Here is a 132,161-nt window from a genome sequence, read left to right on the forward strand (position 1 = left end):
AATAATCAAATGATAGAAAAAAAGTGTAGGCAAAGACAAACATGGTTGATTTGGCAACCCTCATTCCTAGGAAAGCTTGCCCATGTCCCCAAGGCTTTGAGTAAAGAAGTAGAGAATATATTGTGTTTTCCATTCCAATGGGCAGGCCAGCACAGGCCATGGAGTCTCAGACATGAGTTGGAGGTTGGGGAGTCGGCTATTTAAACTCCTTATAACACCTAGTGCATTGTCAGTTGTCCAAAAACATTGCACAATATTGGTAGTAATAATAGCAATCAGAAACCTGCCATTCCACTTGGGAGATGTGCACATTATTCCTATTGTCCTCTCCAGAATTCTCTTCAACACAAATGCTGGAAGGGGAACTTTCTCTCCTTGTGGCTCCCAAAGTAGATCATACAATGGATGTGGGGGACGGTAACTGGTGACGTGACTGAGACTCCCAATTGTTATGGATGTTCCTCCAGAAATGCTTGTGTAAGAACAGCACTAAGGATGACCTTTTCTGATATCAGGAGAGCTACCAGGGCATGCTAATTGATTCTTTCATTCCAACACAAAACTATTGAACACCTACTACACACCTACTGTATTCCCTGCTCATGGAATGCATTTGGAGAGACACACAAAGATCTCATTTTTACCAGACCATACACTAACCTTCTCTTCTGCTTGAAAAACATTCCCTCTCATGAGACAACAATTAGAAGGAAAATGAAGGGGAGAAGAAAAAAAGGTTGTTCTGGAAGGTGTTATCGAAATTTGAATTATCCCTAGAAAGAATGTTCCAGTCCTGTGCTTAGTTTGTCAGATAAGCGGGTTGGGGTCTGAGAAGGGGCACCTTGGACAGGTAAATAGAACAGTGACAGACATGGGATATGGTGATGTATTAAGGTGGTGCTTTCCTTGGAATGATGTTTCTGAGATGTTGGGGGATTTCTTGACAGAGAGCTACTCAGACTTGGGGTTAACCACTGAAAGGACAGAGGGAACTTGTTTGCTTCCTGGCTGTGCCTGAGGTTATTCGAGAAACTTTGAAAAGGTCCTCCTGCCCGTGCATCATGCAAGGTGCTCAGATGTTCTGACTTAGGAGGAACAGACCTTTCCCACTTGGCATTTTCCCACAAGCTTTCTTCATGTGGTTTCCAAAGGCCCTATTTCCCTCAACTTTCCCCTTCACTATCTCCATATCTCATTTTCTCCTATTGTTCAGCGGAGACATTTTTGTTTGCAAAACCAGTATCTTGTTATCTCTTCTGTTGTCATAGCTCATGAGAAACGTATCTGGACTTCACTGGTTTAGCCACCAGATTCCAGCCTGTCTCCTTTCTTTCTTTGGGGACAAGGAGAGAGCAGAGAGCCCCATATGCTGCGCGGGGGGTATGGTTTTCCTGGGCCCATTTTCTTATGGAACTGAGTCAGTAATCCACCATGGCCATTTTTCTAACCTGTGTAAGGGGGCAGAATTATTTCTTTTTGGCTGTTAGATAAAGGGAGAAAAGCAGTCTTTGAACAGACCTAGCACTACCCCTTCAACCAAGTGCTGCTGACTCTCGAGTTAGGGACCTATGAGCACTTTTCATTTGGTGTGTAATTAACCCTCAGGATAATCCTGTGAGGCAGGTTTCATCAAGCCAAGTTTTCAGCACAGGTATGGCCCAAATATTCACAAGACATACTTGTGCTAAAATATTTTCTTGTTCTATGAAATTCAAATCTAAGTATGTATCCTATATTTCTATTTATCTTTTTGTTGCTTCTTATTTTTGTTTCTGTTTTTAATGCATCCTGTATTTTTTATTACAATTTTTAAATGTTTCTTTATTTTTGAGAGAGGGAGAGAGAGAGAATAAGTTGGGGAAGGGCAGAGAGAGAGGGAGACACAGAATCTGAAGCAGGCTCCAGGTTCTGAGCTGTCAGCACAGAGCCCAATGCAGGGCTCGAACCTGTGAACCGTGAGATCGTGACCTGAGTTGAAGTCGGACTCTTAACCGACTGAGCCACCCAGGCGCCCCTGGATCCTGTATTTTTTATTTGCTAAAGCTGGCAACCCTCCATTACACACTATAGGTAAGGTTATGTGACCTGCTCAGGGTGCTTTGGTAAGTGTTAACTTCTTGCTCCTGTCCTTTCCTATCTCCACTATTCAAGGAGTTGAAAGATGAAGAGGAAAGAAAGAAAATATTATTTAAAGTGAATGAATATACTCCGGCTTTCTGCCCATTTGCCATTCCATTAGACATTTTCAGCTCTTGTCAGAAGCTCCCCGGCAGCACTAAATTCAGTAGAGGGCACAGTGATGATCTGATACTTTGGCTGAATCCTGACCAGAAATTTGACCTTTGTGAAAGGGGCAGGGCAGAGCAGAGAGCCCAGAGGCCTTGGCATCCAAGGCTGTGAATACCTGCCCTGGCTTTGGCACAGACTCAGCTTATGAACCAGACCACCTCTGTCAATTCTTTTGTGAGTTTTAGTTTCCTTATTGAAAATTGAGATTGGGACTGCCGACCGTCATTCTTCAGGACATGTCATACAGCATCTGATACCAGATAGGCCTGGGTTTAAATCCCAGCTCTGCCACTTACTAGCTGTGTGACCTGGGGTAAGCAGCTAGATCTCTGTGTGCCTTGGTTTCCTCATCTATAAATTGGAGATAATGCTAGTGCAAAACAGAATTAAGGCTGTGTGGTTTTGAGGCAAGGCTTACTGATTAATTCTTTCATTCACACAAACACTTAATTGACCACCTAGTCAACTCCTCGTATCAACAATTCTGATTAAGGGCTATGAATGAATGCCTAGCTCTGTCCTAGGAGCAATGAAGGATAGTTGCAGAAAACCGGATTGATGCCCCGAAGAGCCAGTGATCCCATAGGAGGAGACCAGTTGTACCCAGGTGAAACAACAAGACAATAAAATCAAGGGTGTGATGATTCAGTACAGATTCAGGCTGGATGCTAAGGAGGCATGAATAGCACCAGTAATGTCTTGTGCTTTTATACTGACTTCAGTTTACCAAGGGCATTTACAGACATTTGAGGTGAGCTGAAGACTGGCCAGAATGAGGAGGGGATGGGTGCAGGAACCTTCTAGGAGGAGGAGCTTCTTGAAGAAGTAATAGGTTTGGGTGGAAAGATGGCATCTCTGATGGCACAAATCCAAAGGGCAGAAGCAGGGGAGATGGTGACACCCAGCAGGACAGCAGTGGAGCTGAATTGGAGCTACGGAGACTGGGGCTGGGGCCTTTGTACTTGCTGTTCCCTCTGCTGGAATATTTTTCCCTCAAGTATTGTGCTGGCTGCTCAACGTCCAGGGTTCGGCTTGGATATTATTCCAGACCCTTCTCTGACCACCTGAAGTAGCCTGCATTTCCTTACCTGTCTCTCTAGGTCACATCACCCTGTTTTATTTGTTTTATTACACTTTTTGCTTTATGGAGTTATTCTATTTGTAATGTTTCATTGTTTATTCTCTGTCTCCCTTAACAGAATGAAAGCGTCATGACAACAAGAACATTGGGCCTATAGAAGGTGCCCAATAAGTATTTGTTGGAGGAATATATGAGCAGGTAGATGGAGACCTCAGAGTGCTAACCTTAGGAATTAGAATTTCATAGAAAATGATGAGGTTCAATAAAACCTATAGCAGTATTCTGTATGTCCCGGAAGGACCCTTTTGTGACAAGAATCAGTGAATGGTCCTTCTCTTTCCTCTTTGCTTAAAAGGAGTCCAGAGGGTGATGGGCGTGTCTGGGAGTGTCCGTGGATGAAAATGGAGGCTGGGTTTCAGAGCTTCCTCAACCTGTGTTAGGCAGTGGTGCTCACTTGGCTTCACATTAGAGTCCCTGGGAAAATTTTTAAGTGCCCAATTCCCAGGCTGCACCCCAGCCTAAGTCCAATAAAATCCAAATCTTCAGGGGTGGAGTCCAGGCATCGGGATTCTGTAAGCTTGCCAGATTCCACTGCACAGCCAAGGGTGGGAACCACTATGCCAGACAATGCTCACATCTCTTATGGACTTCAGACATGATTAACTGGCGTATCTTATTCATAGTGAAAATAAAGTAGGAATCAATAACTTTTCTTCCTCAGAGGCACCCTTCCTCATGGTAAAGTGCAGCCAGCTGAGTTCTTGGGTGCATTTCTATATGTGATGACCTGTTTGGAATTAGCCAGACATTTCCCTGCACTGGGGTGGACCAGTTCTGGGCAGATCTCCATGCCATCCTGATGAAACCTTATTTTGGGGTTGGTTGTTGGCAGGCCTGAGCTGGCCTCTGTTCTGCTGGCCCCATCAGCAGGCTCATTCCCAGCATCCACTTTCGCTGCCCTTATGGTTGTCACATCACCCATGTCCTCAGCAATCCTGTGGACCTACAGTGACTTAACGTGGTTGGTATTATTTACATGTCACACGGAGATGCCAAGCTGACGTCACCAGCAAGTCTCATGCTCCTGCTCCCCAGCTGGCCCAGGTCAAGGGCCTGTAGAAGGTCTTCCTCTTGGAAAGGGACTTGTGAAACTCGTTTACTCTTGGAACTTGCATTTGAGACCTGTTTTGCTGGGTGTCATCTCTTCCCCCATCTCTGTATGCCAGTATCTACGATAATCTTCTTGGGCTCCATATGCAATGCAACCTCTGATGAAATCAAACATCTGGCCAATTATCTCTGGACATGTTTCTAATTGGACTAATTGGAATAGAATTACTAGAGCTGCAGAGAGACCTGCTGCTCCTGTCTGGACCTCTAAATGCCAAACAAAAGAAGCAACCAAGTAGTAATTCAGATGGTGGATGCCTCGGGCCGTTCAAGACCCATTTTCCTCATTAGCCAAATCTCTGTTGCCCTCTTTCCCCTCTCCTCTTCAACATTTGCTTCCTAGTGTGATATAATTTTCATGAATCACATCCATGTGTCTTGTTTTGGAAACTATGAGTAACTGCTGTAAACATAGCATTGCATCTCCCTACATTTGAGTACCCTGAGATTTATAGTCCTTGTGGTGGCTAATACATTAATTAAGCCTTCATTTAATAAACATGTCAAATGAGTCATTTGTAAACAAATCTTTATTAAGCACCTACTATGTGTCAACCACTGTTCTAGTCACTAAGGCTATAGGTAGAAGGCAGACAATAGATAATGCAGAACAAATAAATCAATAGAGATGAGATGATTTGAGATAATGATAAGTGCTATAAAGGTGGCAACATGACTGAGAAGGGAAAGACTATTTCACATTTAGTGGTCAGGGTAGGCAAGGTGGTTAGAGGTATAGAGAATTACTATGTGTGTTGGACTGGAAAACTAGGTAAGATGTGGCCCTTGGTCTCAGCTGGAGATATGGGTAAAGAGAACGATAAAGAATAATGCAGTATGTGCTCTGATGGAACTGTGTGAAAGGGAGAGCTTGGGGAGAGTAGCTAACTGCATGGGGAGAGGGGCAAGCAGGGCAAGGGGTGATGCTTGAGCCACAGCTGAAAGAGAAAATAGACTGGAGAAAGGGAGGAAGGAAATTGTGTTGGTAGTTCACCAATTCAACCACTTTTATTGAGCATCTACTATGCGTCAGGCATTGTTCTAGGTGCTGGGATTACATGGTGAACAACAGAGAGACAGTCCCTGACGCCCTAGAATTTATCTTCTGATGGTGGGGGCAGTGGGGGTAGACAATGAATAAGTAAAGAGATAAGATACTTTCAGATGGTGACAATTGCTATGAAGATAATACAGAATAAAGTTAAAGGGAGATTTGGGGCATGTTCTGAGGGGTGTGGTGGAGATAGGGCTTGATAGGTTGGCCAGTGTAAGCCTCTTGAGGGAGTGACATGTGTGATGATGTTGGATCATGGAGTGGTCTGGGAGAAGGGGAGTTCTAGGCAGAGGGAACTATGGTGCAGAAGTCTTGAGTCTGGAATAAGGGTGACAAGCTTGAGGAACAGAAAAAGCCCAGCACAGTCAGTGACTGGTAAGTGGGGAGGGAGGTGTATGCCTGAAGGACTCAGAGGTGAAGCAACTGGGGAAGTAGGAGACCAGTTATGAAGCTATATTGTAGGGGTCTAGGCTGGAGAGGATGGAGGCTTGACCTGGATTGACATCTATAGAGGTGGTGAGTCATGGAAACTTTAAGACGTTTGGAGACAGAGAGCTAGCAGAACTTCTGATAAATGGTCCTTGAGGATTGAGGAATAGAAGGAATCAAAGATGACTGTGGTTTGACCAGCTGACTGGCTGGGGGTGGTTACTGAGGGAAATGCAAGAAAGGAACTGGTTTTGTGGGGGAAATGAAGATTTTTCTTTGGATGCATTTAGTCTTAGATGCTAATTGGACATCCCAGTGGAGGAGAAGCAGCCCTGATAAAGGCTTGTGGTCTGAGTGGCCAAACCTTCACTGGGGACAGTGTGGGAGAGAGCTATCGTTAGGGAAAGCAGTGCCAGCTGTGGGGTGGGAAATAGCCTGGAGGAGGATGTGATGGGAGGTAATGGGGGGTGTCTGTCATGTTAGTCCAGGTGGGAAAGGGTGGGAGGCATGAATCTATTTGGCATCCACACCTTGGATTTGCCTCATCGTGCAAGAGACTGCTTCGTGATTCCATTTCAGGGTTGGCTACCCCAGCACAGATGGGGTGACTTGGTTAGACAACCAAACAGCAGGAGTGTAGGGAGCTCTTGGCATGGGTCCATGTCTGTACTAAGGGCTTCTGATACTTTATTTCATTTAATGTGCACCAAGATCCAATAAGGTAGGTATGGCTCCTCCACTTATTTGTAAATGTAGTTATCATGCTGTTGTTTTTCATAAGCTCAAAATGACTGAATAAGTGACCTCTAAAAACATCTCTTGTTAGCAGGGAGAGCTTCCCTGTTTGTCCTGGAGGTGGTATTGTTCTCATGTTTGAAGGCTTTTTTGCTTTTGGTCCTTAAGTGTGGGAGCTTCTGAACTATCACCATGCCCATTTAAAGATGAAGAAGCTGGGTCTCAGGAGAGCAAAGTGGTTTTCCAAAGTGACATGGCCTATGAGTGGAGCTGCCTGAAGCCTCTCCCTGGTCTTTCCTTCTCCTATTAATCACTGTGTGGAGGGTTAGGTGTTGGGATATGTGGGAGTTGATGACAGTGACTTAGAGGTCTTTGACCTAAAAAAAAGCCTGTGTGATCTATCATAGACAAATCACTCTTTCAGAAGGAGGAAAAGATGTGTGCATCTTTTGCAAGATGGACCTTCAGAGTTGTCATTGATTCTTTTTATTTTAATCGCAACACACCTTTATTTAGTCTTTCTAAAGCTTTCAATTTAATGTTTATAGAAACAAGAAGTCCTTTTTTTTTTTTTTACTATCTAATTAAATTATGTAATTACCATAGTGAGAACAATAGATATGAACAAATTTGGGAACAAATACAGGGCACCCTTGCCAAATGCATGATCTACCAAAAGACAAAGGACTTCCTACTCAATCCTGTGCCAGCCACCAGCCTTCAGAGTCTCCAGGACATCCACAAAATAAATTCCATAGAGAGCATGGGGCACGTTGGTTAATCTGGCAAATAGGTTAAATGAGATTCAGTTGAAAGAGCTGCTACTGGTAGAAATACATATACAGTGCATATTTTGTGTGCAGACATGTGAATGAAATACTTTTATGGAAGTGATTATGCTTTTCTTTTATCTTCTGGCTCAGCCTTTTGCAAAGACTGGTTCCAGTTTCAACTGGTCCAGTAGGATTTCAAAAACAATAGCTTTGATTTTGTTTTCAGTTCAACAACAACAAAAAAAATCAATACTTGGGTTGGGTTCAGAGTTCAGTCAATTCGTGTGTCCATTTTGGTTTGTGAGTCATATTATCCTGGCCCACATTACAGTGAGGAATGATTCAGAATCAGTGCTTTTTGTCTTCTAGCTAAGAGTCTAAAAATGCCTCAGGCCTTTTTTGTCGTAAGACATCCTTGTTCTAAGCAATCCTGAAGTGACACTTATTGGGGACCAAAAATCATTAACAGGAAGAGAATGGCATAAGAACCCGCTATTTCTTGATTTTGACACTGAAGGTGGTTGTCTTGCTCTCCATTTCCCCTTCATGGTATCAGTATTGGTTGAACACATTTTGGATTCATTGAAAGTTTGTTACCTTAGGAACAGAACACATCAGTATTTCTGACTTAGTCACAAAAGAGTCACGGAGCATTCTCTTCAAAACCTAAGGACAATTCCATGGGTGCCTGGTAGTGGAGGAGGTCAGAGGACCACTCAGCCATGGTCTACCCTTTCTTCCCAGACTTGGGCCAAACTTGGCCATTCAGAATGGAAATACAGCCAACGGCACATGCAGGGGCACTGTATGGTTTGCTTTGATTCTCCCCATGGATCCTTTCTCTAGGAGCTTCCCTCCCACTATCTTGCCTCCTTGTGCTGTTCTTAAGGTGTCAAAATCCCCTTTTTTAGTGTGAACTATATGGTCCTGGATGAAAATTGACATAGTATGAACTTGTATGTAATTTAGGATAGATACAGATGGATCTATGTCTGTATCTAAATCTATATCTATGTTATATGTCTATATATATGGTACAAATATAGATATGTGTGTATGCACATTTATATTTCCTAGCTCTGTCCACTGAGCGGGCTTAGAAGTAATGACACCCCAGTAGCAATGAGCACATCTAGTGCTCAGATCTTGGTTTCTAAAACCATTCTCCCATAAACAGAACCAGAGCTCCTTGGAGAAATGGCAGATTCTAGGGCTGGGAAAGGGAATATGCAAGATGAATGTGGAGCACCTAGCAGTGCCAAAAGTTCAAGAAGTACTAAAAAAGCAAAGTGAGGGGGAATGTCAAAGGGACACAGGAACCAACTGAAAGAACTCCCAATAGAAAAAGCTGGAACATTTTGAGTAACAAAATAAATAATATAGTATTGGATTTGTACCCAAAGTACAAAATAAATATTCCTAAGCCTATACTGATATAAATAAATTATTGAATAAATAAATAAAGGGAGAGAACAGACAAACCTCCTGAACAGAAGAATCCCAAATAATTTATGTAGATACTTCTCACTCAAAGAGGTGGAGCATAATTTTCTGCCCCTTAAGTGTGGGCCATCACAGTGACTTTCTTTTAATGAGCACAGTGGAGATACCTGACAAACTGCCTGAGCCAGATGGTCAACGTCAACGTCAACGGTGATAAGTCATGTTGATAGCATGTACCTTTGATACGATGTGGTAGGAATGGCACTTTCCCTCTGTGATCTTCCTCCCCAAATTCCCAGTCTATTCATGAGAAAAAAAAATCAGACAAACCGAAACTGAGGAACATTCTGCCTGTCCAGTACTCCCCCTAAACTGTCAAGCTCAACAAAAACAAGGGAAGTCTGGGGAACTGTCGCAGTCTAGAGGACCTTAAGGGGCATGAAGACTAAATGTAATGTGATAGTCTCATGGCAATCTAGTACAGGAAAATGACATTAGGTAAAAACTACAGAAATGTGAATAAAGCTTTATTCAGTTATAATGTATCCATGTTAGTTCATCAGTCATGACAAATGTTCCATATTAATGTTAGCACTATGAGACACTGGGAGTGGGGTATATGGGAACTCTGTAGTATACTCACACCTTTTTCCGTAAGTCTAAAATGTACAGAAATAAAAATAAAATAAAAAGTTTATTTTGAGAAATTGCCCCAACCCCTGTTGCCACTTCTTTTCTTTCTCCTGACCCTGTGTTTCCCAACATATTAGTCTGCATCCTGTGCCCTGGTCATGCAATAAATTGCAGTGACACTAACAGGCAGCCTTCACATCTCTCTGAATTCAATGTGGTAGCTCTTGCTTCTTGGCATGAAGAGCTGAATACCACTTCTGGTTTTCCAGCACCCTTGTTTCTTGGCTTATCTAGTTTCTCGGGGCTTATCTGAGGCATTTTTATTGGCTATAATATGTCTGAAAAATAGTTTGTTTGCAGCTTAGTGGAGACTTGTGCATTGTCTCTTGCTGCTGGAGGAGACAGACTGCATTCCTAGGTCAAGGACACATTGCCCTCCACGTGAGGATGGCAGAATCTTCCAGGGCTGTCACTTCTAATTCTGATGACGCTGACATCTTCCTGAAGGCAGCCTGGGTAGCCCTCTTCTGCTTCCTTGTGCTTCTTCAACATCTATCTCCTTGAATGTGATAAAACCTCTGTTTCATCTTCTGGAGCATTATTCCCATCTCCTTTTTCCTCTTAATCTTTGCTTTCAAGTGTTCTCCTAAGAATAGATTTGCGACGGGGCACCTGGGTGACTCAGTCGGTTGGGTGTCCAACTCAGGTCGTGATCTCACAGTTCGTGGGTTCGAGCCCCGCGTTGGGCTCTGTGCTGACAGCTCAGAGCCTGGAGCCTGCTTTGATTCTGTGTCTCCCTCTCTCTCTGCCCCTCGCCTGCTCACACTCTGTCTCCCTCTCTCTCAAAAATAAACATAAAAAAATGTTTAAAAAATATTTAAGAAAAAGAATAGATTTGCGAGGATTGATTATATGGCTGTATAAGGTACCAAGAGGGGCAGAACTTAAAGTGTTTAGAATTAGAAGCTGATAACAAGGCATTCTGTCTAGGGAAGATCTCTTGAATGTCCCCTCTTAGGTAAAAGGGGTTACTTACCGTTCCAGGACAACTCCGTATGGTAGCTCTGTGCAAATTAGCAGGAAGTACCCTCTCTAGGCAGCAGCTAGCTACCTCTCTAGTTTCAGCCCTGCAGGCAAAATCTGATGGGGAAATTAGGACTGGATTTCAGGTCCCAAATGTCTCCTCAGCCAGTCAGCCTTGTGCAGTAGACAACATAAACAACTATTCATTATGACCCTGAATGTATGGTAGGTAATAATCCATTGCAGGGAAGAGTGTTCAGGATAACCACCTCTTATGTGAGTACCTGGAATCAGGGTTCAAATTGTCTTGGGAGTCCTCTGGAGGAAAGGGGTTAAGACCCATCCCAAGTGGAGTGCTGGACTTGGCTCCTATTGGTTCATGAGGTTTAATTATTAACTTTTCAGGAGTTTTATGAGTTAGTTATTAAGCCTAGTGATTATTAAAAATTAAAGTATACAAACTTACAATTAAATTATATTGATACAAATGTAGTGGAAACCCAAAATTTATTACTTCCTAATTATTTGCTCTATTTTACTATCATCTATGCCGTTGCAGTTGTTGACATCTATCGTATCCGTATGGCGGACATCGTACATACTGGTGTGCTACCGCTCGTCTCCTGACTCTGTTCAGTGACATCATGTCAGTAGCTTGAAATTGACCGTGGTGGCCACAGAAATAAGCAGATGCTATAAATCAGCTCCCACTCCCCCAGAAAAGGGAAAAGCAGGGAGATGGGCTGGGACCCACAAATGTTAGGGGTGGGCCTACAGGACGAGAACCACTTGGGACTCCCAGAGATCCTGAGAGGCACTGGGAGGCTGGATCTCCCATGTTGGTTGGTCGGGGACTTCCTTTGCTCCTCAAAGGAACATCAGCTTCTGCAGTGGTTCACTCAAGCAAGCGCCCCCAAGGTCTATGTTACCATGTCCGGGTGACTCAGGCTGGGTGAGCAGTGTTATGGAGCCCAATGGGGACTGGAACAGAATTTCATGGGGAAAAGTTTGGCAGGTTACCACATGAACCCATGGGACCTGCTCCCTTCTGATGCAGCTCCACAGGTGGTGTTCAGACTCCTCCCCATCTATCCAAATATCTGGGGAGGAGCTGTGGCTCAGGAGAAGGGTGAGGGGTGGGGGACAGTGTCACTCAGTGGGAGGGTGACAAGGTAATGTTGCTCTCACCCTCTCTCTCTTCTAACTTTGTCCTTTCTTTCTCCCCAGAACCCCCTCCACAGGCAAGCCCTGCCTTTTGACAGCTCTGGGAACAGGGGTCTTAGGTAACGGTGAGGTGGGACTTGCGCAGGGCAAGGGTGTGTGGAGAGGAGAAGCAGGAAATTCCTGGTCTGCCATGGGGTGGGGCATTCCTGGGACAGACCAGCTCAGACTTCTCCTGAGGCAGCCCCCAGCCAAGCACACAGAAATGGTCTTCTGCTGTGAACAGTGAACAGCTTTCAGCAGCTACAGAAGGAGGTACCCAGTGCCTTGCTCAGCAAAATTTTGGAGAGAGCACTTGTGGACCTGAGCTAGTGTGGCAAAGGGCTCAGGCATTAGAGTCAGAAGAACGCAGGTTTGAATTCCGGCATTTCCTGTGCGAGAACTTAAGCAAGTAAATGACATTTCCCCTCAGCCTTGCTCAGCCTGTTTCCTCGCCTGTGAAATACCTTCCTCTCCTCTGTGTGTGAGTGATGGCCTTCAACAATCTCCAACAGTGGCTGTTTTTAATAGATCTCCTTTCACTCTGTTGGTTTGTTTTTCTATCCTTACCGTGAGTTCAGAACCCAAGAACTGGTTGTCTTGTTTCTGTTTTTAAAAGCAGCTTTGGCAACAAATAAGTAAACATGAGTATGTTCTATCACTGAGCTTGGCTCTAGAAAACCTTTTTATGTGTTAAAGCTCATAATGACAACAATGACTGCTAGACTGATGAAGCAGCATGTGGAGGACACAGATGTTATCATAACTTCTTAATGTGTCAGTCACCATTTTATAGCCACTAGAAAGGCACACCATGATATATACTTTTATACTGAGAGTTTGGGCTATTTGCTGTATGTTGATTGCACCACCAAGTCAATGGCTAAAGCCCCAAACTGATCATGTTTCTCACTCCTTAAACATCTCCAGTGACCCCCCCCTCCCCCCATTGCCCAAAGGACCGGGCCCACGCTTGGCAGGCAAAACCATTGCTAATGTGATCCAAACAAACTTTTCAGCAGCTTCATGGCCTGCCTCCCCAACCCTCTCCCTCCTTTCACCGCATCTATGCCCAGGAGAATGGATTTCACCACTTCCTGAACATATCCTGCTCCCTCATGCTTCTGAGCCTCTGCTTTTACCCTTCTTATTTTGTTTCTCTGGAGAACATTCTTCCACATTCTTCAACATCCAGCATTAATACATCTCTGTGAATTATTCCCCAATTCCTTCAGGCAGACCTGTGTGTACCGTCTTTTTGCTAATGGGAAGAGAGCTTTACCTGCCTATATTAACTTACTTGCAGCATTCTGTTGAATACAGAGGCATCGGTCTACATTACTGGCCTGGGAATGAACTCTCCAGTTTCTTCAACTGATACATGGGAGTAATAGTAACCTTATAGGGCTGTTGAGAGGATTAGACATGAAAGTGTGCTACTGAGCAGTGCCAGACACAAATAATCGCCCAATGAATGATAACTGTAATTATTGGATCAAAGCGTCCATGTTCTCTTGACAGACCCCTCTACGTCTAGTAACTCATGGCTGTGAGACAAACATCTTGAACAGAGATTCTATTGGTGTGGAACCAATCCGTTTGAGAGTCAGACCATTGACCTTGATCCTGTTGGCACCATGCCCAGCCTAATTGTATTTGAAGATCAGAGGTAAGGCTCAAGTGGGTCAAATGTCTAGAGAAATAAGAAGAACCATTTATACAAGGTAGCCGTGAATCTTACCCCTAGTTACATTCCACATGGCCACCTCAATTGTTTCCTTACTGCTAGCCTTGATTGTTATCTTTGGTGGTTATTAATTAAAGTTGTTATATGCATTTCCCACATATGTTTGAATTTCACAAGTCATATACTTCCAGGACAAGAGCCAAAACGAATCAACCCAGTCTTTGGAAAAGCAGCTGATGGGGGCATAATCCACTTTAATTAACATTGAGCATTTGAGATTGAACGCACAGAAGGAACACTGATGAATTGGTTAATTTTGTCTTCCCTGTACCTTAACCATTCAGTCTTTACCCGCCTCTATTTGATACATATTCTTCTGAATGTTTTATTACAAGTATAGTGTTTTCATCAACTGCGAATTTCATTTGTGCTCAGAAAGCATTCAGGTTGCCACGCTAAAGGAAAGCTGAAAGGCAGCTCAGATACTTGCTAAGCCAGCATTCAGGGTGACCTGCACAAGTGTCTTGAGGCTGCTGCCCTTCACCTAAACAGCTTGGCCTGGCTACAGTATTCAAGCTGGCAAGAAAATAAGCCAGAACTCTTCAGTCGTTTTTGTGCTGGAGTCACATTTGCAAATCTGGTTTGAAATGGACTCTTGACAAAGGTGGCTCCTCCCTGTCCTTCCACTGCTCTGGCTTGCTTCAGTGCAAGAGGGCCACCAGCAGTTTCTGGAAGTCCCCAGACGTGTCTGAGCAAACCATGTCAGACAGAGACTTCTGATACTTCTCTTGGAACTTTGCCTTTATCCCCTGAAGGTCCACCTGTAGGAGAAATGACGACAGCAGTGAGGACAAGAACATCTATAGGGTGTTCACTATGAATGCAGGTGGGCACTGTTCTGAATACATTACACTCATTTGCTCATGTATGCCTCAACACAACCCTTGGAGGTAGGGGCTATCACTATTATTACTATTATTTTATGGATGGGAAAAGGAAAGCCGAGTCCAGCTCCGGTTACAGAGGTGAATATATATATATATATATATATATATATATATATATATATATATATATCCCAGTATAAATTTATTTATGGACACAAAAACTTGAGTTTCATATGATTTTTATGTATTACAAAATATTTTTCCCTTGAGTTTTTTACAGTCATTTAAAAACGAATCATTCTTAGGTAGCAAGCCTATATAAAAACAGGCCCACCTACAGGTCACAATTTGCTGACTCTTGGTATAGGGTTAAGAAAATTATCAACACAGAGATTTGAAATGAAGCTTTTGTTTCCTTCTTGTACCCTGATCAGCAAGACCATTAATGCCAATCAATAAAATTCAAATCAATACCAATTTGTAGGACTTATTTTCGACCTAATTCATTGAAAGCTTGAAAAACCTGGGTGCTGGAAATGGGCAGAGGACTCAGAAGAAAAACAAATAAAAAGATTGTTCTGCTCCAGATATTCTTAGAACCTAGTGAGGGAGACAATACTGGCAACAGAAAAGATGTAAGTACAGAGAGAACACAGTGTGTCTCGTAAAGGAAGCAGAGAGCTCTCTTTAACCAGGAGTTGTGTTCTTTTTATAATTTTTAAAACTTTAGACTCTATCGTGCATTCCAGACAGATCCACAACCCATCATTCAGCCTTCTGGTTCTTTTTCCTCCTGCCCCAGTTGGAGGCATGAACTAAGAAAGAAGATGAGAGCAGAAGGCAGGGAAATGAAGGATTGTGCCAAGCGGATGCTGAGCAGGAGGGAGGCTCCGGCAGGATGTTGCCTGTGCCCCCTCCCCGTCCCCCGACTTGTCCGCTACTTGGCTGGGGGAGGGGGCAGGACGGTGTGGGTCAGTGTGGGGGTGGGATGGGGCACACCGGGGTTCTGTTCTAGTATTATGGGGCTTTGGGGGAGATTAGGGTATAGCCAATATATCTGGCTGGGCCTGAAGCATTCCAAGGAGATGCTTAGTCTCCTAAACTATCCCAGGACATGTGGCCAATACTAAGATGGGACAGAGCTCTGGTGGGCCCTCCAGAATGTTCCAACCCTCTGGGGTCTTTCAGAATCCCCACCCTGCTCCGTGTTGCACATGCTTCTATGAGCCTCAGAATCTCTTGAGACTTTGGCAGGAGCATGGGGGGATGGGGATGGTTTGCTAAGAGACAGACAGAGACCGTGGAGATCTGGAGAGACAGTGGAGGAGAGAACTCAGGAGAGTGGCAGAGAGATGGGGAAGGGAAGGAAGGGAGAGCAAGAGAAACAGACAGTAAGCCAGAAGAAAACTATGAACAGTGGAGGGGGAGGAGAAATTCCTGGAATAGAAATAAAAACGAAAGAACGGTCTTGTTGCTAAGTTATATTTAAAAATGGTGTCAGATGTTAAGTATTATTTGTCAAAGCCATGGGCCAGGATTTGGGTTGGGATCTGTCCCCCTTCATTTAACAATTTTTTTTTTGAGGGAAGATGTCTGTGGTTTTTCAAGTGCTCAGTTACACTTCATTCTCCAAGGCTTCTCCCACTGTGGTCGAGATGCCATTTCCCCTTCACTTGTCCCTCCTTCCCTCTGTGACCCGTGTGCCAGAGCATCGGTGCTGAATCTCAACAGCTGCTCACAGGCCGTGGGTGCTCATCTCCCTCTTTCTTACAGTCATGCATTCCCAAAGGTGGGCGATATCGCTCCCAACAGGGCAAAAATGCATTCTTAGAGGGTGAAAAGAACCTTAATCTTTTTATGTCAAAGCTCGCGCGTGCACACACACACACACACACACACACACACACGCACGCGCGCACACATACATACAGAACAGAATCTATAGATGTATTTACAGAACACAATATATACATACAGAATATGACAGAATATGTGTAAACGGAACATAAACAGATACAAAGTCCCTCTGTGGTGTTCATGTTTTGGGGGAGTGGCAATTAGGAAAAAACTGGGCCCCCAAAGGCTCCTTAGTGGGACGATTACTACTAATAATTTTAAAAAAGGTTGAGGGACGCCTGGGTGGCTCAGTCGGTTAAGCGTCAGACTTCCGCTCAGGTCGTGATGTTGCGATTCGTGAGTTTGAGCCCCGCATCGGGCTCTGTGCTAACAGCTCGGAACCTGAGGCCTGTTTCAGGATCTGTCTCTCTCTCTCTCTCTCTCTCTCTCTCTCTCTCTCTGCCCCTCCCCTGCTCGTGCTTTGTCTCTCTCTCTCAAAAGTAAATAAACATTAAAAAAATTTTTTTAAAAGGTTGAGAAATACTGTCTTGTACTGATGTGTCTTTTGTGCAAAGCTGTGCTTCTGTGGTGTGTTTAATTAAAGGCCTGGCTGGGGAGTGAGGCAGTCATTTGCTCATTGTCTCTGCTGCTGGGTGACCTCGTCCATCCCCATCCTTTCAGTGTCTCTGGTCCGTCTTCCTTACAGTGGAGCCGAGCGTGGGCTGCACTCCGCCAGGTCCCCCTGCACAGGCCCCGAGCTCTCTGGAGCCACACATGGCAAAAATAGAAGCAACTATCATTATTGTGTTTTTATAAAAAGAAACAGATTGAAGCATGGCACAAGGTCTTCCACAAAGTCTGGGAAGACGAGGGCTGTCTCTGTTTCACTTTTTCTGTAAATAAACCCTTAAGAAAAACTTTGTTGATGACATCAGCGGTGGCCAAAAGAGAAGTGGTGGCCCACGTGCTGGGAGTGGAGTGTGTCTTACCTCAGCCCTGGTCACGATGATGTGAATTAGTGTCTCCTCATCGGTGCCTGCACCCTTCATGGACTTGTACAGACGGTCAGCAAAATAGCCCTCCTGGTCCCGGGCACACCTCACTGGGCAGGACGAGGGACAAGAGAAGGTGAGGCTTTTACATGTTGTTGAAGAACATGGAGACCCTCCGAAGGAACAGAGCTGGCCCCCCGTATCACCTGGCTGTCCTTGGAGCTGACTCAGTTGTGAGACAGGTGTTTGAAAGGAGCAGACTTCACACTCTAGTGGGATCTGGAAGATTCCCCCGGGTCAGGGCACCTGGGCTCTTCAACCAAGAACTGAGTCAAAACCCCTCTGCTGGTCCCTGAAGACCCTTCAGGGGAGGAGGAACGCTGCGGCCACCCTCAGGCTTTCCCTGCCAAGTTCATGGTTCTTACCAGCAGGAGTAACTTTTCTTATCTGAATGAAATCTCTGATGCTGGCGTTGGGTTCAGAGGGGAAATACAGATTGGCTGGGGACTCTGCTGTAATAAAACTTCAGAATCTCGAAGACTCACTCAGCTGGACTGCCGCCAGGATGTGCTAAACATCTTTCCCGCCCTTTGTTTTTCCTCACTGGGTTTGCTCGGTGAGTTTCATCTTGGGATCTTTTCCAAGTGCCCCACAGTCTGAGCTCTCCATCTGGGATGTGGCCTCATGAAATGTTCGATGCTGTCTACAGACCACCTTCCTGTGTTCTTGCTAGCTGCTCTTTTCTGGTCCTCCCCTTGCCTGCCAGCTTTGATCTAATCCACAGATCAGTGAAGCACAGTGCCTCTCTACTCCTGGGGAGAAATCATTGTTCCTCTCCCCTCCTCCCATGCTTAGGGGGGCCCATCAGGACAAACACTTTGGGGAAACGAACCATTTACTCTTTAGGTGTTGGCATTTACCTAGAACACTTAACATTTTTGATGTTAGTGATTGATAGCAAGTAATACATTGAGCGGAAGTGTGGGATGTGCATCCTTGATATGTCCTGGGATGGGAACTCTTGTTTTCTATGTAATTGCCTATATGATTGATGCTTCCGAGAATTAGAAGGGAACAGGATTAGGGAAGTAGCGTCTAGGTTGGGGGTCTGTCTCTTTTATAGGCCATGTGGAAGCCACCAGAGTTTCAGGAGAACAGAAAAGCCCAGCCCCAGGTGTCTGACCTCTTTATCCTGAGAACAATCCAAAAAGCTGCTGGATTGGTGGTGGTTGGTGGGGGGAGCCTGTCAATTTGGGGAGTGGCATACTTGAGACTCACTTAAGACCCCCTCCCAGGCAGGACACATTGATGCTGAAATGCCTAATGTCCGTGTGTTCCAACCCTTCATAGGTGTCTTCTCCCCTGACATTCCTTCTTCCTGATGTTCTGGGAAGAGAATTCTCAGCTTTTCTATTGTATGCAATCTATGCCTGGTGAATAACGTCTGTTGTTAGCTGCCGAAAGAATCCCTCAAGAGTCTGGATAGGGCTAGCCAGGGAAAATGTGGGCATATACCCTGTGGTATCTGGAAGGCAGGATAGCCAGCCATCATGAGGAGAAGACAAGCCCTTGGGGAGCTTGTAAAAGTGTGGCTTCTGGGCTCCATTCTTGGAGATTCTAATAGGGAGCCTGAGATGGGGCCCAGGAATCTGTATTTTCACACACCTCTCTATAGGTGATTCTGGTGCAGGTGGGCCCTGGAGCCCACTGGAAAAGTGCTGCCTCAGAGCATGCAAGTGGTAGGACTCATTTGGTCTCAAATTTAACCATAAACCGGCATCTTTATGAGTCAGGTATGAGTGGGGGTGGGAAGTGTCTCGAAAATACAACTGTAAAGTCATGCTCTACAGCTTGTGTGGTTTATACTTAAGGTCGTTTCTAATCACTTTGAAGTTTCCTACCACCGGAGCATACCTAAGTCCTGCATTTTATGTTCCCCGTCTCCAGGGATGTGGCCCTTCCTTCCTCTGTACCCTCCTCACTCCGGTTGTTTTTGTTTTTATCTTTACTGTAACCTAATCTGCTGATTTGTTTGTTTCCACCATGGACTTGAAACTTCCTAAGAGCAAGAACTGGACCTATTTACCTCTGATCCCCTCACCAAGCGCAACCCCCAGCCCCGGTAGATACTAACTAAATGTTAAACAATTGAATGGTTTTGTTACTGTTAATAATATTGATAGTGGATTATCATCATTGGTATAATCTTCTGACTGAACTCTGGTATTTTCCTGATTCTTTGCACTGCCAGCACAGAAAGGAAGAATTTGGAGCCTTTGAGTCAGGCTGTTAGTGGATCCCTCCATTTACTTAAGAGACTCATCTTTTAAGCCCCAAGGACAGTCGTCCATGTATGTCCAGTTGGGGTCAGGAGTGACACTAGGGATGTTTAGGCCTCTGTACATCATGGTAGAGGTCAAATTAGTAGAGGCCCTGCTAATTTGAATGCAAAATGAGGACGGACTAAAAAAAAATCAATTGCTAACATTGTTTAAAAAAATTTTTTAAAGCCCCCACAAAAAGCAAAACAAAAAGTTTGGCAGATAGAGCACATTTTTTAACTTCCAGGACTACTTTTTCAATTCTTCCTCTTCCGGGGATCCGTCTTTCCGTTTCTTGTGCTATTTGAGATGGTGCCCTCGACTCCTCGCCAAAGGAGAGTATGGACAATGGACAATGGCTTCATTCCGGGGCTTGCAGAAAGGAAGAAAGGAGCCTGCCAGACACAGCCCCATGCCCGTCTCTCTGCTCTTTCCTGCCTATGGGCAACACCTGGAGAGAAGGTGCTGGTGTGCTTGCTTGGCACAATAAAGATCTGGTCTCCCTCCCCACTCTTTCTCAAGAGACCTCATTCATTCTAAATGTTGAAGGGAATCAAGTGGAAAAGAACACCCTCGAGCCATCAGGCATATGCAAAAACTTGTTCATAGGTTGGAAACCTGGCTGAACCACATATGGCTCCCTGAGACTAGACAATGCTGTAGCCTGTTGACAGATGCTCTTCTCGTTGACCCACGATCTTAATGAGACTGTAGTGGATGCCATGATGCATCGCCCAGAGGCCCTCTTTGGGACCAAAGCACTCATTCCATCTGCGGCCTACTGGCTGCTCACAGCTGAGTCCCTCCCCAGGAATGGCCCTCCAAGGCCCTGCCTTACCCACCATGGCAAATGCTCCGGGGTTGCGGCCAGCATCCACCGGTTGCTTGGTGTGTGGTTTAAACACCTTGCCCCCTTGCCTCCTGGCTCCAGGGCTCCATGGGGGACCAGCAAAGCCCCCGCCCCCCGTTACAGCTGCGTCATGCTTACTCTCTCCCTTACCCAATGCTGCTGAGGTGTGTTGTTCCCGAACTATTCCCTAAAGTCTTCCCACATGCAAACCTCCGACTCCGAGCCTGATTCCAGGGAGCCCACCCTAAGTCAGGGACTCTGCTAGGTTTACTTTACCAAGAGTTAAGTAGGCCTTCTGCACGTCTCCCGACGTTTCTGCTTCAATGGCCTCTTCGATGTCTTTGTTGATGAGCTGGAAGGACAATCAAAGGCCAGCCATTATCACAGGTCTTGCTCTTGGCTTTGGCACTCCTGGGGTCACTTCTCTACAAAAAGCACTAAACTCTTCCAGATTTGGTCACGTGACTTTAAGGAACCTATCCTGCTCCGTGCCTTACATTTGAGTGGGGGCTCTTATGGCTGATGACTTTTGACCCCTAATGGATTTGATCCCTTCCTTGGATCAGGACAATTCCCTTGGCCTCAGTTTCCTCACCTGTAAAATTGGGAGTGGAAGAACAATGAATATATATTGTAAAATAATTCTTTACATCTCTATAATAGTTTAGTTTCCAATATGTTCTTAAAATTCTTTTCATTTCCAATTCTCTAGGAGGTTGTGGTTATTAATCATCTTACCCACACTTTTCTCATCTCCCATGTCCTGGGACTGGGGACTCAGCCACCCACAGTTTGGGTGACATAAGTAGTACAGGCTGTGAAGTTCACGGTAAGGACTTGGTCCAACGTTTTTGATAGAATGGGGCTGCGTGGGCTGGAAGCCAGGGGGCTGACCATGTCAAAACGTCACTTTCCTTCACTCTGGGGGTGATTCTAAATGATCCTATATTCACCACCGGCTCACATATCACTCTGCACAGCATTACACGCTGGGTTTCTTTCCAAATATTTACAGAAGCTGAAGTTCAGAGTGTATTGTGACAATGCTTAATGCAAGTACCACCTGGGCCAAACTCAGGGCAGGCAAATAAAAGAAAGGAGAACTCTTTGTTGGGTTTGGGGAAGTGCAGTTAAGCATTAAGAATACAGAAACTTCTTTCTTAGAAGTTATTTTTTGAGGCTATGACACAACGGTAGTTCCATAAATAGTTGGGGCCTTTGAGGACACACCAGTCAGAGTGTACGTAGTTTATTCTGAAAACACTAGTAAACAAAATATCCTTTTTGATGCAAGCACAATTGATGTGGGGGGGAGAGAGGTCGAGATGTAATGAGGTTTCTCGGTCTGCTTGTCGTGGTTTGACACCTAGAGGTCTGGTGTGGGTAAGGGACGTAGACGGTGGGGATTGGCTGGGGGCTTTCATTTCTGTCCCTTCCTTAGTTGCTCCTGGCCTCTCTTGGGTTTGATGTGGGAGCTGGTGTTTCGAAAGGGACTGGTACCACTTTCCCATGAACAGCGTTCTTGTTCTGTAGGCTGAGATTGCATTTCAAGAGGACATCTTGTTCACACGGGTCTGCGTTTACTAAAAAAATAATCCTCACTTTAAACCGCTTTCTGTTTCTATTGTTAGTGCTGGGACAGCATTGCCAGGTTTCTGCTTTCTCAGTCTTTTTGCCACACAACTCCAGGGGGCACTGTTCACATTGCCCCCTCTTCTCTATCAACCTCCTGCCCACATTCCCCTCCTGGTAGCTATCAAGGCACCTCCAGGGGCTCCAGAGAACACAAATGGAAAACAATCGACTGGCCCAAGTGAATCTCCTTTGCAAATGGCAGGCTTTTCACTTCAGTTCCCGGAACACTTAATTCTTAGGGGGCTCTTTAGACAGATCAGGTTTTCTGATCTTAGTACAAAAAACATCACTGGGGTAGATTCCACACAAGCCTCAAAGGCCTCTCGTTACCAGGTAGCGTTGACCGTAGGGAGATTACTAGAAGAATAGGGGAGACATTTCTTTCTTTCAAAACCTATTCACCCATAGTGACAGCATTCTCATAGCAGAATCCTATGCCCTCTGGGTTTGGCCACAGAAGGTACAGGACTGTAGGCTCTGGAACAAGCTCAGGACAGGAGAGGACAGGAGAGAAGTGGTGACTGATGCGGTGGGGACGCAGTGTGCCCGCGCTGTGGGTATGTGTACCTACAATTCATACTAAGCCCTGGGTAGGGAACTTCCTTCAGCTTTATAGCTGCACAAGCCTTTCATGTTTGGTCACCTTCGGGACGGTGATATTCCTGCCTGGTGTAGCAGGGCCGCAAACGCAGTTTCTTGGTGAGGATTTCTGGGAGTGTCAGTAGTTAAGACTCAAGCTTAGAGGGCAAAACCCTAAAGTTTTCATGCCAAAAATAAAAATTCATCTCTATGCCAGGGCAAGCTACGCAACGTAATAGACTCCCATGATCTCATGCTAGCGGTTTATTGCTTTTAGCCAGAGACCCTTGTGAAAACTTATGAACTAGGGTCATGAGATCAGGGTGAACTCACAAAAATCAGTGATAAGAATCAAAACAGATGATGTTCTGGGGAAGTTTTGGGAGTAGAGGAACAGGTAGTATTTTAGAGCTAGTTTCATGTAAAGAATCGCTAAATCAATAAATTATTTTATTGTCCATTTGGGCTTTATTGGTTCACATAAGGAGACAACTAACAGTTGCTGGTGTTTACTGAACACCTATGGCATGCCAGCACTTTATTTTTAGCACTTTATTTCTATTAATTCATTAACCTTTACTAACCCTATGAAGTAAGTACCATCGTTATCCCTGTTTTACAGTTGGGGAAACTGAGGTCCGGAATCCTTAATGACTTGCTCTGGCTCATAGAGCTAGGGGTCTAGAGCAGACCTTTGCAATTTTAACAGGCACCAGAATCACCGGAAAGACTTGTTGAAACATACACTATAGGACTCCATCTGATTCAGTAGGTCCAGGGGCGGGGCTGAGAATTCCCTCTCTCTTTTTTTTTAAGTTTATTTATTTTGAGGGAGAGACAGCAGGGGAGGGGCAGAGTGAGAGGCTGAAAGAGAGAATCCCAAACAGACTCTGCACTGTTAGCATGGAGCCTAATGTGGGGGTCGAACCTACCAACCGTGACATCATGACCTGAGCCGAAATCAAGAGTTGGACTCTTAACCAACTGAACCACCCAGGTGCCTCTCTCTCTCTCTCTCTCTCTTTAAATAAGAGAATTCTCATTTTTAACATGTTCGCAAGTGATACTGATGCTGCTATTTGGGGATTAATTTTGAGAACAATTGGCCTGGAGAATATCCTTGTAGGTCGTTAGCAGTTCGTGTATACACACACACACACACACGCACACACACGCACACATGCACGCTAACATGTAAGTGTGTTTCCACAGTGATCACCAATGGCAGCCATCCCCAGAAACTCCATCCATGGCTCCAGCCACGTGGGAAGAGGGTGTAGGTCATGGAGAAGTCTTCCAGCTCAGAGTCTACCCCGTTCCAGGAGCAGAGGCCAGAGGAACGCAGGGTCAGCTGGCTTTGATCATGACTCTGGGCATGATTTGAAAGCAAAAGGCCCTCCAGGCTTATATACAGTAATGATAAAATTCCCAAGCTTTATTGTCTTTTCATCTGCTGGCAACACATAGGAAATGCTATTTCGAGTGAGGAGTGGCCAGCTCCCGCCGAGGTAGAAGCTCGGGCTGGGGAATCTTGCTGTTCTCATCCACTTTCTGCTACCGGCTTGCTGTGTGGTCCTGATAAGTTACAGATGGCGCCTTACTCGTAACAGACTTTCCTTGTCCAGCAGTTGTAGGTAACAATGGCTGCTTAGCCGACATTACCGTTACAGGATTGTTGTGAAATTGGAATGAGATACAGGGCACAGAAGTGCTTTGAATAGTTAAAAGCACTCTACAAATATAAAATAGGAGACCAAAAAAATCTGATACTCCACAAAAGGCTTCTTGCAATGAAAGACTGATTTTCAAGGAAGGACTCACCACTAAATGCTTTGAAGTAACTAACTCATCTTGTTGGCTTAAGATTATCATCAGATAAAAAATAATTGTAAACAGCAATTTATACACATCTTTTCAGGAGTATCTCTGAGGTATATCTCATCTGTCTTGGGAGTGGTAGGCACTCTGTTAACCCAACTGTGAACTGGAATAATAGTAAGAGAGAACATTTGTGTGCTTACCACATGCCAGGTACTATTCTGAGCCTTTTACATTTATTATTTAACTTTTTTTTAATGTTTATTTTTGAGAGAAAGACAGAGAGAGACAGAGCATGAGTAGGGGAGGGGCGGAGAGAGAGGGAGACACAGAATCCTAAGCAGGCTCCAGTCTCCGAGCTGTCAGCACAGAGCCCGACGCGGGGCCCCGAACTCATCATGAACAGTGAAATCATGACCTGAGCTGAAGTCAGACGCTTAACCGACTGAGCCACTGGGGCTCCTCTATATTATTTAACTCTTGAAAGAAGCCCAAGAAGGTGTGACGATGAAGATTATTGTCCCATTTTACAAATGAGGACAGAGTCTGCCAGTGATAGGACATGGATTTGAACCTGGATGTTGACTCTAGGGCTTTGCTCTTCAGCTTGACACTCCTCTGTTTTCCTAGCCTCTGCTGTTAAGCAGGGGTTCCCAACCTTGGCACAACATTTGGGGCTGGATAAGCCTTTGTTGCGGGGCTGTCCTGTGCATTGTAGGATGTATAATAGCCTTGACCTACTAGATGCTCTTAGCGTTGCCTCCCCAACACCCAAGGTGACAACCCAAATGTTTCCAGACATTACCAATTATTCCTTGAGGTGGGGAAGAAGCAAAATCATCTCTGATTAAGAGCTGCTGTTGTAAAACACCCCCACAGTTCCTTATCCCTGATCTGGACTTCTTTTGGAAATAGTAGTTTTGGTGTGAACTCCATTGCCCTGGTGCTTGTTTACTTACAATCTGGTAGGCTTGAAAGGTGGCCTGTAATTGCTTGTGGCTCCTCTTGGCCAAGACTTCATTGAAGGCAAGCTCATCAGTGCCCCAGCGGTCCTCCCCTGCCTGCAGGACAAATGCAAACATTTTGGAAAAGCCTTTTGCGTAAAAGACTGAATATACTGTTCTATGACCAGGCCTTGCTTACAGGCAGTTATAAAATATGCACTGAATAGAAGTCAAATTGATCAACTAAGCACTATACCTGAGAGTTTACTTCACACATCTATTTATAATATTTATACCTTCATTGTTCCAAAATGGACCTGAAGCAGTAAACTCTGAAATGCAAGAATAGGAACAATTCTTTTTTTTTTTCTTTAATTTTTATTTATTTTTGAGAGAGAGAGAGGGAGAGAGAGAGACAGACTGTGAGCCAGGGAGGGGCAGAGAGAGAGGGAGACAGAACCCAGAGCAGGCTCCAGGCTCTGAGCTGTCAGCACAGAGCCCGACGTGGGGCTCGAACCCACAAACCATGAGATCATGACCTGAGCCGAAGTCGGACACTTAACCAACTGAGCCACCAAGGCGCCCCAAGAATAGGAACAATTCTTACAGGTTCACAAAGACTGTATATATTGAAAATACTTTAAAGATCATGCTTATTTCTCAAGAAACTCCCATTTGCATGAAACAGAGGAATATTTGTTGAAAATAGTGCTAAGAAACTTTAAAAAGGACAAAGAATTGGCGGGGACTGGTGCATCTGCACACTTACATCATACAGATCCTTGGCATCCCGACCAGCTAGATCTCTGTCCACCTCATCTCCTTCATCACGATTAGCCTAGAAAAATTGACACGTTGTTATTAACTTGAGTTCCCACTTGACCACAGAAAACAAAAAGAGAAAGTCCTGGAAAGCTGGGGGTGATTTCAGAAGGGTGGTCTGGAGGAGATGGAACCTGGCAAAGTGGCAGTGTTGCTCTTTGCTGCCATCTTTAGGCACAACTGATAAACAGGGTAGCTTCTGAAACAACACTTGAGTTTTTCTCGTAGAAACCAGGGTGGCTCACAAACCCCACTGACCTCTAAGCAGGCTGAAAGCAACCTCGTGATGTTCCCTGGAGTGACTCCATTGGAAAGCTAATAGTGATCCTTTCAAAATATCTTATTTCACCTCTCGGGGGTTCCCAGTGCTGAAGAACCCTGAAACTTGGTCATGGAAGGTTCTGAATTCTAACCTGAGCCCTGTGTGGCCAGCGGAATCCTGAGTGGTCCAACCCTTATATGACCCCCTTCCCTTGAGTGCGGCTAAGACCTGTGAATATAAGCTGTCACTCCCACGATGTTATGTTATCTTAATATAAAAAGGAGATTTTACAGGTGCAATTAAGGTCTGTAACTAGTTGTGTTGATCAAAGGAGATATTCCCCTTGGTGGGCCTGATCTTACCTGTAGCAGGGACACCAGAATTTTCTTTAGGGTTCCACTTGTATCAGCTTTGACATCTGATTCAAGGCTCCTGTCAAACACTTTCGAAGAAGAAAAAGGGAGGAGAGAAAGCAGATGATTTCATTTCCCAGAGGTATTTTGAAAGGAACATTCTTTATCCAAAGTCAGAACAAAAGGTCACTTACACCTTTGGTAGGCTTCTTTAATGGCCATGATCTCCTAGGAAGGGTAATAAAACAAAAATCAATACTCCAAGGTGGGGTTGATCAGTAGGAGACACAGAGATACACAGGGAAGTAGCCAGAACCTGTCTCCAGACACAGGATGCCTTCGTGACTTCCTCCAAAGAGAGCCATCCTATGGCTCAGGGCCTAGGCCTGGGGCGGGTCCCTGGAGGTGTGAAGAAGCCCCCGGGTGCAAACATCTCTAACCACACACCAAACACACGCATACGTTCTCCTTAGTTAAAAGCAAAACTACCACAGCTAAGCTAATGTCTTACTTTGCTGCCTCCTCCCTCCATCTCACGCTCCCATCTCTACTCAGGAGGCTAGTGTCACACAGTGGGTATCTTCCCAAGCATTTGTCCTTGCATTTGTATACAGATAGGTGTGCTACTGAAAACATATAGAATTGTTTTGTGTATGTGTTTCCAAAGTGGAATACTGTATGTGTTGTTCTTGGACTTATTTTTTCACTCAGTAATGTGTCTTGGGGATCCAGCTACGCTTATCCGTAGTCACCTAGTGTTTTTTAGGTGGATACAAAATGTCCCGGCCTCCAGCAAGCCACAGTTTATTTAGCGAGCCTCGGATGGATGTACATTCAGGTTGCTTCCAATTTTTTCCCTACTTGACACAAGGCTTCGTGCAGTAAACAATGTGCTGCGTGCAGGGCTGCAAGTTTCTCTCTGGGGTGTGTCCTGGGAAGATGTGCTTTGTGTTTCAATGACTCAGGCTGAGTGGCCCCGTCAGGAGCTGCCTCAGTTTACATTTAGGCCAGCAGTGTCTAGGAGCAGGCATTCCCCAGATGTTCACTGGCAAACTGTTTAAGAGTTAGCAGCAGGCCAGGGAAAAGGCAGTGGGGACAGTGGGACGAGGGGAGCCTGGGGGGCCGGAGGATGTGGGAGTTGCTGGGGGCTGACCACTTGTGTCCGTGAAGCTCTTTCTGTTCTTCTCCTTCTAACCCACTTCCAGGATGTGCCTGGACCCAGGGCCTGCTCTCTCCCTACTGTTCTTTTTATTGTCAGATCGATTTGATTGTGGGGGAGAAAAAGAGCTTGTTTGTTGTTTGAGAGCAGGGCTTGGAAGAAACTAGGCTGAGGGGGAACCACATGTGGTCAAGTGAGATTAGAAAAATAATGATCAGAACCTTCTCGCCAAGGCAGCCTGCCGATTACCCTAATATTGGACGCCTCCTGGCTGGGACTGTGGAGCTTCTGGAAGGTGGGGGACCTCGACTGGGAACACCGTATAACTGCAGGACCGGACTGATACCATCCTCCTTCGCTGACCCTTCCTGAACAAAAACTCCTTGAAATGGAGGCTTTTTATTATCTTGTGGAAAGAAAAGAAGTCCAGGGATGCTGAGGAAAGGGGTTCAGGTGTTTGGGGAAATGTGCTGGACCCCACAGACTGAGCAGAAGGAACCAACCCAAGGTCATCTACATGCAAGGCTTTTAAAGTATTGTTCTAGCATCAGAGATCTGTTGAAGTTTTTCCTTGCTGTTGGCTCCAAACACTGCTTCTGTTTCCTACCTGGAGGCCTCAAGGATGTTGGGGACTTTCTGGCTTTTTCCTTGCTGGACTTCCCCCATTCTATATGATGAGTGGTTGCAGCAGAGAGTGGGGGTCTCCAAATAATGATTTGTGGACCCTCTCTACTCGTGATGAATTCCTTGGCCCTCGTGGCTTCTGGAACCAAAGATGAATGAGCTTTGACTAAAGCCTTAACAAAGGCTCTTTTCAGCTCCTGAAATGGCAGCATGTGCCCAGGGACAGGGGGAGAGGTCTGCTGATAGAAGTAGATGGAAACCTCCAGGAAGGTGCTGGCAGCCACGAGAGGTGTTCACGGGGATCCCCTCTGCACCAACTGCTTCCCTGCCTCTTTATGGTCCTTTTTGTACTCTATGCTAGATGACAGCCATGGACAAGGCAGCTGCACAAACACGCTTAGCCCATTTATTGCATTATTTGTGCCGAAGACCTGCAAAGTCAGGCTGGGTGGAGGAAAGCAGAATCTTGCCTCCTGCATATAAAACTATGCATTCCTTTCACAAATACAAAATCTGCGTTGACACAGCTGTTCTGGAAGGATCTATCCTGTCAAGCCAGGGGTGGAAACACGAAGACTGACAGCTGGAAGATTGGAAGAGCTCTCCTGCACGTGCAAAACAGACATGTTTCTGTCCAGACACTTGCTCACCTCACGAATGGAATGTGAGGTGTAGTTTTCCTTCTGGCTGCTGCAACCCTCTCTGATGGGCATCTGGATGTTCCTTCAGGGGCTGGGGCTGAGGGCTTGGCTGGCACTCACCTTATTGGTTCTTGTGCACAGGACCTCGATGATCACTGCCTCATCTGTGCCCAGACCCTTCATGGCCTTTTGCAGTTGGCGGGCATCGTACTCACTGGGGCGGTCCAGGAGGGCCAAGGCTGTCTTCTCAAAGCTTCCACTCAGTTCGCTCTTGAACACCTCCTCCAGGTCCTGGAGGAAGATAGCGGGAGCCCTGACTGGGGAATGGCCCAAAGCAGAGGACAGGCTTCCCGCTGCATGGCCTTAGGGTCAACATGAAGATTGCCAAGGACACATGGGGAAGGGGAGTGAGCTGGGCAGAGCTCTAGTGACATGAGTGACCTGCTCTGGAGGACAGTCGTCACTGTGACTTCCTCTGGGACTGGCAGAGAGGCAGAGAAGATCCCTTGCTCAGGGCTGGAGACCCCAAAGATGAATCACAATAACAAACAGCATTTGCTGGATAGTTTAGGGTTCAGAGAGCCTTCTCGCTGAACTCCAGAATAGCCCTGGCAGGAGAGGGGAGAGGTATTGGCATCATTTCTATTTACTGACCTCAAAAAAATGAAGGACTCCCCCCCAAACACTTGCGCGACTAGAAAGGCCTGAAACATGAGTTTGTTGTCTCTGGGGGATCAGATCATTTGTCATCCAAATTTAAATGGTTCTTGTTTTGTTTTAGAGAGAGAGTGAGTGGAGGAGAGGGGCAGAAGGAGAATCTCAAGCAGGCTCCACGCTCAGCATGGAGCCCAACACAGGGCTTGATCCCACACCCTGGGATCATGACCTGAGCCAAAATCAAGAGTGAGACGCTCAACTGACTGAGCCACCCAGGCCCCCCCTGAGGTGGTTTTGAGAGTGAATGGGGGAAATAATAAACTAGCAGTAATTACAGTGGCATAACACGAATAAACGAGGGCCACCCTGGGCAAACCAGATGTGTAGTCACTTTGGTTAACTTGTTAAATCTGGACAGGGACACATGTGGGAAAGCACTCAGGTAGGGAGAAGAAATGAAAATACATTAAGGAAGAAATGAAGTATATGAAATGCCCACTGGCATCTGTTTTTAGCAAGTGTCCATCTTCAAGGATGTTTTTTGGGAGGTGCAGTCTTATAGGTGAACTGCCTGCTCCAACCTGTGTATCTCTGACATGATGGGTTAGTGACAAAAGGGACAAAAATTGGTGTTCAGTCTAACTAGTGTCGCCAATGTCCCAACTTTAGTGAAGGACCTTGAAGAGGGAACCTCGTGTCCAGATGTGGGTCAGACTGGGGACTCACGGAGCAGTCAGCAGCTTAGGAACTCAAATTACATCACAGAGTAGGTGTGGCCACTCAGCAATGTGGCATGACGGCTAATGATATGATCACAGCAGCCGTGTGACCTTGGAAATGTACTTTAACCAATTGTCATTTTCCTTCTCTGAAAAATGGGTGTCTGATGAGACTCACCTCTTTTTTTTTAATGTTTATTTTTTGAGAGAGAGAGAGAGAAAGACAGAGCACGAGCAGGGGAGGGGCAGAGAGGGACAGAGACACAGAATCCAAAGCAGGCTCCAGGCTCTGAGCTGTCAGCACAGAGCCCAACTCTGGGCTTCAACTGACAAACCGTGAGATCATGACCTGAGGGGAAGTCCAACGCTCAACCGACTGAGCCCAGGCACCCCAATAGACTCAACTCAGGGTTGTTGGGAGAATTAACTGAGACAAAGCCCAAGCCTGGAACACTTTAAATGTTCAGTAAGTGGGTATTACTATTATTCCACCCTGAAAGGAACTTTCTAAGAGAAGGCTAATCAACTGTTTCTTTTATGAACCTCTGAGCTCTGAGCCTGGGAAAAAAACCCGGAAGATTTTGCCTAATGAGTGGGGTTTACAGTCTTATGTGGGGGCCATGGTATCACTGCCTCTGTCTTCAGGCAGCTGCTCCATCTAACGCTGCATCCCCTAAAGGCAGGCCTTTGGTCAGTACTCTACAGTGTGGATCCATCCAAAGACTGGAAATGTTTTTTTTTTTCAGGTCAGATGGGCATTGCGTAGAACTTCAGAGAAGAGAAACCCCAGCTGCCTACTCTTACAAGCCACAAGCATGAAAACAGATCCTTGTGTGTTTACATTCTGTTTGGACACAGAAGCCGGCTCAGGATATCTCAGCTCTAATCCCGGTTTTCCGGCTCACTAGCGGTGTCACCTTGGGATGCGAGTTCTCTTTGGAGCTCGGTTGCCATGGGGACTTTGATTTGCCTGTTTCTAACATCTTTGAGCTTCAGATGTGATTCTAGACCCCCTCCTTGGCAGTCTCAACTGTCTGAAACAGCCACGAACTGGAAAGTAAGCAAAGATTGGCACGTGTTGGTATTGCAAAGTTTGGTGCTAGAGCATGCCTACTTTATCTTTAGCAGAGCGCCTAAGTCCTCACCTCGAACTCATTTACTCTGCTTTCCACTCAAGTTTAAGAAGCCTGTATCTGACTTTCCATGTCAGTAGGGTGGGGGTACACATAGCACTTGAGAGGCTGCTACAGTTTGGCGTGCCGACAAGCATAAAAGTTCAACGTCATTCAATTCAATTCCATGCAGCTGAGCTGAAGATTCACAGACTTTCATCAATGTCATCAAGGAATGACACTGACAAGCCTGATTCTGAAGAGAGAAGCAGAAAAACTATAAAAGTGCAGCCATGTGGGCCATTTAGTGTAGAAATAAATAGCTCCTCTCGTGGCAATGAGTTCTTCAGGAGTGGACATTGGCCCTGGAGTCAGAAGACTGGGATGGGAGTGTCGGTTCTTTTTCTTACTAAGTGTGTGATTTTGCTTGAGTCATGGAAACAGAGGAGCTCCAGGTTTCTTCTCTATAAAATGGAAACAATCGTACCTAGGATAGCTTCCCTTTACTGATACGTGCTGCCGTTAGCCTGTTCGATTCTCTCAGCAACCTGAGAATTACATTTCATTCTGTATGTGAGGACACCAAGGCCTAAAGAGATTATTGTCTGCCCAATGTCAAATAAGTAAGAAAACCCATCTCTATATCTATTTATACATGGAGGGATTGAAACTGTAAAGGTTTTATAAACATGTATTAGAATATAGCATGATAATTAATATTCATTTTGCACGCTGATAATTCTAATGACAGTAAAAAGTGGTTAAATTGTAGGGGCACCTGGGTGGCTCAGTCGGTTAAGCATCCGACTCTTGATTTCAGCTCAGGTCATGATCTCATGGTTCATGAGTTCAAGCCTCCCATCAGGCTCTGTGCTGACAGTGCGGAGCCTGCTTGGGATCTCTCTCTCCCTCTCTTTCTGCCCCTCCCCTGCTCTCTCTCCCTCTCTCTGTGTCTCAAAAAAAAAAAAAAAAACCTAAAAAAAAAGAAAAGGTTAAATTGTGTTCATCTTATATTAATAAAGAAAATAGAAAGCCTACTGCATACTTAAAAAAATCGATACATAACATCAACAACAACAAAACAAATGAAAGAAAAGACACATAAAGAAAGAAAAAAGCGGTCATGCTTGACGAAATGGAGGTTTTTTTCAGTGTTCTATAACAATCACTTATGAAGAACATATCATTCTTGAAGACAGATGGATAAATGAAGAATTCTTGTATAAAGACCCACCTGTGAAAACTGATTTTCAAGTTATTGGCCTATCTGTAAGTTAGTATGTAGAATTATCAATGGGAAAATGACAGAGGGATTACTAGGAAAAGGAAGTCAGTTTTCAAAAGGAGTTAAAGAATATTGATTATATAGGCTATGAAGTTAACAAGGCAATTTCAGTTTTTCTGAAATCAATTAAAATTGTAAAGAGTAGTTTACTTTTGTTTGCTCTTGAGCTAACTGATTAAAGCTTTAAAGATATTCTCTGCTGCCTTGGGAAGGTAGAGAAAGCAGAGACCTCCAAGGCCAAGGCTGTGTGCCCGTTTTCAGGGACGCTTGGAATCACCTTGCCATACGTTGCCTTGTACTTTTGCTTTATTTGTTGCCTCTCATCCGATGTCCTGCTTGATAAGATTTCAATGATGGCTGCTTCATCGGTTCCTAAAGTGCAGGAGAAAGAGACAAGGCCAAGAGTGAACAAGAAAGAAGATGGAGGTTGATTTTACTCAATTCCAAGGAAGCTGGGGCATTGGTTAGAGGCTTCAGTGGAGCCTAGATGCATCCCTTAATATCCTTTAATATCCTTTAATATCTCGTGGAGAAGTGTGTTCTTTTCACTCACTTGACAAATATCCATGGAGGCCTCACATGGCATGAAGCACAGTGCTAGACATTGCAGTGGAAAGAGAAACGAGTATGGCCTTAATTTCACTCCCAGTATTCAAGAGAAATGAAAACAAATGGCCACACAAAACTTGCACACAAATGTTTGTTGCTTCATCATTCATAATAGCTGAAAGGTTTCTAACAACCTGAATGTCCATCAGTGAACAAACAGATAAACAAATGTGGTATATCCATACAACGGAATATTACTTGGCCAGAAAAATGAATGAAGTCCTGATACATGCTACAGTTTGAATGAACCTTGAAACATTATGCTAAGTGAAAGAATCCAGTCACAGAAGAACACGTATATATATTATTCCATTCATATGAAAGTCAAGAATAGGGAAATCTATAAAGATAAAAAGGAGATTAGTGTCTGGGGATGGGCTGGGTAGGGAGGTGACAGCTAAAGAGTAGGAGGTTTCTTTTTTGAGGTGATGAAAATGTTCAAAGTTGACTGCAATGATGATTTCACATATCTGTGAGTATATTAAAAGCCATTGAATTGTACATTTTAAAGGGTGAATTGTATGGGATGTGAATTTACACCTCAATAAAACTGAAAAATCTGAAAAAAAAAAAGTATGGTCTGTTCCTTGGCCTCCAGGTACTTAAAACTGAGTAGAAGAGAATAAAATATAGGTCCACATTGCTACAATATGAAGCCCACCCTTAAACTTGTCAATGTCAAGAGAGAAGTCCAAATTGGGACCATGATGGTTAACTGTCTCTTTAAGCTCCTGACTGTTACATTAAAATTTTTTTTTATATTTATTTATTTTTGAGAGAGCATGAACAGGGGTGGGGAGAGAGGGAGGGAGAGAGAGAGAGAGAGAGAGAGAGAGAGAGAGAGAGAATCTGAAGCAGACTCCACGCCATCAGCACAGAGCCCCATGTAAGACTCGAACCCATGAACCACAAGATCATGACCTGAGTCGAAGTCAGACACTCAACCAACTGAGCCACCCAGGTGCTCCCTGACTCTTACATTTTTAGATTACACTCTTTCTAAAAAGTTTTTTCCTCTGATGTTCCAAAAGTACCACATGCTCATTGTAGGCAATTTGATCAGTATCAAAAACTATAATGAATAAGAAATAAGGGGAGAATATCCTTTTCAAGAACATGGAGACAGGATTGGAAAGCTGATCCAGGGATTGCAGGTGTGGGAATGAGAAAGTCTATTTAGCCAGCAAACCCTGAATTAGATTCTTCAGCCTGGATTCAAGTAATTCTTCTACCCTTATGGACTATATGGCATTGACTGTATATACCACTGACCCTTGAATAATACAAGGATTGGGGTGCCAAGTCTCCTTGAAGTAGAATATTCATGTATAACTTTTGAGTCCCCCAGAACTTTAGTACTCAAGTAATAGTCTACTATTAACCAGAAGCCTTAGTGATAACATAAAGTCAATTAACACATCTTTGTATGTTTTGTGTATCATATATTATTATAGTCAACTAGAGAAAAGCAAATGTTACCGAGAAAATCATAAGGAAAATACATTTACAGTACTGTACTGTAAAATTCTGCATATAAGTGGACCTGTGTTGTTCAAGGGTCAAACCTGTTTTGTTCAAAGGTCAACTATATATAGATATCACTGAGTCATTAAACCCATGATTTTGCTGATATTTTGTAAAGGACAGGGGTTGAATGAGTAGATTAACTCAGTAGTGCTCAGGTTGACAAAAATCATGGAAGGTGGTAGCTGAATGATTGGGGTTTGAAAGCCTGCTACAGAATGTAGACCTTTGGCAACAAAGGCACAGGGAGAGTGCCATGTGAGGACGGAGGACTGGAGAGATGCATCCATAAACCAAGGAACTCCTGAGGCCACCAGAAGCAGGGTAGAAGCCTGGAACAGGTCCTTCCTAGTGCCTTCAGGGGGGAGTATAGCCTACTGACTTCTTGACTTGAGACTCTGGCTTTCAGAACTGGGAGACAATAAATTTCTGCTGTTTTTAGCCACCTGGTATGTGGTACTTCATTATGGCAGCCCTAGGAAACTAATGCACCCATTATCCTCAGCAGTGTCTCAAGACTTCAAGAAGGTCTTCACAGCCAGAGTCTGGAGAATCCTGCATTGGCCTTTTCCCAGCCCTACTCCTAATGGCCGCTCCCTGTGACTAACTAGCATGTGCTTGGTCATTTTTGATTGGAACTGACTTAGTTGAACTTGCGTGATCGCTCCTACCCAGCTGAGAGCTCAGGATCCCCAAGAAACAAGAGATGGTAGATGCATTTCATAGAAGAGTTGGGAGGAAGAAAAATCTGGGTCATGGGTGTGGGGAAACTGTGGAAGGGGGACATAACCACAGACAGAGGGACGGGAACAAAGAGACTCCCCTTATTTCTTTGCTGGTGAAGGCTTGAGGTGTTCTACCCCTGCCTCGATTCTGGTATCAGTCCTCACGGCAGTATTTGGGGAGACAGGGATAAGAGAGCTGCGTGCTTGTCCTGGCACAGCCATGAACTTTGTGTCCTCAGACTATTCACTTAGTCTCAGGGATTAGTTCCACCTTTATAATTCTGGGAGGACCTAGCTGTTTGATTCCAAATGGAGAAATAGAAAATTCTAGGATGAGCTCACCTATAAGAACAGCAGTGATTAATTGCCTGCCTCGTTCTGGTTCATTTCCAGCTCTGTTATTTATGTTGTTCCTCTTAATTTTTTCCTGCTGTTTCAGCTTTACAAGGGGTATCCAATTACTTCCTCTGTGACATTTTTTTTTTTTTTTTTAACTTTTGAGTGCCAGAATTCTCACCTCAGAAGGGGTTTCTTTTTCTGGTAAAAATCTCTTGAATCGGTCCCTTTCTTTCTGTGAGGGCTGCTCCTGCCCAGGTCCAGGGCCTCTGCATCTCAGGTCTGGATTCTTACAGGTGTTATCCCTAAAAGGAGCCTTCCTGCTTCCCAGGTGGCCCATTCGCTATATTGTGCCAGCCAGAATCTGGGGCTCATCCCTGGCTCGCTCTTTCCCCTCACCCCACTCCAATTAGTTACCACTAAGACCTCACTATTCTACTTCCTTGATATCTCTCAGATCCACCCTTTTCTCTCCACCCTCACCTCTGTCACATTGCTCAGCGGAACTACTGATATCTAAATGGGGTTCCTGCCTTATACACACCTTTCCAGCCGGCATGCACTGTCCCTAGAATGTGCTTGCTTATGGGCAGCTCACCTGTATCAAAGCTTGTAATAAAGGGCCCTACAAACCCAGAATAGAGTCTCAACTCTTCAGTGGGGCGTATGAGGCCTTTTAGAGTAGCTCCTACTTGCCTCTCAAAGTCATGTCCCTCCCACTCATGCTCTTTTGGGTTCTCCATAAAGCACGTGCAGCTCCTAGAACAGGCAACACTTTTCTTTCTCATCTCTGGGTCTTCCTTCTACCTGGAACACCTTTATCTTTGATCCTCACCTTCACTCCATTCCTCGTTCAGGACTCAACTCACTGGACTTTTCTGGAACGGAGGAGTCACTCCACCTTCTATGTCCCTCACATGGTCTGTTCTCCGTCCCATTTCTGCCATGCCACACTGCAAGTCCCATGGGACAGAGGAGGGACTTGCTCACTGCTGTATCCACATAGAAGCCTCTCAAAATTCATCAGATGACTTGTTGAATGAATGGATATTTAAATTCATGCATATAAATGTGAATGATTGAATGAGTGGAGACGTTTGCATAGCATCATGACGGAAACTTGTCCCTGCATTCGTGTAAGCTGCGCTTGCTGCTTGGACCAATAGGAAATCTACTCTGATGCCAGAGTCCACCCATAGCAGGATAATTCAGGAAAATTGAATTAAAATTTTAAAAATAATGTTTTTTAGATTTTCCTTCCTGGAATGCATTAGAAAGTGAGACCGGAGACCAACGCCGTCCCGGGATGGCTTAGCATCACCCTGGAGGTTGGGGGGAGAGCCTGGAAATGACTAGATTTCCCTCAAGCTCTTTGAATCTGGTCTCAGGTTTATGCTGGGAGCCTTTCCCACTACCCGACCAAGAAGCGATTTACTGAACAATGACCTCATTTTACATTTCACAATATGTGTGTCATATAAGCAGTCTGTGCTGCTGAACGGTTTCCTGTAAACATTTACAATGGTTTGAGGCACTGGGGCCAGTCCCCAGTAGTTCTGGGAAAGACTTTTTAGAAAACAAGAAGGAACCTCTGCCCCAACTGTACATTGGACACTGCAGAGTAATTATACAGTAGAGGTCAGGCCCAGGGTGATAATTAGCCTTGGGGGTGCCAGAGGGCCTCCTCGCTTTTGCACTCCCAGCAATTTTCTGGGAGGAGACAGAGCTGAGTTTCAGCAGGATGGAGGCCGCTGGGTGTGAAACGCCCTCCGCTTCACACTGGGGGCCCATGTGCCACGTGAGTGATCTGAGTGGTGTGCGGGCGGCGGTGGGGGTCTCCCCTTTCCCCACAGGCCCCTCATGCCAGCCCCAGGGGCCTGGCTGAGCTGCGGAGGGGGGGCAGGCTGTGGGCTTCCCAGTCCCTCAGTGTCTCCTTTGAAAATGGGAGTGCAGGGAAGGCAGGGGAAGCAACGAGTGGGGGAGAATCTTGCGTGGCAAGGAGGGTACTTGTCTACTGTGTTTCCTGAGGCTCCTATAATAATTACCACAAACCCTGTGACTTAAAACAGCAATATACTCCCTCACAATTCGGAGGCCAAACGTGTGAAATCATGTCGGCCACGCTCCCACCAGAGGCTCCGGGGTCAAATCTGTGCCTTGCCTGTTCTAACATCCGGAGGCTGCGGACAGTCCTTCGCTCGGCATCTGGAACATTGCTCCACTCTCTGCTTCTGCTTCACGTGGCCTCTTCCTGAGTGTTTGCTTCTGCCTCTCTTGCTCTCTCTCCTTTTAAAATCTTTATTTATTTATTTAAGTAATCTCTGTACCCTGTGTGGGGCTTGAACTCAGAACCCCGAGATCAAGAGTCTTGTGCTCCACTGACTGAGCCAGCCAGGTGCCCCTCTCCTGTCTCCTTTAAGGACATTAGTCAATGGATTTAGGGCCCACCCAGGTAATCCAGCTTCATCCTTTCTCAAGTCCTTAACTTAATTACTTCTGCCAAGATCCTTTTCTCAGTTAAGGTCACATTCACAGGTTCTGGGTGGATATATCTTTGGGGGGAGCACCATTCACCCTGGTACACTCTCAGTAGTAAAGAGCAAAGGCCACTCTGGGGGTGGGGGTGCTCTTTGCTGCCCATACTGATCTAATTGGCTTTGTGGGGATCTTGGATCTGAGCTTATCCTTTAAAAGGAGCAGATTAGCATGTAATGAGGGCCAGAGTCGTGCTGAGACTGTGCTGCCTTCTGCCTCAGCACCTGTCTGCAAGGAGGCATTATTAGCCCATTCTGCAGTTGAAATGGGGCACCAGTAGGTAGCAGAGCAGGGGCTCAAACCCAGGTCCGAAGTTCATTCCCATGCCTGGTGAGGGGAAAGGGAACTGGGCTCAGGGTTACCAGATCCCAGTTCTAGGTCTGGTTCCACTCCGGTGTGTCTTGAGAAGCGTTAACCTCTGTGGCTCTCAGATGGACTAGACCTTGCTCCCAAAGCGTGGTCTCAGGATCTACGGCATCAGCATCACCTGGGAGCTTACTGGAAATGTAGGATCTCAGAAACCACTCGGAGCTACCAGTCAGAATCTGCGTGTTAACATCCTGGCGACTCAAAAGCACGTTACATTTTAGGAAGTCATGAACTAGAACTAAGGTAATCTTCATGGCAACTTTTCCTTCAGAGAGACTGTTTCTGTGTTTCTTTGAGGGAGAATGACAAGCATCCTTTTACATTTCAGAAAGGATAATGGGTGTCGGGTCCATACGCTGTCAGGTTTAAGGCATTCTCTTCAGAGAATAACCTCTGAGCCTCAGCATTCTCTCTGTTAAGTTGTTATAATACAACTTTATAGGGTTGTTGAAAGGGTTACACGAGGTGATGTGTATGCAGTGACCAGCTTAGCACTTGGCGCATAGAAGGGGCTCTACAGCAGTAATCAGCACAACAGTGGTCCCACCTTCAAGCCACATCCAAAAGGGAGAAGAAAACACTGGGTGGCTTTGGCACTCAGTAGGTACTCTATGTTGAATGCACTGAGTGGCTGAAAGCACAGGGATGTATCACTAACTGCAGCTGAGTTATTCCCACACCCACTTTGCTCCTGGCTCCAACCCACATCCAGGTGTCAGGACCTCACTTGAGAGGCAGCAGGGAAGCACCTGTGAGGCTGGCTCAGCCACTCGGTAAAACTCAGAACTATAAACATCCTGCCACTTCCAGGCAAACATGGCTCCCGGCAGCTGTTGTCCAAATACAACATGAGCCAGGTCAGGATATGAGCAAGAAACAGCTTCTCTCTGCTGAGCTTTTCTCTGATGCCCCCCCAAACCAAGCAAGCTAGTTGTCATCCTTCATTTCCAGCTCCCTCTCCCTCTGATTTATTCCAAAACACTTACTACATAGAAATCCCTTTTACCACTCTCCTACAGGGTCTTCTCCAGCCCCAGCTCCCTTGGGACTTCTCCAACATTTCTTGGGCAAGACAGACTATTCTATATTCAGATAGTTCCTTATGTTGAAGCGAAATATGTCTTCTTAGAACTTAGTTCTTTCTGTGGAGTCTCAAAGAATTTACGGTCATATTTGTTCTACCACAAGTACCCATTCCTAGGAAAGTAAATCTTCACTGATTTACTTCTAAGTAAAAATCTAGCACTTGTTTTTGCAAAACAATATGCCAAGTGAAAGAAGCCAGACACAAAAGGTCACACACTGCATGATTCCCTTTAGATGAAATGTCCAGAATAGGCAAATCCATAGAGACAGAAAGTAGATTATGATTGCCTGGGCCTGAAGGGAGGGGGGGAGTGGGGAGTGGGGAGTGGATGCTAATAGAAATAGGGTTTCGTTTGGGGGCAGTGAAAATGTTCTGGAATTAATAATGATTGTTATCGATCCTGTGCATATACTAAAGCCCAGATTTCTGGGACTAGGAAATTTTTCATCAGTGATCTCCTTGGGTCTCAGAGCCTCTCCTCATGGTCTTATTCCTAGATGCTCTTCCCTTCATCTTACCTTGTTACTGGGGTTACCTTATTCCTGATCTCTTTCTCAGTCTCCTATTCTTGGCTATGCACTTACCTGAGGCATTGATGTAAATAGTTTCCCTGGCCTTGACCCTTGATTCTTGACCTCGGCCACTGTTTTATGTTTACTCGATCTACTTCTAGATGCCATTCCAGATCCCTAATCCAGCTTTCATCAGACCTAATGCCCTACCACCTCTCATGAGAGGGACCAGAGAGACTTGGATGACATTAGGATTTCATAACTACACTTCTCATGAAGTTTCTTCCACCTTAAGGTCAGATTCAATGTCATAGTATCCAGTTTTTAACTATCCTATTGGACCTTGAAAAGCATTAGGATCTGATTATAGTTTGGGTATCTTTTACAAAGAGAACCCTAGAGGTAATTAACTTGGGTTAGTTCGGAATGTACAAGATCAGTGGGAGGTCATCTTCCTAAGATCATGGGAAAGTTGGACAAGAGATCAAATATAATCAACTTCAAAAGTAAATTTAAAAACAAAATAGATTCCATACCCATTCCTTTGCAGGCTTTGTTCAGCATTTTGGCATCCTGATCCACATCAAAACCTTGATGACTTCTCGCTTTGGCCTGGAGAAAATAATTGAAAAGGTGAGTGGACTGGACAATATGGGCATTCTTGAATTATCTCTGGCTGATGTTGGCAGCTATTTAGAAGATGAAGAAGTCATCCAAATGAGGGACCAGCTGCCACTTTATACATAGGTACATGCGGAAATCAGCTTGGGAAACTCTGGCCCCAGAGAGACGACTGGTACTCCTTGGAGCCAGCTGGCCTTGGATGACCACTGAGAATGGGCCTCTCTGTTCATAAGGACAATCAGCCTGGCCATCTCTGGGTTGAGACATTTGGACATCAAGCCTACCTTTGTGTGACTGCCTCTGAAACAGAGAATAATACAGTGGGCCAATGTCCTGGAATGCTGGTTCTACCCTCTTGTCGTGAGACACAAGTGTGTCTAGGGAGTAAGTGTTGGCAGGCAGAAGCTGAGGGTTCTAAGATTTTATGACAGATCCATCCATTTGGTGACCTGGGCTAAAGCTTTGCCATCCACACAACGAGAGACATAACATTTAGTTTGCCAGAGACACCTACCGACCAGAAATAGCAGAGTTACTGGTTTTTACTGTTCCTCGGGGAGAGAAAGTTCTGTTCGTATACCAAGTTAGGGCTTCTCCTTTTACTTCAGTCATTGGTATAATAGATGCACTAATTTGTCCACAGCTACCTAAGTCTATGTTATTATTATCTGCTTACAATTTTTCTTTCAGCTGACTTAGCTGGGTTTTACTTAAAGTTATTTTTAAAAGGAAATTTTCTATTAGCACTAAAATGGAAAAAAACAATATTGGTTGCCGAAACAAAAGCAACATAAAAATAAATGCATCACTATTAAAAATTTAAAGGTGTGAGGTTAATTGCAGTGACACAACTATTAGCTTTGAACCTACCCTGTGTTTTTGCAATTCTTTCCCTTTCCTCACAGAGATTATCTTTGATGACACGTGTCACTTATTTCCCACCCTTCAATGAAGGAGTGATCATGCTACTGTCTACACCACCTACCCAATTCCCCTCTCCCGCCTTTCGTTTTCCTTGGCCCCCATTGGGAAGGCATAATAAACCACATAAAGCACAGTAGACATATTGTACTTATTTGTCTGGCATTGCTATTCCTTTGGTGGGGGGCTTCCCTTTCCCCCATTTTATGTGTTTTCACGGGGGCTGTCAGTCATGAGGCTTGAGCCTCCTTGTCCCGCCCTTGGGTGGGCACAAACCCTGCCACTCTGGCAACTGTGACTGGTTCAGGAGTAGGAGTATAATCCAAGCAGTATCAGAGTCTTTTCTTTGGTTGATATTGAGATAGAGAGAGAAAGAGATGTCTTCTGACTGGGCTTGTTCAGCTGAAAGAGTGAGTCTAGGCCTGCTGGTTGCCATTTTATCCTCTGCACGAAGGGACATGAGTTCAGAGTGAAGCAAGGCAGAGACAAAAAGAGTGGAAATATGGAGAGAGAAAGAGATACTGAATACCACTGTATAAATCCTCGGACGCAGCAATGCCTGTTTCCTAGCTCTTCCCATTTTCATTAATAAACTACGACTTTCTCGAAGTTAGTAAGTTGGGTTTCTGCCCTTGCAACCAAAAGTGTTCTGAGTAATATCCACAGAATAGAAGAGGGCTGACTTCTAGGCCTTTCTTAATAGAGATTTGTGTAATCCTAGAGCCAAAGGGATCTTCTAGGGCCGCCAGTCATCTCTCTGCCTTATGGGATCCCTCCATTGCACAGCCCATCTTGAAGTATCTCTTTCTGAAGCATGCTGGGAAGGGGACTTACATCTCTTGAGCACCTGCCACATGCCAGACAATTTCTTCGTTTACAGACCTTTCTTCATTATTAACCCGGAAGAGTAGCCATTAGGAGTCTAAACTTACAGAGAAGGACATCAGGCAGGTTAAGTAAGGAAGGTGTCTGAACACTTGCGGGATATAGGCAAGCCCAGCATGGTTTGCCTCCTAAAGCCCATGCTCTCAGTCCCATGCACCATCCTGCCTCGTGCTCTAAGTAGGATGGGGGCCTTTATGTGCAGCATTTTTTTCTTTCCAAATCTCTTGTGTGGTGTGAGAAAGCTATCTGGTGCCACTGAAGGCTTGCTGGCAGGACCATCGACAGAATTTTCAGGGCTCGATGCAAAATAAAAATGTAGGGTCCTTGTTCCAAATGGATTTAGAACTTCAAGATGGTGACATCAGAGCGTTAAAGCAAGCGCGAGGCCTTTCTGAGTGCTGGGTCTGTGCACCTGCACAGGCTGACACTATGGAGCCCGTCCTGCCTGTTGATCAAGTTCTCCGAGTGTGGGAGAGTGGCAAATGGCAATCTCAGAAGAGTGAATGGTGTCTTTGCTTTTCATTAGAAGGATTTTGTGGAAGGTTCGGGGAGTGAGGTGCCATTGAACCAGAGCAGCACACATCTCCTCTTAATAAGCTGTTCATAAACCGTTCTGATGTCATTTGAGCCTCATCAGGGCAAAGAATCTGGTGGGACACTTATATTTGCCCCACCTCACGTAAATTGAAACAGAGGCACAGGGCTCTGTGAATAGCTAGGGAGGTTGTGCCCTGGCTGAGGGGCAGGGGGGCTGGAGTCCAGCTGGGATTACATTTGCTAAGCCAGCAGGGCTGCTTCTCCCCCAGAGAGACACATTTTTTCCTCAGTTGCACAGAGATGCAGCCAGGACTTGCAGAAGCCCTGTGGAGACTTGCTTAAGATCCCCTGGCCAGGTGATGGCTGCGGGGGAGCCAGGGGTAGACTCGTTCTGTCAAGTATGAAGAGACACTTCCGTCCTTCGTCCCCTTACTGTTTTAGTGAGGTGGGTCCTTGATACAAAAATAGAGTTAAAGGAGCCAAAAATAAAGGGGGGGGGGACCCTCTGAACATACCTAGTTTATCCAAGGCCAAAAGATGAAGTGTCATTTAGTCCCCAAATAACAGTGATATTGGGGGGGTGGGGGTGGGGAGGGCAGTGGGAGAATGTTGAACTACACGTTAGGAGCAAAGATGACGTGGAGACAACTTTTTCTTTTTTGCTTAACTGAACATGCAGCATTGAGCTAGTGAGACCCTGTTGGACTTCCAACCTATAGAACTATAAGGCAATACGTTTATGTCATCTTTAAAAAATTAGTGTACAAGTCTGCATCTGACACACTTCAATCTGCCATCAAGGCAGGTGGAAGTTAGGAGTTCGTAGGTTCCTTCTAAGGACCACTCTTAGCCATGTTGGTTATCTTTCCTAATCCAAAGAGTCTTGTTCCTCATAACAGCAGGCTATTTGATGTCAGAATAAAGAGATCACATGATGGGACTTATTTAAAGGCAGGGAGGGAGGCGAGAAAATAGGCTGTTAGGAATTTCCCCCTCTGCGTGGCTGGGACTGCCTCCACAAAGGACATATTATTCATCAGTGCCACCCAGTGTTGATGCAAGGGGTGTCCTTGGCTTGTTCTAATGAGCTGGGTAACCATCTTCTCTGGAATGTATACGGAGCGGACATTCCACCGTTCATTGTTCATTGTTAGTGATCCAGGCAGCTGACTTGGGGACCTCAGGCCCATTTGCCCATCAGATTTCATTTTTGAAACCTGAGGCCATGGAGCAGAACTTCCACATAAAGCAGGTCTGCAGGAATATGAGTCAGGCACAAAATGGGGGTACAGGGGACTCCAGTATGAGGACAGATAGGACTGTGATGATTTGAGCAAATACACAATGTTCCACTTGCTTTCAACTTTAGGCGAAATAGAGGCAGAACAACATTCCTTTTTTTGTTTTCTTTTGATTTGTTGTTTAACAGCATTTACACTGACACTCAAGGGACACATTAAAAAGACAAGATGTCAGATGTTAATAAAAATGATTATAGAAGTCTGGGCTTTGAGCCCACATGAATCCAAGTTTGAATGTGGTTCTATCCCTTAGCAGCCATGTGAACTTGAGCCAATAACCTCTAAGTGATCATTTCCTCACCTGTGAAATGGGGGCAATGTCTGCCTTGTAAGATTTGAGGCTTATGCGAGATAACATTTCAAAGGCCAGATAGATAAGGAGCCACAGAACTGCTAATTTTTCCCTCTGCTTCTTTGGGCCATCTCTTGTTTTTTTGCCTTACAGTGAGGTTAGGTTTTCAATTCTGCATATTTCCACTTGACAAGTGTGAAAGATTTACATCTATCTATCTATCTATCTATCTATCTCTCTATATCTGAGAGATGTCTTCCAAACTTGAAATTGTAAGATGTAGATGTATCTCCAGTGCTCCAAACTGTATTTGAATCCCAGAATAATTGCTATTACTCATGTGACCTTCGGCAAGTTTGGGAGCCCCTCTGTGCTGTGGTTTTGTCATGGCAAAATGTGGCCAACAATAGTGTCCACTCATAGGTCTCTTACGAGAATTTAAATGAAGTCATTCATACCAAACATCTAAATGAAGCGTAGCAGAGAGCATGTTCTTAAAAAAATGTAAAGGATTAATAATGGAAGGCAGATCAGCAAAGAACCTTCTAGAATATTTGAAACCGTCTCCTGCTCACAGGGTTTCTACCTTGTAAATGGCACTCTAAGGACTGGTTTTTCATTGATCACCTGCAGTTTGGATCTAAAGCTCCAGACACATATTTCACACCAGGCAGTGAAGTGGTTCACAATTCAGGCTGCACGGAGTCAGGTGACCTGGGATGACACCCAACACCACATTTTGTTAACTGCCTCATTTGATTAGTGTGATAATTGGCACCTCATGGGGTGTGAGGATCTCACTGAGATACAGCCCGGGGGGGTCACTTGCCAACGTACCAGTCAGGCTCACAATGGGAGCGAATACCATGAACTCTACAAGAGGCACTGCCTGGTGCAAAAATGAGCTGGGAACTTTCCGTCTTGTTTTTGCTTGCTTCCTTCCTTCCAGCATGTCTACCTGTCACTTCTCTGTGTCTCCATGTTCCTGCATCTTAAACAAGGAAATGAATGATCCATTTTTCTGGAAGGAGGAGTTATACAAAATGAACTGAGATGCTATGAGCCTGGAGGCAGAATGAATGCCGAAAACACCCACTCTGTGAAATGACTCAGAGACTGGCCAACTTCAGCACATCGAGTGCCTAGGAGGGAGGTTGGCTGTTGTACCAATTCAGATACCACATCCCCTACCCTGCCCCACCAGCCACAAGGGCCAGAGTGGTGACACAGACAGCCGACCAAAGGCTTCTCTCCTGGTCCAGGTCAAGGAAAGCTTAACTCTTGGGATCAAAGGGAACATTTTAAGAAAATCTTCCTCTAGCTTGCAGCAAACTCTGGGGATGGAGTTTGTGAAAATTTAGCTGAGGGATATGATTGGCAGACTGTTGCTATGTATTATGTGGTAACCAGGATGTTCCAGGACCCAGCCTTAAGCGCACTCCTATTTAAGGCCACTCCCACTCATCAGTCCTGGTGACCTGATGTATTTGAAGAGCATCAAGACTGGGAAATAAGAATATACTTCTCACGAGAGACATGGGAATTAATTAAAAAGCAATATGCCATAGGCAAATTAGAATCTCCTCTGAATGGTTCCTCTTCTCTGCCCGCTTCCTTCTTCTTTCCGCCTCTTTTTTTCCTCCCTCCCCTTCCTTCAACAGACAAGTAGTGAGGGTCTGCTGTGGGGCCAGCACTGCCCTGGTGAGGGGGACTTGATCAATGAAGTGCAGGTCTTGTCCCCAGGGAAGTAAACATGCAAGCAGATCAATGACAATTCCGTTTATAATGGGGCATGCATGTTGGGTGCAAATCGCTGAAAGGAAGAAGGGGAATTTTTAGGGAGAAGTTGACATTTGTGCTCGTTCATGAAATATGAGTTAGGCAAGCATAATACATACGTATGTACATACACACATATATACGTACATACATACATATGTACACAAATAAGGAGGGGTGACCTGCCACTGAACTACTGCGGAACGGACATGATTGATCTAAACAATACACAACGATGTAATGTGGACTTGGGAGTGGGACCTACAGCGTTCAGTTATGCTTTGCTCCTTACCGGTTGTACGACCCGCGCCCCAGGCAAGCTGACCCATCTCTCTGAGCCTTTGTTGTCTCAGGTTTAAAGTCGAGGTGCACCTGTGCATGGGCAGCGTGAGGTTTGGATGCAGTCGTGTTGGGGATGTAGTGCCAGGTTACAGTGAGCACTTGGTTGGTGGCACGTAGGAGGTGCTCAGTGACATAAGGATGTAGGGGTCATTTGTAAGCCCTGAAGTATTATCAAAATGTAACGGGAGTGGCATTTTGTTTGCTCTTTCCAGTGCAGTTCCCCAGAAGCCCTGGCTTGCTGAATTTGCTCGGTAAATATTTGAAAGTGGTTGCTTGGTATCCAGGCTCTGAGACAGGAGGACTCTCAGGAAGCGCTGGAGAGCAGAGGGCTCATTGTTACACTGATCTCAATGGTGTTGCTTTTGGAGCCAACATGAAATCAGGAGGAGGCTGAGGAGGTTAAAAATGAGAGCCAGGATTAGAACCAGGTGGTGGCCTGGGCATTTTAAACAGGAGCAAGGTGGAGGCAGGCAAGGGTTGTGCCGGGGAGAGCCTCAGACATGCCTGAATTCTGCCCAACATAAGCAGTGACCGTTGCCCCTGCTAGTTAATGGTACCTTGAGCCAGTGCTGGTGATTTGGGCTAAACCTGCATAGATTTTAGTCGTTAGAGAGTTAGGGAAACTGAGGTCCAGTTCGGGAAAGAGACTTCTTCATGGTCACATTGGTATCCATCCCCCCAAAGATGTCTACCCTTGAACCTGGCATGATGCTATTTTTCTCTCCTTACCCTTTCTAAGCGTCTCTTTTCCATCTGAAAGATAACAAGGTCTTGGGGGTTGTTACAAGGATATGCATCAAACATACTTGGCGGGAAGCTGGGCACATGGTGAGTGTTCAGTGTTATTTTTATTACTTCCTTCCATCTTGACCTGATTCCTATGGAGTGTTGAATGAGCCCCTGACATGTTGCTTTGTGTGGCACCTTTAAAATAACTGATTACATAATTTTGTCCTAAATCAGAAACCATTTTGTACTTAACAGATAAGTAGTAAGCTGGGCCAAGCGTTGAAGAGAAATTTAAGGGATTAACACTTAAAAATGAGAATGACAGCAAAATACAAAGCACTTACTATGTGCCAGGCACTGGCCCAAACAACTTAATCCTCACAAAAACCCTATGAGGTAAGCATTATTACCTCCTATTTTGCAGTTGAGAAAACCAAGAAACAGAAAGGTTAATAAGTTATCTGAATCACACAGTTACTAACTGATGGAATTCAAACCTACACAATCTGGATCTAGAAATTCCACCATTGGCTTCTCATTAACTAATTTTTTTGTCTCTCTCAAAATTATTATTTTTAAATTTAATGGTAGAAAATCTCAGTCCAACCCTCAGAATGCTAGTATTTTATAGATACGCCAGCTAAGACCTGTGATTTGTCCACTGATCAGGGAAGCCAAGGACCCCTTGCATAGCTGTGAGATCAAGAAATGTTCTTGATGAGACAGTAGGAAGTGAAGTGGAAAATGAAGGCCAGCTACCACTATTTGCAAGGCAAAATGGATAGCCTCTCCCTGTGAGCAGAGCATATGTGTAGGAAAGGCACTGTTGTCAAATTCTGCTCTCAGTATCTTTTTGAGTCAAATGGAATCATGTGTTCTGCTTTTCATTTGTGAACTAAGACTAATACCTATGTAGCAAAATCTTGGGAAGATGAAATAAGACAATGTGATTCATTATAGCATTATTCACAATAGCCAATACAGGGAAATAACCTAAGTGTCCATCAACAGATGAATGGATAAAGAAGACGTGGTGCGCACACACACACACACACACACACACACACACTTACACTTACACACAAAATGAATATCAAGCCAACTTACAGAAACAGAGACTAGAATGGGGGTGGGGGAGAGGGGAGATGTTGATCAAAGTGTACAAATTTCCAGTTATAAAATGAATACATTCTGGGAGCCTAATGTACAGCATGGTGATTATGGTAATAATACTGTACTATATACTTGAAAATTACTAAGAGAGTAGATCTTAAATGTTCTTACCACAAAAAGAAATGGTAGTTATGCATAATGCAGGCATTAGCTAAGGTTATAGTGGTAATCATTTTGCAATATATAAGTGTCTCACATCAACACACTGTTTACCTTATATTTATGTGATGTTGTATGTCAATTATATCTCAACAAAGCCATATGAAAATATATTGTGAGGGTTCTGGGCAGGGAGATTTTATTATGATGATCCAGAGCTGGCAGGGGAGAAATTGGCTTTTCTGCCCTTCTCTAGCAGGCTGTCAGGACACCTCCTCCTTTTCTTCCTCCTTCCCCATCTTACCTCAAACCTTCCTGTTCCCTGTTTACTAAAACATCTTGCCCTTTGAGTAGTAGAGAGATCATAGCTAAGGGACTGTGGTGTGCCAAGGGGTTGAAATTTAGCAGAGGCAGTCTGAAGACAGAAAAGCATGAGGCCAGCAGGATGACCAAGGTTTCCAGCATGTTTATTCTTAGGGGTGACTGCTTTCCAGCCTGATAAACTGTCACATGTTTTCATAGGTAAAATTTCATTTCTCCCTACCTGCAGGAATCTAGGCACACTGACTGCAGATTTACCTTATTAGGAAGGGTCCATGAATGTTCAGTGGGGGAAGAAGAGGAGGGGTACTGCAAGCAGGCTCCTCACTGTAACTTCCCGAGTCCTCAGAGGGCCAAGGGGTTTGGGGGTTGACGGGCCTCATGCTCCTCCATTTCTTAAACACCTGGTTGCCCACTGTTGAGTCCACTGGCAACAGTGGAGAATGTATCTACTTAAGGGAATTTGCTGAAGCTATATCTCCTCTCTGAAACCACTTATGACCCTCTTGGGAAAGATTGAGGACTTTCTGCCAGTTGGGCCTAAGGTCGCCAACTGATTGCCCAAGACTCAGGGTTTCCTAGGATGTGAGATTTTCAGTGCTGAGACGTGATGGTTCCAGGCTAATCAGGATGGTTGGTCACCCAAGCTGGAGCTGACTTTGCAAGCTTTCAAGAGACAATTGTGTGCATCTCTTCCCAACTCTGTGTTCAGTGAGGTCATGTTGGTAACTTGAAATCAGCTGTGATTTCATATTCATACTATGGAAATTGGCTCATGGCACAAATTGGGTTTTTGTCCTCCCCTGCCCCAAGAGCTGGTTGTGAAACATTTTCTGGCACACCAGTTTCTTTTTTGTGCTTATACTCCATTCTAGAGACATCTATCAGATCTTCTTAAGATACATTATTATATTTATTCACTAATTTATCTCCCTCCCTAGATTGTAAACCTCTTGGAACCAAGAACCATGTCATATTCCTTGTCATATCCAGCACCTACCATAATGCCTGGCACATTATAGGCACTTGGTAAATGTTTACATATTGATGGAAGCTCATTTGAATTCTCTGCAGCTATAGGGTATTTCTCTTCCCTTCTAGAGGCGGAAGAATCTTCTTCCTTTGTATGTTACAGAATATGCCACATCTCTTTTCCTTTGCATCCTGGCCTCACTCTAGTTTGTATCAATGTCAGGGGTCAGTGGCAAGAGCGGGGACAGAAGAGGGGGAGAGTGGAGTTATCCAGTTAGACATCTTGAACTGATAATGATGTCAAGCCTCCTAGGGTAATGAAGCAGAGAGAATGATAAAAGGAACAGTAAACTTAACCAGGACACCCGGGAGAGCTCAACTGGACCTCACCTGGAGGCTTAACAAGAAACACAAATGGAAGTGAATGCCTAAGGCTTTTAGGTCTGGAATAGTTTGAGCTAAATAGAATTTGATGCTCTTAGACTTAAGACCTATGGAGGAAATAGTGGACTCTGAGGAAGATGCCCTGAACACAGATGGATAGCTTTTCAACCCTGGATACACATCAAGATCATTTGAGATAGTTTTTTTTTTTTTAATTATTTGAGAGAGAGAGAGAAAGCAGCGGAGGGGACAGAGAGAGAGAGAGAGAGAGAGAGAGAATCTTAAGCAGGTTCCATGTTCAGTGTGGAACCTGATGTGGGGTTCAATTCCATGACCCTATGATCATAACCTGAGCTGAAATCAAGAGTCAGACACTCAACAGACTGAGCTACCCAGGCGCCCTGAGATTTTTTAAAATAGACAAATGACTGAGTCCCAACCTGATCCTATTAAATCAGAATCTCTGATGTAAGTATTTGCAAAACTTACTAGATAATTCCAACGTGAAACCAGGGTTAAGACCCACTGGTCTGACAGAAATTAGAAACTTTCCCATTGACATCCCAATGAATCAGAAAGACAACTTAAAAATGTGCTGAGGCTTTACACAAATAAGAAATCCTAGCCTTTGTTAAAGGAGCAAAAGATAAAGGGAAGAGGTTTATCATAGATTCTGAGGGTAGAAATTCAACCCAGGGTTTTCAAAATGGGTGACATGGAACACTGAATGTATTAAAGCCTGTTGGACTTTCAACTGAAAAAGGAATTCTTTTTAAAATTCTCTCTCCGTTCATCATATTGAGTCATTCTTTGCCTCGTGATAGTATGTCTTTCACACTCTTTCAACCCAGAGATTGGCAAACTATGGGCTATGGTCAAATTCTGGCCCATCATCTGTTTTTATAAATAAAGTTTTACTGGAACATAGCCAACCTACTCATATACATTTAGTCAAAGGCTGCTTTCACACTTCAGTGGCAGAGTTGAATAGTTGTAACAGAGGTTGTGTGGCACACAAAGGCTGAGATAATTATTTTCCCAACCCCTTCTCTTCTTTATGCAAATAGATTTTTTTAATCAGAAAACAGATGACAGAATCTGAGCCTTCAGCTGGCAGTAGTATTTAGTTAGAATTTAATATAGTCTTTTTGCCTTCATTTAGTTATCCACATTTATATCAACTGATAATTGATTTTCCATTTATGATACTAACATAGTTTCTTTTTAAGATTATTTTTTTATGTCAAAAAATGAGTGAATTTAAAGAAAAGAGATAATAGAGCTATTAGCAGCATAGACAGCATATGTGTTTGGCAACATTCATGAAAGTCATATTTAAATCTGAAGTTTGGGAAACATTGAATGTATCCAGTCCCCTCATTTTACAGGTAAACTGAGGCCTAATTGTTGAGCCATCTGCACAGGGTCACTTACTTGCTTATGAAAAAATCTGGAGCCCTCCCTCTCAGGACAATGTTCTTTTACCTCTCACTGGTTACTCATTTGTACTTTGAAACTAATTAGCATGAATGCAAAGTATTGTACTATTCATGAATTCAGAAACAGAAAGATTCTGGCAACATTTCCACGGGCATGTTTAGTAGACATTGATGGGCAATTTGAAACACAACAGAGGGGCCATTCACATCTTTAAACATGAATCTTGGGTGATAGTGGCATATTGTTTCATTAAGTTGATTGTTTCTTAGGCATGGTTTCCTTGGAACAATACATTTGACTTTTTTTTTTTAAATCTTGCTTTTTTGTTGTTGTTTTAAATCAAAATCTACTTAAATGCTTATAGAGCAAAAAGGAGACTACTAATTAGAAAAAATATATATATTGCATTGTACTCTGTGGGGTCTATTTAAACACAGTTTCAATTGTATAAGAGTATTTGGTATTTCACCATGTACTTATTGTTCTATTAGCATTCTCCATGGTCACAGCAAAGCTGATTCCTCCATTCTTAGACCGTCTGCCCACTTGGACCCTTTCAGAGATCTGTTAATCGAGGAGGTCGACAGGATAGCCAGTCAGTGTGTAGGAAGCCTGAGAATTCAGGCTAACCTTAAAAGGTGATAAGAACACATAGAACTGTTACACTATTGATCTATCCTTTCAGAGATGCAATTTTAAAGTGACACATACGAGGGGCACCTTGGTGGCTCAGTCGGTTAAGCGTCTGACTTCGACTCAGGTCATAATCTCATAGTTTGTGGGTTCAAGCCCCACATCAGGGCTGTGTTGACAGCTCAGCGCTTGGAGCCTGCTTTGGATTTTGTGTGTCTCTCTATCCCTCCTCTGTTCATGCTGTCTGTCTTTCTCTCAAAATAAATAAACATTTAAAAAAATTTTAAAAACAGTGACATGTATGAAATATGTGTTTGGCCATCATTCTAAATGGATAGGAATATTTGCATCATTTGGCAAATAAGTCTGAAAATAGAAAAAACATCCACTTGAATCAGATCTTGATATGATTTACATATGTATGCTGACTGTGTATTCTTGAAAAATGAGTGAAACTTTTCAGGTTAAAATAAATGACCTGTCTTCTAAACGTGGGATTATCTATATGTTGGCATTTTGAGAACACTTTTAATGAAGATTGATATTGTTAGATCATTTTCCAGAAAGACAAACTTTCTCAGGCTATGCTTTCTGTGTTATACATTGAGTTAGTGTGAGTTGAGTTGGCATTATGCATTGAGTTGGTGTGATACCTTGAGTTGGTCACCTATCAAAAGGTGACTAGAAGGTGGGGACCTGACCTTAAGGAGATCTGACCTTAAGACTCTCCAACATCTAGCGCCCTAAGGTGGTGGGCACCATCATTTCTGAAGGTACTGACAATATATTCAGAAGTACAAACAATGTGACTGGCCCACCATGCACTGAGCTCTGATATAGGGAGATTATATGGGGCAGTCCTTTCAGGGACTACACTCAGAGGAGAGGTGAACAAATGGACTCATGATTGTTTCAGTCAGTGACTTTTCATTGAGCACTGCTCATCTGGGCAGGAAAACTTTGCTCAGCTCAACGGCCTCAATGCTGGATATTTCTGTAGAGAAGCCTTTCTCACTCTGGCCATCAGAGTTACTTATGGATTAACAGTCTTTTAGGGGGAAACCGCTGCCCCTCGCCTGCTGTTGTCACTATCAGGAGGACAAGGGTCAATCTTGAAGATGGGTTGGCTCTACCCTGTGATAAGAAAGGCAATCAGTGTGAGGGAATATCTAGGCCAGAGGGGCAGGAATACATGGTTGCAGGTAGAAGTTCAGTCAGATAAAGACATTATGGGGTCATCTCCTGCCCTATTGCCTTGCTTTCCCTAAGGTCTGTGTCTCAGAAGCAATTCTGTCTCTCTGGGGACATTTGGCAGTATCTAGAGACATTTTTTGTAGTCATAAGTAAGGGAGTGCTACTGATCTCTAATCCTAGAGATCAGCGATTCCTCTAAACCATCATATAAGGCACAGAACATCCCCTCACAGAAGAATTTTCTGGTTCCAATATCAGTAGTGCCAAGATCTAACATGATGAGTGTCTACCACCCTGGCCTAATGACTGCAACAATGCTATAAACATGTTTCTTTAAAAGGTCTTGAGAAGGCTGGGCTTCTGGTGCAAATGGCACATAGGTACTGACAAAGGCAAGGTCCCCAGTGACAAAGAGCAAATTGCTGTGCTTACATAAAAGGGAGGATTAGAAGTGGACCATGATGTCTTTCTTCCTTTAATTTTATTTCAAAGAAACTAGATGACAAATCTGAAAGGTAACTAGGTAACTAGGAGGAAGAATCTGACTTAAAGTTGGTCATCATCCTGTCATCATCCTCTGTTCTTTGTCTGCATCACAGTTGTAGGCTTCAGAGCCTCAGCTGGAAGGGGCCTCATCAGGCAGCCTCAGCTGACTCATTCTTAGGGGCCCTTTAGTATTGTGGTGGGCTGGACAGCTTAGAGCTTCTACTAGAGGTAGAATTACATGCCCTGTATGGAAACAAGATTGCATCCTGGGGGAAAGTGACTGCTTTGAGGTTGTCCACAGATTGTTTTGGGAGTCAGAGACCTCTAAAGAGTGTTAAACCTCCAGATATCCAATTACTGCTGTATTGCATCAATGAAAGTGAACTTGGAGGATAAGGTGATTGTGGGGAGATGATGGTCATTCCTCAACCATGAAAGGAACCATGCCTTCAAGAGTTATGAAAAATGAAGCACTTTTCTCATTAGAAAAGAACTGTCCATTTCCTTCTTCTATTGCCAAAGGCCGTTTTTCTGCCAATTCAATGAGAGTATAAACTTGGGATTCATTGCTTGCAGGAAAAAAAGAAGCAAGTGTACTCTGGGGTCCTCAAGAGTCAACGATAAGTGGGTAGACGGAATTGGAAAGAGAAAATACTGGGGGCTGAGCTGGGTCATTACAGCATTGAATGGTGCTGTGTAAAAGGCATAGCCAACAGTATGTGGACAAGTTTTGATTTGCTAAAAAGGAAACAAGGTAAAATAGCTAAATTTGCTTTGAGCAAATTTCTGTCTCCAACAGAATCAAAACAATGAATGTTATTCTTTCCCCTGGTAAGAGTTTAAATATGCATTGGATCCAATCCTATTAATTACTTCTTTAAAATTCTTTTAAACATTTTAATCTTCCTTTTCATTTCCACCACAACCATCCAAACCCCCATTACAGGAAGGGTGAATTATTTGACTGCCTTTCTATCTTATCTTTGAGTCATCATTCCCTTTCTATTTCAGTCCATCCAATATGGCAGCAGACACAGCAGTAGTAATATTAATAAAAATCATAGTTATAAGAAAGCAATATGATAAAGCAATATCCCCAAGCCCCAAGGATTGGTAAAGCCAACCTCTGCCACGGTGGCAGTTCAAGGATTAGGTACATGACCCAAGTCAAACAGAATTTTTCCCTGACATGCTATAGAAACTTAGGGGGGGAAAAAAACCCCTCTTTTCCTTGATGTTGTTAACGTGGAGCTACGTGAGGCCATGGCCTTCTCTGTGGTGCCCAAACTATCTGTGGCCATGCCTCCCTCTCACCAACAACTTTTGCTTCCCACACCACTGGGGAAAAAGAAAAGGTTCATTTTCAGTGGGAGAGAATGAGCCCAACATGTAGAAAGAAGGAGAGAGAGCGAGAGAGTGAGATTGAGGAAGAACGTGCTAGTTGACAAGATGATATCTCCAGCCCCAGGGATGAATCACGATTCATGGCTGTCCTCTTCCCCTCGGCCAGTGATTGGTCTAGGGACAGGCTTTTGACCAACTCTGACTAATGAGATGGGATGTGATGCCTGCTTGGGGGCTTTCCAAAAAGATTATTCTCAGTGCTAGGGGAGTGGTAAGAAGAAACGTACTTTTTTCTCTGTCCCCTTCCCTCTTACTTGTGATCCTATCGCGTGTGATCATGAACTTAAACATAGACCACTATCTTGTACCCATGAGGGGAGCTGCTGCAAACACATCAAGGGTGGCAGAATGGAAAGGTAGACATGGCATGTGTCCTTAATGATGTGACTGAACCACTCAACCAACACTGGAATCCCCTCCTCTCAGACTTCGTGTGAAGGCTAATAATTAAATGTCTTTGTTACTTAAGCCACTCTTCGTCTTGTAGTCTACTACTTGTACTCACATACTGACTTGAAAACAAAACAACTATGAATTTGGACTCCTCAAATTACCTCAAGTGCAGCCTTCTCTCTTGAGTTTCAGATCCAGCTACCCGCTAGGTGTTAAACCCAGGTGTCCCATGGATATCTCAAACTCAGCAGATCCCAAAGCCAAATTCATCCTCGCATTGAGCAAACTTCCAGTTTGTTCTATCCCCAGGACGCACGCCATTCATCTGGGTACATAAGCCAGGTACCCGAATCACTCTGTAGTCCTCCTTGTCCCTCACCTACCTGTCCACTTAGCCAGTTACATCTATTTGACCTTCCCATCAGTCCTCTTCTCTCTGATCCCACTGCCACTGTTTAAGTTGGGAACACAGGCTCATCATCTTTCTCCAGGGCTACTGCCTCCTAAGTGTTTCATTTGCCTTTGGTCAGGAATCTCTCCAAAACTTTCTCTACTAGCTTCTTCTAGCATGGTCCATCCAAAGTGCATCTCTGACCTTGTCATTCCCTTGTCTGAGATTAGTTATGGCTCCTCTATTGCCTAAGATACTAGTTCTCAAAGTGTAGCCCCTGGACCAGCAGCATTAGCATCATCAGGTAACTTGTGAGAAATGTAAAATTTGGGGCCTTGCTCTACTGAATCAGACACTCTGCAGATAGGGCCCAGCTCTCTGTTTAAACAAACCTTCCAAAGGAATCTGATGTATGTCGTTTAGAAAACACTACTGGCCTAAAGCAAAAAAAACCCAATTTCCTTGGTGTAGTAGGTTGAATAGTATGCTCCCCAAATGCGTGTCTACTTGGAACCTCAGAACGTGACCTTGCTTGGAAATAGAGTTTTTGCTGATGTAATTAGTTAAGAATCATGGGTGAGATCATCCTGGATTTAGAATGGGTCCTAAATCCAGTGACTGGGGTCCTTAGAAGAAGAGAAGTAGAGGGGAGGGCCATGGGAACATGGGAACATGAGATTGGGACTCTCCTGCCCTGAGCCAAGGACTGCAATGCCTGGGGCCACCAGAGGCTGAAAGAGGCAAGAAAGAATTCTTTCCTACAGTCTTCAGAGGAAACGGTGGCCCTGCTAACACCTTGATTTTAAATCCCTAGACACCAGAACGTTGAAAGAATACATTTCCATTGCTTTCAGCCACCCAGTTTGTGGTCCTTTGCATATTAGCCCTAGGATACCAATACACTTTGCATAGCAAACAAGGGCCTTTAGGACGCCCCTGTGCATCCGAGTCGCTGCTCCCTGATCAGTGATCTATCAAAAATATGCGTGGTGCGCCTGTTATGTGTCAAGCCCCAGTGATGGAGCCCTGATGAGCGGTGGCAGTGCGGGCCCTGCAGAAGCTCCCGGCCAGGGGGAGGGGCTAGCAGCTGCACAGGCAGGTGATGTTTGACGGATTCAGTGCTCTGCAGGGCAAGAGGCTTCTTGTACCTCTCTGCACGTACTCTGGCACCATAAAGATTGCCCTTCTGCACCTTAGGAAGCCTCTCCCACTCCTTCCTCCCACACAGAATCACTCTCTCCCCTAAGTTTTGGACGTGTTTCTATTAGTGCATTCGTTGCACATCGTTGTAATTGTTTACTTGTTTGCCTCCCTTGCTAGACTGTGAGCCATTCAGAGGGCATGGACTGTGCTCTTTTATTCCTCTTTTTATCAGTGGTGCCTCAAACAGCACCTGGCTCATGGGAGTTTCTTTAAAAAAAAAAATGTGTTGAACTGATAACGAGGATGAAGAGTGGTTTCCTTCCTCTGTTGGCAGAGGGACTCGAGCTTACTTTTCTCCATGCAGCGCTAGGATGAATTGTGGGAGAGACTGCAGCCTGGGGTCAGTGGAAGGGGCAGAATGGGGCAGTTCCCTGGACTGCTTTTGGTGTCAAAGGCCCTGGAGGAGGGTGTGGGACTAAGTAGGCTTTAAAAGCCATCATCCGGGCATCTCTGCAGGCTGAGTGATGGGAATGGTTCAAAGCTGGGGCACAGCTCCAGCCTACGCCTGTGAGAGACTTTTGCTTCAAAGTTGATTTTCTTCCTTTCTTTTTTTCCCCAAAGTTTATGTATTTATTTTGAGAAGGAGTGAGGAGCGGGGGAGGGGCAGAGAGAGAGAGAGAGAGAGAGAGAGAGAGAGAGAGAGAGATTCCCAAGAAGGCCCCACACTATCAGCACAGAGCCCAATGTGGGGCTCGATCTCATGAGCTGTGAGATATGACCTGAGCCAAAATCAAGAGTCAGATGCTTAACTGATTGAGCCACCCAGGTGCCCCTCAACACTGATTTTCAAACTTGAGTGTACATCAGAATCACCCGGAAGGCTTGTTCAGGTGCAGTTGCTGGGCCTTCGCCCCAGAGGTTCTGATTCCATAGATCTGGAGTGGGGCCTGATAATTTGCATTCCTAACAGATCCTAGGTTATTCCAGTGATGGCCTGAGGGCCACATTTGGGCACATCCCTGCACTAGAGGAACACATGACATAAGACCCATAGTTCTCAACTTTGGGTACATTAGAAATTAGTTGTGGAGTTTTTAAAAAGTACAGATACAGGAGAACCTTACTCACACATTGGTCGGGGCGGGGGGTGTAACTGGTCATAGGGATTTGGACTCCAAATGAGTAAAACATTGGCTTGAGTAAGCCTTTCCCATAAAACATAATGAACTGATGAGTTGATCACACGTTTATTGAGCATTTGCTATGTGCTAGGGTTTGTGTCAGTAATGGGGATACAGAGATGAACAAGACACTGTCCTAGCCCCAGTGAGCCATCAGTCCAGTCTGGGGAGGATGTGTGAACAGCTAGTTCTAAAATCCTGTGGGAGGGGAGTGATGACATTGTACACAGAGTAGCATGGAAACACTAAAGGGGAGCATCAGATCTAGGGGAAGAGGAGGAAGCTCAGGATCGGGGGTAAAGAGGAGATAATGGTCCACTTCAACAGATTTAGAAATCCCAGTAGGTTAGCATCTAGTTGGTATAATGTGAAGAATTTCTACCTAAATCCAAATCCATGCTTCACCTCTCCGTGGTCAAATTACCTCATCTCTCCATGCTTCACTTTCCCCAGATTGCAAAGGGGATAATAATCCTGTCTCCCTCACAGAGATGTGTGGACCAAAGGACCAAAAGGACACGTGTACATGGGGGACTTGGTAGAGTCAAGGGCTCAGAGTTCATGCACACAGCCCGGGCTCCCAGAGCAGCTCATAGTCTAGCAAGCGCTTGAGAAATGTCAGTTATCCTCATCATCCTTCCAGAAGGCCCCCTTGAAGCCTCCAGTTATGCCCGCCATCACTGGGAATTTGAGTTCTGGCTGCTGTACAGCAGGGCAAGCATCTGCTAGATTCCATCCCCTACACCAAGTGGCCAACCGCCCCGCCCAGGCTCCTACAGCGTTAAAGCTCTTGTGTCAGTTTTTCAGTTTGCAAGTTCTTCCTTCCATTGGTATATTTGTCCTTGGCAAACTTTACCCCCACCTTTAAATGACTTTAAAATGTGGGCGCCTGGGTGGCTCAGTCGGTTAAGCGGCCGACTTTGGCTCAGGTCATGATGTTACAGTTCATGAGTTCGAGCCCCGCGTCGGGCTCTGTGCTGACAGCTCAGAGCCTGGAGCCTGTTTCAGATTCTGTGTCTCCCTCTCTCTCTGCCCCTCCCCCATTCATGCTCTGTCTCTCTCTGTCTCAAAAATAAATAAACGTTAAAAAAAATTTAAATGACTTTCAAATGACTGCTTTTTATCTTCCAGAGACAAGAAACCCCTAAAGCCAACATTGTGTGTGATTGTGTCTCAAATGCAGCCAACTTTGAGTGGGAGGCTTGTTTTTAAAGGAAGAAGGTATGCTTTAGTGCATGTCCTGTTTTGACATCAGAGGCCCTTTTTGTTTCCTTCTATACCCACGGTGGTGTTCAGGACTAATTTGGGGGGATAAATGATTTCCTGATGGGAGAGGTAGGACTGTGTGGTCTTAGTTTCTTTCGTGGTTTCTTTAGGGTTTGAGAATCACACTTCAATGCACACTCTCGGTTAAAGCCATACTTACGTTATCCCAAACTCCCAGTCACATTTTTACTTCCCTCCAGAGCCTACCTTCTTTTCCCAGGCATCTGGACCTATTCCCACCTCGTGTGTGGCTCCTGGGTGTTCCTAATCCACCTGCCTCGGAGCTTGCCTGTTCATCTGCTCCAAGTCCCAAACTGTTTTCCATTTTAGACAATATTTACATTGGCTAAATATTGGCACAAGCAAGTCATAAAATGTGGCATGCTCACAAACACCGTGGCAGATCGCTGAGCAGATGTTCTAACATTTACCAGTCGGTTTTCACTTATGGACATTTATAATGACACCTGCTTTCATTGGCGGTATGCTGCTCTGTTCTTGTAAGAATAGTGTTATGCTCCAGTTCCGCGTTTCTCAAACACAGCTGCACGTTTGGAACCACCTGGGGAGCATTTGCAAATCCCAGTGCCCAGGCCAACCACCAGACCAAGTAATTCAGACTCTCTGGGGGTAGAACTCAGGCTTCGGTGTTTTTTAAAACTCCCCCGGTGATTCCAATGTGCGGCCAACTGTGAGCACTCATTCCCCAGTTTAGTGCTTCTCAGACTGTACTGTGCATAAGAATCACTTGACGATCTTGCTAAAACGCAGATCTGATTCGGTAGGTCTTCAGGAGCTTTGGGTTCTGCATTTCTAACAAGCACCCAGGCCATGTAGATGCTACTCCTAGTCCAGAGACCACACTTGGAGTAGCAAGGCAAGTCGTGCCTAGTGCCTTGAAAATAATTTTCCAGAAATCATGTGTCCTCTTGAGTTTGTCCATGGCTCCCTCCCTATTGCTCTGCCCATACGCCACAGCCACACTCCAATGGTGAAGGGATTTCACTATTGATTTCAATTTTCTATTTTCTTCCAGATAGCGATTCTTCTGAAAACAACCCACACAAGAGAAGAGTCATCTAGCTAAATCTGAGCAGATTTTCCTGTGGATCTTATTTTTCTGTCTATGCACAAAGCTCACTGAGCACAAGGTCATGTCCTCTAGGCTAAGCAAACTCTGAATATTGCTTGATTAGCAAATGATAGTAATCGCGATTATTACTGCTCCAAATAGGTTAGTCACAAACACGATGTCTTCAGTTGAAAAGAATCATTAATGATGGCAAAGGGATTGGGGGAAAGCGCAAAACAAAAAAGTAAATTTTCAATTCTCAGAATTGGCTAGGAAGCCCTCTGTATCACAGCACCTTGGAAAATGTAATTTCCTGGCCAATATCCTACTGGCTTTGGAGTATTGTTTGTCAAGCATCTGTCTGTGCATCCTGGTCTGTGGACATATCCTTGGGACTTTGTAACTTTCCTAGTAGGCTTTTAAAATATGTATTTACTGCTGGTAATAACTTAAAAACTAAATATAAAGCATATTGAGTCATTAGGATGACCGAGGCTAGCACATGATTTCAACGCCTGCATTTGTGTTTCTATTTATGAATGTGTATATGCCGAATAGCCATATTTTAATTGTTGCAAGCGAATGATAAAAGAACAGAGAACAGAGGGAGGTTTAATACAAAAATCACACATTTTAGCCAAGAGAAGCCCCGATTGTTTTATAGGGAGTCTTACAAACAAAAGTTTCTCAGTTTTGGATAGAGAAACATAATAGTAGAACTAAGAAATCATGCACCACATCATATTTTAGACATGCTGCAACACAGAAGAAACCACATTATAGCCATCAGGACCGTTTTAACATTGAGTGTAGTCATTTAATCCCGGCAAAATAACATGGTCTGTTATGCTAAATCAATAACATGCATTTATTTGCACATTAGCAACTTGTATTTTACTAGTATTTAATTTTACATATTTGTTTTGGTTATGTAACTGCTTCAAAACTACCAGCATTATAGTTGGAAGCTTGTACATGTTCAAGTAACTTTCTAATACGAGCAATTCAAGTCATTACCAGGACGGTTTTCTGTCCAAAAAGGTTTTGCATTTACTTATTTTGAAACACAGTCTTAGAACATATTCATTCCTTGTGCAATGTTAAATTCCATTAGTATTTTCTAAAATGTCCTACTGGCCATACTATAGCACCATGCTCTCCATTGGAAGGCACTATTAAGGGGACACCGATGGGAATGGAAACTGGGCTCCTAGATTACATTTTTACATTAGCTACAAACATTGAAACAGACATTTGTTTGTGTGGGGAAAGATTTCTTTGCTTGGAAGTAATGCCTGATGATGACATTTTCAGGCCAGAGGATTGTGGAGGATCCACTGTGACAAGTCATTGGTGATAATACTGGGCCCACGAGAGAGCCCAGTCATACCTATGATTTGGAGGGAAAATCAGTGCTTACAGGCTGTTGGGCCTCTGGCTCTCCATTCCCTGGTGCGTGGCTGAGAGGCTTCACGGCTGCCGAGGGTTGGATGTCCCCTTTGGGCAAATGTTGACTACCTTCTGAGAGGGAGTAAGACTGGCTCTGAAGATTCAAAAAAGAGATACGTAAAAATGCTAGACCACTCACACAAGCCAGAGGCCCCGTGGGGTTGACATTCAAAAGATGAAAATGTCCTCCTGAACTGCTATGGCAGGGACCACTTATTCCTGAGGCCCTCTGTGGCTATCAGCACTATCTTAAAAGTAGGCTTCAGGGGCAGCTGGGTAGCTCAGTTGGTTAAGCGCCCGACTCTCAGTTTCAGCTTAGGTCACGATCTCACGGTTTCATGAGTTCGAGCCCTGCATTGGGCTCCTGCTGACAGTGCAGAGCCTGCTTGGGATTCTGTCTCCCTCTCTCTGCCTCTCTCCCACTCACGCTGTCTTTGCCTCTCTCAAAATAAATAAATAAACTTAAAAAAAAGTAGGCTTCAGTTTCTCTGAAAGATATACTGAACGTAAGGCTCATAATCTTGACTAGCAAGAAAATGTTATCTACAGAAGATTTTAAATATAACACCTCCCCAAAGAAGATATTTGTAGGCTTGCAACCATTGAGTGCAAATTTAGTTTATAGCAAAGGGGAAAAAACCTTCATAAACAAAGCGATAGTTTACAGAACATTTTTGAATTTTTTTGTCTTTGCTTCTAGTTTACATACAATAAGTCATTTCTTGCCAGGGGAAGCTACAGTTGGTGCAGTAAAACCTTATTAAAATTTTCATTGCAACAGTTTTAGATATACACTTTTCAATGTAAAAAAAAATCACAATTTAACTCAGACCTGCCTTGTGTGTCGTTGGTTTCAAATGGTAGTATTTTAGTCAATTTTTAGTCATTAATAGTTTATAGACACAGTATTCACATGAGCGTAGACATTTCAGAATAAAAACCTAAATGTTAAGTCCATTCCTTGGATATCTGCAAATATCTGAATATTTGATGCTGCTTAGAACTAATACTGCTTAGAAATAATATTTTCACTTTTCAGTCCAAGTTCTATGGCCTTGGCCTCATAGGAGTACTTTTACCTTGGTTTACAGATATTTGTAACATGAACCTGTCTTCCCCACAAAACCCTTATGGGCAGAGCCTACCAGATTTTGTGCAACTTTGCTACAACTAACAGCTTTAATCATACATTCCACAAACACGTATTAACCATTTGCTCTCTGTGGGGCACTGTTTACTATCTTGTTTTAAATACTTCTCTTTAGCCTCTCCTGAGAGATTTTTGACCAATGGAGAAAAAAATATATTCCAAATGCATTTTAAAAGCATGGTATGCTGTTGTGAAAACCAACAGTGAGGAGTAATCACAATGGTATAGTGCAAAATTATTAATCACGATTTCATAGTTCAAATTTCTCCACATGCTAACTAAAATGAAAACTTTGTTTGATTCCCAAAGGCAATAAATACTTACATGACGATTGCCCATTTTCGTTTTTCTAAGATAGTTGTTCTGTATTTCATTAAGAGATCAGGTCTCCTTCAGGCCAAGTTTATAAGAGTTTTCCCAGGGCGTAATATCTCTTGTGTTTAATAAGTAACTTTTGGCATTGAATTTGAATACATTATTGGGGATGGGTAGGGAGTGGTGATAGCTACAAATGAGCTTAAGCTTCCCAAGCTACTTTGTAGACCATCTTTTTAAAATAAAATATTTATTAATACATCAAGTATGGGCTTTTTAAGTTGAATAGAGAGCTGCTTTTCGACTAAAGGGCTAAACCTGTCTCACTTCTGGATTATTGAAAGGGTCATAATTTGTTTATTTTGGGTGTTTATTTAAAATTTTGTAGCTTGTAGTAATAATAGCATTAACCAAACAAGACTGAAAAATCTTACCATCTTACTAATATCACCATTATTATTACACAGAATCTTTTTGAGGGCAAAATTGAGTTATGTTAACATCATCTTTATAATCTAGCTGGTTTTTGAATTAAAAAGTAATATGTGCAGATGGTAGTTTTTTTTCTAATAGTGTGAAAAGGTACTGTGAAAAGTAAACCTACTGACTTCCCAGGCCCTCCTCCTGGTGGCTTCTTGTGAGTCCTTCCAGAAATTGTTTGCATACACAGCCCTGTCTACCTGTCTATTTATCTTTCTTTCTTTCTTTCCTTCTTTCTTTCTTTCTTTCTTTCTTTTTTTTCTTTCTTTCTTTCTTTCTTTCTTTCTTTCTTTCTTTCTCTGGACTGTGTTTTTTTGTTTGGTTTTGTTTTGCTTTGTTGTCAACACATGGGTTTATACAATGCATTCTTTTCCATGCCTTGTATGCTTCATATACTAAAGACATAATATGACACGGACACATTTCTTTTTCAGTGACCACATAGTAGTTTACTATGAATATGAACCAAACCTTACATCATCAGTCCACTATTCAAGGTCATTTTGGGTTTTTTGTGTGAGTATTTTCATTTATACATCTTTGCCTGTGTGTGCGTGTTTATCTATAGAATAAAATCTAAAGATGTAATTGCTGGACAAAGAGTAAATGCATTTACAATTCTGATGGATCTTGCCCAGCTGTCCTCTGCACAGGTATTGAAACATTGAACTACTCTCAAAGTCCAGCTAACCCATGAGCCTGACTTCATTTTTTAAAATTAATTAATTTAATTATTTTGTGAGACTGACTTTTTTATTTTTATTTTTTTAAATGGTTATTTATTTTTGAGAGAGACAGACACAGAATGCGAATGGGTTAGGGGCAGAGAGAGAGGGAGACACAGAACCCGAAGCAGGCTCCAGGCTCTGAGCTGTCAGCACAGAGCCCAACGCAGGGCTCGAACTCACCAGCTGTGAGATCATGACCTGAACCGAAGTCAGACGTTCAACAGACTGAGCCACCCAGGCACCCCAGAGACTGACTTTCTAAAGACAAAATGTATATCCCCCTAAAATAATATGCCAGTGTCCATATTTTTCTACATACTGGCCACACTAAATATTATGAGAGTTTTTCATTTCTTCCAATTTCAAAGATGAAAAATGGTTATCTCAGTGTTTAATGTACATTCCTTTCTTTTGATATTCTTTTTGTTTCTATATAGCATCATTTTAATTTTTTTTTCCTGTAAATTTTTACTTAAATTCTAGTTAGCTAGCATATAGTGTAATACTGTTTTCAGGAGCAGAATTTAGTCATTGATCACTTACATTCTTTTGATATTCTTGATATTATATATCACTTCCCTTAAAAGTCATTTGCATGAATTTTTCTGTGGTCTCCTTATGTCCTTTATTTTTATTTTGAGTTATAAGTCTTTTCGTTATTTATTTATAACAACATTTTATAATAAGATCTAGGCCTTTGTCAAATGTAACAATTATTTCCCCCCAATTTGTTGTTCGTCTTTTGTTTCTGTTTGAGTGTGTTTTGTGCATATATGTGTGAGTGCAAAAAGCGTTAGTTTTTATGGATGTATTGACTTGCTTAGAAAAACATCTCTACATTGAGATGGTCAAAACTTCTTGTACATTTTCTTCAAGTTTTTTAATGGCTTCTTTTTTAAAGGCTTACATCTTTGATCCATTGTAATTGACTTGATGTAGAATAAGGAAAGAATGGATTCAGATTTAGTTTTGGTTATTCAATAAAGCTTAGATAGTTATTAAATAATTCATTGTTCTTCATCTAGCCCAAGATTCCATCTTTATTTATTTTTTTCAAGATTCCATTTTTTTATGCTAAATTCCCATATAATATAGTGTTAAAAATTCTGGTAGGTTTATTAAATTCTGATTGTATATATTTATACTTTTGTTCTTTCACCTTTATCTATTGAGTGCCTTGGATGTGCTAATTGGTAGGACTATAACGGGGAGCAAGATAGATTTGAATTTTCTCTTCCTAGAATATAGTCCAATGGAGGAGCTATTCAAAAAACAAACCATTACAACATATTGTACAGCCTGTGAAGAAAATCAACAGGATGCTATGATAGAGGATAGTGTGTGTGTGTGTGTGTGTGTGTGTGTGTGTGTGTGTGTGTGTGTAATTTACTTTAAAAAGAGGTAAGGCTCTTCAAGGAGATAACATTTAAGCTGTGAACAAAAGGATGAGAAGGAACCCATCATTTGAAAAGAGAGTGTTCTAAATCAGATGCTCATAGTTTACGCTGAGGATCAGAAATAAGAAAGAGCTTTGCTAATTGCAGGAAAAGAAAGATGGTGAGTGAGGCTGGATTCTACAATGCGCCAGGTGGGGGGACAGGTGCAGGAGGCAAACAAGACAAAACCCTCCTCCAGGAATTTGCAGTGAATGTGGGGGGAGGGGAATGACAAGAAGACATGAATTAGCAACTTAGACTTTGACCATTCTCTATGATTTTGGCCTTGAAGTGTCTAATTTGGGCTCTGCAGCCCAAATTGGGACTCCCAGCCCCAGACTTTTCAGGGACAACTTGTCTTGCTCCATGTCTCTCTGCTGGTTTGGAACCACCCTCTGCGTCACTAACCCTTCCTAGAGTGCTTGATCAGTGCAGTCTCCCTCCCTCCCTTCCTCCCTTACCCCAGGCTGTCAAAGCTCAAAGTTCAGGAGGAACAGGGCAATTTCGTGTGCAATGATCGAAGTGGAGATAAGTTCTGTTTAGGGCTCACAGGAACTGGTACAGTAGAGATATAGTTTATGGCCCCAGGGAGGTGAGATAGAAAGCTTAGAAGCCAAGTGAGAAGTTGACAGACCCTTTTATTTTTCTAGAATGCCACCACTATAGCCACCTCTTGATAATTTCACTTTGCCCCTGCTCAAGTTTGGATCTGACTGGAACAGAGCTGTTCTAGTGTGATCTTCTTTCTGCTTCCCCAGCTGGATGGGCCCACAGGAAGGTGGCTGGAATAATTCCCAGCAAGAGCAGCAGGAGGAAGGAAAGGGAATTCCCTGTGACCCCAGGTCATTTCTGGGAGGTTGTCATGGTTGGGGGCCCAGCGGGAAAGGAGAGGATCTGCCTGGGAAAGATGGGAAAGAAGAGTAAGCAGACATTTTAGGAGAGAGGGCACAGAACAGTGAGGGAAGGGTTTTTGTTTGTTTGTTTTACTATCATCTTACAGATTTAGTGATTCCAAATTATTTCAGGTGCCTCATATTTTTCTCTACTAGACCTCTACTAGGTCTGTTCATTTACATCTCTTGAACTTTGGTGGTTTTCTTTTTTTTTTTTAATGTTTATTTATTTTTGAGACAGAGAGAGACACAGCATGAGCAGGGAAGGGGCAGAGAGAGAGGGAGACACAGAATGTGAAGCAGGCTCCAGGCTCTGAGCTGTCAGCACAGAGCCCGACGCAGGGCTTGAACTCACAAACTGTGAGATCATGACTTGAGCTGAAGTCGGACACTTAACCCACTGAGCCACCCAGGCGCCCCGAACTTTGGTGGTTTTCAAAGTGGTGATGTCAGCCAAAGTTCTAATCTCCTTCTAACCTTATGGGTCTCCATAGCAAGTCATAGATCAGTCTTGTCAAAGAAAGTCTCTCCTTCTGTATCACCCACCAAGGTTAAGCTTCTAACACTTCTTAACAATGTCATTTATGGGACACCTGGCTGGTTCAGTTGGTTGAGTGTCTGACTCGTGATTTCAGCTCAGGTCGTGATCTCACAGTTCATGAGATCGAGCCCCGCATGAGGCTCCATGCTGACAGCATGGACAGAGCCTGTTTGGGATTCTCTCTCTCTCCCTCTCTCTCTGCCCTCCCCCCTCAAAATAAATAAATGAACATTTTTTTAAAAAAGGTCATTTATAGGGGCACCTGGGTGGCTCTGTCGTTTAAGCATCTGACTTCGGCTCAGGTCATGATCTCACAGTTTGTAGGTTCGAGCCCTGTGTGGGGCTCTGTGATGACAGCTCAGAGCCTGGAGCCTGCTTCCAATTCTGTGCTCCCTCTCTCTCTGCCCCTCCCCTGCTCACGCTCTGTCTCTTTCTCTATCTCAAAAATAAATAAACACTTTTTAAAAAATGTCATTTATATATTTGTCATGGTTTAAATTGTATCCCCCAAAAGGCAAGTTGAGATCCTAATCCTCAGTACCTATAACTTTATTTGGAAATAGAGTCTTGGCTGATGTAAGCAAGTTAAGATGAACCCTTTAGGGTGGGCCTGAACCCATTATAACTGGCGTCCTTATAAGAAGAGGAACACATGGGGGCGCCTGGGTGGCTCACTTGGTTAAGCGACCGACTTCGGCTCAGGGCATGATCTCACAGTTTGTGAGTTTGAGCCCTGCGTTGGGCTCTGTGCTGACAGCTCAGAGCCTGGGGCCTACTGCAGATTCTGTGTCCTCTCTCTACCCTCCCCTTTCTCTACCCCTCCCCTGCTCATGCTCTGTGTCTTTCTGTCTCTCAATAAATAAATGTTAAAAATTAAAAAAAAAAAAAAGAAGAGGAACACACCACGTGAAGACACAGACACACAGGGAGAAGGCCATGTGATGATGGAGGCAGAGGTTGGCGGGATTTAGGGTGTAAGGTGAGGGACGCCAAGGACGTCCAGCCACCATCAGGAGCCAGGAAGAGGCAGGGAAGTATTCTTCTCTACAGGTTTCAGAGGGAGCACGGCCCTACCAGCCCCTTGATTTTGGACTTCTAACCTCCAGAACTGTGAGACAGTAAGTTTCTGTTATCTTAAGCCACCCGATTTGTGGTACTTCGTTATAGTAGACTTGGGAAACTAATAAAACCTCTAAAAGAACAAAAACAAAACCCAAACTCACCAGTTGCTGCGATTACCACAACACATTGTGCTGTAGAATTTGTATTTAATAAAATTTCCGTTTAGAAAGACTTTGGGAGAATTTCATATTATGTAATCAAAAGACCATAAGTATTTCAGATTATTTTGTAGGCTTACCGTGCTCATTAAAATAACAAAAGCACACAGATGCTACTTTTCTAAAGATAGCAGTCAAGTCGCACATTTTTACAGGGATAATTAGCAGTATTTTATGGACGTCTGGTCACTTAGAGAGAACCCAAACATTATTGTTGATTTTTGGACTGATATTTTCCTCTACGTAAAAAAGCCAAAAAATGTTTGTCTTTTTGGCGTGTTTGTCTGTAGTTGTTTTTCCCTCCACATTAGTTCATACATTTTCAAGTGCAGAGGCAGGCCTGTTGCTTGGCGAGTCTTTGCATTGTCTGTGTAGAATGGCTACTTGACTGAGACAAAAACACTGGCATCTGCAGGCAGTGATTATAGCTGCTGACAACAGCTGTATTTCCACACTCTTCTACTTTTCTAGTATTAAAGACCCTGCAGGGCGCCTGGGTGGCTCCATCGGTTAAGCATCTGACTTCGGCTCAGGTCATGATCTCACAGTTGGTGAGTTTGAGCCCCACATGGGGCTCTGTGCTGACAGCTCAGAGCCTGGAGCCTGCTTGGGATTCTGTGCCTCCCTCTCTCTCTCTCTGTCCCTCCCCTACTCATGCTCTCTCTCTGTCTCTCAAAAAATAAATAAATGTTAAAAAAAAACAACTTAAAAAAAAAAAAAGACCCTGAAAGTAACACATTGTCCGGCAAGCATAAAAACAAACATCTCAAGGTATAAAAAGTCTTCTTAACTCAGTGACTGGTTAACCTGTACTTGTGCATTTGCCACAGGCAGGATACTGTGCTAAGCTAAGGACATGTGGACAATGTAGGCCATAGGTCTTATGTTCTAGTAGGGGAAATAAAACATCCATGGAAGAAAAAATGCCTCGATTTGATAGAGCATTTTGTGGCAGAAGCACCATGGCACTGGGAGAGCAAAGACCTGGGTCTAGGGTGGTCTCGGTTACAACTTAGGAGTGTGCTCATATTAGAGTCACGCTCTCTCTGGTTCTTCGGTTACTGTTATATAAATGTAAGAATTGAACTCATCTCTACATTTACTTCCAGACCTAAAATACTACGAACAATTAGGAAGGCCTATTGGGACTCTTTGGGTTACAAGTGACTCAAAACTTGGCTCATAATAACTTAACAAACAAGGAATTTATTGGCTCCTACAACTGGAAAAGTTAGTTAGCTTCAGGTGTAGCAGGATCCAGCTACTCAATATATATCCCCAGGATCTATGGTCTCTCTTCACTTCTCAGTTCTGCTTGCTTCCCTCTCAGAGGGATCCTCCTTCTCAAGGGCAAGATGGCCGTCGGTGGGTCCACATTTTCTTCCTCACAATTCCAAATCCAGTGAAAAGAAAATGAGAACTTTCCTTTCCTCCAAATTCAAATACACACCCTGATCTGAATCCCTGGTGCCAATTAGTACTCATACTCTCTCTGAGCTGGCCACCGTAGCTGGGGGGGACGTAGTGAGGACTGGATTTCACGTCACCTCTAGAGCTGAGAGAGGAGTCAACCCCACCCAAACCATGTGGTCTGAGAGTGGAAGAAGGGGTGGGCACCCAGAGAAAACTTGTGTGCTCTTAATGAAAGAAGGGTGAATGTATGGTAGACTGCTTAAAGCAAGAGATGCCCATTGCAGAGGGCCAACAGAGCAGCATCAGGGAAGCAATAGGAGACAATGAAAGGGAAACGGGAGAGATCCTGAGGATGGGAAGAGAGGTGGAAACAGTAGCCCAGAGTATTTTGAACCCAGTGAGAGGCTGAGATGCGACACCAGAGCCTCCAAAAGAGGAACAAAGTGCCCTTCCCTTGGAGCTGTCACTTCTGGTACAACTTTTTATGCATCCTCTTGGGCAGCCTGCCTGTGGTTGGCCACTGCTAGGGACATGCTCAACAGCTGCCCATGCACCCGTGCGATGCCCCCTCTCTAATGGCTCCATCCTTCCTGTGGATTTTGTCCTGTGAGCTTTGCTTCAGTGCTGGCTGATAGACAGGGCTCCACTGTCCGTCATTCCGTGAAGATGAGCCACCACGTTTGGCCTACACTGCAGAATTTCAGAACTCCACTGTCATTCATTAGCACATGTATCATTTGCTACATTGGGAGTATTATAACGCTGTGCTAAGCTCCACGGGGCAGAAGAAAGGAAGGTAGAAAACAAGGTGCTTTCCCTCCAAAAACTTAGCATTACCTTTCTGTAGGGAATAAGATACAAAAAAATAGTAGGAAACCAGGATGTAATTGATGTACAAAATGACTACTACAGACTATATTATAGACTCTTATAGATGAATACAGACTAATACAGGCTATTCTGTAACTAGTAGGTTACAGGAGTTGGGGGAGAAGAAATGGCAACTCAAAGGAATGAGGGAGGCTTTCATGGGGTCATGGGCCTCACTCTGGGAATGTGGAGTGGCCAGGGCTGGAAGGGCCTTGAGGGGAAGGGCATGGAGGGGATGGCATTGGAAGTGGTGAATGAGTAGGGAATGAGCAGGAGGTGGCCAGAGGGGCAAGGAGCAAGCTGAGGAGCTTGGGAAGTTAATCTAGATGGGAATGCCTGCCCTTGAATTCCTTGCAAAGGGGAAGCTATGGAAGAAGATCCAAGATTTCAAGTGCGAGTTGCCGGTGTTCAGTGCTGCCATCTTTAGTTATGGAACTGTGTAGGATGGAGCTGCTCTAGGAGGCAATGTGGGCACCCAGGTACCAGACAGCCTGCAGAGAGAAGAGTTTCCAGGGCAGGAGGAGGAAGAGCGCTGGATTTGGCTGAGAAGTCAGGGATGGCGCTGTTTGATCCATCCGCACAGAGGGATGGTAGTGTTTTGAGATGTGTGTGGGCAAAGGAAGCAGAAAGAGAATAGAAAGCTGAGGTCAGGACTTGGGAGGCACATTTGGAGGGTGGTGAGAAGACGTCAGAAGGTTCATCGGAGGAACAGAGACAGAAGGAGCAGAGACTAAGAGCAGAGCAAAGTTGGAAGACTGTGATGTCTCAAAAGGCAAGAATGTTTCAAGAGGGAAAGTAGTTAACGATGCTAAACGCACCTGAGAGAAATACGAAGCAAACCAGTGTCTAAAATACGTTTTAATTGTACAAATTCACCTTACGGGTTTTCAGGAATATGCCTGTCACCTGACTGGAAGCCATCTTTCCTCAGTTTTAGTTTTTAATGACTAATTAATAATAAATAGATTCTTATTGAATTAATTTAATTTTTAAAGATTAGTAAATTTATTTTAACTTGTGTAAAGAGATTTGATTACAGTCCGAGTCGGTCTAACTGGGTTCAAGTAGAGCAGATAATGTCTCACAAGATCATGGAAGGACATATAGTTGTCCCCGGCCACCTCACCCTCGAGGCACTCTGCACCATGTTGCTTCTCTGGAATAAGCTTTTGTCTTTATGGCCTTTTGTGTTTATAACTGTAAAGCAAGGGGGTTAGACCAGTACCTTGTAAGGTTCCTTCTATCTTATAATCAAAGACTACTTTGATTATAAGATTTCAGGTAGGGCAATTTATTTAGTCCTTTCTTACCGAAATGTACTAGCATCAATGAAAAAACTTTTGTTGGTGTTGTTCCAAAGATTTGCTGATCTGTTAGCATTGCCTGCGTTAATGTGCAAAAGAATATTTTTATTTCTGACTTTTCATTTCGTGATTCTGGGCCAAGCAGTGGCCTATTTAGGAGCAGACTCCTATTACTTTCATGCCATCTTACAGCCTGTTCCATGTTAGAAATCAAATTGTGCTTTATAAGGTACACAGTGACTAAGATACCTGAGATAAGATGTCTTTGCTCCCCCCACCCACCCACATTTTGGCTCTGTTTTCCTGGCTGACTTCAAGACCTGAACTTTTTATAAAGGTACATATTGAAAGTTATTTGTTCCGAGGCCCTTTGCTCTTTCAAGGACCACAACATGCGTGGGCTCCCCTCAGGAGCTTTGTAAACTTTATTTGATGATGTACACACTGCCAAAGGTAGACTACTGCAGTGCCATAAAAATTGTTTTCAGCCTGCATTTCAGATCTCTCGAATATTCCAGATCTATCTTTAAATAAATGCTATAGAACATTGTGGTATTAGTTATGCATAGCAATAGCGGATAAATAATTAATAGAACAGGAAGCTAATAAATCACCTGCTGACCAATATGCCATAGAAAACATAGTTGCCAAGGGTGAAGTGATAAAGGTTACACATCACTTTTTAATAGATAACTAAGTCTTTCTAACCTTTCCTGAGAGTCAAGACTACTTACAGAGATGGAATTCTCAGAGTAACAATGGAATCAAGTGTTACGGGGAATTTAATTAGTAATTAGGTACAACGATGTATTTTATTTTCCACAATTTCATTTTTAAAATTCCCCCTTTTCATTCCACTCACATTTATCAGCCACCCCACCCCCCACTCCGCCCTGCCCCAAGAAGAGCAAGTTGAAATTTTGTGTTTCATTTCTGGGGTGCATGGTAAGTGGCTAGAAAACATGAAACCTTTTATTTTTTTTTTATTTATTTTTTTTTAATTTTTTTTTTTTTAACGTTTATTTATTTTTGGGACAGAGAGAGACAGAGCATGAACGGGGGAGGGGCAGAGAGAGAGGGAGACACAGAACTGGAAGCAGGCTCCAGGCTCTGAGCCATCAGCCCAGAGCCTGACGCGGGGCTCGAACTCACGGACTGCGAGATCGTGACCTGAGCTGAAGTCGGATGCTTAACCGACTGAGCCACCCAGGCGCCCCATTTTTTTTTTTTTTAATTTTTTTTTTAACGTTTATTTATTTTTGGGACAGAGAGAGACAGAGCATGAACGGGGGAGGGGCAGAGAGAGAGGGAGACACAGAACTGGAAGCAGGGAAACCTTTTAAATTAGCAGTGAGGGAAGATACCTAGCCAGATGTTAATCACCCAGAGATGTTTAAGAGCTAGCTGAGAAAACCAACACATGGACAAAGTGATTATGTGCTAAGTAGATGCACAAAATGAATGGTGGTAAGAATTGAAAAAGACACTCCCCGCCCCCGCCCCCCCCGCCCTGCTAGCAAATATAAAAATCCCATACGGATTTTTTCTAATCCTTTTCTATGTAATAATATTCATTTGTTGTTGATTCAGTGCCATCAGGAGAATTCTGGTGGTTGGAGGGAGCCCTACTGAGGCAAGTGTTTAAAACTACTTACCACAATAAAGACTATTAAAAGGAACATTTTTATTTGGCTGAAAAGATACACAAAAACCTTGTAGAAAACTCAGCTGCATTGTATAGACATGTGGACATCACTCAAGGTCAACAATAGTGAAACCCCGGGTGGCTAATTATAGATATTGTATATGTTGCAGATTTTTTTTTTTAATTTGGTAGAATTTTGTCCACAGCAACCACCCCAGGTAAGATTATACTGTGGTAGCTGAAGAGAATCTAGGTGCCTGCGAGGCCAGAGAGGACTGGAATGGAGAGGAAGGCCAGAAGTCAGTGTACTTTGGGTTGGAAAGTATGCTGGTTAAATTTATGTTTTAACTTGACTGGGCTAAGGGAAGCCCAGATGGCTAGCAAAACATTATTTCTGGGTGGGTCTGGAAGGGTGTTTCCCGAAGAGATTAGCATTTGACTCAGTAGACTTGAGTAAAGATCTGCCCTCATTGAGGTGAGTACCAGCATCATCCCATCAGTTGAGTGCTCCCCCTCCTCCCCGCCAACCACATAGAAAAGGCAAAGGAAGGGCCAATTTCTGCTCTTTTTGCTTGAGCTGGGATGTCCATCTTCCGCCCTTGGACAGTGGTGCTCCCCGTTCTCAGGCCTTTGGATTTGCCCTGAATTACACCACTGGCTTCCTAAGTCTTCGCTTGCAGAGGGCAACTTGTGGGACATGTTGGGCTCCATAACTGTGTAAACCAATTAATATAATATAATATAATATAATATAATATAATATATGTGTATGTGTGTATAGGTCAGTGATATGTATATTTTCTATTGATTCTGTTTTTCTGGAGAACTCTCAATAAAAGTTTTGTTTTGGTTTCTGGAGAACTCTTACAGAGTTTTGTTAAAGCACACAGAACTGAGTTGACTCATGGTTTTGGTAATTAGAGGTATTATCACCCACCCCTAGGCTTCATTCAACTTGACAACACAAGATGTTTTATAAATGTCTGCCAAACCCAAGCAAACCCAACTCTCTCCCTACTATATGCTGAGCACTGTGCAAATGCTAAAGATATAGGTGATAAAGACGTTACTGGTGTCACTGCACAATTGCTGAAGAGACACGTAAGCATCATTTTACACGATGTGGAAAGTGCTACGTGGAGGCTGTCCTGCTGTGAGGCCTGTGTACATCTGGACATTATTCTTGTTTTGTTTTGTTTTTTTTGAGGGGTGACACCGAGTTTATTGAATTAGATTTTTCTTTGTTTTAATCTTTTTTTTTTATTTGAGAGAGAGAGAAAGAGAGAGTACGAGTGGGAGAGAGGGGCAGAAGGAAAGAGAAAGAGAATCTTAAGCAGGTTCCACACTCAGCACAGAGACAGACATGGGGCTCACTTATGCAACCTAGGATCATGACCTGATCTGAAATCAAAAGTTGTCCGGACGTTCAACCGACTGAGCCACCCAGGTGCCCCAAATTAGAATTTTCTATTCACAACTGAGCTAATATCTACATGCTTGGCTACATGGGTACGTTAATCCTAATGAGTTTAGACTTACTATGAATGGGCTCAATCATAAAAAACACACACTCACTCACTAATTATCTTAAAACAGTAGTACATACATTACATACTCCTGTAAGGCCAGCTTTGATGAAAAACCTCTAGTTTCAAAGATTAGTCTGGTTTTGAAGATGAACCAAGATACACATTGTATGATTCTAAAATCTATTTCAGCCATTTTGTCCAGTTGCTATCTTTTTGGACTGCAGTATATGTTTTTTTAAAAGGACACAGACTAGGGGCACCATCCAGTGTTAACTTCAACCACAGCTTGGGCCCCCTCTCCACAAAAATCTTCGGCCAAGAGTTCTCCGTCGTCGTGAAGACTGAAAGGGCCCAATGATACTCTGGTAGCATGGTGGTAACAGAAGCAGGCCCGGGCCCTCCTTTGATTCTCCCACACTGCACATGGTTCTGAAATTGGAACATATACCGCCATACTTAAAAACTTTGGGACATGGACCATCAACTGATGAATGCATAAAGAAATTGTGGTTTATATACACAATGGAGTACTACGTGGCAATGAGAAAGAATGAAATATGGTCCTTTGTAGCAACGTGGATGGAACTGGAGAGTGTGATGCTACGTGAAATAAGCCATACAGAGAAAGACAAATACCACATGTTTTCACTCTTATGTGGATCCTGAGAAACTTAACAGAAGACCATGGGGGAGGGGAAGGAAAAAGAAAAGGTTAGAGAGGGAGGGAGCCAAACCATAAGAGACTCTTAAAAACTGAGAAAAAACTGAGGGTTGATGGGGGGTGGGAGGGAGGGGTGGGGAGGTGATGGGCATTGAAGAGGGCATCTTTTGGGATGAGCACTGGGTGTTGTATGGAAACTAATTTGACAATAAATTTCATATAATAAAAAAAAATTCAGGTTAAAAAAACAAAAAAACAAAAAAAACAAAAAAACTTAGGGACATGGAGAGTCAGCTAGAATAGGGGGAAAGAAAGTCATAGGTGGTGGGGGGGGGGTGTAGGTGGGCACATGTAGAGCCATGCTGATCTGTCCAACACCTGTGTGCGTGAGCTTTAACTAAATGAACTCAGGAGGCCAACAGCAGTAGACCTGCTCAATTCACCTTCCAAATCAGAACAACAAGACTTAAAAGCTCAGGCTTGCACTTTGCACCAGGCAGAGGTTTCGCCGGTGATGGGGAGCTCAGAAGCAGGATCTCTACTCGTCCTGCACAATCTGATGCATGCACACAGCACGCCCAGCAGCTGAATAGCTGCAAATGCCCGCACGACCCAGATGATACGCATCATGATTTCTCGTAGCTCCTTCACAACAAGAGCCTCGCATCCCTCGGCGTAGAGGTCGGAGCGGTGGGCCAGACCATTGGAGCTGCTGGTGGTCTCTCTGCACAGCTAAGAGGGACACTCTGGTTTTTGGTTTCCTTGAACCGGTCTGGATTGTCGCAGTCTGAATAGTTGTGAATTCCACAAGAGTGCAGCTATCTCTGTACGTGATCAGCAGCCGGGCTAGTGTCACTGGGGTTGGTTCCACTGTAGGCCTTATGAATGCTGCAGTCAACCTCATTTTTCACCTTTGCTCTGTAAACGTATCCCCAAACCACTACAACAACTTCTGTGACAAAACCAAGAGTAGGTTGATGACAAACGTGGCGAGTCCGCATGGCTTTCTCGGATCGTGACCCGCGAGCCAATGAACCCAATAATGACGAGCAGGGCTCCTACAGCTATGATCACTACGGCGGGGATGAGAGAGTTCACATCTTCAAAGAAACGGTCCGGTTGTAGTCCTTGGAGGTGATAAAGACATAGCCTCCCGTGTAGCATAAAATGCCAGCTGCCCCCCCCCCCCCGAAGATGAGGTTGAGAAACACCAGCATGGTCTTGGAAGAGGTGATGTTGTGCTGGCCCATGGTGCCTGCAGCCTGCTAGGAAGTGGACAGCATACATGGCACTCACTGCAGCCCCAGTGCCCTTGGGCGGGCCCAGCCCCAGCCCCGCCCCCACCCGCCCCGCCCCCGCCCCAGCCCCGCCCCCCACTCGCCCCGCCCCAGCCCCAGCCCCAGCCCCAGCTCCAGCAAACTCCAACACTCCTGGCTTGGGAGAGTCACTATTTCCTGGTTCCGCTTTCGACCAATGGGAGGCTGAAGACAGGAAGGAGCTAACAGATTCTTCACCGCTCTGCCCCACAGTAACTGTTTTGAGGTACAGTCGTTTCATATTGCTTCTTGAGAGGCATCACACAGGACTAAGCAACTCACTGTGTTTCCTTGAGAAGCTGTGGGCCTGTTGAAGGAACACAGTTCCTTATATTTGCTTTCTGGCCTTTCCTGCCTTATGTTGTTTCTCTTGTACTCTCAGTGCCCTGGGATTGTACTCCCAATAAAGTGTTAGCATGCACTGTATTCACCTGTTTGCTATAGAATTGGGGCAAAGACATTGTCTTTTAAAGGTCTGGAATATTATCCTATCCCTTGGTGCTATGGGGGGACCTAACCTAAGGTGAATGAGTAGGGGAGGAAGGAAAGGGAGAGGAAATCAGGGAAGGCCTCCAGAAGGAGGTAACCCTTGAACAGAGTTTAGAAGGAAAAGTAGGGTATCATTGGGCAAAGTGGGGTTAATAAAGGAGGATGAAACAACGCGAGCAAAAGGACAGAGACATGGAATTGTGTTATACTCAGGGACTAAAGTTTCTCCTTGGAAGGCTAGCAAAAAAAATCTGGAAGTTCTGAAGTCTTACTAATATTGATTATTTATTATTGTTACTGCTACTTAATAATGTTTATAATTAATAGTATTATTACTGATTTTGCAGGAGTAGAGACAGGCTGCTTTAACTGCTCTCTCAGTTAAATCTTCCACTGAGGACACAGTAAGAGGTGAGAGCATTTAGGAATACCCTGGAGTTTGCATACGGTGGCCTGACAAATGAAGCTGACTGATAGGCATGTCCCCATCAGTGTTGCCCACACCATGGGTTATTGTCTAATTTGAATGGGTTGCCCATCAGATTCACACAAAACTCTAAATTCCTGTTTCCCTTGAAAAATCAGACCAGATAGCACAGGGTTTGTATCCCCACATGGATCTGATCAGCAGGTGCCTTTGTTAGGTGAAGTGCAGATGTTCAGGCTGACAGGGTCCTCACTACCCCCTGACTGGGCTTACGTTTCTCTTCCACATTCGTCTCGAAGTTCTTCTAGCATTTAAGTCTGCAATTCTGGGCATTCACTTACTACTGGGTCACTTGAAGTAGTGAGAACATTTCTGCCACCTTAACCTCCCAGGGCTGGATGCACCTGGAGCCATGAGAGCTCATGTTGTTGAGACTGAGCCCATGGACCCCATGCCTTCTTCTTTTGGTCACCAGCTGCTGATTCAGACCCAGACAGGAGCACATCTGAATGTTGAAGCTGAAGGCTCATGCTCACACCTTAGCTGCAAAGGCAGCTGAGAAGGAGAATATTTGGCATTTATAGCTCCTCTGATGGGAGGCGGGCTCTGCCTCTAAGTAAGATCCGTAATGTTTAGACATTCAACAGTCAGATGAATGATAAAAGTCTACTAGAGAGGGGTTGGCTCTCGAACAATGGAACGTCTCCCAGTGATCTTATGTGGATCTTATGTGGAACACAAAAAAACATTGTCACCCAGGTGCCCCTAGAGTACTCGTTTTTGTTCCAAGTGGTTTGTAGTCTAGGGGACAGTTCTCAATGTTGACATTATTGACATTTTGGGCCAGATAATTCTTTCTGTGTGTGTATGGGGGAGGGGCTCACCTATGGATTTTAGGAAAGCATTCCAGGCCTCTACCCACCAAAGGTCAGTGGCATCATCTCCAGTTGTGACAACCAGAAATTGCCAGATCTTCCCTGGGGGCACAAATGGCCCCCTGGCTGAGAACTTCTGGTCTTGAGAATTCTGAAGTATCCCAGTGAGGAGATAATACCCACAGGATGAAATGAGGTGACTAAGCAGTTCTGGTATGTTCTCCTGGGTGTTGTTGCACGATATCGTGTCATTGTTTGTTATTTGCAGGTGTGTCTACCTTCTCATATCAGAAATATGCAGTACCAGCTTGTACCAGTTATCATCCTTTTAATGCCGTATGTGATAAACCTGTGTGGTTTACTTACAAAATGAACAGCCAGCTTCTTATTTTTCTAGAATCCAGTGGCATTATACTTGGCAGGAAACTACAAGTGATCTCAATCTCTTTACACATTTCTTTCTTTGACTGGGTGTTAGAAATTCTTTGAGGGGGGATCTCTGTAAAAATGGGACAGATTATAAACTAGGTCCATTTGTTTATTAGTATTTTATTTATTTATTGAGTTTTTGTGTTTTTTTTGTTTACTAGTATTTTCAATACAAAGATCAGTATTACGATCGTGATATATTAATATAGCATAAAACACTGAAGAGCTAAAGAAAGACAGCTCTTCCCTCAAGTGAGGTTTTCTGGTCACCAGGGTCTAACAAGAGCATCACTCAATCCTTTTTATTTTAGCGTGTTCTGGCCTCCATGGCATCTTCCATACCATTTCTTGCCAGCCCAAACACCTTCCCCTCCAATCCCTTAGGATCTATTCAGGCAAAAACACTACCTCCTCTGTGATTGCCTCCAGAATCCTTAATCAGAAGAGCCACTTTCTTCCACTAGACCCTTTATTGTCTTATAGTCATCATTGTATTCTACTTTGGTTTCATCAAATTAAGAACCTGGATTCTCAACCCTACAAAACTGTAAATCACTTAAGGGAGAGGATCATGCTTTATTCATCTCTATTCCCAAATAGTTACCATAGTTCTTCGCACATAGAAAGCACTTGGCAAATTTTTCTTGAAAGAATGTATCCTTTTGTTAAATTAAGATTTCTCCAGAATCGGAAATCAATATTTGGCAGTGGGACAAAAATCAATTACTAACTCTATTTCTGTTGTTGGGCTGCAAGAATCAGGAGGGTGGTGAGATCCAGGCGGAGAATCTTCCCATCTTTCTCCCTGATGTACAGAGTGAGAGATTTTCCTCTGGGATTTTCTTTAGTCCCAGTTGTTGTTTGCTCTGTGTTTCTTTGACACTCGGGAATTAATTGCAGTCTTTCATGTTAATTCCATTGATCGAATCCATGAAGCAATCTTGCCCTCTATACTCTTTTAGCCCCGGTCAGGGTTGTCTGCCTAGACAACCTGTCTGCCACAGGAACTTAATCCCTCAAAGGACTCTCATAGTTCCCTTAGATACAGGCCATTGGTAAGTCACAGTTTGGGCCTTCTTAGCCATCCCACTTTCTCAGTGGCCCATGGAACCTGCCATGCTTCCCCTCTTGACAAACCCTGCTGTTGTTTACTACCTGGGATCCTAATATGTGGCTACTGATACTATCTTGGAAGGCAGATAGTGAGGGACAGTCCCTCCAGCTCAGCCTTGCTCCTTCTTATCCTCCATGTGCAGAAAGTAAATCATGGCTCGGATTAAAGCTGGCAGGTGTTTGGGAGGTGAAAATGTTCACACGTGACTTTACAGACAACAAAAATGTAGCTGTTTTATTTTTGAAGATGGATTTTATTATCTTCACATCCTCACCCCACTGGGTAGTGTTAGGGGTGGGGAGTGGGGCCTTAAATCTACTAATTAAGATGCTCTTAAATCAACCTCTTTCTGTTTAAGTCCAGTCATCTCCCTGGGGTGGGAGGGGGAGGGGGTGGGGTGACTCTTCCGGAAATACTCTACCTTGAAGAGTTCATCTTCCCCTTCTGTTTTTCCTCAAGATATGCCAGTGGGAACTAAAATAATTTAAAAAACCTTTCTCAACCAAGCCTAGCTTCCAAGACTACTACTGTCTTGCTCACTCAAAAATCCTACTTTTTATTTCCAATGGTGAACCTTGACTCTTTCCCTTTCTTTGTAGTAATCCTTATCTTCTCAAAGGCAAATGGATGATGTTGGCCTTTTAATTGATTTTTTTCCCCTGACGTTTGCTTTCTTGGGCCTACCTTTTACCTTTTACCGGGTACATGGTTCAGTTGGCTTCCTATTAAAAAAAAAAAAAGAAGAAAGAAAGAAAAGAAAATCACTATGCATTAAATCTATACCAAGTCTAAGAAGACATGTCACTAACTACATTTAACTATATCTTCACGAATTCTAAAAGAAAAGAGAATTCCACATTTCTGCAAAGTGAGAGAACAAATGTTTACAAAGACCTGGGCCAAGAAATAGATGATTTACATTGTTCTGGGATCAGTTGGAGATGTACCCAGGAAGGTATCTATCTCAGTCATGAAGCAGTTCCACCATATGTGAATTTAATCCCTGATCACAGTTTACACTAGTACATAAACTCTTCTTTATTGTTAGACAGTCAAGAGATTACATGTGGCTAAAGGTATAAAATTTGGATGACCTAATGTAAAAGGAAACAAAAAATACTTCATCTCAGCCAAGTTCTAAGCCACTGTGACAATACACCCAAATAAACTAAAACTATCTGAGATGGACCCGGGTGTAACACAAACTCAGATAATTTCCATTAGTCCAAGAGTGTGTAATTCTTTATTTCTCTCAGGGCTCTCCCAACATTATCGAGAGAAATTATGTCCTTAGTCTATATGAATGTGGAACAGATGCTTGTGTGTATTTGTTTACAAAAAAGCCTGGGGCAGACTGGGAGAATTTTTTTGCATATGCAAAGTAAATTATTTTGGCTGGTCATGGAATTATTGTGTTGTAGAGTTAGAATGTGTGTTAGATGTCATCTTTGTTCTTCTCCTCATTTTATAAATTCAACAAATTGCTTATTGATTACCTGAAGCCCGAAAAGCCCTGATAAGTGGTTACCAACCTTTGCTGTTCGTTGAATCATTTGGGCTCCAACTGAGGAATTCCGATAGGATTGATCTGGTGTGAGGCCCGGACATTGGTAATTTTAAGCACTTCTCAGGTCATGCTCATGCTCCTAAGACTACTCCCTTTCCTTCATTGAAAAAACACAAAATCTGGCATTTAAAAACTTGTATTCCGTATCTTACCCACATACGTAAATGAACTTATTTGATGAAGTAAAGGGGACAAAAAATGAGAAGAGCTCTCCAGATGGCTTCTCACTTTCATAGGCTTTCATGACTTCCTCCCTTTGACCTCTTTATTTTTCCAGCGAGTGCCACCTTTTTAAAAAGATACAGTTGAGGGGCATCTGGGTGGCTCAGTCAGTTAAGCCTCAGACTCTTGATTTCGGCTCATGATCTCACAGTTTGTGAGTTTGCGCCTGCATTGGGCTCTGCGCTGACAGCGTGGAGCCTGCTTGGGATTCTCTCTCTCCCTTTTCCTCTGACTGCCCCCCCCCTCCTCCCCAAGCTTACAAGCGCTTGTGCTTTCTCTCAAAAATAGATAGATGATAAATAAATAAATAAATAAATAAATAAATAAATAAAAGAATTTGATACCAATTCACAAATCCTATTCACTCAAAATGTAATTTTACTCCTCATCATGGATACCATGAAAATACTTTCAATTAAGGATAAACCATGCTTTGTAGCTGATGGATTTTCTTGTCTCCCTGGCCTACCACGAAGCAGAAAACTTGAGGCTCAGGGGTGCCCTTGAGATTGTGCAAACCTCAGTTGGACCACTGCCCCACAGTCCTCACTGCATCAATTTCCAAGGAAGAACTGACAACATTTGGTGCTATCAGATATGGGAGAAAAGCTCCAGTAAATGAAAAACTTAAAGGACTTTCAGGCCTGAGAGATTGGTTTGGGTAAAAGTCAATAAAAAAGGAAGTGAAGAATTTGCAGGTTTTAGGTATAGAAATGTTGTGTGAGATCAGCCCCTAGTGGGCACTTTAACTATTACAATAGTTCAGCGTTTTAATTGTGTGGAATGTTCATTTCCACACTAGACATGTTCTAAACGCAGACTGACTTCGGATGGCAGAAATGTGTCATTTCCGATATTATAGATAAATATAGAATATAAATCGTTCACAGGCTCTATGACTCTGCCTCTCTCTAAAACAGACTTGTAACTCTCAGTTGCTGTCCAACATTTGCGGAGGAAAAATCCTAGAAACTCCCTAACGTAGAGAAAAATGGTCCCACATTTTTCTTGCCCCTTCCTGCTTCTCCAGCCTTGCCTCTTGATTCTTTAGTACTCTGTTCACAGTGTCAGGATGAGAAGTTTTCAATGTAAATCAAGTAGGGGGACGCACACAAGAGAGGGGTTATTGTATTTGGCATATTTAGGCAATGGCAAATGTCTTCGTGTTTCTAAAGTGTAAAATGCGAGAGAGGATGGACAGCTGAGTCTTTCAGTGTTTTTCTTGTCTTTTCAACTTTCAACACATAATAATACAGAAATATTTCTCCACTCCAAAATAAATACAGTGCAAGTGGGATATTTTCACAACTGATAGTCTCCGTGACAGAGGTGGTAGGAAAGAGTCAGGAGTGTGGTCCATGGGAGAGTCCATGTTCCCTCTGAGCCAGATTACCTGTCCTCAGCTTCACTGACTGGTGGGAGAAGGGGGTCTGCTGCTGTGGGACTTTTCACATTTGTATTTTAAAATAGGGAATAGATCTGGGTTTGTTTCGAAATAAATGTTGTATTTCTGAACTCTCGCTTTCTTAAAATATTTTCTCACTAATTGCAAGAGATCAAATTTCTCAGAAGACTTAACTAAAGTTTATAGCATTTAAGGGGCGCCTGGGTGGCTTGGTCGGTTAAGCGTCCGACTTCGGCTCAGGTCATGATCTCACGGTTCGTGGGTTCGAGCCCCACATTGGGCTCTGTGCTGACAGCTCAGAGCCTGGAGCCTGTTTCAGATTCTGTGTCTCCCTCTCTCTCTGCCCCTCCCCTGTTCATGCTCTGTCTCTGTCTCAAAAATAAATAAACGTTAAAAAAAAATTAAAAAAAAATAAAGTTTATAGCATTTAAATATATTGATTACATGTGCTATGTTATAATTTAATTTTCATAATTAAAGAATATGGGGATTTATGTTTAGCATTACTTGTCGCACCCATGAGGAGTTCCCAATAATGTGCACATGAAGAAATCTGGACATTTTAGAAGACTTTAAGAATAGGTAATTTCTCTCTCTCTTTATTTTGCATGTTTCTAACAATGGTTGTGGGCTGTAAGAATAGAAAGTTAAGAAGTTTTAATGCAATTATAATTAGATTAAGTGTTTTCTATTGAAGCATAATTAACATACAATAGCTTATGAGTTTCAGGGGTACAACATAGTGATTCAATATTTTTATACATTACAAAATGATTATAAATCTAGTTACCATTGTCACAATACAAAGTTATTATGATATTGTTGACAATATTCCATATGCTGTACATTATATCCCTGATTTACTTATTTTCTGACTGTAAGTTTCTAACTCTTAATCTCCTTCATCTAATTTGCCTGCCCCCACCAACTTCCTCCTTCTGGTAACCAACAGTTACCTGGACCTATGAGTCTGATTCTGTTTTGTCTTATTTGTTCATCTGTTTTGTTTTTAGATTTCACATACAAGTGAAATCATATGGCATTTGTCTTTCTCTAACTTATTATTAGGTACTTATAGTACCCTCTAACTCCATCCATGTTGTCACAAATGGCAAGATTTCCTCCTTTTTATGGCTGAGTAATATTCCATATGTGGGCTATTGTAAATAATGCTGCAGTGAACATTGGGATGTATGTATCTCTTTGATTTAGTGCTGTTATTTTCTTCAGATAAATACCCCGAAATTGCTGGATTCCACGGTAGTTCCGTTTTTAATTCTTTGAGGAACCTCCATATTGTTTTCCACTGTGGCGGCAACAATTTACATTCCCACAAGCTAGGGCTCCTTTTCCTCCACATCCTCACTAACACTTGTTATTGTCTTTTTGATAAAAGCCAATCTGATAGATGTGCATTGATATCTCATTGTGGTTTTGATTTGCATTTCCCTGATGATTAGTGGTACTGGGCCTTTTTTCATGTGCCTGTTGGTCATGTGTATGTCTTCTTTGGAAAAACGTCTAGTCAAGTCCTCTGCCCATTTTTTAATCAGATTTTTAAAAACATACAAAGTTGTATAAGTTCTTTATATAGTTTGGACATTAACCCTTTATTGGATGTATGATTTGCAAATATCTCCTCCCATTCAGTAGGCTGCCTTTTAGTTTTGTTGATGGTTTCCTTTGCTGTGCAGAAGCTTTTAGTTTGATGTAATCCCATTAGTTTATTTTAGCTTTTCCTGCCCTTGCCTGAAGAGACCGGTCCAAAAAAAATACTGCTAAGACTGATGTCAAAAACCTAACTGCCCACGTCTTATGGTTTCGCGTCTAGCAGTCTTTAATCAACGTTGAATTTGTTTTTGTGTATGGTGTACACTAGTCCAGTTTCATTCTTTTGCCTGCGGCTGTCCAGTTTTCCCAACACCATTCATTGACTGAAGAGATTCCTCAGGGTTGGCAATGGGGTGGGGAGGAGCTCACTGCTCTTTCATTATTTGAAGCCAGCTATGACTCCCTCCCCAAGCCCATCATTCTCAGACAGCTTACCCCTGTGCCTGAAACTGGAGCTACCTGGGTTCACACACTGGGGAAATGAAGACATCCAATGGCAATGCAGACCCAGGAATGTATCTCAATTCACCCGGAGACTGACAGCCTGAGCCAAGCACGTGGGTTGGGGGCGGTTACCCCTTACTTTTTCCTTACCACCTTCTTGCCCCGCCCCACAGAGGGCAGGGGGCGGGGCAGGCGGCCTTTCGGCGCCCCGCCCCTCCGGCCTCGCGCCAGTGGGCGGAAGTGACGCAAGTCCAAAGCCATTTCCGGCGGGCCGAAACTAGGAAGAAACTTGGAGCTGCAGAGGCGCTCCTGGCGCGGGTCACCGCTGCTCCTGTGCCCCGTGGCCCGGCAGCGCGGAGCTGTCGGGAGCCCTGGCCATGGGGCAGCCCCGGCTCTCCGCAGTGTGAGGCGCGAGGCCTCCCGCGAGCTCCCCGACAGGCCGAGGGCGGGCAGGCGGGAGGTGTCGTTCCAGCTGCGGACGCCGCTGCCGGCCCGGGCTCCCGGCATCATGAATATAGACGTGGAGTTCCACATCCGGCACAACTACCCCTGGAGCAAGTTGCCGGCCAACGTGAGGCAGGTACGGCCGGAACCTGGGACCCGGGCCCCGCCCTGCCGTCACCTGCTCGCCGTGCCCGCGGGGCCGACGCTGCTCCTCGAGGCCGAATCCCGCCCTTCCCCCGCCTCGGTCTCGGGGAAATCGACCTGCAGGTCAAGGGTTAGGGAGGGACGGCTCTGGGGCCACAGGGGCAGGATGGGGCCGTTGCTAAAAGGGATGGACTCGCCTGGCACCTTTGCCCGCAGCCTCCTTTAAACTAGGCACTGGGCTAGGCGCTTGCGAAATCTGCTTAATACGGTTCTTGACCTCCAGAACTTTAGGATGGTGGGGAATAGACGAACGTTAAATAAATGCGTTACAGAATGATAGCAGCTCATACGTACTTGTATTATAGTATATGTGGGCACACAGAGGAGGGAGTAAGAAATTGTCCAGGGAGTGTCTGGAGGCTGTGTGGTGGAGGCATTGAAATTGGGCCTTAGAGGACGAATGAGAGATAAGAGGAAATAAGATTTTCCGGGAAGTGGGAAAGTTGTTTTACGAGGCTCGCACGAGTGAAAGAGCGTGTTCTGAGAAGTAGCTAGCAACTTAGTATCACGGGAGGTGGAGTTGTGGGTATATTGGTGTTCGGAGGTGGGATTTTGTGAGTGCGTGGAGGTTGTAGCAGATGAATCTGGAAAAGCAGGCAGGGCCAGATTTTGAAGGGGCTTTTGTACTTGGTTTTGTGGGACTTTGTCCTCTAGGCAAGATAGGTTTATTAGAGATGTTGCAACAAGAGACTGACAGGAGGTTTTCTTCTGAGGGTTAATTCTCAACTGCTTGAGTGCCATTTCTGTTCGGTGCTCAACAGATAGTAGTAATTGAACACCTGCACACTGTGCCTTCTTGTAGGTGCTGGTGGTTAATTTGCACCAGTCAACAAGACGGAGACCCAGTTTTCATGGATCTTACATTTTAGTAAAGAAAGACAGTAAACAAATAAATGAACAAGAGCCTAATACAGCAGGTGGTGGTGAATCTTAGGAAGGTAGTGATACATGCTGCCTATAAAGCACTGTTTCTCAGACCATAGACCATCGATTGACCTTCAGGTTTCCTCCCTTTCCACTTGGTTGAGAGTGAAATTCTGGTTTCCATTGGTGCTGGGGAGTTATAATCGGAGTTTCGGGTGGTGGTGGTGATGGTATAAGGATTATTTGCTTTTTCCCTCAGCTTGGGGGCTTAGTTCTAAGAAATGAATAGTTTAAGGTTCTGGTGATGCGTCATGTGGCAGGGAAAGTGCTTTCACTGTGAGATACCCAAAAAAACTAGAAGGTAGAAAGACAGAGGAGGAATTCTTGGTTGTCAGTGGCTGCCCATGTGGCACTTATCTTGACTTGAAAGAACAAAGCTCTAAACTTGAGTAAATTTCTCTTGTTAAGCTTGAATGAAGGCTTTGGTACTTTTGTTCTTTAGGGTTTTGTGGTGTATCCAAAGACAACTGGAGGAACCAACAATCTTTTTCTTTGTTTCCATCTTTTCTCTACTCTTCTTTTCACAGAAATAAATGTAGCATAATGGAAGAAAGATGGATGATTCGATTATGTTCAGCATGAATAATTGATCTAAATTTGTATTGGCAAAAGCATATCTAATACTTAGTCATGACTATCAAAAATAATCACAGATCAGAGTTATAATTAGGTACAGATGTGACATTAAATTAAAATTAGTTTTGGTAAGATCACTTAAAAAAGAGTAGCCATTTTAGCTTAGAAGGAGCTTCCGCTTATAGAAGGTGTTGGAAAACCCATCTGTACATGTTGCTTCCTTGGACTTCATGTGGCCATGCCACTGTTGGCCTAGGTCAAGCTTGGCCTTTGATTACTACATCACCTTTCTCCTTGGTCTCTTGTCCGCAGGATGGGACTCTCTCCCATTCATTCCTCACATTACACCGGAGCGAGATTTCTAAATGCCAGCTCAGTCCTGCACTACCTGTCTCCTCCTAGAGATTACTTGTAGCTTCTTGAATGTCAGAACTCTCCAGGGAGGTTTCCCTGACTTTCTACATGTGGAGCAGTTGATTCTCCACAGCGCCGTGTTTCTCACCCACAGCACTGACCCCACTGTGTTGCGTTTGCTGCATACATTACTTGTTTTTTGCTTTTGCATTTTGAGCACCTATCATGTGGTTGGCTTTTAGTAAACATTTTTGGAGTGAATGAGTGATGGTATCAGTCTGAGATTTCTTTTCAGGGAGCTAAAGCTCAGTCACTTTCAAAGTGGGAAGTAGTCCTTGTATGGAAAGAATTTGTTTTTTGCCATTATAATACTAAGTAGTTTGATAGCATTTCCAGTAAGCTTTGATGAGTTTAATTTGGAAATGACTCATTTCCCACTTCTGAAAACTGGGGGAAGGTGATTTCAGATTTTTTTAAAAAAGGTATGTCAAGCCAGAAGGTGATTTCAGATTTTTAAAAAATGTGTGTAAAGCCATTAGTTTTTATATGGGTGGGATGAAATGTTTTTATGTGATATGGCTATACAAAAGCTTAAAAAGTACATTAAAAAGTTATAGATAAGGCCATTATTTCAGGATATTTCTGTAGTTTATCAGTATTTTGTATTCATGATTCAAAAACAATTTATAGGTGTTTTAAGGGAAGTCTTATGAGGTTCTGTGTCATGTGTGAAAGGTCAGTTAAAGATTTGGTGTATTTTTGGGGGTGTGTGTGTGTGTGTGATTGGGGTTTGTAGGAGAAAAGTCCGTAGAAAAAAATTCCTTATGCTTTTAGCAAAATCTGGTGCACAGTGGGTATTTTATAACCAGTACCTATGTCACTCTTTAATCTGTTATAGTTCCCATTATATGCAGCTCAGCTTCATTTGTCAGATCTGGTCAGTATTTCTGCAGGGTCAGCGCATCTCAGAGTAAAATGACCTTTCTTTTAGTTTGCCTCCTGTAGTGGTAACAGTGTTTTAGTATGCGAATGGTGGGAAATTTGGGGTAGGAGTGGGAGGGAAGCCAAAGAATCTTTGTGAACAAAGCAATTATATTTTATGTATATGGGTAGTGAAGAATAAAATCAACTTTTAATGTAGTTTTTAGATATCTGTGGGTACACATATGTATTGATTGATCAGGACCAGTCATTACTTTGAATGCCTGGCACAGAGGCTTAGGCATTTAAACACTGTATTCTCTAACTAGCTTAGAAATAACAGACCCTTCCATTTTGAGCGGCGTGATTACACTCGTTGTTCTCGAGTTACCAGGGATGAAGTTAGAAAGGGAGAAAATGCTTGTAAGTCATGATAAATGAAGAGATTTATTTTAAAACAGAAGCGCAAAACCTCATGTTGAGGTTGCTGAGATTCTAGCAGAGTGGTGCTCTGTGTGTGTGTTTTGTGTTCCTTGAGAAGGAGACTTATGTGGCAGCGGAGCTGGAGGAGACCCTTTACAAATTTCACAGCAAGCCCAGTGTTTAACTCCCCTCAACATCTTATTACTGACCCTGGCGTTGGTGCTGGGTGGAGGATGTGGAGCGGTTTCTCGATAATAAACTTTGTTACTAACCACTTGTGACTTTAAAGAAGAATGGAACAATTTAAGCACATATATTCAGGCAGTAAAATGAGTCACGGTTTAGCCTGTGATAAACTAATTAATTTAGATGAAGGAAGAGAGATGTTAGTTTTCTCACATCACCTTTTTCTTAAAATACATCCCACCAGTGGGTCCAGTTAGGTGCTGGTTTATTTAAATATGAGTTTTATCTGTCTTGTAAGATGGCCTTTGGTGAAAGCGTGTGTGTGTGTGTGTGTGTGTGTGTGTGTGTGTGTGGACGTTTACCTCAGCTTTCAAACCTGTGAGTAGGAAGTATAATAACTGAATCTTCTGATCTTTTTGCCATTAGTCTCCTGTGATGTCTAATTTTATTATACAGCGTGTTGGGAGGATCATACCCAGTAATTAGAAGGGGGATAGCAGTCATATATTAAATTAAGTTTATGGTCGCACATTGAATATAATGTTGACTGTAATCAGACACACTTATGCTTTGCTTTCATGAGAATCTATCTTTGAGCTTAAAACACTAAAGCACAGTGGGAAAGTTTTTTGCTCTTTAAAAAACATCAAAATTCTAAAATTGTCTGGATTTTTTCTAATGTTTATTTTCAGACACACACACACACACACACACACACACACACACACACGTGCATGCGAGTGGGGGTAGGTAGAGGCAGAAAGAGAGGGGAGAGAGAAAATCCCAAGCAGGTTCCACGCTGTCAGCATAGAGCCCAACATGGGGCTCAGTCTCACAAACCCCAAGACATGACCTGAGCTGAAGTTGAGTTGGACATTCAACAGACTGAGCCACCCAGGCGCCCCTAAATATTTTTTAATGAGGCCATAAGGAGATGATGTTTTTAAGAAGTTATCTTATATCATTTAGAGGTACATTTGAAATGTACATTCTCCAGAAATGTTAATTTTTGATAATTATAGCCATCAGCTATAAACAATTAGCAGACAAGGTCTTTTGTTGACAGTCTTACATTTTAGAAAAATGTAGGTGCATGAAGCCATCCGTCCATTTATCCATCTGTCTATTCAATGCACGAATTAGGAACAATCAGGAAAGAAGTCTTTGTAAATAGAACTTAGTTTTTTGTTAATGAAGTTATATGCTCTCAGACTGCTCTTTTATTTGATAAGCACTTTAGGTAATTTCAGTAAGTCCTTTAGGAAGGCAGGCTAAAAATAATAAACACATTGAATTTTTGCTCTAATGTCATAGCATGAAAATTAGTATAATAACATTTAAGAAAATATTCTGTATTCAGTTCTGGAAATTAGAGGTATGAGGATTAAAATTAGAGGGAGTGGTTTTGAAATTGTATGAGGAAAAAGTACTGTTGTTTAGTTCAGAGGCTATTTTTAAAACTATTTGAATTTTTTATTTTATTTTTTTTAGAGTCTTGGAAATTCACAGAGAGAATATGAAAAGCAGGTTGTTCTGTACAGTATCCGCAATCAGTTACGATACAGAAATAACTTAGGTAAGTAGAGACATTTTTATATTGAGGTGGAAACGACTATTGCTGATTTACCATTTTCATTAATCCTATCTTTAAAAAAATTTCTTTTTTAATGTTTACTTATTTTTGAAAGAGAGAGGGAGAAAGCACACACGAATGGGGGAGGGACAGAAATGGGGGGGACAGAGAATCCGAAGTGGGCTCCGCCCTGACAGAGAGCCATATGCGGGGCTCAGACTCATGAACTGGGAGATCGTGACCTGAGCCGAAGTTGGGCGCTCAACCAACTGAGCCACCCAGGTGCCCCATCCTGTCTTTTCAGTACATGTTTCACAGTACTGAAAGTATTCCATGTACAGACTCTAAGAAGCTCTGTACTGGGGTGCCTGGGTGGCTTAGTTGGTTGAATGTCCATCTTCGGCTCAGGTCACGATTTTGCGGTTTGTGGGCCCACATGGGGCCCTGTGCTGACAGCTCAGAGCCTGGAGCCTGCTTCAGATTCTGTGTCTCCTTCTCTCTCTGCCCCTCCCCTGCTCGCACTCTGTGGCCTGATTGTTTCTTTGTTCCAACTTGGAGTGTTTCGTTTGCTCTCTTCCAACTACTGTGCTTTTATTTTTTATTAAGGTTGGTTTATGAAGTAGTTCCTATTGCATTTGTAATTATATGTAAGTGTAAGACACCTGACAAAAACTGGATAATTTCTCTTTCCCCAGTTAAACATGTCAAGAAAGATGAGCGCAAATACTATGAGGAGCTCCTCAAGTACAGTCGCGATCATCTCATGCTGTACCCTTACCATCTGTCAGATATTATGGTAAAGGGCCTGAGGATAACACCCTTTTCGTATTATACTGGGATCATGGAGGTGAGTTGGCAGTGTACATGGGCCATCACGGGCTACTCGTCAGGGACTCTGCCGACAGTGACCGGCTCTGCACATCTCCGCCACATTGGCCATCATTCTTGAGTTTACAGCAGAGAGGGGAGTGTTTGTAACAAGTTAACCGCTTGCACCACACTCATCTAAGCAGCTGCTGGAAGTTCCAGGTGTTCATGGCGGAAAAGTATCTGTTTTTCTTCTGGGTTCCCGAAGGCATTTGTTGACCCTTTGTGCTCTTGTAGCATTAATGATTTATGTTAGCAGCATCTCTGTAAAACAGACAGCTTTTGACACATGATGAAGGTCGAAAATGCGGGTGATGGAACTGACCACCGGGCTCAGAAAAACAATGCATTTAACTCTTCACTGACTACAGAAAGAATTAATGATGCAATACGTGTGTCAGAAACAGAAATATGTTTCTAGTCCCGGCCTCTAATTTCGTTCCTTTATTATTAACTTTTAGATGTTAGCCTTCCTCCAAAAGCAGTTTTTTAAATACCAGTTATATACTGTTTTTAAGTGAGCTGTATGTAAAGATTGGCAATGTTTATGTAGTATTCATTTGCTACTTAATTTTATGTGAGTGCTGCTGTTTTGGGCCCACTCACCGCTTCCAGAGCAGAGAGAAGCCTAGAACTAAAGGAGTTGGGAACCTACGAGTAACAGTGAGGTTCCTTTCCAATGGGGCTTCCTTTGTAAGATCTCCCTTTGCTTTTCTCCCCGAGCCCCTTCTTCACGGGCACTTATGCTGCCCTGCGTCTCCCGCGTCCCCCACGTCCCCATTCGGAAGGAAACATTAAAGAAATATTGAGACCTGACAGCCCAGGTTTCTGTCAGTTTCTTTTCACTAGAACCAAGGCAGCATAATGGAGGCGGTAGCTAATCAGTAAGTAGCATCGTTATGGCTGTCTCTTTATTATTTTGCTGGTATTGACCACAAAGTTTAGGAGAGAAAATAGAGGGAGGTTTTTCCTCAGTTACCCGCTTTCGGTTACATCCACGTGCTTGTTGCTCTCTGGTTTCTGTTCTTACACCATGGGGTATAGCTGCTGGGCTGAAAATGGGCCCTATCTCCACAGTAAACAGTTGGTTTGCTGTTGGAGAAACAGGCAGGAGTTGAAAAAAGCTGGATACTGCGTTTAACTCTGCTGCTGGTTGGGTCTCGTAGGAGCAGAGATGACTAAGTGGTTAAAATCTTGGTTGGTAGCGCATGTGTCAGATGCATATTGATGGAGCTGTGAGCCATCATGCCCCTTGTTTCGGGGTACGCCTCTAGGGTTGGGTGTGAGGTGTGGAGAGGCTGGAGCCCAGAGCTCTAAATGGGGTATTCCTGGCACAGCTTCCACAGGGCAGAGGTTACAGGGCAAATGTTTGGGATTCATAGAGAGTGCTGTGAGAATCCAGACCTGAAAGTCCGATCTTCAGTTACTAGGTTCGAACCACATAGTGAGTACCACAATGTGGCATGCGTGTTTAGGTTGCAAACTCGAATCTCAGGCCTTCGTGCCAATAATTAATTATTATTCTGTTTGGCTGTAGTAATACATATTTATACAAATTTTTATCTAAGGATATTTTGCATTTAGGATTTTTAATTGTTTTTTTTTTAAAGGACATTATGAACAGTGAGAAAAGTTATGATTCGTTGCCCAATTTTACTGCTGCCGACTGTAAGTATTTAATTATGCTGAAGGTAATGATTAGAGTCTGTCTTTCTGTGTGCATGCTGTAGTCCATATCATCATGTGTGTTTTTAGCCTAAAACACTTGAAACATGGGAACAGCAGGCACCACTGTTGATAGGAGTTTTATCAGTTTTATACCAGTCAAATGTAAGATGTAGTCTAAATGTCTACAAGGAATTTTTTGGAGTGATAGAAGGAGAAAGATGAGACTAATCTCTGTATTTCTAGAAAGTGAAATTCTTCCTGATGCTTGGGCAGTGTAGTGTGCCGAATGAGGGAAGAAGATTTGTGCACAGTGGTTTTGCAACATTGACACACGGTTTTTACTAACACAACCTGCTGTGTTATGCTCATTTTAAGGAAGTGTGTATCTGACATGTGACACAGTTCTGTTGTGTAGGAAGAAACTTTTGCTGAGAAGGATGTCCTGACTTCCTGAAGTCGGGAGGGCTTCTGCTCTGTAAAAATTGGCCCATGTGACATTGTCACAAGTGTCAGCTTGAGTTCATCTTTCCCAGTTTGGGTTTTCTTTTATATTTCGTTTGGGAATTCCTTTTAATTTGATATTGATTATCAATCAGTGACCAAAAGGTGAACAAAAGCCAAGGGTTTTTTTCCTAAAAGACCTGAGTGTCTTGGCATTTTAAGATGCATTACGTGTTTTTAAAGGAAAGGCTTTCTTTCAGGTCTAAGGCTCCTTGGCATAGGAAGAAACCAGTACATTGATCTGATGAATCAGTGTCGGTCATCAAAAGTGAGTTATTTGTTTTCCTTCCTTTCTCGTTTCTTCCTCCTTATCATACAGTCTCATTAATTGTTTTAAGTGGTAAAAATAATGAATTGAATTTCTTCGATCAAGTAAAATATGCATAATACAGAAATAATACCAAAAACACCTCTTCGGTATTCTCTAGGTTATGCTTATGCGATTACTGAATAAAAACATTTAAGGAAGAAAACATTTATTCTTAAAAATCAATTTTGCGGGGCGCCTGGGTGGCTTGGTCAGTTGGGCGTCCGACTTCGGCTCAGGTCACGATCTCACGGTCCGTGAGTTCGAACCCCGCGTCAGGCTCTGTGCTGACAGCTCAGAGCCTGGAGCCTGTTTCAGATTCTGTGTCTCCCTCTCTCTCTGCTCCTCCCCAGTTCATGCTCTATCTCTCTCTGTCTCAAAAATAAATAAAAGTTAAAAAAAATTTAAAAAAAAAAATCAATTTTGCTCTGCTGGTCTTTTTACCTGCTGATTCCACTCCCAGGGTTCACTTAATGGTTGAAATGAGTACACATTTTTCAAATTTGTTTTCACCTCCTAGATTTCCTTTGAATTTCTGGATTTAGATCGAGACTTAATGATTTGTGTTTTGAAGTAATTTACTTTGAAATAATTTAAGAATGACTTTTTCTATTCAGTACATCTAGAGTACTTCAGATTTTAAAACATGGGAATTTAAAAAGATATTTAGCCTGTTGGAAACAGTCTTACACTGTGATCAATAAAAAAGAAAGTAGTGATTTCAGGCTGACTGCAAATTCTTAAATGTTTGTACCGTTGCAGAAATTTTTCAGAAGGAAAACAGCTCGTGATCTTTTGCCAGTGAAGCCGGTGGAAATTGCCATAGAGGCTTGGTGGGTGGTGCAGGCTGGGTATATCACAGAAGATGACATAAAGGTAGGTCCCTTTAGAAATTAGACATGACTTTTATGTTTTAAATTGTAATTCTTCATCATAGTTCTGTAATTTTTCTAAGAAGTAACACTGTTTGGTTTTCCTGAAGAAAATTAAACTTAAGTTCAAAGTTTTAAATGACTGTAGCATATGGGTGGGTTTGAAAGACACTCTTTAATAATGAGGAAGACTTGACTTGGTCCACGTACAGTAATCTGGGGACTTTAACTAGCAGTTTCATGTGAAGTGATGTGATGCTGCCATGACACCGGCCAACACTTCTCGGGCGCTTGCTGTGTGCCGGCTCCACCAGCTCTCCTGCAAGCACTTTTATAGCGTCTCATGTGATTCCTGCAACACCCCAGAGTGGTGTATTATTCGTACTCCATTTCACATAGGAGGAAAGTGAGCACGGAGAAATAAGGTAACGGCTCAAGTCACAGTGGTAGCGAACGTCCAGGATTTTAAGTGAGGCAGTTGCTATGCAAGTTGTGCTCTTGATCACTCTGCTGAAGCGCCGTGCTGACGAGGTAGGAGCTTTGATGGGGGATAGTGTCAAGATCAAGGGGTGGTCAGACCGCATTGGAGATAAGCCTTACGCATGGTAGAAGAGATGCTAATTTAGAGGGAAAGGGGCAGGGCAGTGGACCAGAGGGCCTAGAGACTAGGTCATGTCTCTCTGTGGTTGAAGAAATGGAAGTGAGCAGGTGGACTTTTTTTTCAGTTTACATTTTATTTTACTTCAGAGGACAGATTAAATCCAGTGAGCAGAAGGCTTAGAAATTTTGCTTCAGTGTGAGAACAGAGCTATAGTGATGTACTTCCTGTGCTGATAATAGCCGTGTGGAATTTGAATAAACTTGTGATCTGAGAGATTCAGAATCAGCAAATGGATCTGATTCCCATTCAAAGAAGATGATTAAATATTGGTATTTATTAGGTAACACTTACTGCTTATCAGCAAATATTGGTGCTTATAATTTGTCCTCGATTCTGTTGGTGGCATATTCTGGCACCTTAATCGACAGCTGTGTGCATAGGTTTTTCTTCTGAATTCCAGAGCAATAAGAGAAAAAAAATACGTAGTACATTCAGCTAATGGCACCTAATATTTATAAGCATACATAATAGATAATATATAATCATATATAATAGTCATCAGGATAATCCTTGTCTTAAACATGAAGAGATTTCAAGAGACTTATAAATTAATTTGGACAGAATTTAATTGAAATTATTTTGTTTTTCTTAGATATGCACTTTGCCTGAGAAATGTGCTATTGATAAGATCATCGATGCAGGCCCTCAGCTGTCTGGATCACTAGATTACAATGTAGTACATAGTAAGTGGTTAGTAGAAGTGGTCTTTTGTCAACATAAAAACTAATTTTAAACCAGCAACAATTAATAGTAATTTTTATCAATCTTTTATTCACATACACTACAAATTTATACAAATGAATCATAGGTAAAAAAATGTTTTTAATTTTGTAGTTCTGAGCATGTGAAGGAAACAGATTTGAAAACTTGAATTAATTCTTTTCCTCTTCTGCTTATTTTTTTTCTCCTTTACCTAGTATTCAGTTGTAAGAATCTTTGCAGAAAATCAGGAATCAATTTTGGTTTCTTTTTAAATTTACTGTTGTTTAGTATTCCATCTAAAACAGCTACTTTTGCTTCTGTAGGCTTATATAACAAAGGATTTATTTATCTGGATGTACCAATATCTGATGACAGTTGTATAGCAGGTAAGTATATGCTAACACTTTCCAGGGTTTTTTGAATGGTTACTAGGTGCTGCACGTTGCATGTATCACCCTAATAAATTAGACACATAATCTAGGATCTATGATGTTAGAATCTTTCAAAGAAAGACATTTCTCTTTTGTTATGTTGTAACACATTGTGGTGGTTTTATTTAAATTCCTTATTTTTTATCTTCACGTTATTGTACATGCTATGTTAAAATAATGGAAGTCTGAAATAAATTTCTCGCATCCTAAATCAGGTTAATGTTTTCGTAAATTTGTGTCCTTTTAGTCTTTGTTCAGTGCATAACTGTTTTTACAGATGTTCAGTCCTATCATAGCTATTATTTTAACTCCACATACCTGTCTTATTTTGTCATGTTGAAGTCATCTTTTTTGTCTTTACTCCTCCCTTCATCCTTCATCCATTCCCTAAGTTAAACCAATATTAAGGCCCTTGTGTATTTCCTTATGGATGTATCAGTTTATTAGAACATTCTCCTATTGCTGGTTATTTAGGTTGCTTATAATTTTTCTTTTTCTTTCTTTCTTTTTTTTTTTTTTTTTTTTCCTGTAGTAGTGATGTGCTTAACATCCTTGAACACAGTGAAGCTTTTTTCCTATAGGTTAGATTTTTTAACAAATTTAGGTTGTGTGTTACAGGTATGTTTTTATGTTTCCCAGCATATCTTTGAGCTATGGTTCTTTTTTTTTTTTTTTTTTTTTAAGTTTATTTATCTATTTTGAGAGAGAGGGAACACAGGAGGGGCAGAGAGAGAGAATCCCAAGCAGGCTCCTCACTGTTAGCACAGAGCCTGATGTGGGGCCAGAACTCACAAACCTGTGAGATCGTGACCTGAGCCGAAATCCAGAGTTGGAGGCTTAACCGACTGAGCCACCTAGGCGCCCCTGAGCTATCGTTCTTATTTGTTGGTATCTTTTACCATACTAAGATACTTAATATTTGTGTAATCAAATATTAATGTCAAAAATTTCCAGGGAATGACTTTGAGTGATGGTAGGGGCTTATTGCAGAAATACTCCCTCATGTCAGTGTTGAATCTTTACAGGTTATCATGCTGTATTGTATCCTGACCTTTATCTGTGTTACCATGTGTTTGCGATTCTTTAATAAATGGATTTTGAACCATGTACATACATGAATTCTTTAAATTTGGAAAGAAAATCAAAAAGTAATGAGATACTAATTCTTGTTTATATAATTGATGCTATAGCAAATAAAATACTAGTTTTACAATTTGAAAGGTTTTGACAAGGAAGAGATTTCTGGAGGACAGGGCTGGTAGTGGTTTCCTGTCACTATGGGACAGGGCTGGTAGTGGTTTCCTGTCACTATGGGAAAATATGAAGGCATTACTCTAGTCTTTACTGTCGTCGATCAACTGATATTGACTCATTTGAGAATCCCCTGAAAAGATAGGTTTTTGATTAGTTCATTTCAGTCCCTGTTGATTGATAGTTTGAATATTGACTCACGTTAGCACTAAGTGCATTTAAAAGATGTAGTCAGAAGGGCCAAGTGGATGGCTACTCTATTACAGTGATGGGTTCTGCCATGCTTTACCTACTGTCTAGCAATGTTTGCTGGTGCGGACAGACTCAGGCTCTTATTACTGCTGAATTTACCTTCCTTATCACCGTGGAACATGGAATGTTCACCAAATTGTAATAACCTATGAAAAGCAGTTTGACAACGTGGAAGCCATCAAATTCAGCACAAAAGATGCCTGCAGTTGATTTCAGAGAAAGCATTTCTCCTGTGTTTCAACAAAACAAGCACTGTGGTTGGTGGAACAAATAAATTGGGGGAGACAAATACTTTGAATAGTCACTAAAGGGTCTATTGTTTTTTAAATTTTTTTGATGTTTATTTTTGAAAAAGAGGGGGGGTGAGGGGACAGAGAGAGGGGGAGACGCAGAATCTGAAGCTGACTCCACGCTCTGAGCTGTCAGCACAGAGCCCAATGCAGGGCTTCAACTCACAAACCGTGAGGTCATGACCTGAGCCAAAGTTCGTCGCTTAACTGACTGAGCCACTCAGGTGCCCCTAAAGGGTCTATTGTTAAAATATGTTTAGTCCATCATTCATCAAACTGTATACTTGTTCAATTTATGTCTCCCCTTTTGCTTATAGATTCTAGATTTCTGTTATGCTTGAATAGAGTACTTTTAAGATATATGTGTATGTATATGTGTGTGTGTGTATGTGTATATATGTACACATATATGTGCATATATATGTAAATAGTCTAAAAATTCTTAAAAACTTTTGTCGTACAAATTCAGACCTGTAGTTGGAACTTATTTTTGTATTTGATGTGAAATAAGGGTCCAACTTGGTTTTTTTCTGTTTGGAAAACCAATAGCATTTGGGTAAATTCCAGGATTGTTTTTTCAGTAACCCATTACCACGGGGTGGAAATGTAGCTTTTGTCATACATTGAATTCCCCTCTCCACTGGAGCTAGTTCGGATAGTCTTTTGTCTTCACAGATTTGTTTTTATTTTTATACCATATTGTTTTGATTACAGTGACTCAAAATAATCTTTAATGTTAGTTATTGCCAGGGGCACCTGAGTGGCTTGGTCGGTTAAGCATCTGACTCTTCGTTTCGGCTCAGGTCATGATCTTACGGTTCATGAGTTCAATCCCTGCATCAGACTCTGCGCTGACAATGTGGAGCCTGCTTGGGATTCTCTTTCTCTCCCTCTGTCTCTGCCCCTCACCTACTTGCACAGTCTCTATCTCTCTCAAAAATAATACACTTAAAAAAAATTTAAAAAAATATATTAGTTACGGCCAGGCCTTCCTTGTGAGTTTTTTTTTTAAACTTTCTAGGCTATTCTCAGGTATTTTTCTTTATACTTATTAATTTTTATTAACATGTTTAAAATTTTTATTTTGTTATTTCTTTATTGAGATATAATTGACATACACACTGTTAGTTTCAGATATAAATTGTAATGTTGATAGTTATATATATTGTGAAATGATCATCATGAGTCTGGTTAACATATTGAGATATAATTGACATACACACTGTGTTAGTTTCAGATATAAATTATAATGTTGATAGTTCTATATTGTGAAATAATCATCATGAGTCTGGTTAACATCCATCACCACACATAAAAGCAGAAATCTTTTTTCTTGTGGTGAGAACTTTTAAGATCTACGCTTTTACTAACTTTGAGATAGGCAGTGTGGCATTGTTAACTATAGTTGCTGTGCTGTACGTTACATCTCCATGACTTACTTATTTTATAATTGGAACTTTGAACCTTCTTATTCCTTTTACCCATTTCGCCCATCCTCCACCTCTCATTTCTGGCAGCCACCAGTTTGTTCTCTGTGTATGTTAGCTTGATTTTTTTCAATATATTTTTCAGTAGGCAATATTATGATATAATATTCTAAATTTATAAAAGATTATAAAAACATCTGCTTCTGACCCCTGTGCCTGGCTACAGTTTCTCTCTTAGTGGCCACTCTCTCAGTGGCTCTCTTAAATTTCTTAGTTTATCTTTCCAAAAGTATGCTAAGCACATAGGCATGTATGCATATATCCTTTTTTGTATGGTTTTTGTTTTACGCAGGTGGTGTGTTGTAATTCATACTTTTTTTTAACTTTGTATTGGAGACTATTCAGTATCTCTTTACCTAGATGTAAATTGTGTGTTTGTAACCTCTTAAGTGTCTTGGTTTCTTCGTCTCTGAAATACAGAGGTATAGTATTAGACAACTCATGAGGTTAAGAGGATTAGATGAAATTGTGTGTGTCAAGTACCTGGAAGTCGCCTGGCACTTAGTATGTGCTCAGTAAATGTTTGCTATTATCCACACAGCTGATAGTGTAGGAAAAGAGTTAAGGATATCAAATAGGGGGTTTCTAAAATATTTCAAAAGAGAAACCATTGATCCTTAAAAGTACTTGGATGACTAGAACTATAGGTAACACTAAATTAGAAAGTGACCTGAGGGGCACCTGGGTGGCTTAGTCGGTTGGGCATCCGACTTCGGCTCGGGTCATGATCTCACGGTCGGTGAGTTCAAGCCCCGCGTTGGGCTCTGTGCTGACAGCTCAGGGGCCTGGGGCCTACTTTGGATTCTGTGTCCCCCTCTCTCTCTGCCCCTCCCCTGCTCAAGCTCTGCCTCTGTCTCTCTCAAAAATAAACATTAAAAAAAAAAAAAAAGTGACATGAGCCAGATCTAAAAAGTGAATAATCTGTCATTGTGATTTTTTGCAATGTCTTCGTTTTGACCACTTAAGTTTTGTCTTACTTCTCTTTGTTAGGAATAATTTAGGTTTTGGGTGCAATAGATGGTATTAGGTCCAGGAGACACAGGACCCCCAAGTCCTTTGATGGCCTGAATACTCTTCCTTCCCAGGATATTTTCAAGGGAAACGTGCACAGTGGAGAATGGTAAAGGAAAGCATAGTGCCTCTTTATTATCAGCTGGGCAGAGTGCTCTAGTAAATTGGATTAGAGTTTCTGGACCAACGAGATGGAGAGAAATGAGTATGAATCCACTTTCAGGTGAACAGCACCTGCTAGGCTGCCTCCTGTGATGAAGAAGGTCTTGCCCTTCTTAATACTGAGGCCACTGAAGAGGGTATAGAAAGAAAGCCCCAAAGAATAAGTTAGTGATTGCTGGTAAAAGTGGCCGTCGTGCAGGTGAATTTCTTCTCTTCTCAGCATGGAGCGGGGATGGTGGGAGAAAGGCAGCCAGTACAGTCTTTGTATAGTCTCTCAGTCTTTTGCTTTTCTGCCTTAGCCTAGTCACCCCTGCTGTCTCTCAGGGCATTACAACACACCCATTGCAGCCTTCCCCATGCGGAAGCAGCCCCAGTGCCCCTGCCTTTCTACCAAGTTCGTGTCCTCCAGCACTTCCTTTGCCTCAGTAATCTGAGAGGTCCATGGGATTAAATTAAATTAACTCTCTGTAGGATTTGTGCTCTACTGTCAGAGTCCTCTGTGTAGACTGGGTTGTAAATGTCCTTAACTTTGGGGGTTTTAGAAAACTTGCTGTGGAGTGGATAAAAGCAAAAGCTGAATTCAATCTCTAAGGTAGAGGTTTTTCTTTTTGAGTAGATATTTGAATTATGCTTTCTTATGTTATAAAATTGTATCACTAAACTAAGTCTATTTTGTTTTAGTTCCTCCTCTTGAAGGTTTTGTAATGAATCGGGTGCAAGGTGATTATTTTGAAACTCTACTTTATAAGATATTTGTTTCAATAGATGAGCATACTAATGTTGCAGAGGTAAGTATGAACAGTGTTTGATGAAAGACTTGGCCTCAAGATTATAAAATAATCTTTGTGTGAAGTAAAGTTATTTAATGATGGTTAAAGTGTTTTTGGAATCTATACATGGTAGAGCATAGACCATTAATATACTTATGTCACTGTTCTTATGTTACTTTTTGTATATACATATTGAGGTTTTTTTTTAGTAATAACATAATTTGGTAAATAACTTTTTATATGACTTCTTGGTAAAAGGATTGTAGGCTGTTGATCGATATAGGCATTTTCTTATTTTAAATGAAACTCAATTAAAGAGAAAAGAATCTCCCATTGTTATGGTCACTATCTAGACTCCTACTACTCTAAACATCTTAGACATAAGGAAAGGAGAAAGTTCTGATTTCAAAATTTATTCAGTCTTTCAGTTATTCTTAATTTAAAATTTTGCTCTTTATGGTTCAGTTGTTTATTACAAGCTGTGTAATATTGATAATTCTAGGAATGTAAATAATTTTTTTTTTATCTTCCAGCTTGCAAATGTCCTTGAAATAGACTTATCTTTGGTTAAGGTATGTAATTTTTATACTCTTTTTACTTATAAATACTGAATGGCTTTTATTATAAGCCATTGATAAGCTACTGAGAAATAGAGACAGTGAGATTCTTATCGCTCTCCAAGGGAGTGGGGACAGTAAAGGGGTCCTTGCAAAGATAGAAAGAAATAAGGATCCTGAAGTGGAATTTCACCCCATGCAGTGAAAGCCGGCACTCACATTCCCGTGCACGCAGGAAGCAGAATGATCAGTGTCTAGTAAGGAGTAAGGAGGTCAGTTAAAGCAACAACTTCTGCTAAACTGCACCACTTCAGCCTCTTGCTTCCTAGACAGCGGCAGGCCTGAGGGTTGGGAGCATTCGCTCTTCTACGGATGTGAAGACCTTAGCAGATGAACAGGCCTACTGAAAAATGGTTTTTTCTAGTTATGGGATGAAAATGTGTGAGGATCACTGTAAGCATAGTCCGTGGTGATATTTTCTCTCTACAAACATTCTGATGTCTGGTTCATTGTAAATGCTAATTTCCTTTTTGTTCCTTTCAGAATGCCGTTTCAATGTATTGCCGGTTGGGCTTTGCCCATAAGAAGGGACAAGTAATAAATTTGGACCAGCTTCATTCATCGTGGAAGAATGTTCCATCCGTAAACAGATTAAAGTAATTCATTTATTTAGTATGAGATATTAGAGTTTCCTCTTAGGAAAAAATATTGTTTTATGTACAAAAATTTTACTTACCAACCTGTCAGTTGAGGTGAACCCTATATATTAGTGGTTTTTAATCTTTTTTTGTATGATGAATCTTCTTTAGGATGATGAAAACAAGAACCCTTTCCCCAGAGAAAAGTAAATACAGTATTTTACATACCGGTTTTTTTGTTTTTGTTTGTTTTAGTATTTTACATATAGTTTTAAAGAGTTCTCAAATTCCCTGAAGCCTGTCCATGGGTCTTAGTTAAGAACCATTGCTGTATGTGGGCAGAGCATTTGGGGGCTACGTCTCAATTTCAGGCTTGAACAAGAGACTGGATTTGGATGGATATTCATAATTTGAGTACTGACTTTAGTAGCTATTTTTATATAAGATAATTTATATGACTTTTAAAATGTGGATGTATTCTTCGTTAATAGGAGTACTTTAGATCCACAAAAGATGCTGCTCTCATGGGATGGTGGGGAAAGTAGGAGTCCTGTACAAGAAGCTTCATCGGCTACTGACACAGATACTAACAGTCAAGAAGATCCAGGTTAGCACTTACTCACTTTAATTTAGAGTGTTTATAGATGATGGCCTGTGTCTACACATACACTCACAGAGTTAACTCTCCTAGCTTTGTTCTCAGTATCATTCGTTTGGTACATAGTCATTGAGTACTTACCCATATGCTGGGTACTGTGCTAGGTCCTAAGGGTATAAAATTGACAAGAATATGGTACCTTCCTTCTGAGAATTAAGTCTAGGGAGAGAGAAGGCAGGATAACCACAAAACCCACAGCAACGTGAGAAGTGTTTTGGTGCTTGTGGGAGCAGAGGGGAAGTGCTCCCTTGTTGCCTAGAGAGGTTCAGGAAGCTTTCCTGGAGAGGAGGATAGTTGGGCTAAAAATGAATAATAGCCTGCCAGCTGGTGAGTGAGGGAAGGCCTCAGTATGGGCCAAGCACAAGGGGAGGCAAAGCTAATGGACGAGGGGGCTACATGTGGTTTATGTTGGGGTGGGGGGAGGGGAGCACAGCATAGGCTCTCATTCTTATCCCAGCCTCTTATCTGAGCCAGGTGACTCGTCTGAAGAGTTTAGGCTAGCTAGTCTTAATGTTCTGTCAGTTATCAAGTCTTGGTTTATTATTGGCTTTTAAGAAGTTTATTATAGGGGTGTCTGGATGGCTTAGCTGGTTAAACATCCGACTTTGGACTTTGGCTTAGGTTGTGATCTCGCAGTTTTGTGAGTTCTGGCCCCACATTGGTCTCTGCACTGGCAGCACAGAGCCTGCTTGGGGTTCTCTCTCCCTCTCTCTCTGTCCCTCCCCTGCTCGCTCGCTCTCAAAATGAATAAATAAACTAAAAAACAGAAAAGAAAAAAGAAGGAAAGGAATTTATTATAGGGGTGCCTAGGTGGCTCAGTCAGTTAAGTGTCCCGACTCTTGATTTTGGCTCAGGTCATGATCTCATGGTCGTGAGATTGAACTCTGCTTTTGGGTTCTGCACTGAGCGTGAAGACTGCTTGGGATTCTCTCTCTCCCTCTGGCCCTCCCCTGCTCGCACGCGTGCTTGCTCTCAAACAAACAACAACAAAAGAAATTTACTACACAAGTACCTTTAAAAAAATTTTTTTTAACCTTTTTTAGTTCGAGATAGGTGGGACTGGGACCTTTTGGGACTGCAATATTGGCTTACATTTAGTTATGTAATTTTTTTAATTATCAAAGTTGAAAAGAAATACTTTCTCATTCTAAATGATAAGCAAAGAATAATTTTCATTTACTCGATTTTACATTGATTTTTTTTTTTCTAGCTGACACAGCCAGTGTAAGCAGTTTGAGTTTGTCCACAGGATATACAAAGCGTATTGCTTTTCTCTTTGACTCAACTCTCACTGCCTTTTTAATGATGGGAAATCTTTCACCAGTAAGTCAAATTCTTGTTTAAATATGACAGTGTTTAAAGATTAGAGTTAAAATAGTTCATGCTTTTAGGTCCCTTTTTAAGAATTAGATTAATTCCTAAAAATGCAAAATGCAACTGTCTTTGTTTTATATTCCTTAGAGGAGCATAGTAACTCTTTAGTGAGGGTTACTTCTGTAATCAGAAGACTCAGCTTCACATGTCACTCACTTTTTAAGTTTAATTATATTAGACAGCGTAATATAAATGTGAGATGTTAATGCTTCATATAAGAAGAGAAAACTAGGACTTATGAACAATAGACTCATGTAAGGTGTTTAAGGTCCATTTTAAGTTTTTTTGTTTTGTTTCTGTATTACAGAACTTGAAAAGCCATGCTGTCACAATGTTCGAAGTTGGCAAACTGTCAGATGAGTCTCTGGACAGCTTTCTTATAGAACTAGAAAAGGTAAATCTGGACTGGTCAGTATGGGATGTCAGGGCATTTGGAACCATTTCTTGATACAACATCAGTTATTGATTGTATAGGTTTTCATATATTCTTGCTCATTCCTGCCTAATTCCTCACCTTAATACTGCAACAGTCATTTAGACTTTAGAATATCAAGTGGATGAACAGATTTTGTGATTTAGAAAGTGATTTGTGGACCTTATCTATCACTTAGCATGATTTGGTTTAATGAAATGGGGTATAGAAATAGTCTATGTAATTTTTTGTACATTTTTCTAAAATAGCTTTTAATTTTCTTTAGTATGATTTTCTAAGATCTCCTTTCAGCTGTTTTATTTGAAGTTTTTGTTCCCCTTATCTTAAATCTGAAACAGTGTCCCTGGGTATCATGTTTATGTCCACTCTCACCATCCCCTTTATTATCTGGAAGACTTCAGCCAATGCTCTTAGCCACCTTCTTCTCCGTGAGGACAGCCCTACTTGGCCTTAGCTCTAAATCTGGATTGCCCTTTTGGGGTTTTCCATTTCCTAGGTTTTTTGGGTTTTTGGTGGTGGTGGTCGTGGTGTGGTAGAGGTGTGTGTGTGTGTGTGTGTGTGTGTGTGTGTGTGTGTGTGTGTGTGTGTTGTGTGTTTGTTTTCGTTTTTTGTTTTTGTCCTCTGTTTTCCTCTCTGCAAATAGTTTCTATGCTGAATCTGTTACTTGACTAATAATTTTGGTACCTTTTGTGTTTTCGTGGTGAACTCTGTGTATTAAATGTGCTACTTAGAGGATTTTATGATTCCATTATCCTTTATATCTTAAGAAAAAGACCATGACATTTTTTCACTCTTCCTTCTCCATAAATTTTTCATTTTTTTAGGGCAGAAATGTATTTGAGATAATCCTTGCTATTAATTGGTCTCTCATTGTTACCTTTATACATCCATTATTCCCTCAATACTTTTAACACCTTGTTAACCCCATTTCTTGTTGTGTATTATCTTGGCAAATTTGCCAATAAATTTTTTATTTTCTAGCACATTCTAAGTTCTGTTTTTCTGATTTTTATTTTTCTCACCTCCACTAGTCTTTTATCACGTTTAGCAAATTGGAAGATCACTTTATTTTTTATATATCTATATTCTCTTATATCACATAGTTATTTTTGGGAAGGCCTTTTAGTCTGAAGTCTAGTTTTTAAAAATAGTTTCTTAGCTATTTTTTAAGAAGGTTCATCTTGATGAGGCTTAAGTGGTTATCTTATTTTTTAATGCAGATCTAATTTAGTCATTTTCCCCTATAGACCTGTCTTTCCATTTTGTGTGTTGTTTCTGGGATATATGTGTTTTTACGTATTGAACAAGTACCTGACTCAGTGTCAGAAGAACATGCGTTAAAATGAAGTCCAGTGAGCACAGCGGTTTTGTCCACTATTCAATCCATACATCCTAGACAGGTCATCCATAGCACATAGTAGGGACTCAGTGAATCCTCGTTGAATGAATTTAAGCTGTATATTTAGTAGTGTTGAAACAGCCGTGTTGAATCACATACTCCACTGAGCCTTGCAGCCAGTGATACAGAACTGTGGACACGGTGATGAGAATTAGGGGCGTAATTGGTGACCATGGATTGGAGTACTCTTCTGGAAGAAGCAGAATGTAGAATGTGGATCTTAGAGTTTTTTTAAGCACTCCATTTGAATCATACGTGAGACATACAACTTATATAATGGTGTAATTTAACATTATTTGGTGTGTTAGTTTTACTTGCTGGGATAATTTCTATCATCTTCAAGGATGTATTCAAATAGAAACTCAACTGAGATTTAAGCTAATGTTTGTTTCAGTATTGCCTGGGCAAATTTGTGGTTTATTGATTCTTAATGTCTTAATATCTCTACTGTATGGTTACGTATTAGGATGAATGGTTTGAGAGTGGTACTGCAAAACTTATTTTCTCTTGGTTTAGGTTCAGAGCACTGGTGAAGGAGAAGCACAGAGATATTTTGATCATGCACTTACTCTGAGAAACACAATATTGTTTCTGCGTCATAATAAAGATCTAGTTGCACAAACTGCACAGCCAGACCAGCCCAATTATGGTATGATAAATGTACTTGATTTTGAAGACATGATCCTATGGAACTTCTTTAAGAAATTAAACAGGTCACGCTCACTTATTTAATACATTTTGTGTAGATGGCATGTCGAGTTTGCAACTAAAGGCTTGTTTTGTGAAGTTCTTTGCTCGTGAACTCTTTCTTACCTGATTTTACTCTTTCTCCTTTCTTATGTGCCACTGTAGTATTTGTAGCATTTAAATCTGTTCAGTACCTATAAGAAGGGTTGGAGTGTTTAATTTGTTTAAGTGGCTGGACGGAATTTAGAACAGGCCTCAGTTTGAGGGGTGAACAAGTGCCAAAATGTAGTTGTTTTAAGAAGCATAAAATTTCATGAGTGAAAGATTCCATTGTATAAAAATAATAAACAGGAGCTTCCTGTTGAAATGCTGCTGTAATATTTACTAAAGTATTTTACTTTAACAAATAAAAAAGAGGACGGAGAACCTCTTTTTAAAGAGTAAAAGAGGTAGTGACACTTGTAATCTGTGATGAGCCCTACTGTGGCGATCACCTGGCATGCGCTGTCAGTGTTGGGATAGACGAGGGTTCCCAAACTGGGGGTCAGTGGATGGTAGGTTCTGCGTTGTGCAGCGCCATCCAGGAATGTATGTTTTGAAAAGATGACGTGGCCTGGGCACCAGTGAAGAGCATTTGGCTCAGGTCCTCAGACATTCGCAGGAGCTGCATCTCGGAAGTCTGTGAAATCTTGGCACCACGATAATATTTACTCTCACTCATTCTTTCATTCACTTGATAGTTCCGTTTTCTGGCCAAGAACCGTCGAGTTTCTTAGTGACATCCATTTTCATTCTACTTCTTTCACGAGCATCTGGCTTTCAACTCCATTTAAAAATTTAAGGACGGGGGCGCCTGGGTGGCTCAGTCGGTTGAGCGTCCGACTTCGGCAGGTCATGATCTCACACTCTGTGAGTTCGAGCCCCGCATCGGTCTCTGTGCTGACGGCTCAGAGCCTGGAGCCTGTTTTGGATTCTGTGTCTCCCTCTCTCTCTGTCCCTTCCCCGCTCATGCTCTGTCTCTCTCTGTCTCAAAAATAAATAAAAAACATTAAGAAAAAAAAAAATTAAAAAAATTTAAGGACGGAATCAGTTGTCACTTCACAAAAGTGATTGTGGAGGTGACTGCAAAGCTGCCAGGTGGTTGAGCTGAGTGAGGCTGGACACGCTCAGTTTCCTGTGACTGGGCTCTGCAACCTTTGCGTGTCGGGTGCAGAGACAGACGTGAGCAGAAAGAGGAATGGTCCCATGCTGGGGCTCTTTTTGAGATTGTTCGTAAATAGTTAAAACTGAGAATATTAAATCAAATGCCAAGAGGCCAAAGCACTTACTCATAAGTGTTTGTTAATAGTAACCATTTTTTGGCTACCAAATGTTAGATCATGTGACCTAAGCGATGAGCAGCACAATCTTGAAGATGTCTTTGTACGTAAAAGTTACCGGGACTTTTTAGTGACTTACGGAAATAACAGGTTAGAGTATTTGAAATACTCTGCTATAACCATCTTAAAATAAATCATCCTTCCGTGCTCATGATAGAATGCAGGGATGTTGGTGCTAGTGGCCAGGCAAGTTTAACTCATTTTATAGATAAAGAAATTGAAGGTTGTCTCAGTCAGATTTCCTGCCCATATAATCATTATGGTCTGTATGATCAGTCAGTGGAAGAAATGGGACTTAAATCCATGTCTCTTGAATTTTTTTTTTTTTTTTTTTTTTTTGGCTCTGTCCCTTTTATTAACTTCTCTTGAGCACCAGCCTTTTTTTTTTTTTTTTTAATTTTTTTAATGTTATTTATTTTTGAGAGAGAGTGAGAGAGAGAGACAGAGCATGAGTGGGGGGGAGGGGCAGAGAGAGAGGGAGAGATAGAATCCAAAGCAGGCTCCAGGCTCTGAGCTGTCAGCACAGAACTCAACACGGGGCTCAAACCCACAAACCACAAGATCGTGACCTGAGCTGAAATTGGATGCTCAACCAACTGAGCCACCCAGGTACCCCAGGCACTAAGCTTTTTATTGATTTATTCATAAACGACCTCTCACTTAGTAATCTGGACTAAACTTTTTCACCATTAATCATTTATGTACCAGAATGTATGTTAAAGGGAAAACCTAAACCTTATCTGTGTGAAAGTAGTTAAGTTTATTTTTCTAACCTCGGAGGTTGGCTTGATACTTGACGGGTTTTGGGTACCAGTTAAAGCTTTTGTTGTTTAGTCTCTCCTCTCTCAGATTTTTTTATCATTTTTTTCACTCGTGGCTGTGATTCCTCCATTTTATTAAATTTGCTCTTGAATTGTTGTACTTAATCAAACATAAGTTTCTCTACTCTTTATAGAACTTTTCCCCTTCTCTCCTTTTCCTAAGCCAACTGCTCACCTCTCATTGTACTTCAAAATGAACATCACATCTGGGTCCAGCCAGTCTTGTCTTATAGCTGCTTTCGGTTCTCTGTCTTTACTTTGTTTGCCAGAGGTGTGGACCCGATGTTCTTCCTGACATCTGTAGGACTCTCTCTCCTCCATTAACATTAAATCACAGACTCCCTGCGTTTTTTTTTTTTTTTAAACATCCTATTTGGAAATATTTTAAATTTACTAAAACAAATAAAAGTAGTATAATTACTTTGAGCCCAGAATTTGGGAGTAAGTGAAGTATCATGGTGTTAACTCCACTAAATTTTTCAGGGTATGTTTCTTTTCTATTTTTTTCAGTGTTTATTTTTGAGACAGACAGTGCAAGCGGGGGAGGGGCCGAGGGAAAGGGAGACAGAATCAGAAACAGGCTTCAGGCTGAGCTGTCAGCACAGAGCCTGTCGAGGGGCTCGAACTCACGAACCGTGAGATCGTGATCTGAGCCAAAGTCAGACACTTAACCGACTGAGCCACCCAGGCGCCTCCTCTCAGGGTATGTTTCCTAAGAATAGGGCTATGCCCTCACATCAACTTCAGAAAATGTAATGTTGATACGGTAATCTACCATTTGTATTCCAGTTTATCAGTTGACCTAATCATGTCCTTCATAGCATTTTCGCCCTTCAAGTGCAGGATCTGTTTTAAGATCAGATCTGCATGAAATTGTTATGTCTCCTCTATCTCCTTTATTCTGGAACAAATCTGTAACCTTTTTAGTCCATTAGAACATTCTTTTTTAAGAATATAGTCCCTTTTTGTTGGTTTTGCCAGAAAGGTTCTCACCTGGGGTGTAGGTGATGTTTCATTGTGATTAGTAGATTCAGGTTGTGCGCTCAAGTCTAGAGTATCATGTAAGTAATGTCATGTCCTAAGGGTATGACATCTGGATGCATGTGATTTCCATCTGTCCCCCATTGTGATGGTAATTTTGATCACCCAGTTAATGTGTTTTCTGATATTTCCACTGTACAGTTAATTATTCTCCCCACCCTCAACTACTAAGTAATGTGTGGGCAAATACTTGAAGACCATGCACGTATCCTACTCCTCATCAGTATTTCCTCTCAGATTGAGCATCCAGTGATGGTCCTGTCTGAACCATTCTTTACTGTGATGGCTGCAGATTGATCACTTTTTTCCAATTCCAGCACTTCTTCCAGTAACAGCTGGGACTAGGCATTCTTTTATATTCTCAGTATGGATTGATGAATTCCTGTTTTTTTCAGTGGCTTATAATCAGTCATTGCTCTCTTAATTCGTATGCTGCAGTTGTCTCAGATTTTGCCAGTGGGTTCCCCTTCAAGCTGCCTCCTGTTTTCTTGTGCCATGCCTCCATCCTTTAATTTTTTTTTTTACTTTTGTCGCAGTTGTTTTCTCTCTGGCAAAACAGTGTTATCTTCTCTTGTACTTCTGTCCCATTCCTGGAATCAGCCTTTTCTCTTAGGAGCCTGGTTTCTCATACTAGGGTATGATATTAAAGACCAAGGTCCTGGTGCTAGTTGTGCTCAGTACTTCTGTGCCCTTCCAGCAGGCCATGTGTTTTTTGATTCATTCTTGGCTTGAGTGAGAGATGGGCCAACTTGACCTTCCAAAGTTTCTTTCAGCCTTAAATATCTCTTTTTAGAGGGCAAACAGAATTGGTACTTTCCGAAAGGATTAAGAATGGGAACACTTAAAATCTGTTGCGTGCTGAGTGAGTTTATGCTTTACGGACCGGCAGTCTTGGGTACATATTGTTAGCTGAGGAACTCGTTCCTATGCCATACTCAGAACTTGGTCTTGAAGCTCTTTGTAGAAATCAGAAATTGGGGGAGGCAAGGTGACAGCTTTTTTTGTGGCGCTTAGGTCTTCATGATATGCCATTGCCCTGGCGTGGCTGGGGATGGAGAGGAGGCAACGTGGAGCAAGCACATACTTTTAAGGGAAGAGGTGGCCTCACAAAACACCAGTAGACCATTAATCTTTCTAGACCAGGGAATAAAGACCCTTAGTTTTAAGCCTTAAAGTGTCTTAGTGGTCTCCAAGGAAATCGGGCATTTTTAATAGAGATAACTCTGTGAAAACAATGTTTAAATATCAAGGCAATATTTTATTTTAGACATTTACAATATTTAAATATTTTACCAATATTTTGTCTTGGACATTTTTGCTTCACATTGTCAGTCTTTCACTCTATGTGTATGCTTGATCATAATTCAGGTTTTCCTCTGGATCTCTTACGCTGTGAAAGCCTTCTTGGTTTGGACCCTGCAACTTGTAGCAGAGTTCTGAACAAAAATTACACACTACTCGTCTCCATGGCTCCTCTCACCAACGAAATCCGGCCTGTGAGCAGCTGCACCCCTCAGGTAAAGAGCCACCTGGAGTGTCACTAGCCGTGGCATTTCAGACTTGCTCGTGGTGACTTGAAGAAGAGGCTTTCCGGTTTGATTGTGTTATCTCAATTTGCTAATACCAAATATGAAGATCAGGGATCAGGAAGCAGCTTTGTATTTTATGCTGTTGTAAGAAGTTCAGTTCGTTGGGTAGAGTTGGTGCATTTTATTCATGTATCATCTCGTGATTGGTGCCACATTGAAGTTTTCTTGATGAATGCAGTATTTTAAAGAGAATGTTTTGGATGCTCTAGGAAGGAAGCCTGGATCGCCTTGAGGGATCAAGTCAATTAGGAAAAATGAAATGTTTTAGAAGTAGGGCTATGATGGTAAATAAACGGGAAAGATTGCGCTTGAAAGCTAGAACTTTAGTTATCTCTGAAACTGACTTGTGAAAATTACTGCTGCTCTTTTACTTTTTCAGTGTAATCAGTTGTGTATCTGTGTACTTTGCAAGGATGCCATTTCAAAGAGGCGGGATCACATAGCTGTTCTTCAGTGCTGCATCCTGCCTGGTTTCCTAGATATGCAAGGTTAATGGTGTAGAAGAAAGGAAGGGATCCTTGTATAAGGTTGATTTCGTTGCTGTGCTGTTCTAGCTGCCCTCATGAGCACACCTCCCTCACCTCCAAATTCTTCCTCTGTTCGGTAGGAGTGGTTACAGATTTTACATTGACCAACTTTTTTTTTTTTTTTCATAATTCTTTGTGTGTCCCCCCAACCCTATCCCATATACACATTTCCTCCTGTTCTGTAACACGATTTCTAGGCACAGTAGGAATCCATGAACTGAAGGAATGGTAAGATGGATGGAAGGTTAGATAGTCCCTTTGTGAGGAATTGCATGTGACTAATGACAATAACTAACTTTGAAATAGAGCTTATTATTTGACAGGCACTGTTTTAAACCCTTTTGAGCAAGCGTACAATGTCTTTACAGGGTAGATATTTTGTCACCACATTACAGAAAAGCAAAGAAGTAACCTTCTTAAGGTGATACAGCCGAGGGGGGCGAGGCCAAGATTCAGACCTTGGTGTTTTCCTTCAGGGTCCATCTCCCAATTACGGTGATAAGACGTGCTTTCTCAATTCTGGAATAACATGGAAACCGCTTGGATGGAGCGTTTAAAATTTATTTTCATAAGAACAATAGCAGTGAACATTTATGTGAGGCATTAGCTGTTTGTAAGACCATCCTTGGTCCCTTGTGAAATTTGGCTGCTTTTGAGAAGTATTATAACTTTATCTTACTCGTTTTACGATTACAGCATATTGGACCAGCTATCCCAGAAGTCAGTTCTGTCTGGTTTAAACTATACATTTATTACATCACTGGGCAAGGACCACCATCTCTTTTACTGTCCAAAGGTACAAGACTTCGAAAACTGCCAGATATATTCCAGGTATGTTGTGTGAGGTTTGTTTCTCTGGTTGGTTTTGAGGAGGGTAGAGATTGGTAAGCAGCATTATAGCATTGTATATAAACTGAGATCTTCTTAGTTTTTGTTTGTTTTTTAAAATTTCTAAATGCCATTTTATCTTCATTCATTTCTTTTCCGTAGGGTTATGATCGATTACTAATAACATCTTGGGGTCATGACCCTGGGGTAGTCCCTACGTCCAACGTGCTCACGATGCTGAATGACGCTTTAACACATTCGGCAGTTTTGATTCAGGTACAGTTGCTTTGTTTGAAACAACCGGTTTTGGATTTTTATTTTTAAAGATTCTAATTTGTTAAGTCACAGTCAGATGTCGGTGATTTGAAATTTGTAAAGCTGAAACATAAGAGATGAGATACGGATTTTTGCCCTGGCCTTTGTCCGGCAGCGTGGGAATCCCAGAAACCACATGGATTTTGTAGTGAGACCCAGACTTGAATTCCAGCTTCACATTTGCTACCTGCGTGGCCGTAATTGTTTGATACATGTAATCGCTCTGTCGAGGTATAATTCACGTAGTGTACGGTTCACCAATTTAAATTGGTGAGCAAAAACCACTTCAGTGTTTTTTAGTGTAGTTGCAGGTATCCACAGCCGTCATCAAGCTCGATTTTAGAACATTTTCATTACCTCAAAAAGAACTCCCGAACCTTTAGTTCTCAGTCCCCTAGTCCCCAGCCCCAAACAACACTAACCTACTCGCTCTTTCTCTAGAATGCTTCTTCTGGGCATTTCACACACACACAGTCACGTAATGTGTGGTCTTTTGTCACCGGTCTCTTTTACTTGGCAGAATGTTTTTGAGCTTCATCATGTTGTGTGTTACCAGTCCATCATGAGTCATTACTGCGTTCCTTTTCATGGCCAAATAAGAAGTCCCTTGTACGAATATACCACGATCTGTTTCTCCCATTCATTGTTGACGGACACTTGGGTTGTTTCCACCTTTTGGCTATTAAGAATCATAGTAATCACTGTTACAACTGTTCATTTATAGGTTTTTGTGTGGCCGTATTGTCATTTCTCTTAGGTATGTGGTTAAGAGTGGAAATGCTGCATCATATGGCGATTCTGTGTGTAACTGTTTAAGGAACTTCCAGGCTGTTTTCCAGAGTGGCTGCACCACTTTCCATTCCCACCAGCACTTGGTATTATCTGACTTTTTAAGTTAGAACCCACCTGGTGGGTGTGAATGGTATCTCATAGTGGTTTTGATTTGTGTTTTCTTGATGCCTGGTGGTGGGGCCCTCTTTTCACATGCTAATGAGCTGTGTGACATTTTGAAGATACTTCTGTTAGTTTCCCACCCATGAAACGGAGATGGTGACATTTACTGTATAGCAACAAAAAATAATGTAGCAGCTAATGGCGAGATAAGCAATTTATAGTTCTAGGATTGTTGAGAGAATGAATTAAGAATGTGCTGAAGTGTGCGTCACACTTTCTGTTTCATAATAGGTTCTCGATAAAGATTTCAGTGGTTTATTCAACTATCAATCGTTATGTGCCATATTCTGTGCTAATTAACGTGGATACACAAATAAGTCACGGTCCCTGTGTTCAAGGGATTTAAGTCTGGTGGGAAAAGTTGCATAAGCAGCCAGTTTCCGTTTTTTGCTGAGTGCTGAATAGAATTATCTACGCTGCAAGCATTAGAGAGAAGTACCTAGTTCAGCCTTGAGGCAAGGAGAAAGGCTCAGAGAAAATGAGACTCAGGCTGCATACAGAAGGATGATACAGAAGAGAGCCAGGTCAGGCACAGGGGTTAGCATGAATAAACCTGTGGGCAGAGATGTTTTTCTTTTCCTCCACTGCTATTTCCCTAGTACCTACAACAGCACCTGGCTCAGAGTAGCTACTTGCGAGTGTTTTGATGTAGGCAGGCCCTGGAGAGTAGTGTGCCTTGACCCTTTTGCTGCCGAGCTTTGGCTGTACCCTATAGATTGATGAAAGAGAGCAAAGGGTGCTGAGCAGGGGATTTATGTGGTCAGTGTGTCTTGGGAAGATCGGCTTGGAGAGTATGCTGAGAAGGGTTGGGTAAGGTAAGATTCTTGAAGCAAGAGGACCAATTAGCATTTGGTGTAGGAGTCCCGATAAGAGGGGAAGTCAGCCTAGATTAGAAGAATAAGTACTGAAAGGAGGAACTGGGTTCAATAATTCTTACAAATTAAAATTAATAGAATTGATCAGATGTCTGAGAAGGCTATGAGAAGAGGAAGGGTAGGATTCCTGGGGGATTGGCTTGTGAAGGTGGAAGAATGGTGATATCCCTGCTTGAGCAAACAGAGGAGGAAGAGCCGGTTGATGGGGGTCAGATGATGTGTGTTGTGTTTGGGGCAGGCTGAGTCTAAGGTGCCTGTGGGACATTTGGGTGGTAGGGCTATCTAGTCGGTAATGGAAAACATTTTGAAATCCAGACGAGAGTTGAACAGGAAGCATTGACTTGAGTGTCCGCATCAGCACGTGGAGGTAGTTGAAAGCACGAAGAACAGGGTGCGTTCGCCAGCAGGGGGGACACCTAGCAGGGGTAGTGGTGGCAGATGACCTCATAGGATGGGTGAGACGTGGGCTCGAGTCAGTCTGCCTAAGTTAAAATCTTGATTCCACCATTTATTAGGAATCTTGGGCAAATTAAATAATCTTGAATTCCTTCACCTGCAAACTAAAGATAATGGTTCCTAAGGTCGTTGAAATGAATGACCAAATTGCACCATCTACATAAAATGCCTGTACCTGTGCCTAGCACACGGGACGGTCCCAGAAGGCGTTAGCCGTGTGGCGGTAGTGGTAGCAGATGTGGCCCAGTTTTAACGTGTTTATGAGGAGTTTTGTTTTTGCTAAAAAAGAATGCCTCTTTTATTTTAAGTTTTGTGGGAGAAATTCATCTTGCTGGAACTTAAAACACAATTTTGATTAAAACCACGCTTTCATTGTAACGGCCTTGATTGGGGTATAAATCATAATGGTACCGATGAGGTAAAAGTGGGCTGCCAGAAGAAATACATTCGGGTTGTTATACGCACCATTGAAATGAGTGCAGTTTTTCTCTGAAATAATTTTTTTCTTGTGTATCAGAGTACTTTGAATTTAAATAATGCAAAGGGTTTTTTCAATGGAAAAATGTATAGATCCCCAGTGTTAAATTTTCTCTTGTAGCGATACTAAATACACATAAACATAAAATTAAGTTCTTCATTCTTATTATTCTTAAACAGTTATAAAACCAAAATAAACCTGGGGATTTAAATTTAAAAAAAAAAAGAACCCTTTAAAACTAACAAAATTGAAATGAACATTAATTGAAAGTAATAGATAAAACTAAATTATTATTTGTAGCATGGGAGTGGGGTGGTTAGACTCAGATTTTTTTAATTCAGTTTTTGAGTTGATAGAACCTTCTCAGAAATAAAACACTGTTAAAAGATGCATGGAGGAAAGTATCACTACCCTTCCAACACTATCTGCCCAGTTCTCCCCATTTCTTTTCCTAACCAGATACATTTTTAGTTTCTGCTGTACTCTTCTAGAATTTCTTTATGCAGATGCAAGCCAACACACAGTGCTATATCCCCGTGCTTTTTTCACTTAGCAACTGGAGACCTTTCCATTTCCGTTCATAGGGAGCTTCCTTTTTTTTTTTTTTTTTTTTTTTTGGTAGCTGCATTGAAAATACATACATTGATTTGTTTAACCACAGTTGGGGGCATTCATAATCATATAATTTTGAATATGTCACTAAGTACAGGTGTTTGAGTTTTGCATTCCTAGTTCATGATATGCCAGGTGACTGATGATGGGATTCCTTCACCACTTTTCTTCTCTTGGACCTGCAGCTAACCCTTGTATGAGTGTGCCTGATTTCAGTCTTCAGTTGTCTCACACCTGATGTACCTGTTCAGTCGGCCTCTCTTTCTCGTTAGCCGTACGTTCATTTAGAGACACATTGTCCTATAAGTTAATACACACTTAAGGTCTTTGCTTGCTGAGAAAAATTAAAAATTGTTGAAAGATTTTTGATGGTATGTTAGTGTAGAATATGCCATCACATGGCACAGTCTTGTTTATTGTTTGACTGTTACTGGAAATACAGATTTCTTGTATAACTTTCAACTGTGTTTCTTCATGTTTAGGGACATGGTTTGCATGGGATAGGAGAAACTGTCCACATACCTTTTCCATTTGATGAAACAGAACTACAAGGAGGTATCTTGCTTTTAAATTATATCTGAGTTCTTTATCATTAATCTTTGTCAACAGTTTGGTAGAAAACATAGCAGGAAGTGAATTCTTAAAACTTTGAGTTCAAGGGTCTTTAAAAAAATTTTTTTTTTAATGTTCATTAATTTTTGAGAGAGAGAGAGAGAAAGCTCAGGCCCATAAGTTGGGGAGGGGCAGAGAGAGAGGGAGACACAGAATTGAAAGGTCTCAGGCTCTGAGTTGTCAGCACAGAGCCTGACGGTGGGGCTCGAACCCATGAACCATGAGATCATGACCCGAACCGAAGTCAGACACTCAACTTACTGGGCCACCTAGACACCCTAGTTCTAGGGTCTTATCGTTGCCACTTTTAAAGAGTATTGGCAAAGGTAGTTTTCTTTCTTTCTTTCTTTTTAGTATAATTTATTGGCAAATTGGCTAACATACAATGTATAAAGTGTGCTCTTGGTTTTGGGGGTAGATTCCCGTGGTTCATCGCTTACATACAACACCCAGTGCTCATCCCAACAGCAAAGGTCGTTTTCTGTCATGTGCCTTTTCCCATAAAGAACTAGTAGAATAAGACTTATTTAGGACCTTTGAAGGAATACTAGTTTGCCTTGGAGATGAAGAGAATCAGTAGGTCTCTGTTTAGGTGAAAGACTAGATTTTCCTCTCTGTTTAGCCTTTTACTTTTCTTTTATTATTTATTTGGAGGCTGGGGGAGAAGAATTCATAGGGAATTTTTTTACCCTTAGAAAGCCAATTTTTTCTTTCCCAGTGTTACATACTATTTGCCTCCCTCTTCCAACCCAGGAGCTTTTTTAGGTGATTTAGAAATACATGCCATTGAATATGGGTATAATACTTTACGGTTTACAGAGTACCTGCACGTATTTCCTCTTTCAGCATTTGATTTTGTTGTTAAATGTTACTTTTTGCAATTAGGATTTGAGTGGATTATAGAGTTTGAACTAAATAAAGCTAGTTAGAATCAAGGGCAGGGGGAAAACCCGTTTAAAGTGTTCTCTTTCTAGAATTGGATGTGAACTAAGTACATTTGGTATAAGATGTTCAGAGAATATCTGTTAAAAGCAAATTTATTCTTCCTTTTGTTTAATATAGGAGATGACCCTTTCTCTGTCAAATATTAGGAAGGTATATATGTTCAAAAGAAAAATAATACGATTAAAACTTAACATATATCTATATAGCACTACTCCATGTAAAATTGCTGTTGTATAATCTTATTTTTCTGGTTCTTAGAGCCACCTTGCTTGAATTTTTAGAGAGCAGTGAATGGTTCAAGTAATCTAATTTTTGTTAGTTTATATAAGAACTTAATGTTCTCCCAAAATAATAGAGTGGGGGAAAGGAAGATTTTTAAAATATCTTTTTCCTTTTCACATAGCCAGACTGCGGAAGCCTCATGTTTGAAATTAAGTTCTCTCTCTTGCCTGTTGTGAATAAATGTGTACAAAGTTTAGAGAAGAGTTTTCTCTTCCAAAAAATAGCCCCTTTTCAATAAGTACTTCTCTGCAATTAAACTTTGCTATTTAATCCTCTGATACTTTATAAATTCTGTGGAGGGGCGCCTAGGTGGTTCAGTCGATTAAGCATCCGACCTAGGCTCAGGTCATGATCTCATGGTTCGTGAGTTCGAGCCCCACATCAGGCTGCACTGAGAGTGCAAAGCCTGCTTCCGACCCTCTGTCTCCCTCTCTCTCTCTGCTCCTCCCTTGTTTGCACACATTCCCTCTCTCTCTCTCTCTCTCTCTCTCTCTCTCTCTCTGTCTGTCTCTCTCAAAAATAAACATTTTACAAAAATAAATTCTGTGGAAAAGTATTAGTTCACCTGAAGATACAGGCTAGTGACAACAGGATCTTAAAATTTATACAAAATCTCAAAAACTGATTAATAACTCTCTTGCCTTGAGAGATTGTGTCAATTATAAAAGAATCTTCATATCTGAGTATAGAGCATATTTCTGTTATAGAAGTTCATGTATTTATAAAACTTGCACTGGTATTTAAATAATTTATTAAGGATATAATTTCAAGTCCTTTTTGGCGTTAGTCTAAATAGGAATAATTTTACTTTAAAAAGGTTTTCAAAAATATAATGTGTATTTAATACATTTCAAAAATGTAATGTGTATGTAGTACATAGAAGCCCAACAAGGAAGCATTTGAGGCAGAATAGAACCACGAAGAGAAGTCTAGAGAATTTGCCACTGACCAGCCCAACTTTTTATTTTATTTTTTTATTAAAAAAATATATTTTTTTTAATGTTTATTTATTTTTGAGAGAGAGAGGCAGAGCATGAGTGGGAGGGAGACACAGAATCTGAAGCAGGCTCCAGGCTCTGTGCTATCAGCACAGAGCCCGATGTGAGACTTGAACCCACGAACTGTGAGATCATGACCTGAGCTGACGTTGGACACTCAACCAACTGAGCCACCCAGGTGCCCCTGAGCGGGCCCTGTTTGCTTGCTTAGCACATAGTTTGTTCTGATACCGTAAATGCCTCCTGGAGGCTATAAATAAATCTGTGTATGCCAGCCTTTTCCATTCACAAGTAGGTTTTTGTTGGAATCAGTGTTGATAGATTCAAGTATAAAAGGAGTTCTGAGAATTGTTCAATAAAGGTATATTTACATTTTTGATGTTGTTTTATGTTACAAAACTATGTACTTACAGTGTAACGTCACCCCTTTGTTCTTAGAGTTCACTCGCGTCAACATGAGTGTTCACAAAGCCTTGCAGATATTAAGGAACAAAGTGGATCTGCAGCATTTTTGTGGCTATGTCACCGTGTTGAATGCTTCGAGCCGCCTTGCACACAGAAAACTCAGTGACGCTTCTGATGAGAGAGGTCAGCCAGTGGTTGGGTTCTCTGAATTAAGGTGGTTGTACTGAGTTTATTGTAATCTTAGTATTTTAAGAAGCAGGGACTCTTGTGGGGATGTCGAATTATGTAATACTTAGTGTTTTTTCACTAAGGTGAGAAAATATTCTGTGACATCATTTGGACTAATATCAGTTGTTCAGATGGAGAAAATACAGAAGTACTGACCTGGGGTTAGAGTACGGAGTGGTTTTTAGGTTTTAGCCCTTTCTTTACTGTTGGCTCTGTGGTAATAGGCTTTAAATTAAGTTCCTCTGTGACGTGATGGCTTCAGAACTTGAGTCTCTTTGTAAAGAGGTTTCCAAAGTAGAATTAACAGTTGTTTTTTTTTCCCATTCAGCCTTTCTTTTTCTGTCAAAGGCACCACTGTCTCAATGACCCAGGCCTAAAATCTTGTCTTTGCCTCTTCCTTCTTTTTTCACGCTGTCCACTTTGTTTCCACGTTCTGGGGAATTAGTCTTTAGAAGTGTCTCTCATATCCTTTCTTCTCTTGTCATTTCTTTTGAAATTCTCTGTAACTGTCCTTCTAACCTGCGTCTCAATACTGTAATCCTGGATCACTGCAGCCATTTCCTGCCTAGCCTTCCTGGCCTCATTCTCCTCTGTCTCCAGCCCATCTTGCACATTGTCAACAGTTAGTTTTCCTTTACTTTTTTAATTAAAGAATTTATTTGCATGTCACCTTCTCATGCTCACTGATTGTTTCCACTCTGGCCTAGTTTTGGCTTGTATGTGGCTTTGGTGGCCATAGTGCCAGCTCTGGTCCATGACTCCAGAAAACATTTCAATTCAAACGTCTGTCATTGATTGACTGTATTCCCTGAGCCTTTTAGTGTGCCATCCTGAGTAGATATGATTGATGTGCTAGCCATCCAGTGGATCGGATTGGCTCCCTCTGAGTTAAATATCCACCGCAAATACCCTTTACGTTTGGCCAGAAGATGTGAGTAAATTTTAACAGTTGACTGCCACGTATCACAGGGGCATTTCCATGTTTTATTTTTTCATTCCACCAGCATTTATGGAGTACCTGCCGAGGTGCTAGAAAGATAGAAATTAGTAAGACCTAAGGAATGAAACCCTAGAAAGGGAGACAAGCAGGTGAGTCAGCCTGCCGCATAGTGTTAAAATCTGTGCCAAAGCTTGGCATCGGCTCCATGTGCTGACGTAGGGCCGAGAAGGCATATCTCAGGCCAACTGAGCTATCAGAAAAGGCCTCTTAGAGCAGGTAAAGCCTGAAGTAAGTCTTGAAAAGTGAGGATTTGGGTACGTAAAAGATGGTTGCTGTGTATTTGAAGGGTAGCAGCCTTTCAGGCAGAGGGAATCAAGCAGTAGAGTAAGCTCATCTTGGCAAAAAGAAAGAATTTGTTGAAAAGTAGTAGAAAATGAGAGTAAAGAAGTTGGTAAGATCAGGAGATCTTGGAGGATCTTCAGTGCTGGAAGATACGAAGAGTCAAAGAATTTTGAAGAGGAATAACATAATCAGATTGCGTATTTCCATGGGGGTAGAAGCGACTTTGGTAAAGATCTAAGTGAAAGTCTAATAAACTTATGTTCTGCCTTTTGAGTCCTTGTTTCCTTTGGCCAGGGTTTTACAACCTCAGCGCCATTTATATTTTGAGCGGGATAATTGTTTGTTTTGGAGGACTGTCCTGTGCATTGTAGGATGTTTAGCATCCCTAGATATCAGTAGCATCCCTGTCCCCATTCACGACAACCGCATAGGTCTCCAGACATCGTCAGAGGTCTCTTGGGGGACAAAATTGCCCCCTCCTTGGGAACTGCTTTAGGCTGAAGACTGTTCATTATCCTCCATTGTCATTCCTGTTCCTGGAGTCTTCTCTTCCGTTAGAACCGATTTACTGACTTGTGCCGACTACTAAACCCTAATATTGTGTGTGTCCTTTAATTACAAGGAGACCCTGATTTGGCTTCTGGCTCAGATGTAAATGGGAGCACAGAGTCATTTGAAATGGTCATTGAGGAAGCAACTCTAGACTCGGCAACAAAACACAACTCTGGTAAGGTTTTAAGAATTAATTTGTAGCTTTAGACTAGTTTCTGATGTTTAACTCTTCTGTTACATCATTTGGATGGCATTTGTCTACTCTGTTTATCCACAATGGGCCTTTTAGTAAGCATTTACCAGGAAACATTTTTTTATGTTTAGAATAACAATTAAAGTATTATAAAAACATGATCTGAGAATGACTTCAGTTGCGTTTTTCCTATGTTAAATTCTTTCATCCGTAGTTGTCTTACGATATCTTTTTTGGGGGGAAAAGACCATTTTGAACATCTGATGAAAGCTTTGTACCTTCTCCCCAGAAGCATGTACATACTCAAGAAAGATTCTTTCCTGTTTCAGAGATTCACTGACCTCTCTGAATCCTCTCCCCTGTTAAGCCCGTTGCTGGATACCGCAGGGGTGGGAGGAATCTGAAAATTTATGAGCCTCAGTTAAGAAACCCTGGTCAGTCATAATATATATGACTACCTATGTGACTAACAGCTGTGTGCCCTTTGTAGCTGCCACAACAGAAGCGGATTGGGTTCCTCTTGAGCTGTGCTTTGGAATTCCATTGTTTAGTTCTGAATTAAACCGGAAAGTTTGTAGAAAAATTGCGACACATGGCCTTTGCAGAAAAGAGAGGTGAGGGTTTATATTCATTGTCATCTTTTCATTTGTGAGACTTCTAGGCTCTCAGTTGCTACATCTTATTTTCTTTTATTTCACACATGAGCATGGTAATTGCCTTGAGTATATTTGTTGATTGAATAGAGATTGCTAATTAAGTATTTTGCTATATTTTTCAAAATTAAACTTCGGCACCTCAAAAATCTGACATATGCAAACATTTGGGACACATGTTTTGGTTAATTTTAGTTATGTTAACTGAATTACCAGGTCGGCGAGGTATATGAGATGATAAACCTAGTGTTTGTAATATGTATGTGTCTAGAACATTTCCCTTGTGCACTTCTGTCACTCTTAGCAAACACACGTTCAAATTATGTCATGTAAATAGTGGTTATCTATTACGGTGGAATTATAGCTGAATTTCTAAATTTTGTTCAAATTTCCATGTTTTCTAAAATGAGCACGTATTACTTCTCAGAGATGGTCTGTAGGTTTTGTTTCCCATGCCTACTCTGATCTGTTGGGAGCAGTTGCTAAGAGGCAGTGTTGTGAAAGTTCTGCGACTTTGGAGCATATGGGAATATTCCTCAGTCTCATTGTCTTGGTAGGGTGGCTGAGAGAGCTGATGTCCACAGGTCTCCTTGACTTCTTTTAGAAAACAAAGTTGTAGAAGTAATTCATTTAATTGGCTTAATATAGTTTATCAGAAGATTAAAAGTGCTCAGTCAACAAATAATTTCAGCAATTCTCTGAAAGTAACATACATGAGTAAAAAGTAGAAACACTAATAACAGCTTTAAAGATGGCCACCATGATTGTTACCAGTTTGCATATTTGAAAAATATTTGATTTAGGTGGGTTGATGTGTATGAAATCTCTCAGGCTTTTTATCAGGATGTATTTTAAAATTACATTGGGTATTTGAAGTTTGTATCATAATTGTCATTCCTGCCTGAATTTTCGTTTTAAAAATTTTCTTTCATTTAACATTTATATTTGCTAATAGTTTAAACTCTTCCTGACAATAACTTCTCAGTTTTCGTTTTATACATGGTTTTTTATTTCAGAATGGTCTTTTTATGCACTGTTAAACTCCCTACTCTTAAAACTGGCAGAAATTTCACGGATGAGAACCACTGAAAAATGTTTTAATTTTTTATGTGATTAAGCAGAATGTATTTACACATATAAATGCATTTAAATTGCTGAAATTATTGTGAGATATTAGTTCTTGCCATTAAAATTATATTTGTCTTAAAATTTCCTTTTTTTTCAGCCTTCAGAACCTCTTACATTCCAGTAGAAAACTCTCTCTACAAGTCCTTAACTTTGTTCACTCATTCCAGGTAACAAAACCCAAAAAATCCAAATGGTATTTGCATAGAGCTTTATAGGATGCAGAGCAGTTCCATGTCATGCTCAAGTGCAAAGAGTGCAAAGAGATGTTATTTAAAGACTTTTAACTGATGGGGCTTGCGAGCGGGGGAGGGGCAGAAGGGGGGGCTGGACAGAGGATCCAAAGCAGGCTCTGTGCTGACAGCAGCCAGCTGGATGCGGGGCTTGAACTCATGAACTGTGAGATCATGACCTGAGCCGAAGTCAGATGCTCAACCAACTGGGCCACCCAGGCGCCCCAGTTGTTAAAGACTTTTAAATAGGAATGACATTATTTCTGATTGCCTGTTTTAAAAAATTAGTTACTGTTCAGAAAGCAGATGAAAAAGGGACAAGCATAAAAGCAAGACTAGTTCAGAGAATGTTATAATAGCCCAGGTGAGAATTTTTGGTAGCTGAGCTCCCCTTTTCATTAAAAATAGCCCCAAAGTTTGCATGTGTCCATAATAAAGGTTGATTGCACATATATACTGTTATATCAACAAATGATATTATAAAACATACACAAAAATAGAAATTTTGTGAGGATGTAATAGTCGATAGAGCATTTGTAAGATTTTGACAGTCCCGTGCCCTGCTTTGGAGTGAGTACCCAACTTTGGAGACCACTGGCCCAGACTGGGTGGCGGGCTCTGGTGACTGTATCAAGCAGTTTGGGATACACGTTGGATGTAGACGGATTGACCTGATTAACTCAATGTGAGGAAAAGATTGAGGGTGTGGTGAGGAAGGGAAGACTCAAGAATGAGTCTCCTGTTTCTGGACTAGCTTCGTGTGTGGAGTAGGGAAGGCTGGCGAGGAATTGGAGAATTAAGGTCACGGACATGGTAAGTGTGGAACGTGTGGCGAAACACCCAGGAGCAGATGTCAGCTCGGTGCATGTTTGAGCCTGGAGTCCTGGGGAGAGGTCTGTGCTAGGTGACAGGAATCTGAGAGCCTTGGGAGCGCATGGAGTGTTCCGGGTGCTTAATGTTACGTGAGGGGTGTTTAGAGATTGCTTAAGAATTAACTTTTTTCTTGTCCTCTGGCCTCCTAGCCTATTTTTGTTTATTTCTAAGCGCTTATCGTGGTGTGACTTGTGTCAGTCATTACCGCGTACAATAATTCCCCTGATTGATTATTGGGGATTATGACGTAGATCTTGGCATCTCCCACAGTGCTTTGCATCCCAGAAACATTTCTCGGGCAGTCAAAGCCTGTATTTGTAACTAGCTATGTTCCGTGGTTTGGTAAAGTGTCGAATATGGGATTTTTTCTCTTCCTTGGTCTTCTAGGAAGGTGCTTCCACACTGGATGTTCACACAGAGGCCAGCTTTTCCAGTGTGCCTTCACAGTCCTCCTGTGCCGACACGGGAGTTCCGCTTCCTGCAAAGAACTTAATATTTAAAGATGGTGTCTTATCAGAGTGGAGTGGACGGTCACCTTCCTCACTTCTTGTTGCTAATCTCCATTTGCAATAATTTCGTTCCACCATGCATTGCTCACACTTTCTGCCTTTTTTTCTTTCTTAACGTAGCTTTATAGTGCCCGCCACTAAGAAGCACCCTGCTGCTACAGTGCACTTCATGCTTAACTGATGTGAAGAGATTGGGGAACATGTTCATGTTTTCTAAAGTTTTCCTCATTATTGCACCTCCTAATGCAACAAAGAGCTTTTTAGCAGCCTGCACTGTATTTTTTACCTTGAGACAATCTGCATTTCTTTTATAAAACTGAGGATATACTTTATAGGCTTTATGATGACTGTTACGTTTATAAGCAGTCACTATGAATATTGCAGTGGTAATTTTATATGTTAGTTTATCAAACATAAATCTTGTTTAATTTTATATTTTGTTACCTACTCTTTAGGGGATCACAGGAAGAGGTGGAACTCTTCCTCTGAAAAGGCTTCTTGGTACTTAAAAGTAGCAAAACTATAAAACAATAAACATCCAGTTTTGAGAGATGATATGATGGGGCATTAAGAATTTCTGTGGATGTCTGTAAATTATGTATATGAGTTGAACATTGTTGAAGGTATGTAAATCAGCATAGTTATGTATAACCTAACCTTGATTTATAAGGTCTTAACTCAGACTCTGACTATACATTGACATCTCATGAGAAGCTTTGGAAAACATTCTATTTTTAAACAACATTTATATGTGGACTTCTGTCGTCACTCACTTTGGGCTTTATATTTTCATAGAGTCTTTATGGAAAAATAGAATTTGTTTTCCACTGTTGTAACTGTGGCTGCTGCACGTTTTTACCCTCATTTATTTTTTGTTTAGTAGCTTTACCAATGAATTGTTATGAAATCGAATTTGGTGTTTAAAAACCAAGGATTGTGATTTTAGGTTAGAATTACATATTTAGAGGCATTAAGGCTATATGTCTTCTGATCAAAACACTTGGGGATAAACCTACTTTGAAGACATTCTTAGGCAGTCTGGACCTTAAATTTATGTGAATGGTTTTGGAGGGACTGATAAAGAAAAATTGAGCAATTTCAAAATGTTTCTCGAATCATTAATTCTTTTAGATCTCAAATGTTAATTAGAATAATTGGAATCACTTTCTAGATTTTTTAAGTTGCCTTCCTTGGGAAGTTTGTGCAGTGTTCTAGTTTAGTGTAGCTCTTCTCATAGGATAACGGTTTGCTTGTTTAAAACTGTAACCAAACTAACTGGTCAAACAACATATATCTAAAAACACTTAAAGCATTAGAAAATTTGGGAATGTTATAACCTAAACATTTTTGCTGATAATTTTTTGTCATTTATAGAACTGATATTTGTGTATTTAACATACTTCTGGAAATATATGCCTTTCTTAAAACTGTTAACATAACCATGCATTCAATACCATGGCCTACCTATAGAATCGAATATCTTGGAGCAGGTTACCTGTGGCACATGGTCAGTGCTGTGTTTGGGGTAAGTGCAGTAACGTTTAGTTTTCTACTTTGTCTTATATGAGGTAGAAATCAAGTGTATGTTATAAATGTTTGTCTATAAAAGGAAAAATACATACTAATATTAAAATAATTTCTTATGACTGTGAATCACTCATTTATTTTTCCAATAATTGATATTGTACATTCCTAGTGCTATTAGGTATGTATGTAACTTACAGTTTTTCAACTGAAAGTTGTAAGTGTTTCATTTGATCAGGGCTCTTTAATCTCATTTTCATTTGCTTTGTTTATATTAACTGTAGTTATTTTATTTATTCCTGTATTAACAATCTAAGCCTACTGTAATGACATGTACACTAATAAAGAATCGAATAATTTGTAGTTGTTGGCAGTGAACCCAGTTGGTGGTTAATTGAAAACTTAAAATATGGGAGTGATTTGCTGCTATATTACCTTTGAGAGATAATAGAGGAAGAAATAGAACCTAACAGTGATCATGAATTTTAAAATACTGGAAAACATGTGGACAACTCTGGTTTCTCCGGTGAATGGAGAAAGTTCTGATTCCCAGCTGGAAACCTCTCATATGTTTAAGGAGGGAGAATCTGCTTTGTAGAGCTGTTAGTAAAATGTGAAAGCTGCTTTTGTGCTTTGCTTTATGAACTTGGCTTTGTTTCATTCATATGTTAACTCATGTAAAGATGCATCTCCTAAATCTTACAAGTTTTGATCCAGTTCAGCAACATGTTAAATTTTAAATACAGACTTTATTATTTGCCAAAGAAGACTTATGAAAGAATTCTAAAGTAATTTCATTTGGCTTTGTGCTACCTCCCCATTCGATTCCCCCCTTAATGTAGCTTAAACCATGGGAAACGTTCTTTAGAAACCAAGAGAAAACGAAGTCACAGAGGACATAGAATTTAGCATGGTCCAGATTAACCTCTCAGGTGGGTCTAAAGAAATACAACTTTATGTCATTTACAAACATACCAGGTTTTCTTGATTCCTTTCTTTCTTTCATTTTAAGTATGTAATCAGATGATTTTGTATTTGTTTTCTGGGGGGGAGTATCACTTTTCTTTTACTTGATGTATTCAATATTCTCTGCCATTCATGTTTCTATTTTATGTTCAGTGTTTCAAATACAGTTTGTATTTAAAGATCTTAAAGTACCAAAACTGTAAGTGAGTACAGTGGACTGTTTTCTGGTATGATGTTAATATTATACAACAAAATGTATAAAGTGTTGTCAATTTGATTATTGACACCTTATAATATGTTTACAATAAACTGTGGTGTTGATCAACTTACTGTGGACATGTGTATATAATCTGTAAGTCCCTTTCTCAGTATTAAATACAGCACCTCAGTGCTAAGTGCTTTCAGTGCTGTGGCTTTCCTACATGTTTTTTTCATGACCTTTTTACTTCAGAATAATTTCAGATTTATAGGAAAGTTGCAGAGAGTCCAGAGATGTTTCTTCTACCCTTCCCCACGCTTCCCTTAAAGTTAACACCTTATGTAAACTGTGGCATTTATTTGTCAAAATTCAGAAATTAACCTTGGGACAGTTCTGTTAACTATGTCTACTACGGACTTTATTTGGTTTCTGTTTTCCACTACTGTCTTTCTGCTGTTCTAGGAGCAGTCCCGGACACCACACTGCATTCATTTATTTAGTCGTTAATGCCTCCTTTGTCTCTTCCAGTCTGTGACAGCTATTCTTTCAAGACCTTGGCACTGTGAACAGTACTGATTGGTTATTTTGTACAATGATCCTTAATGTGGGTTTGCCGGACGTTTTCTTGTGAGTCGATTTGAGGTTATGCTTTGTCAGGAAGGAGAGCACAGAGTTGATGTGCCCTTCTACACTGTATGATATCAAGTGCATGATGTTAGTAGGTATCACCGGTGATATTCCTTCATCGGCTAGGTTGGTGTCCACTAGGTCTTCCACTGTATTTTTTCACTTTCCGTACTTTTTTTCCCTTTGGAAGTGAATTACTAAATCTAGCCCACAGTCAAGAGGAGGGGACAGT

At 42.2% G+C, this 132,161-nt stretch overlaps 2 protein-coding genes, 3 long non-coding RNA genes and 1 pseudogene across 8 annotated transcripts; 4 read left to right on the forward strand and 2 right to left on the reverse strand.

The window, feature by feature from the left end:
* Positions 1-12,490: 12,490 nt before the first annotated feature.
* Positions 12,491-32,451, forward strand: LOC109273184 (uncharacterized). The gene is made up of 2 exons (XR_002082890.2): positions 12,491-13,499; positions 31,363-32,451. It is a non-coding gene; the product is annotated as an uncharacterized LOC109273184 (long non-coding RNA).
* Positions 13,752-64,696, reverse strand: ANXA13 (annexin A13). Of its 3 annotated transcripts, XM_019459906.2 has the most exons (12): positions 64,596-64,696; positions 63,093-63,215; positions 41,247-41,322; positions 33,291-33,385; positions 29,361-29,531; positions 27,011-27,044; positions 26,826-26,905; positions 26,149-26,217; positions 25,395-25,496; positions 20,680-20,755; positions 17,230-17,342; positions 13,752-14,338 (listed from the first exon to the last, which is right to left on the reverse strand). In XM_019459906.2, the coding sequence occupies exons 1-12, from the start codon at positions 64,608-64,610 to the stop codon at positions 14,219-14,221; spliced, it is 1,074 nt and encodes a 357-aa protein (XP_019315451.1). In that variant the 5' UTR covers positions 64,611-64,696; the 3' UTR covers positions 13,752-14,218. The 3 variants fall into 3 exon arrangements, with proteins under 3 accessions (XP_019315451.1, XP_019315452.1, XP_019315453.1); XM_019459907.2 differs by lacking the exon at positions 63,093-63,215 and having other exon boundaries at positions 64,596-64,637; XM_019459908.2 differs by lacking the exon at positions 64,596-64,696 and having other exon boundaries at positions 63,063-63,135.
* LOC109273182 (uncharacterized) lies at positions 37,490-41,000 on the forward strand. Of its 2 annotated transcripts, XR_002082888.2 has the most exons (4): positions 37,490-38,005; positions 39,174-39,354; positions 39,824-39,968; positions 40,872-41,000. It is a non-coding gene; the product is annotated as an uncharacterized LOC109273182 (long non-coding RNA). The 2 variants fall into 2 exon arrangements; XR_002082887.2 differs by lacking the exon at positions 39,824-39,968 and having other exon boundaries at positions 37,507-38,005.
* Positions 41,259-63,099, forward strand: LOC109273183 (uncharacterized). The gene is made up of 3 exons (XR_002082889.2): positions 41,259-41,343; positions 60,466-60,555; positions 61,637-63,099. It is a non-coding gene; the product is annotated as an uncharacterized LOC109273183 (long non-coding RNA).
* Positions 64,697-77,840: 13,144 nt separating the features above from the next.
* LOC109273046 (tetraspanin-3-like) lies at positions 77,841-78,616 on the reverse strand (annotated as a pseudogene).
* An 8,901-nt stretch (positions 78,617-87,517) lies between these two features.
* Positions 87,518-131,428, forward strand: FAM91A1 (family with sequence similarity 91 member A1). The gene is made up of 24 exons (XM_019459904.2): positions 87,518-87,845; positions 92,789-92,873; positions 93,566-93,717; positions 95,348-95,405; positions 96,107-96,174; positions 96,976-97,089; positions 98,339-98,429; positions 98,772-98,834; positions 104,014-104,120; positions 104,636-104,674; positions 105,203-105,315; positions 105,789-105,904; positions 107,166-107,278; positions 107,637-107,723; positions 109,678-109,810; positions 114,458-114,606; positions 115,902-116,036; positions 116,196-116,309; positions 120,206-120,278; positions 122,999-123,148; positions 125,098-125,202; positions 125,711-125,834; positions 127,099-127,168; positions 128,492-131,428. Exons 1-24 carry the CDS (start codon positions 87,774-87,776, stop codon positions 128,675-128,677), a joined length of 2,517 nt encoding a protein of 838 aa, XP_019315449.1. The 5' UTR covers positions 87,518-87,773; the 3' UTR covers positions 128,678-131,428.
* The last annotated feature ends 733 nt before the right edge of the window (positions 131,429-132,161 follow it).

The sequence above is a fragment of the Panthera pardus genome, unplaced genomic scaffold, assembly GCF_024362965.1.
Source record: "Panthera pardus isolate Hobbes unplaced genomic scaffold, ASM2436296v1 HiC_scaffold_7, whole genome shotgun sequence".
NCBI lineage: Eukaryota > Metazoa > Chordata > Mammalia > Carnivora > Felidae > Panthera > Panthera pardus.

Bases quoted from the DNA above. Each gene is read 5' to 3' on its own strand.
- ANXA13 (XM_019459906.2), bottom strand. The intron at 20,756-25,394 runs GTAAGTAAACAA...TTGTCCTTCCAG, and splicing joins CCTTTCAAGCCTACCAGATT to CTCATCAACAAAGACATCGA. The intron at 14,339-17,229 runs GTAAGACACACT...TTTCTCCTACAG, and splicing joins TCATCGTGACCAGGGCTGAG to GTGGACCTTCAGGGGATAAA.
- FAM91A1 (XM_019459904.2), top strand. From the start codon at position 87,774: ATGAATATAGACGTGGAGTTCCACATCCGGCACAACTACCCCTGGAGC. The intron at 105,905-107,165 runs GTTAGCACTTAC...TTTTTTTTCTAG, and splicing joins TAACAGTCAAGAAGATCCAG to CTGACACAGCCAGTGTAAGC. The intron at 125,203-125,710 runs GTAAGGTTTTAA...TGCCCTTTGTAG, and splicing joins GGCAACAAAACACAACTCTG to CTGCCACAACAGAAGCGGAT.